The sequence below is a fragment of the Scyliorhinus canicula genome, chromosome 8 (genome assembly GCF_902713615.1).
Source record: "Scyliorhinus canicula chromosome 8, sScyCan1.1, whole genome shotgun sequence".
In the NCBI taxonomy this organism is placed as follows: domain Eukaryota; kingdom Metazoa; phylum Chordata; class Chondrichthyes; order Carcharhiniformes; family Scyliorhinidae; genus Scyliorhinus; species Scyliorhinus canicula.
The window spans coordinates 20,227,004-20,371,182 of NC_052153.1; positions in this window are offsets into that span (position 1 = coordinate 20,227,004).

Here is a 144,179-nt window from a genome sequence, read left to right on the forward strand (position 1 = left end):
ACAGGGATTTATTGTCAATGTGACATTCAATGGGTATATTTCCCAAATCCCCTAATCCCAACATTTCTGTCAAAATCTGAGATATATAAAAAGCCATATCCACCTCCTCTACAAGGCTTAATGTCTCAGCAACTAAAGTGCTTTTGACCACGCTCCTTATTGTCTTTGTTTCCCACATAAGAGGGCAACATTTACAATTGTTCCCCAAAAGGAAATTATAAAACCTCCTGCGCTTGAAACCCCATCACATAAATTTGCATATGACACATCACTACAAACTATGAGTTTTGAGTGCCTAAGGTCACCGGGGAACCTCAAAACACACTCCTGAATTTTTAGTTTGACCAATGCTTTATTTGCTCTTATTATGTCTTCCACTTTGGGATCATTCATTTTTGTACTCAACTCCAAGACATCAAAACTAACATCCAATCAAGTCTGTCTACCTAACCAATTCAGTTGCCCAATTAAACTTTGCAGTTGCTCTTTTTCCATCTTTGAAACCATTGTGTCTTTTTTGTGAAACCCGGCCACGACTAATTGCTATTGGGCTGATGCTTTCCAAATAAGATTGCTGGCATAAAGTTGCCCCTAACTTAGTCTGTCCGATTTCTAGTCCAATATATTTAAATGCACCGGAAGCCTGACTTCCAACCCTGAATTCTTTCCTCAAACCAGAGATTACAATAGCTTCAAAATCACTAGTTCCACCCCACAAAGAATCATCGACATGCATCATAAAGATGCCAGAAAGATTTCCTTTATAGTGCAAGTAAAACATTGCCGGATCTGCTGTCAACTGGCAACAGCCTAACTTTAACAAAACTGACCTTACCGAAAAGTACCAGACACTAGGTGCATCATTCAATCCATATACACATTTGTTCAACTTCCAGAGTACCCCTTCTGTGTTAGCTGCCTCTTTCGGAGGATGGAGAAAAATGCCTCTTTGGAGCTGATGCTCCTGCAAAAAGGCAGCTTTTATATCTATAGATTTGCCTTTGTGGCTAATAGAGCCAGGAAGATCTTTAAAATAACTTTTCCTGCCATAGGTGAATCTACCCTTAAATCCTGATCTTCTAAGTTTTCTTCAAATCCCCTTGCCACAAGCCTGGCCTTTGCCTTATAAGTTACATCCGGAAGAACCTTTTCCCATGCAAATCCATCTGTGGGATAGAGCTCTTTGTCCCCTATCCGGTACTCCCGTGTATACCCCAAATTCACTCCAACTATGCACTTTTTGCTGATTGTTTTCTTTGATAACTTTTTCATCTAATTTATTGGAAGCCACCAAAATCTCACGTGCATGTGGGCTTCTACTCCTATTAGTATTCGTAATCTTCCTCATGTTCCTAGATCTTGATAAACTACGTCCTCTCTCCCGCCTGGTATCTCGTTCTGTACTGCTACTGCTTGATCTTTCCTTTCTGCTGTAGGATGTCCTTTCAATAGTTCTCGACCTTTTCCTGCGGCCCTGTTCACTACCTGATGTACTATCAGAACTGGCACTGCGTTTCAGTGCCCTTCATTTTTGAACTTTGTTTTCCCAATCCAGTGTCTTGACTTCCTCCCCTGAATGCTATACATTCAACCAATGTTTATACTTTCCAATGGCCTTCCCTGCTCTACTAATAACAGTTGCATCCCTCCATTGACTAGACCCTTCAGGCAAATATGTCACTTTTGTACCAACCTTTGGTATTTGCCCTCTTGGATAAAATGGCCTTTTCTAAATCATCAGAAGTGTTGTGTTTCTCTACAGAAACCCTGTCTGTATCAGTTAACTGGTCCTCATAGTTCTGCAACACGTGCGTACCAGATGACTCTGGTTGCTCGTTATGTCTGTCTGCTCTGTCCAAATTTGAAAATTTGTAATCTGTACCCATTATCCTTGATGAATGTACCCTAACAGTTTGATTACCCTGTTGCAAAATAATTGTTTTGCCATCTATGCCTATGATCTTCCCATGGCCTTTCCATTCATTAGAATTGTCTCTTTTATAGTATACCATGTCTCCTTGCTGAAAAACAGCATCTGATGGCCGTACATTATGTTTTAAAGCTCTGTGAATTCTTCCAGAGAATTCTGCTTCCAGAAAGGCTTTTCTACTGCTATGTAATGCATTTAAATGCTCAGCAAAAGCAGAGCTAATTGTAGTTCCTTCCCAAGATGGAGGCTGGTCATCTAAGATGGACAGTATTTTAGGGTTTCTACCAAACACTAATTGATAAGGACTATAGCCCCCAACCATCTACAATGAATTCTTTGCATATACCGCCTATGCTAAAGCTGAATTTAACTTGCAGTTTGGTCTATCCGCCAAAATTTCACGGAGCGTGTCATCTATTACCGTGTGGTTTCTTTCACTCACACCATTACTAAATGGGCTTTCCGCAGCCGTATTCATAACTGTGATATTCACATTTTCACACATATCCCTAAACTCATCATTAGCAAATTCTCCCCCATTGTCCGTAAGGAATTTTGCCGGTGGGCCTATTCCTGTCCCTCTCCATTTTTCCACGATTTGATCCAGAATTACGCTCTTTTCTTTACTTCTTACAATCGTTCATTGACTAAATCTGGTTGCTAAATCTACAAAATGTATTGGCTTTATCCCAGATCTTAAGGTCCATGGCCACAATGTTGTTAAAATCCCTGGCCAAAGGTAAGGTTACTATCGGTCGTGCTGGTGTCCTTCTGTACTTCCTACAAACTTCACAGCAATCACTAACCTGTTCTATCAGTTTAGTATAGTCTTCATCCCTGACCCCTGCATCCTTTAATAAATTTTTCAGCCTCCGAGGAGACGGATGCGCAAATTGCCTATGCAGTTTTATTATAACAAGCTTTTTATCAGCTAAAGTCCCATTTTAAACTACCATTAACACATCCTTAACAGCTGTACTTGAAATATTATCTGTCAATAATGGAATGTCCCGACTGTGTAAATTGTAAGTCCACCATCTTTCCAAAAACTGTTGCCTTATCCTGTTCCATATCCAGTTTCATGTGTGCTTTCTTCATCGACGGTCTGCTCAGAAGCAAAGGTATCTCACTTGATACAATATCCGTGCTAATCAAATGATTCACTCCGGCAATATTGCAAGGGATCACCACTCTTTTCAGCGACTTCAGAGTATTATCATCCCCAAACCTGAAACTTGTGGAACTTTCAAATTCCTTAACCTTGTTACAATTTTCAGCATTCAAAGCGTCCAGGTAACATTTTAACCAGTCAATTCCACGCACAGATGTGCAGCCACTGTCCAATACAGCACAATTGAACGATTCTGCAACCAACACCCTCATTACCGGTGTAAAACTGCTTGTTCATAGGAAAATGCCTTCTTTCTGATCACTATCTTTTTCCTCTTCTGACTCTTCCATGTCATGTGTTGCTTCAAACACTCTATTATAACGTGTTGGACAGTTTAAAGCATAATGGTATTGAGAGTCACATCGAAAACATTGATTTATCATACCCCGGGTATTTCTGAGGTTAATCTTCCTATTGTAGGTTCTAACTGGGTTTATCTTCATATTTTCCGGGTCCCGAACCCCCTGTATAGTCTTGGAGCCTGTTTGTAGCCGTACAATTTTGCCATCCTGTTAATAGTATGTCTTCTATATTCTGCTTTATTGCAGACTGACCAATGCGGGTCATCAGAGCCATCGGAATTGAATGTTTCCCCAGAAACTTTTTTAAAGCTTCTGTCATCTGATCGAATAAGGTATGCTCATCCGCAATCTGAAGTCCTGTCAAAACCAGGAGCCTATCCATGTTGCACACTCTCGCAGAGTCAAGTAATTTAAAGGCCAACACAGACTGTGGAAATTCCAGGTTGTGTTTCTGCAGCCTTTTATATAGTCTGCCAAATTCCACTATATAGTCTTCCATGGAGAATTCCTCTATTTTCCAGAACCTATCAAAATCCGACCATGCTTCATACGCACTTAACAAGTCATCCTTTTTATAAATCTTTTCCATGTAACATAATAGAGACTCCAGACCTTCTTCTGAGTCTAACTCTTCCAATTCCAGCTCAGAAAACACTTTGCTTCAGATTTTACTGTCATAAGGTAAAGAAAGGGGCAGCACGGTGGCATGGTGGTTAGCATAAATGCTTCACAACTCCAGGGTCCCAGGTTCGATTCCCGGCTGGGTCACTGTCTGTGCGGAGTCTGCACGTCCTCCCCGTGTGTGCGTGGGTTTCCTCCGGGTGCTCCGGTTTCCTCCCACAGTCCAAAGATGTGCGGGTTAGGTGGATTGGCCATGCTAAATTGCCCATAGTGTCCTAAAAAAGTAAGGTTGAGTTACGGGTATAGGGTGGATACGTGGGTTTGAGTAGGGTGATCATTGCTCGGCACAACATCGAGGGCCGAAGGGCCTGTTCTGTGCTGTACTGTTCTATGTTCTAAAGAGACAATGCCATACCTTGTTTTCTCTTTCCCAAGGCTGTTACCTTAGTCCACATAACTACTGCACTTCTCCATTGATCGTACGATCCCCTTTCAGAAAATAAGGGGGGGTAGTCATATCCAGCCATCTTTATCCTCGGTTCAGCCATATATCTGTTTGTTTGTTTTTGTTTCTCACTCATTCCTTGGTTTAGTCTGGAAAAGTTGTATCTTTCAACCCTTCACACTTGCACAGCAACTGTCCTCTGCTACCATTTGTTAGACGTTTAGCTGCTGTAGTATAAAGAGTCAATGGTTCTGCTGCTTTTCCACAAAACACTTTTAATTTCCTTCAACAGACTTTGCACAAAACTCTAACGTCACATCACCTGAAGCCCCTTTACATGCCAGTGTCAATTATTGGATGCTTAACATAAATGAGCCAACTAATTGGAATGTCTCTTAACTCATTACTTAACATGCTTTGCTGTATCACTGCGTCGCTGCTCATAGTTTCTGATACCTTACATCGGTGTTGACTGGTGTTTGGTACATTGGCATTGGGTTGGGTTTATTCAAGGGAATGGGGGTCTTACTGAATTACGTGCCACTCGGGCATTTACCAGGCCACTGGTGGGTCTTCATCTGGAAGCAGGGACCCCATAGGTGCATGTCACAACTGTTGAGAGGTGCTGGCCAATCAGAGGCTGGCAACTCTTCCATAATCAGCAGCGTTACTAGGGAGAGGGAGGCAATGGCCGCGGCAGGTACTGCACCCACCTGTAGCCTCAGATTGAGAACGAGGCCAGCAGGCACAGGTGAGTGATGGGGTTGCAGAATGGGGATTGTGGGGGATAAGGGGCAGGGAGTTAGCAGCAGGAACAATGTGTGGCTCTCAGTGCCCCTCTCCCCACAAATGCACCCAGCCACGTCCCAATGCTAAGTTCCTCAAGTGGGCACAGAGTACCAAGAATTGAGCTGATAATTAGTGCTGTATCTTCAGACATAGATCTCCGTGAAAGATCTCGCGGTACCACTCAAAAAGGTGAGGGGCTCTCTCAGGAACCTGACATACATTTATCCCTTGACCAACATCGATAAAGTAATTCCTGGCCATTTATCACATTACTCTTTTAGCTTCTATGTTCGTCTAGACAACAACAGGTGACTGCACCTCAAAAGTAGTTTGTTGGTTATGAAGCACCTTGTGATCTCTGGAGAACAATCTGCTTCAGGGCTCTGTTGAACGGGGATGTTTTCACAGGACTGACCAATGGAATATCCATTGCAGGTCAGTTAATCTATGTTTTAAGCTTTAAATAAAGGAAGAAACTATCACATCTGGATGAAACGTAAATGAAATGAAAAAATGAAATGAAAATCGCTTATTGTCACAAGTCGGCTTCAAATGAAGTTACTGTGAAAAGCCCCTAGTTGCCACATTCCGGCGCCTGTACGGGAATTGAACCGTGCTGCTGGCCTGCATTGGTCTGCTTTAAAATCCAGCTCTTTAGCCCTGTGCTAAACCAGCCTCGACTTCATCTGTATGCCATTTAAGTGACAGCCACCTTCAGGGACTCCGGCTGGAATATGCCTGCCAATAAACAAGACTCAAGGACTGAATTGAGTGAGTCAAATGTCTGTGGGGAGTGATACAGCTGCTTGTAGTTGTGTAAGTTGTATATTTCTTGTGCCAACTAGTTAAAGTGAAATTTATCATTTTATTTGAAGTACAATTTTCTGTTATTATATGTTTAATTTGTGTTAGTTCTGATTCGTGTTAACACGAATGGGACAAAATGTGAAATTTTGCTTGTAGTTTCTTAATTTGGAGGCTAAATTGGTAAATTTGCACGGCGGGATTCTCTGGCTGACGCCAAAATCGCAAAACGTGATTGGGCGGAGAATAGATTCCAACGGCAAATCGAGGCAGAGGCCAATTTGATGCCAAATCGCAATTCTCCGTCACCTCGACAGCGGTATCAATGCGTACCGGAGCGCACGTAGAGTAAACAGCATTTGCATATCATTAGCAGCCCCGATCCAGTATTCACCAGAGCCTCCACTTCTGATGGCTGAGTTCCCGGCAGCATGGTTTACTCATGCTTTTAAAAATCATGAAACTGGCATCATGGCTGATGAGGGAGAGAGAGAGGAGGCAGGTCATAGAGAGACATGACTATGAGATGCCAAGCCGGACACTGGTTGGGGTGGGGGGTGGGGCCCTGCCAGGGCCGGGGGTGGGAGGGGGGGAAGGGGGGGATCGATGGGGGAACATTGCTCTTTGATTTTGTTGAGAGCATACAAGTGATCAGGATCCTTGACTTGTATTGCAGGTAACGTTGTTCTGATGTCTCTATTCAAAAGCATCTGAGCTGGGGATAGTCCTGAGCTTACTGGAGTTTCTCGGTACGATAACAATGCCAAATGAATGTCGGATTGTGAATCATTCGCCTTGCTGATGAGTTGCTTGATGATGTGAGCACCTTTCTCAACTTTCCCATCAGATTGTGGGTAGTGTGGACTAGATGTCACATGACGAAACTTGTAGTTATTTGAAAACTCTGTACATTTCCAACTCGCGAAACAAGGACCATAATCGGACATTTCCGTGTGTGGAATCCCATGTCGCGAAAATGTTTCCTTACAAGCCTTTATGACAGATGAAGATGTAAGATCAGGGAGTTTCATAACCTCAGGAAAATTTGAGTAATAGTCCATGATGAGAACATAGTCACAACCCACAGCATGAAACAGATCGATGCCTACTTTTGTCCATGGTGACATTGTTAACTCATGTTGCTGAAGTGGCTCTTTACACTGTGTTTGTTGATGCTTCTGACAGGTGTTACATGTCATGACTATGTCAGTTATTTCTTTGTTGATGCCAGGCCAGTAAACTGCCTGTCATGCTTTCCTCTTACATTTCTTGACTCCGAGATGTCCCTCATGAATCTTGTGTCGCATCTCAGAGAGTAGACTCAGTGGAATTACAATTTGGTCAATGCGTAGCAATAGCCCATTAACTACCGTTAACTCGGTCTGAATGTTTTGACATTGTGGACATTGTCCCTTTGGCCAACCATGCTGGAGATGGTGCATCACTCTTCGCAAAGTTGCATCTTTCTTCGTTTCTTGACGAATCAGTTGTAGCTTCACATCAGATGCCGGAAGATTTTCCGTGCACAACTACGTTTGAGCTTTGATGTCTCTAATAAATTCTGGTGGTGAACTTTCTGTGTTAATTGATCTGGATAACGTATCAGCAATGACGAGATCTTTTCTCGGAGTGTATACCAGGGTGAAGTCATACCTCCTTAACTTCACCATAATAGTCATCAAAGGGGCTGGTTTAGCACAGTGGGCTAAGACAGCTGGCTTGCAATGCAGAACAAGACCAGCAGCGCGGGTTCAATTCCTGTTCCAGCCTCCCCGAACAGGTGCCGGAATGTGGCAACTAGGGGCATTTCGCAGTAATTTCATTGAAGCCTACTTGTGACAATAAGTGATTATTATTATTAATACATTGTAGGCACGGAGTAATGTCAATCAAATTCTTATCTATTATGTGAACTTAAGGACTGTGATCCGTTTCCACGATAAATGTAGGAAACCCGTACACATAGTCGTGGAATTTAAGTATTCCCGTGAGTAGACCGAGACATTCCTTTTCTATCTGTGCATATCTGCACTCTGTTGCAGTCATAGCCCTGGAAGCATATTCAACTGGAACCCAATCAGATTGTTCATTCTGTTGCAGAAGAACTGCGCCAATCCCGTCCTGTGGAGATCTTGGTAGTCCTAGTTGGGTCAAAAAAGATAAGATTGGGTACTGTTATCAGTTAATGCTTGAGATCCACCCATTCATTTTAGTGACGTTGTGTCCATTCAAAATCAGTGGTCTTCCTTATCAAATTGCGTAAAGGTGATGTCCTCGTGGATACGTTTGAGATAAACTTGCCCCAGAAGTATACAAAGCCCAGAAATCTAACACAACCTTTTTAATCCTGTGGCGTTTTCATATTCTGGATCGCAGAAATTTTCGCATCATCTGGTCCAACACCTTGAGATGATATTGTATCTCCCAAGAAGTTTGAAGATGTTTGTGCAAACGTGCACTTTGAATGGTTTAGTTTCAATCAATACTGATGGATTCTTGAAACACCTTCTTCAAATGACAAATCTTCTGTTGTGGACCATATAATTGCATTGTTGGCATACACTCTTACACCATCGATACCCTCATTCATCTGCTCCATTATCCGATGGAAGTTATGAAGCGGAGATTATCCCAAAAGGCTTGCGGTTAAAGCAGAATCATCCAAATGGAGTATTGATGGTGCACAGCAATCTGCTCGAGTCATCAAGCTGCATCTGCCAGATTCCCTGCAAAGCGCGAGTTCAGTGAAGATGCAAGCATTCGCCATCTCGCATGTGATCTCTTCACGCTTGAGGATAGGGTAATGTTCCCTACAAATATTTTTGCTCAGATCCTTTAGATCTATGCAGATTCAAAGATCTCCAGATGGTTTCTTAATACAAACTAGAGAACTGACCCAGTCAGCTGGCTGTGTGACTCGAGAGATGATTCCTTGTGACTGTAGCCTTTCAAGTTCTAATTCCAACTCTCTCGCAAAAGAGCTGGAACCCTCCTATGCGGATAAATTACAGGTTTTGCATCTTTTTTTCAGTAAAATCTTGTATGGTAAGGTTTTTTTCAGTAAAATCTTGCATGGTAAGGTAAAGTGCCATGACATTTAAATGCGTCAGCGTATTCTTGAAGTATCTGCTGGATTTCATCTTCCATGCGTGACGTATGCTGAGTATTCATAAAAATTCTTTGAACAAGCTGCAAGCCTTTGCAAGCCTGAGCGCCTAACAGTGATGATTTCTGGTTGTCCACAGTCTCCAATCATTGTGTCTTCTTGACTTTCTTATTCATGAGCTTTAGATGACGCAATCCTCTTGAAGCGATCTGGTTGCCATTGTCGTCTTTCAGCAACATGCAGCAGATGTCATCTCGTGTTCCCCTGGAATCGAGTTGAGTTGTTTGCTTGTCAGGAGATTGGCTTAAGCCACAGTGTCAAACTTGAACAATACTGGAAAATTGTTAACTTGCACTCTTGAGGTCCATTCACTGTTGGAGTTGATCACGTTGATCTGTTGAGGAGCATTAGTTATTGCTTGTGGTTCCTCAGTCTTTTCAATTATTCCTACGAAAATTCCTGGAGTGTGCGCGCGCAAGATAGCTGCCATCTGCAACGTGCTTCTTTACTGCCTGAGACACCATTTTAACACTCTCGACCCTCGTGGTAGACTTTCACGCCCTTTTCACAGTGATAAAATTCTAGATATTGATTTTTACTTGGCTCGTGAGATAAACACTTTTCAATTGTGATTTTTTTGCGCTAAATCTTATTGACTTCACAATGCTTCCCTTAGACTCTCATCACATAGTCCGTACACAATCTGATCCCGGATCAGTGAATCATGCAAATCTGTGTAGTTACATATCTGTGCTAGCAATTTTAAGTCGGTGACGAAGCTGGTGAATGACTCGCCATGTTTCAGCAACCTTTTGTTAAACCCAAATCTTTCAAAGATTTCATTTGGCTGCGTTTTGCAGTGGTCGTCAAATTTGGTGATTATCAAATTAAATTTGCTTTTGTCCTCCCCTTCAGAGTAAACAAAAGAGTTGTATATGTCAATAGCCTGCTGTCCTGCCATGGATAAAAGCAGTGCTGGTTTTCTAGCTTCAGAAACAGTGATCAAATCATGTGCTTCGAGATTAATTTGGAATTACTGTTTGAAAAGTTTCCAATTTGAGTTAAGATTACCGATTAGTTTTTAGCGGACGTGGAGCTTGAAAATGCTTCATCGAGTCGATTGTTCTTCGAGAGATCCAAATGCTGCAAAGCCTTCCAAAGTCGAATAGTCGTTATGAATTTTTCTTTTTTTTTGCTAATCCTCATCCAATCTATCTAGCAAGCTTTATTGAAGTCAGTAACCTGGTACCATGTTATATTACTTTATGTAATATATGTTACTCATTTGCTTCTTTAACTCGATGTTGATTAACATTCCTAGTTTTCCAATTAAAGCAAATAATTTATTGAGTAACGTCAACAAATAAACTTTGTTCTCTTTCCAATATTTATATTGGATATTAAATAACAAGATTGGATAAAAATTAACTATGATTAACAACACCTACACTCTGAGCTATCTCTCTCTACCTCTGGTCACTCGTGACTACACACACGAAGGGGTGGGAACTCGGCTTGAGCTTGTCTCTTATACCCATCTCTGGTGCTGCCATCTAGTGATTACTTAACTGTTATATCCATACATTAACCCCTTGTATACATAGAGATACGCAGATCACCACATAACCCAAGGCATTTTTTTTCAATTTGTGCACTCCTGCGCTCCATCTCTGACGCTGCGTATGGCTGCATATGCCACAGGCAGCTGATATTGTCATCATCCTGCTGCAGCAACACCGCTCCCAGGCTATCCATAGGTGCATCGGTTGAAGTTTTGGTCTTTTTTGCAGGATCAAAAATGCTGGAACTGGCGCAGTAGTCAACAGAATGGTTGGTATTTTCACTTGACTAGTAATCCAGAGACCCAGGGTAAATCTCCAGGGACATGGGTTCGAATCCCACCACGGAAGATAGTGGAATTGAATTGAATAGAAATCTGGAATTAAAAGTCTAAAGCTGACTATGAAACCATAGTCGATTGTTGTAAAAACACATCTGGTTCACTAATGTATTTTAGGAAAGGAAATCTGCCATCCTTACCTGGTCTGGCCTCCATGTGGCTCCAGATCCACAGCAATGTGGTTGACTCTGAAATACCATCAGGGATGGGCAATAAATGCTGGCCCAGCCAGCGACGCCCACTCCCATGAACAAATAAAATAAAATTAGAGGGTAGCGAACATAACCCCACAAAAGAGGGTAGAGAGAAAACAGGGCATCAGCAGTGGAGATGGTGTGTTGTGATGGCTATAAAGCTGGTTGGCAGACAGGAAACAAAGAGTAGGAATTATGAATCTTTTTCCAAATGTCAGGCAGTGACTAGTGGAGTACCAAAGGAAGAGTACAGGGACCCCAGCTGTTCACAATATGTATTAACGATTTGGATGAAGGAATGAAATGTAATATCTCCAAATTTACAGATGGCAAAAAGTTGGATGGGAGGATGAGCTGTGTGGAGGATGCAGAGATGCTTCAGTGTGATTTGGACAAGTTGAGAGTGAGTGGACAAATGAATAGCAGATGCAGTATAATTTGGATAAACCACTTTGTTGGCAAAAATGTGAATGCAGACTGTTATCTGAATGGCCATAAATTAGGAGAGGGGAATATGCAACAAGACCTGGGTGTCCTCGTACACCAGTCACTGAAGGTAAGCATGCAGGTGCAGCAGGTGGTAAAGAAGGCTAATTATATGTTGGCCTTCATTGCGAGAGGATTCGAGTACAGGAGCAGTGATGTTTTGCTGCAATTGTACAGGGCCTTGATGAGGCCACACACTTGGAACATTGTTTGCACTTTTGGTCTTCTCATCTGAGGAAGGATGTTCTTGCTCCAGAAGAAGTGCAGCAAAGGTTGACCAAGCTGATTCCCGACGGCAGGACAGACATATGAGGAGAGATTTAATCGGTTAGGATTGTATTTTCTGGATTTCAGAAGAATGAAAGGGGATCTCATAGAAGCCTACAAAAGTCTAACAGGACTAGACAAGGTAGATCGAAGGAGAATGTTCCCAATGGTGGGGCTGTCCGGTACCAGGTGTCACAGACTGATGATACAGGGTAGACCATTTAGGACCGAGATGAGGAGGATTTTCTTCATCCAGAGAGTGGTCGGCCTGCGGAATTCATTACCACGGAAAGTAATTGAGGCTAAAACATTGTATGTCTTCAAGAAGGAGTTAATTCGTTACCACGGAAAGTAATTGAGGCCAAATCATTGTATGTCTTAAAGAAGGAGTTAGATCTCACCCTTGGGACGATGGGGATCAAAGGGTACGGGGAGGAAGGCAGGATAAGGCGACTGAGTTGGATGATCAGCCATGATCATAAGGAATGGCGGAGCAGGCTTGAAAGGCTGAATGGCCTCCTCCTGTTCCTATTTTCTATGTTTGTATTCGCCAATCACTGCTGACATCCACCGGCCAATCACCAGCAATCTCTCGTCATTCCTAAACCTGTGCAGATTGTTGTCGTTCACCCTCCTGATAAGGTCACACCCCTTCCCCTGACAATGCCCCCCACCCCCCCAACCCCACCATCCGCCGCATATTTTCCATTGACATGAGGGCTGCTGTGACACGTAAAACTCACTGGTCTTCACTTGTGGCAATCCTGTGAGCTTCCTGTTGACCATGGCAGCTCACCAGCTAAATATGGTTCAGGCTCAGTGTCGGGTGGGGGTATCACAGGCCTTGCTAATCAGGTGCAGGGCTCGCTCCGTGCATCTGCACAACTCCAAAAAGGGCTAAGGTGTTGGGGTTAAATATTCCACTGAATGACATCCATGAGACCAGAAGAAATAGGAACAGGAAAAGGCCGTTCGGCCCCTCAAGCCTGCTCCGCCATTCTACAGGATCATGACTGATCCGACATTCCTCATGAACACTTTCCTACCCTCTCCCCGTAATCCTTGATTCCCTTACTGATCACAAATCTATCTATCTCAGCCTTGAATGTACACAAGGACTCTTCCCACAGCTCTCTGTGGCAAGGGGTTCCAAAGGCTCACGATCCTCAATTCGGTGCCATTCAATTCCTCGTGTGAGCTACGCTTACTTATTTCACAGAATAAGATGAAAATGTGAACAACTGATCCAATCCTACATGATTAAAGTAGCAAAACCTAGCTAACATGTGCAATGTTGCCTGAACCTGTTGCCTGATCATGGCTGATCATCCAATTCAGTAGCCTGAACCCGGCTTTCCCCCATATCCTTCGATCCCCTTCGCCCAAAGTGTGATATCTAACTGCTTCTTGAAGACGGACAATGTTTTGGCCTCAACTACTTTGTGTGCTAATGAAATCCACAGACTCACCACTCTGTGGGTGAAGAAGTTTCTTCTCATCTCTGGGCTGGATTCTCCCAAAATGGGACTTTGTCCCCACGCCGGCTTAAAAATGCTGGAATTTTACTCCAGAGTTTCTTGTAAAAAAGATGGACTAATTCAATGTCCTGCAGGGGACCAGCAGGGACCCGGATAAATCTCGCAGCTTTAGTTGCAGATACGGGCCTCCGCACTTCCGGTTTGGAGTCCGTGCATGTGCACGGTGGAGGCCTCAAGCGGCCACGGCAATCTCCGTGGTGGACATGGTGGAGCCAGATGCAAAAATTAGACCCCCCCCCCCCCCCCCCCCCCCCCAATTGGCCACGCGCCCGAGCATCTAACTGCGCAGATCTAACCCCCGGCTGCCTATAAGCCCCCCCCCCCCCCCCCGATGTCCAATTCCCCCCACCCCCACCTGGGTGTCCGCGGACTGAGCATCCCGACCGGCAATAGGTGGTTCGTTCCACACGGTTGGGAACTCGGTTGGTCAGGAGCGGAGGTTTGCTGGACGGACCTCTGTCAAGGGCCTCCAGCCGCACTCCGCGATCACACTGATTTTCGACATGAAAGTCGATTCCCCCCCCATGCCCCCCCCCCTGCGCTGGCCACGATTCTGGCACGGGGCTGCGGAGAATCCAGCCCATGTTTTTGTTTCTAAAAGCAAGGAACAACCTGACTGAATTCCAACATTAAAACATAGAAGACTACAGGCCCTTCGGTCCACAATGTTGTGCCGACCATTTATCCTGATCTAAGATCAACCTAACTTACACCCCTTCAATTTACCGCCGTCCATGTGCCTGTCCAAGAGTTGCTTAAATGTCCCTAGTGACTCTGACACCACCACCCCCATTGGCAGTGCAAACTAATGATAATAATCTTAATTGCTACAAGTAGGCTTGCATTAACACTGCAATGAAGTTACTGTAAAAACCGCAAGTCGCCACAATCCGGCTCCTGTTCAGTTACACAGAGAGAGAATTCAAAATGTCCAAATTACCTAATAGCACATCTTTCAGGACTTGTGGGAGGAACCCACACAGACACAGGGAGAACGTGTAGACTCTGCCCAGACAGTGACCCAAGCTGGGAAATTGAACCTGGGACCTGACGCTGTGAAGCAACAGTGTGATCCACCCACTGTGCTACCGTGCTGACTGTCATGTTTCGAGTGTTTTTGAAATGTTTATGTAAAGTAACTACTGTACCAGCTACAAGCCAGCAACATATCACAAACCCCCCGACGAGCCCACCGCTGCAAAATGGAGTGCAACAGCAGTTCATCTGCTATTGGTCTACATAAGGGCTGTTAGGTATCTATAATGGACAACTTAGTTAGGTTAAACATTAATCAAAAAAAGTGTTGCAGTTATGCCCCATTTGGAATCATGGCTCTGAGATATTGGAAAACTTTCAAAAGACATTAGAAAAGGAGCAAAGTTAATAGAAAACAGATGAGTCACAGTAAGTGAGCAAAACTGTTATAAAACAGAGAAGGGAAAAGGTGAATGTGAAGGAGAATTTCACTTGTGAACTTAGGACAGACTCTTGTGGAGGCTACAGGGCCCTTGGCTGGAGAGCGGGCAAGAGTACCACATTGCCCTGTTTCGGGAAGGCCCGCTCAATCATGTGCCAAGCAGGCACTTGCCAGGTTGGTGACATACAATCCCTCGAGGATCAAGGAGCCCCAGGGACGGATGTCTTATCCGCCGAGAGCCGCCAGCCAATCAGAGGCCGGAAGCTCTTTTATACTCAGCAGCACCACTGGGGTGGCGGTGGTCACTGCTGGTATGACATCCACCCAAGGCCGAGGATTGTCACTACATTCCAAGCCAGAGGTGAGTGATGCCAAGAGTGAGGTTGCGTAGTGGAGGCTGCAAGGGAGCGGGCAGTGGGGTGCCAGCAACTAGGGTAGGGGAGTGACCTTCAGAGGGCCACCCCTTCCCGATACCAGGTCCCTCAATCAGCCACTGATTGACTTTGAATGAGTGACCGCCCACCCCATCCCCCACCACCACTGGAAGTCCACACACACACACCAGGGTTTGTTTGTCATTTTCTCCATGTGATGAGCCGACCCACTCTCCCCACTACAGCACAGTAAGAAGTCTTACAACACCAGGTTAAAGTCCAACAGGTTTGTTTCAAATCACTAGCTTTGCATTGCTTCCTCAGGTGAATGAAGAGGTACATTCCAGAAACATAGCTAAAGGCAAAGTCAAAGATGCAAGACAATTCTTTGAATGCGAGCATTTGCAGGTAATTAAGTCTTTCCAGATCCAGAGAGAGGGGAAATCCCAGGTTAAAGAGGTGTGAATTGTCTCAAACCAGGACAGTTGATAGAATTTCACAAGCCCAGGCCAGATGGTGGGGGGTGAATGTAATGCGACACGAATCCAAGGTTGAGGGCGTACGCATGTGTGCGGAACTTGGGTACAAGTTACTGCTCGGCGATTTTGCGCTGTCGCGCGACCTGAAGGCCGCCTTGGAGAACGCTTACCCGGAGATCAGAGGCTGAATGCCCTTGACTGCTGAAGTGTTCCCTGACTGGAAGGGAAAATTCCTGCCTGGCGATTGTCACGCGATGTCCATTCATCTGTTGTCGCAGCTATCAATGATGATTTGTGAGTCAGCAGAAGGAATCACTGATGGCAATCTAGGTCAATACACTATTGGTAATGAGTTCGGGAGAAAAATCATCGACTTCCAAGATGAAATCATTCTTGTGGCAAATAAAAATAATTCTCGCGTAATTATTTGGACACCGTACAGTGTGTAACGGGGCGTCAGCTCATCATCCGCTCGATCGTGACAGCTGCTAATGCAAGTTAAAGGTTTTTTTTTAAAAAGCTAGTGGACAACTGCGAATTACTGGGGGCTGATTTCAAATGGAGGATCAAAGTTTTCAGTAACTTACCGTTGTCGTGGGTAGAGCTGCAGAGCCACTGAAACATGCCACGAGAACATTGGCCTACAGGGCTGCCGACCCTGCAACCTCCAGCCCATGCATTGATAGCGAGGCACAGAAACAGCTAGTCTGCCTGTGTGCCGTGAGTTTGTTTGCTTTAAACAGAGAGAAAATAAAAGGCAGGGAAGTCAGGCGGAAGGCTGAGTAGCACAGATCAGGGAGCTGCAACCAAAAATTAGGGGGGGCAGAAAAGGGACGTGTTTGGCGAGGAGGAGGAGACACGGAACTCTTATGAGGAAAGGTTCTGGTCATTCCTTGAAGCGAATCAGACACCAACAAGCCTGCAAACTGTGACCTTTCTCAGCTCAGTTGGGAGGAAAAAAATTAATGTTGCTACAAAAGGAGTTAATGACTGTCTTGCAAGAACATTTCTCTCCCCTTCCACTGTCAACAGCTGAAAGATTCCATTTTCAATGTCGTGCACAGGGGGAAGAGGTAAAACATTTGCAAGTTGTGACAACACTGCGAAAGCTGGCAAAGTACTGCGACTTTGGCCAGACATTGGATGATGTACATCACGACCGATTCGTTTGTGGCCTGAGGAATGAAGCCATTCACAGGAAATTGTTGACAATTCAATGAGTTCGGGAGAAAAATCATCGACTTCCAAGATGAAATCATTCTTGTGGCAAATAAAATTAATTCTCGCGTAATTATTTGGACACGAGAATTCTTTGTCAAAACAAAGAACAAAGAACAATACAGCACAGGAACAGGCCCTTCGGCCCTCCGAACCTGTACCATTCATGATACCAGCCTTGGCCAAAACCCTCAGCACTTTGCAGTGTCGTATCCCTCTATACCCATCCTATCCAATTATTTGCCGAGATGCCTTTTGAACGCTGTTAATGTATCTGTTTCCACAACCTCCCCTGGCAACACATTCCAGGTACTCACCACCCTCTGTATAAAAAAACCTGCCTCGCACATCTCCTCTATACTTTACCCCACGGACATTAAACCCATGCCCCCTAGTGACTGACCCCTCCACCCTGGGAAAGAGTGCCTGCCCATCCACTCTATCCATGCCCCTCATAATCTTGCAGACCTCTATCAGGCCACCACTCAACCTCCGTCTTTCTAATGAAAACAGTCTGAGTCTATTCAGCCCCTCCACATAGCTAACACCCTCCATACCAGGCAACATCCGGGTAAACCTCTGCACCCTCTCCAAAGCCTCCACATCCTTCTGGTAATGTGGCGACCAGAATTGCACGCAATATTCCAAGTCAGCCTTTCCGAGGTTCGTTACAACTGTAGCATCACTTGCCAGCTTTTATACTCGATGCCCCATCCAATGAAGGCAAGCATTCCGTATGCTTTCTTGACTACCTTGTCCACTTGTGTTGCCAGTTTCCAAGAAGTGTGGACCTGCACACCCAGATCTCTCTGACTTTCTATGGGCGGAATTCTCCCCTACCCTCGGGGCGGGGGGTCCCGGTGTAGCGGAGTGGCCCCAACCACTCCGGCGTCGGGCCTCCCCAAAGGTGCAGAATTCTCTGCACCTTTAGGGGCTAGGCCCGCACTGGAGTGGCTCCCGCTCCGCCGACTGGCGCCCATGGCCTTTGGCGCCATGCCGCCCGGCGTCGGAGCTGGCCGAAAGGCCTTCGCTATTTGGCGTGAGTCCGCACATGCGCTGGAGCATCAGCGGCCACTGACGTCACCACCGGCGCATGCGCGGTAGGGGTGGTCTCTTCCGCCTCCGCCATTGTGGAGGCCGTGGCGGCGGCGGAAGAAAAAGAGTGCCCCCACAGCACAGGCCCGTTCGGTGGGCCCCGATTGCGGGCCAGGCCACCGTGGGGGTACCCCTCCGGGGTCCGATCGGCCCGCGCCCCCCACCCCAGAACCCCGGGGCCCGCTCGCGCCGCCTGCTCCCGCTAGCACAGAGGTGGTTTAAACCACGTCGGCAGGAGAGGCCTGACAGCAGCGGGACTTTGGCCCATCGCGGCCTGGCGAATCGCCGCGGGGGCCCACCGATCGGCGGGGCGCGATTCCCGCCCCCACCGATTCCCGGGTGGCAGAGAATTTCGGGCACGGCGGAGGCGGGATTTACGCCGGCCCCGGGCGATTCCCCGACCCTGCGGGGGTCGGAGAATTCCGCCCTCTGTTCCTCAGAGTTTTGCCATTTACAGTATATTTCCCCTCTATGTTAGACCCTAAAATCTGCTGTAGAAATCTTAACGTCTGCAGTCTGACGATAACCGAATTTGGTGTTGGCACGCTGGCCAATTATTGTCTGCACGTAGTGTGAGTACAGAACCTGCACCAGATATTTTCACCAAAAAGAATATGGATATAGCTGCGAACCTGGGACTGCAGCAGATGGTGAAGGAACCATCAAGAGGGTAAAACATACTTGACGTCATCCTCACCAACCTGCCTGCTGCAGATGCATCGGTCCCTGACAGTATCAGTAGAAGTGACCGCCACACTTCTTGTGAAGACAAAGGGCGATGCTGTGTGGCCTATCTGGATAATTCCTTTTTTTAGACTTTTTAGCAGTAGATTCAACCGAATGACTTGCTGGACCATTTCCGAGGGCATTTAAGAGTCAACAACATTGCTGTGGGTCAGCAATCACATGTAGGCCAGACCAGGTAAGGACAGCAGATTTCCTTCCCGAAAGGACATATGTGGACCAGATTAGCTTTTGCAGCAATGGTTTTATATTATTCATTATCACTCATGAATATTCTGCACATATACACTGCCAGTTTTCCCAAAGAAAAATCAGCAAGAGTCCAAAGAATGTAAAAGTTTGAGACATTTAAAAACAATGGGAATTTAAACTTCCTGATGTCAAAACTTAAGATTGAATCACTACAAACTAGATGATTCCAGGTTCAATCTTCAGTCAGTGATGAGTTAACTGTACTCAACTGGTTGGTGAGAGATAATTGGCTGCAACAACCTTGGAAAAGGGAGGGAAATAAATCCAGTGGTTCCTGTTGAAAGTGAGTTTGTGCATGTCTCACATGAGGGGTGCAGTCTCAATGGGCTGAATGGGCTCCTTCTGTACTGCAGGGATTCTGTGGATGTGACTGAATTTACTTTGCATCCACCCGGGTTAGTCTCACTTCTTGTGGCTGTCATGTGACAACGCTGAGGTCAAGTGAGTTTCACCTGACACTAAAGGAGACAGTGAGAGCAGAACATGAACCCTTTGTGCTGTGACGCTCAGCGATGGTGGTGAATTTCTTCTGAGCTGCTCTCACTGCAGTTCCATACCTTTCTTGGAAATGCAGTGGAAACCATTGTGAGGTTTTTCACTGGGTCGACAGATATGGAACAGGAACAGTTCTGAGCAACCAGCCCGCCAGGTTTCTCAATGTCAAATATTGACTACACATTGACTCTGCCAAATAGAGATCTGTGTAATGACTGCTTAAATAAGGTGAATGATGGATGGAATTGCATACTTGTTCACATATTTTTGAGATTCATAATTCAAGCGATCACGTCTAATTATTTTCAATCTGTCACTGAGATTGGTTATTCTAATCTAGAGGGACCCAGAGGTTCCCCCATCAGGGTAAAGTTTAATCTTGGAAGGGAGCACACCAATTAGATCAGCAATTCTCAACCAAAGAACAATATAGCACAGGAACAGGCCCTTCAGCCCTCCAAGCCTGTACTGGTCATGATACCACCCTTGGCCAAAACCCTCTATGTTAGACCTACCAAAATGCGTTACTTCACATTTGTCTGGATTAAACTCCATTTTCCCTTTCTCTGCCCAAGTCTCCAAACTACCTATGTTTTGCTGTATTCTCTGACAATCCTCAACACTATCTGCCACTCCACCAACCTTGGTGTCATCTGCAAACTTACGAATTAGACCAGCTACATTTTCCTCCAAATCGTTTATTTGTGCGACAAACAACAGAGGCCCAAGCACAGATCCCTGTAGAACACCACTAGTCACAACCTTCCATTCAGAAAAACACCTTTCTACTACTACTCTTTGCCTTCTGTGACTGAGCCAGTTCTGTATCCATCTGACCACCTCTCCTCTGATCCCATGTGACTTACCCTTTTGTACCAGTCTGCCATTGAAATAGGTTCAAATTTCAGATCCAGGTATGTTTGACAATCCTTAGCTTATATTGGACCAAGGTACAAGTCAAAAATCATGCCTGGGATGTTCTCAGGTCATCCTGATGATGTGGTCTCATTATGTTCTGTTCCTGCTGCCTAATACCCAACTATATGATATGCTGGAGTTTCCTGATGCATTCATCTTGTTAGTCTAATGGGACTCCACCAGCAAGCGCAAAGCTCTGGAGCCTAGATTGACAATGGAGATTCCTGTGGTCTTGTTTCAGAAATCTGCCTCCACACACTTCCAAAGAAAGCCTTTGATGCGGAAGAACCTGCCCAGGGTTCTGAACTCTTTAACTATGGGCGGTTTGGTGGCACATTTGTTAGCACTGCTGCCTCACAGCACCAGGGACCCGGGTTTGATGACGACCTCGTGTGACTGTGTGGAGTTTGGACATTCTCCCCGTGTCTGCGTGGGTTTCTTCCCACAGTCAAAAGATGTGCAGGTTAGGTGGATTGGCCATGCTAAATTGTCCTTGAGTGTCCAAAAAGAAAGATGTGTCGGTCAGGGGTTATTGGAATAGGGCGGGACACTGAGCTTGGGGGGGGGGGGGGGGGGTTGTTTTCAGCGGGTCGGTGCAGACTTGATGGGCCGAATGGCCTCCTTCTGCACTGTAGGGATTCTGTGATTCAATGAACCTGAGTGTTTCTATTCCTTGGCCCGCACTGGAGTGCACTGAGAGATTGGAGGACTGATTTTGAAATTGAAAGGAGCCAGCTGATGAATAGGGTGAGGATGTTGGGGGTAGGGGTGACATTGTAGCAGGTGTGGGGGAGGGATAATGTTTTTTGAGAGGAGGGAAGTAATCAGCTTTAATTATGCATGAAGTGGTTTGAAAGCAGAAACAGTTGTCCTCCAGCAGCAGATCGTTCTCCAGTGATAAATAGGGGACTGACCAACACAAAATTGGCAAGTTCTAATTGAATACATTTTTAGGAAAATCTAAAATTGTTTTGAGGCACTAGCTGGTCGTCAAAGCAGAAGCATGAATTGGTAAATCAGCTGGATAGTGTTGTAGCTCTGTCTCTACCTGATAGTCCCTCTCAATTGACGCATCCATCTTGGGTCACAGTAACATTCATACCACATAAGTGCCAGGCAATGACCATCTCCAACAGGGGAGAATCCAACCATCATCCCAGCGATATTAAGGCCTTGATATTGAATGGCTGTATCATTGCTGGATCTCCTGCTGTCAAAATTCTGGGGGGGGGGGGGGGACAGAGAACTCCACCCCTTTGGGAGATTACCCACTCTGCAACCCCCAAGCCAGGTGACCCTTATTTTGCTGTGCTGTCCTTAACGGAACTATCACCACAATTCAGCGATGGAATACTCTCCACTTGGGTTGGGTAAATGCAGCACCAACACTCAAGTTCAACACCATCCAACTCATTTGATCAGCACCCTGTCCACCACTTTAAACATTCACTCTCTCCGCCACTGATACACAGTAGCAGCAGTGTGTACCATCCATAAGATGCACTGCAGCAACTTACCAAGGCGCCTTTGACAGAACTTTCCAAACCCTCTGTCTCTGCCATCTGGGGGGGCAAGAGCAGCAGATTCATGGGAGCACCACCAACTTCAAGTTCTCCAAGTCAGTCACTATCCCTGCATGTAAATATACCGGCCGTTCCTTCATTATCACTGGGTCAAAATCCTGGAACTCCCTCCCTAACAGCACTGTGGGTGTACCTGCACCACATGGACTGCAGCGGTTCAAGAAAACAGCTCACCACCAGCTTTTCAAGGGAAATCAGGAATGAGCAACAAATCCTGAGCTTCCCAAAGGCACCCAAGCCCCTGATGTGTTGGGTAAGCTGGGTCTGCGAGGACTGCGTTTACTGCAACAGTGAGAGAGACAGGCTTCCAACACTTGAAGAAATGTAACTCGATTTTATTGAACTCTTAACTATCATACATACTTTAACTGTGGGTGGACACTATGCTGAGTTGACTGGAGACCTGAGGCTAACCTGACCAGACTATCTTACTACCACATGGTGTATGTTCTAGTTGTTGCTCACGAGCTCTGACTGTCTCAGAGGCTGGATCCCAAGAGAGCGGGAAAACTAGTGCCCTCTGGCTATATAGTGGTCATATCCTGTATGGTGATTGGCTGCTGTGTTCTGTGTGTTCATTGGTCATCCTGTGTGTCAATCACTGCCTGTCTGTGCACCATCATATACTTGTGTGTATATTATGACATCTCCCGATACAGCTGGAACTTTTGCTTGAAAATCTTCCAGTTTGCACCGAGGTTGCCGGCGATGCGGAGCGGCGGGGGAGGACGGATGAGGCTGATCGCTGGTCAAAGGCAGACTATCTCAAGGTAGGCCCGTCAAACACAAACATGACTCACTGGTACCATGATGTGTTGGGTAAGCTGGGTCTGCGAGGACTGCGTTTACTGTAGCAGTGAGAGAGACAGGCTTCCAACATTTGAAGAAATGCAACTCGATTTTATTGAACTCTTAACTATCATACATACTTCAACTGTGGGTTGACACTGTGCTGAGTTGACTGGAGACCTGAGGCTAACCTGACCAGACTATCTTACTACCACATGGTGTTTGTTCTGGTTGTTGCTCACGAGCTCTGACTGTCTCAGAGGCTGGATCCCAAGAGAGCGGGAAACTAGTGCCCTCTGGCTTTATAGTGGTCATGTCCTGTCTGGTGATTGGCTGCTGTGTTCTGTGTGTTCATTGGTCATCCTGTGTGTCAATCACTGCCTGTCGTGCACTATCATATACTTGTGTGTATATTATGACAGCCCCATCAAGGAATATTTTTTAAAAACGTAGAACTTATCCTGTAGAGAAACAGAAACACAGTAAGATTATTGTAAAATCATTAGGTTGACAGGCAAATCTGACTGGAAATGTTCATTTCCAGCAGATGTAAAAATAGGTAAATTTTCTCTGATATGCTCTATCCCCGATTTGTGACAAGAATTTAAAATGCTGTTTCATTGAGCATTATGCTAACGTTACGATTTACCGTTTCCGCGATTGGTTTCCATTTTAAGTTCAATGTCTCAATGTTTTTATTTGGTAAGATCAAGTAATTTGTACAGTTGTCAACCATAAGTGGCCCTTTCTCAGTAAAATGATGCACATGGAATGTTGTATGCGAGTAGTCACGGATACAATGACGGGACAAGCTCCTTCCTACTTTCTGGACAGAGAGCAGCAGTGTGCACACGTAAAGGCCCAATGTGAAAAAACAGCTCAGATCAGTATTCTCATCTCCCCATGTTAGCTGGGTTTTTTTTACCTTCTGGGCCAAGTCAATCTCCAGAATCCTTGAGTGTTATACATCTCTTCAGGATCATTTCCAGCCCTGATCATCATAATGACAACTCCAGTGTGGCGAAGATGAAGAAGGTTCAGAGGTATCTGAGGATGAGGAACTCAGAGATTTACGGACAAAAACTGGGAATACATTGCTGCCTCACGGCGCCGAGGTCTCAGGTTCGATCCCAGCTCTGGGTCACTGTCCGTGTGGTGTTTGTACATTCTCCCCATGTCTGCGTGAGTTATAACCGCATAGATGCGTAAAGGCAAAGATGTGCAGGTTAGGTGGATTGGCCACGCTAAATTGCCCCCTTAATTGGACAAAATGAATTGGGTACTCTAAATTTATTTTTTAAAAAGTGGGAATAAACATGGCTGATCTTTCAAAGAGACGGAATGATGGAAAAATGGCCTCCAACTGTGTTGTAAATCTCGAAGGGCAGAATTTTATGCTCTCCCCCCAAGGCAGGTTCTGAGTGGTGGGTGGGGATGGGGAGGGAGAATGAAATTGAATGGATGGGGTTACCCCCGAGAACCTGCCACGGCAACCCAGACACAATTTCACGCTTGAGTGGGCAGAGCCTTGGGCGGGAATCTTGCCCTTTCACCTATTAAGGCCCTGAAGTGATCACTTAACAGGCACTGGAGGACCCTTTCCTGCCCAGACTCGATTTTTAGGCCATTGAGAGCGGGCGCGAGTAGGGTTGGAAACTGACTAAAAAAATTGTATCTGATCTTGGGTGGGAAATAGGGAGGAAGTGCCTCAATCTGAAGGTCCCATCAGTGTTTGGGCACCCTTCCCTCTAGAACTTCCACTACGACCCTGGGCCTACCCCGTGATGCTGCAATAACGCCACTTCCAACCCCCTCAGGGAATCCTCTGCCCTCCTGCCTCTGGGTCATTTCCAACAGTCCCGGGACTTATTTCCAGGCGCAGCACTACAGTACCTCTTATGACCAGTGCACCGCTGTGCCTGATCGTGTTGGAGAACTGTCGGCCAATCTCTCACAAGCAGGACTTTTTTCCGAGGGCGGAGGGAAACCTGGCCCACTGCCAATCGATGTGAAAGTGAGTGTTAAGTAACGCACCAACTCTCAGGATGGCGATGCCAATCACTTGCCATCATTAAAACCCTACCCTATGATTCTATGAAACAGTGTTGGCCAAATGGATTTTCCTTTGTAAAAGATGAATTGAATCAGCTTCCTCTTGGAGTTGCCACATCACCTTAAATCTCCAGGAGGCAAAATGCTCACTCCATGACCAGTGATTGAAATGTAATTTGTTGGCCTGATTTTGTACTCCGTTTTCGAAGAAAGATATCTCTTGAGTCCGGTTACATGCCTTAGTGAAACTCTAAAGTGTTAGAAACTAACAATGCACTGATTTTTCAGGAGCTCCCAATGATGAAATGAAATGAAATGAAAATCGCTTATTGTCACGAGTAGGCTTCAATGAAGTTACTGTGAAAAGCCCCTAGTCGCCACATTCCGGCGCCTATCCAGGGAGGCTGGTACGGGAATGATGCAGAATGACAGTACGTTCAACCAGGACTGGTCTACATCGGAGCTGTTCGATGCCAATTGTAACACCAACTGGTTAAACTAAATACTAATCAAAGAAAGATGTGTGATGATATGTGATCAGAACATTATGGGCTTGAAGTGTTGGACACATTTCAAAAGAGATTAGGATAAAGGACAAAAGTTAATGAAAAACAGGAGTCATAGTAAGGGAGCAAAACAGTTATAAACAAAGGAACCTATTAACATAAAAGTCAGGGGCAGAGAGGAAATAACAAAATACATAGAATCAATAAAGAAATCCAGTCAAGTAAGAGTTTGAGACAAGAAAAGAAGGTGAGATCAGTTGATAAAGGCAGGTCCAATTTGCACAGTGGAAGCATTGAGAGGAGCAGTACACACTCGGTTGCTGTATCGTGACAGAGTGACGGAAGCTGATCACTTGCGAGCTGAAATGAAGTGTTTGGTGTTCATCCTGGCAATTGGGCTGATGCTGTCTTCCTTACCGGGTTCTGAAGAGGCTAAAGGGGTAAATAGTAATGAGAGATTCACGCACCTATGCGGCAATAATTACGTGAAAAAAATTTATGAGATCTGCGGAGGTTGGCCATGGAAAGCCCTCCTTCCTCATCGATTTGGTGAGTATTGACATCACTTTTTAATTCATTTACGGGATGTGGACATCACTGGTTAGGCCAGCATTTATTGCCCATATCTAGTTGCCCTTCAGAAGGTGGTGGTGAGCTGCCTTCTTGAACCGCTTCAGTCCCTGAAGTGTAGGGACACCCACCGTGCTGTTAGAGAGGGAGTGCAGGGATTTTGCCCCAATGTCAGTGAAGGAACGGCGATATATTTCCAAGTCAGGGTGGTGAGTGACTTGGAGGGGAACGTCCAGGTGGTGGGGTTTCTAGGTATTTGCTGCTCTTGTTCTTCGGGATGGTGGTGGTCGTGGGTTTGGAAGGTGCTGTCAAAGGAACCTCGATGAGTTATTGCACTGCATCTTGTAGATGGTACACATGGCTGCCACTGTTCATTGGTGGTGGAGGGTTTGACTGTTTCTGGAAGGAGGAGCAATCAAGTGGGCTGCTTTGTCTTGGATGGTGTCGAGCTTCTTGAGTATTGTTGGAGCCGCACTTATCCAGGCAAGTGGAGAGTATTCCATTATACTCCTGACTTGTGCCTTGTAGATAGTTTACAAGCCTTGGGGGGTCAGGTGGTGAGTTAGCCGCCATAGGATTCCTAGCCTTTGACCTGCCTTAGTAGCCACAGTATTAATATGGCTAGTCCAGTTCAGTTTCTGATCAATGGTAACCACCAGGATGTTGATTGTGGGTGATTCAACTATGGTAATGCCATTAAATGTCAAGGAGTGATGATAAGATCCTCTCTTGTGCAAGGTGGTGTTTGCCTGGCACGTGTGTGGTGCAAATGTAACTTACCACCTGTCACCCAAACTTGGATGTTGTCCTGCATTTGGACACGGATTGCTTCATTATCTGAGGAGTCACAAATGGAACTGAACATTGTTCAGTCATCTGTACACATCTCTCTCATGACCTCATGATGGAAGGGAGGTCATTGATGAAGCAGCTGAAGATACCTGCAGTGATGTCTTGGAGCTGAAATGATTGACCTTCAACCACCACAACCATCTTCCTTTGTGACAAGCATGTCTCCAACCAGCAGAGAGTTTTCCCTCTGATTCCCATTGACTCCAGTTTAGCTGGGGCTCCTTGATGCCATACTCGGTCAAATGTTGCCTTGATGTCGAGGGCTGTCACTCTCACTTCAGCTCTTTTGTCCATGTTCGAACCAACGAAGCAATGAGGAGCTGAGTGACCTGTAGAAACCCAAACTGAGCGTCCGTGAGCAGGTTATTGCTGAGTAAGTGCCGCTTGATAGCACTGTTGATGACTCCTGTCACTTTGCTGATGATGGAGAGTTGAATGATAGGGCGGCAATTTGGGTTGCATTTGTCCTATTTCTTGTGTACAGGACACACCTGGGCAATTTTCCACATTGCCGGGTAGTTGCCAATATTGTAGCTGTACTGGAACAGCTTGGCTTAGGGTGCAGCAAGTTTTGAAGCACAAGTACTATTGCCGGGATATTGTCAGGGCCCTTGGCCTTTGCAGTATCCCGTGTCTTCAGCCGTTGCTTCGTATCATGAGAAGTGAATTGTATTGACTAAAGACTGACATCTGTGATGTTGGGACCTCCGGAGGAGACCGAGATGGATCATCCACTTGGCACTTCTGGCTGAAGATTGTTGCAAAATGCCTCAGTCTTGTCTTTTGCACATATGTGCTGGGCTCCTCCATCATTGAGGATGGGGATATTTGTGGAGCCTCCTCCTCCAGTGAGCTGTTTAATAGTCCACGACCAAGCGGCACGGTGGCACAGTGGTTAGCATTGTTGGTTCACAGCTCCAGGGTCCTGGGTTCAATTCCCGGCTTGGGTGACTGCATGGAGTTTGCATGTTCTCCCCGTCTCTGCGTGGATTTCCTCTGGGTGCTCCGGTTTCCTCCCACAGTCTAAAGATGTGTAGGTTAGGTGGATTGGCAATGATAAATTGCCTTTGTGTCCAAAAAGGTTAGGTGTGGTTACTGGGCTACTGGGATAAGGTGGAGGTGTGGGCTTAAGTAGGGTGCTCTTTCCAAGGGTCGGTGCAGACTCGATGGGCCGAATAGCCTCCTCTGCACTGTTGATTCTATGATTCACGGCTGGATGTGCCAGGACTGCAGAGCTCAGATCTTGATATGTTGGTTGTGGAATCACTTAGCTCTGACTATTAATTGCTGTTTATGCTGTTTGGCACACAAGTAATCCTGTGTTGAAGTTTCACTACGTTGACACCTCATTTTTCGGTATTCCTGATGTTGCTCCCGGCATGCTCTCCTGCACTCTTCATTGAACCAGGGTTGATCTCCTGGCTTGGTGGTCATGGCAGAGTGGGGAATATGCAGGGTCTTGAGGTTGCAGACTGTGGTTGAATACAATTCTGCTGCTGCTGATGGCCCACAGCATCTCATGGATGCCCAGTCTTGAATTGCTAGATCTGTTCAAAGTCTATCCCATGTTGGTAGTGCCACACAGCACGATGGAGGGTATCCTCAATGTGAAGACGGGACTTTGTCTCCACAAGGACTGAACGGTGGTCACTTCTACCAACACCGTCATGGACAGAAGCATCTGGAGCAGGCAGATAGATGAGGACGAGGTCAAGTATTTTTTTCCCTCTTGTTGGTTCACTCGCCACCTGCTGGAGTTCCAGTCTAACAGCTATGTCCTTTAGGGCCCAGCTGCTAGGTCTGTGATGGTACTACCAAACCACTCTCATTGAAGTCCCCCAGTCAGAGCATATTCTGTCCCCTTGCCCCACTCAGTGCTTCCTCCAAGTTTTGTTCAACGTGGAAGAATACTGATTCATCAGCTGATGGTGGACACTACGTCGTAATCTGCAGGAGGTTTCCTTCTCCTTGTTTAACCTGGGGTCCAGAGTCGACGTTGAGTACTCCCAGGGCAACTCCCTCCCGACTGTATATTACTGCACCACTGTCTCTGCTGGGTCTGTCCTTCCAGTGAGACAGGACATACCCAGGAATGGTGATAGCGGTATCTAGGACATTGTCTGAAAGGTACGATTCTGTGAGCGTGACTATGTCAGGCTGTTGCTTGGCTAGTCTATGAGACAGCTCTCCCAACTTTGGCACAAGTTCCCAGATGTTGGTAAGGAAGACTTTGCAGGGTCGACAGGGCTGGGCTTGCCGCTGTCGTTTCCGGTCCCTGGGTCAATGTCAGGTGGTCATTCCTTCTTTGTGTTTTTGTGGCAGTTGAATACAACTGAGTGGCTTGCTGGGCCATCTCAGAGGGCATTTAAGTGTCAACCGCATTTCTGTGGGTCTGGAGTCACATGTAGGCCAGACCAGGTAAGGATGGCAGATTTCCTTCCTATTAGCGAACCAGATGGGTTTTTATAACAATCGACAATGGTTTCATTCGACTTTTAATTCCAGATATTTTATTGAGTTTAAATTCCAGCACGTGCCATGGTGGAATTTGAATCTGGTCCCCAGATCATTATACTAGGTCTCCGGATTACTAGTCCAGCGACAATACCACTAAGCCATCACCTCCCCAGTGACTAGTATTGATGGGAAGTAACTAAAGGAATGTGCCAGCGCCTAGGAAACATGGCTATTCCGGGAAGGCGGAGATCCTGCTCAATTCAATGCCTGGACATTATTTGAAATCTTCCTCCCTTTCCCGCCAGGAGGTTGACCAGAGTCAGCATGGCTTGGATATGGCCAGATCCAATGCCTTCATTGGAGGCAGTTTAGAGGAGGATAATGCGGATAATTCCACATTCAATTATCGGAATTCCCGAGACATGGAAAACCTGTCCGCTTAGTGTTAAGATTCAAATGGATGTTGAAGTAGCAAAATGCGACCTGATTTAAATATGAAAATCACCGACCCACTTTTCCAGGGCAAGTAACACAGACAGGCCCGGGTTGGGTTTACCCTTCACATTTTTTAAAATTTAACCCCGACCCTGTCCTGCCCATCGTGGGAAAGGGTTAGGGAAAGTGTGTGCGGGGAGGGGGGGGATTATAATTTGCTTCACAATCATTGGTCTCCAACACGTTGATACCTTTTGATGTCATTGTGATGTAGTTCAATTGAGCCTGGCACACATTGACCGTATTAGCTCCATTACCTCTCATGAATATTCTGCACTTCTGCATGCAGTGACTGATCCAAACAAATTGGAGTCCAAAGAATATAATGGGTTAGATTGTAAAAGTAATGGAATGTGAAACTCCCTGACATCAAAGGAGGTAAATGTAGGATTGAATCACGTAGACTGGAAGATTTCTGGGTCATTCAGTTTGTGCTGAGTTGGTCTAACCCAGCTAGTTACTGGCTGGCAGGTAAATGGGGAGAGGCTTCGGGGTGCTCCGTTGCAGAGGGATCTGGGGGTCCTTGTTCATGAGTCACAGAAAACTAGAATGGAGATCCAGCAGATAATTAAAAAAGCAAATGGAATGTTGGCATTTATAGCTAAAGGAATAGAGTATACAGGTAAGGAAATGTTGTTACAGCTATGCAAGGCACTGGTCATACCACGCCTGGTGTATTGCGCACAGTTTTGGTTCCCCTATTTGAAGAAAGATGTTGTTTCATTGGAGGCAGTTTAGAGGAGGTTCACTAGATTGATTCCACAGATGAGGGGTTTGTTGCATGAAGAGAGATTGAACAGTTTAAGCCTATACTCTTCGATGAGTAGCACTGTTGCTTCAGGGTCCCGTGTTTGATTCCCGGCTTGGGTCACTGTCTGTGTGGAGTCTGCACATTCTCCCCGTGTCTGTGTGGGTTTCCTCCGGGTGCTCCGGTTTCCTCCCACAAGCCCCGAAAGGCGTGCTGTCAGATAATTTGGCCATTCTGTATTCTCCCTCTGTGTACCCAAACAGGCGCTGGAGTGTGGCGACAACTTCGTGGCAGTGTTAATGTAAGCCTACTTGTGACAATAAAGATTATTATTATTAGAGTTTAGAAGAATGAGCGAAGATCAAATTGGGGTATATAAGATGATAAACGGTGGATAAAGTCGACGTGGAGTGGCTGCTTCCTCTGGTGGGGCATTCTAGAACGAGAGGTCATAGTTTTGGGATAAAAGGTAGCAAATTTAAAATGGAGCTAAGGAGAAAATACTTCTCCTAAAGGGTTGTGAATCTGTGGAATGTGGTGGATGCTGGGACAGTGAGTAAATTTAAGGAGGGGTTAGACAGATTTTTAATTGGTAATGGGTTGAAGGGTGTGGTGATATGATTTGCATAGCTGTCTGCCATTGGGGCAGAACACCGGCTTACCATTGGCCCTGGTCGGTCATGTGCCTCTCGACCAGTTGGTTGAGACCAGTCAGGTGAAAGCTCTCCGATTGGTCGAGAGGCTGAGTTAACCACGCCTCCTTGCCGAGGTAAAAATAGTCGAAACGCTCTGCGGTCGTCCATTTTATTGTAGACAACCGCAGGGCTAAGTTCTAGTTTATTAAAGCCTAACCTTTGTAAAGCAACTCGTCTCTCGTGCAATTGATGGCTCATCAAAGGGTTATGGGGAATGGGCAGGGCGGGGGAGTTGAGGCAAGGATGAGATCAGCCATGATCAAATGGCAGAGCAGATTCGATGGCTGAATGGCATAATACTGCTCCTATATCTTATGAGCTTAGAAAATACAGCAGTAAGATCCTCTCCCTGCTATAGTTGCTGATGCATTGGACAGAATCCTGTTGAGTTATTGGGGGAGTTACCTGCCAGCTGGAAGGCCAGACAGAGAGGCCCACACTGTCTCTTTGCTGATGGCCCACTGAACCACTGAACTACAAGTCAATCGGGCAATGTGGAGACCAGTAGTGGGTATTCACCTGAAATCAAGACTCGGGAGAGTGGAAGTGGCACCTACAGAGTGTTGTCGGCTAATCAGAGCCTCAGCAGCGCCACTGGCTTGGCTGTGACTGCTGGCAGAAGGACAGGCACTGAACTTCCAGGATCATGGAACAACCCAGGCCATAGGTTAGTAATGTGGGAGGTGGGGAGGGTGGAGTTCACAAGGTGGGGGGTCACAGGGAGAGGGTTGAAAGCAGGTTGGCAAAAAAGGACAGAGATTGGCATTCGATGGCACCCCCCCATCCTTCCCATTATCCAGTCTCAATCAGGCTGAGTACCTTTGATGGAGGAGGCCGCTGCTGCCCCCCCTCAAAAGAAAAAACACCCAAGGCCAGAAGCAGCCCACACAATTTTATCTGTTGTGCACTTCACATGACAACAGGCCCACCTGCAGCTGGGTCAATACCAGAGGCAATGGAATGAGTCTATTAAGTGGTCATTAATTAGCACTTGAGCATCTCCATTGGCGGCAGAGTTGAACATGGACCAACATGTTAAAATAGAACACCAGTAAAAACTGTGAAACAACAGGCAGCACTGCTGCCTCACGGCGCTGAGGTCCCAGGTTCGATCCCGGCTGTGGGTCACTGTCCGTGTGGAGTTTGCACATTCTCCCCGTGTTTGCTTGGGTTTCACCCCCACAACCCAAAAGATGTGCAGGCTAGGTGGATTGACCACGCTAAATTGCCCCTTAATTGGGAAAAGATGAATTGGGAACTCTCAATTAAAACGAAAACTGGGAAACAAGAATATTGGTCTGAAGTGTTTTTTCCGTCTGGCTGCCTTTCCAAACCAAGGCAATAGACAGGATCACGCTGATCCAGCGAACAGCATCCACTTTGTAGGGGGTGGCTTGTATCAGCTGATTTGAATATTAAACCATAGGAAACACAAATGTAAGTGGTTTTAGACGCATCTCGCGTATAATTCCTCGATCTTCTGCCCTGACTCAGCCGATACCAACCTGATGGAGCTGATGGTGTTCGTTGAAGCTCGACACCTTCATGTCTGTGCCTTCTGATACTCTCCTGGAAAATGGGCATTCGCAGATCATCGGAACACTCGGGATGCCGTAAAGATTTTCCCATGTATTTCCAACCCGACAATCTAGTTTTAAACACTAAATAGCCGCAAAATTTAAAAACATTGACACAAATTGCAGCGTGAAACTTTGGCTGTTACCAAGTTGGCGTCACCAGCTGAGGTCCGAATGACGATGTGTGAACAATCGATCCTGCTTAGCACCTGACACATTGAAAAATGCTCAGAATTCAGCTGTATTTCTAGTTGTTCCTCATGCAAACCCTTTGGAAAGCTGTCTCCCTGTGCAGGTGTCTTGCATTTGAGCGCCCTCAGGAACAGATTGAGGCACAATGCTGAAACAAACTCACAAAGGTACTGCAAAATAACACCTGCGCATACGCAGACTGTGAAGAAATGGAACCTCTGGGGAAAGGGAGAATATTGTCCAGTTCAGAATTGTCCTTGATAAGTGACCTCTGTTACACTGGCCTGGATTGTTGGGCTCCTGATTTAAGTCTGTTGGGACTTCACATTGGACAACACACTGCGGAGACACAACATTGGAAGTCGGGAGTGTCTATTCGGTTGGGCGGGGTTGCCGGGTCAGGTTGTGGGGGTTTGGATTGGGGTTGAGGGGGGTTTGGTTATCGGGAACGCATCACACCAGGTCGACGGGTTGGGCTCAGTCAGGTTGGGGGGGGGGGGGATTGAGTCCAGTCAGGTCAGGGGGGTTCAGCCGGGTCAGGTTGGGCGGGTTGAGTCCAGTCAGGTCAGGAGGGTTGGCATGAGGGGGGTTGGGTTAGGTAGGGGAAGTTGGGTTGGTTCAAGGGGGGTCCATTCAGGTCGGGTCGGGTTGATGGGGGATCGGTTCGGGTTGAGGGGGGGTCGGGTCGAGGTGGGGTCCAGGGAGTTCAGTTTGGATGAGATGGAGTCGGGCATCAGTGGTGGAGTTGATTGGGTCGTGGGGCAGGGGAAACCTATGGAGAGTGCCGGGGAGGGGAATTTAGCGCTTCTGGACAATTGTCGGGTAAAGCCTTACCCAGGTAAATTCCAAGAGGGATTTCCCTGCATATCTTTGGGGTATCCCCGTCCCCCACAAATCCAATACTGAGGAACCAGGAAGTTACATGCCATGGTATTCTTAATAGATAATAACAAATAGTCACAACAGAAGCATGAGTTTGTGGATCTGCTTCACAATTTTGTAATGTATTCTGTAACCATGGACCGATCAAGTGAAGTTCCCTTGGAGACAAGGGCTGGGGGCGGGGCATCTTGGCGTGTTGGAGTGGCGTGAATCGCCACACCTTTCGGGGCCAAGCCCTCACATTGAGGGGCTAGGCCCGCGCCGGAGTGGTTCCCACTCTGCTGGCTGGCGTGAACGGCCTTTGGCGCCTCACCAGCCGGGGCCGAAAGGACTTCACCGGCCGGCGTAAGTCCGCGCATGCGCCGGAGCGCCAGCGGCTGCTGACGTCAGACCGGCGCATGCACAGGGGAGGGGGTCTCTTCCGCCTACGCCATGGTGAAGGCTGAAGAAAAAGAGTGCCCCCATGGCACAGGTCCGCCCGCCGATCGGTGGGCCCCGATCGCGGGCCAGGCCACCATGGGGGCACCCCCCGGGGTCAGATTGCCCCCACGCCCCCACCAGGACCCCAGCGCCCGCCCGCGCCGCCTGCTCCTGCTGGTAAGGTAGGTGATTTAATCCACGCCGGCGGGAGAGGCCTGTCAGCGGCGGGACTTCGGCCCATCGCGGGTCGGAGAATCGCCGCAGGGGGCCCGCCAACCGGCGCGGCTTGATTCCCGCCCCTGCCGAATCTCGGGTGGTGGGGAATTCGGGACACGGCGGGGGCGGGATTGATGCCGGCCCCGAGCGATTCTCCGACCCGGCGGGGGATCGGAGAATCCCACCCAAGATCTCAGAATTCGTCCTCTGAGGTAGAAAAACAGAAATACTGAGATTATTTTTAATTGTTTGGTCAATATACAAATCCTGATAAAAACATTCACTTCATCAATCACAAGAATGGACGAATACTGACAGATGTGTATGCTCACTTTATGAGATGTAACAAAGGCAGAAAAATAAAATGGATGGCCTTCTCAACACCTACCCGCCCATACTGTGTCAATCGTACTGTGGTGGGCGGAGAAGGTGCAGGTGCTCTCGTTCCTTGGGCCTATTTGAGCACTTTACGTGGCTAAACATCTATTTAATGACTTCATGTTGCTTCCGTCACTATTTAATGTGTGGCAGAAGAAGGCAAAGGCAAGGTGGACAACCCAACACCTTTCACTGCAGAGAATACTGTCGAGCACCAAAGGGGGAGAACGTCATTCGGAAGGGTCCCTTGAACCCATTGAAGGCACTCCACCCCCAAGATTATACCCCATTTAACTCTTCCATCTAAATGCCAGCCTCCCCAGCCATCCCCCCCACCCCCAAACACACACGCACACACACGCATATGCTAGGCAGGCCTATCCAAAATCCCAGACTTCCAAGAGAGAAGAGAACAACAGAGTGCAGGTGACTAGAGGTGGCCTTCTGGCCATCCCCATGCTGACTGCCATAGAGGTGAAGTTACTGGAGTTAAGCTGAGTCGAGGCCTACCTGAACATTGGAGACGGAGAGATGGGATCCCCTCTGCTACCTGTGACAGAACGAAATATCACACAATGACATGGTATACAAAATTGACTCACATTGACTGATGTCGATGGATACAAATGTATGAAGACACAGATGTTAATGATTTTAGCACCTTCTTGACATGATAGTTCCAGTGTATGCCTTGTCAAATGTGTTACTGAAATCCAGGTGGACAATATCCACTGCATTACCCTTATCAATCATCCTTGTTACTGCCTCAAAAAATTATATTGAGGTAGTAACTCACGATCTTCTCCTAAGAGAAACACACTGACTATTCCTGAGGGAGGAGATTGCAGGGGCCTTGATCCAAATCGTAAAATCTTCTCCAGCCAGAAAACTGGAGAACCGTAAATGTGGTCCCACTATTTATGAAAGGCTGTTGGGTGAAGCCAGGGAACCACAGGCCAGTGAGTCTCATGACAGTGGTGGGGAAACTAAGGGAGGAAATTATTTGGAGAGACAAGGGGCGGGATTCTCCTAAAATGGGGCTAAGTCTTGACATCGGAGCGTTTTACGATTGCCCCCAGGAGCAGCGATCCTGCACTGCACAGGGGGCAGTCTCTTGGTGAGACTTGCAGTGTCGCGGTTTGATCAGGAATAATCAGCATAGCTTTGTCAAGAGGGATGTCATGCCGAACATATTTGATTGAAGCTTTTGAGCACGTGACTAAAACATGTAGATGAGGGTCATGCAGTTTATGTAGTTTCCATGGATTTCAGCAAAGCATTCGACAAGGTCCTACATGGGAGACTTATAAGAAGGCAAATGCACGTGGGATACAGGGGAATTTGATAAAGTGGATTCAGAGCTGGCTGAGCTGTAGGAAACAGAGGGTGATGACAGGAGGCTGCTTTAGTGACTGGAACCCAGTGCCCTGTGGCGTACCACAGGGATCTGTGCTGGGTCCCCTATTATTCGTTATTTACATGAATGACTATGTGGGGTTAGGATCAGTAAGTTTGTGGATAGCACAAAGATCGGCTGGGTGGTTAACAGTGAGGCTGAGAGTCTTGGGTTACAGGTAGATATAGACGGGATGGTCAAATGGGCTGAAAAGTGGCAGATGGAATTTAACCCTGAAAAGTGTGAGATGCTGCACTCTGAAAGGAGCAATTTGACAAGGAAACTTCAATGAATGGCACCACACTGGAATATCCTGAGGCACAAAGAGACCTTGGCATGTTTGTAAATAGATCTCTGACAGCAGAAGGGCAGGTTAATAGGGTGGTGAAAAAGGCAAATGGTACACTTACCTTTATTTATTGTGGCATAGATTACAAAAGCAAGGACGTCATGACGGAATCGGGTAGAACATTGGTGAGACCACAACTGGAGTACTTTGTGCAATTCTGGTCATCACATTATAGGAAGGATGTGATTGCACTGGAGAGGGTGCAGAGGAGATTCACCAGGATGTTGCCTGGGAGGGAACATTTTAGTTATGAAGAGAGGATGGATAGGCTTGGGTTGTTTTCGCTGGAGCCGAGAAGACTGAGGGACGACCTGATCGAGGTGTACAAGATTATGAGGGGCATGGACAGGTGGGCAGGGAACAGCTGTTCCCCTTCGTTGAAGGGTCGTTTACGAGGGAGACACAAGTTCAAGTTGAGGGGCAAAAGGTTTAGGGGGATTTGAGGAAAACCTTTTTACTCAGAGAGTGGTGATAGTCTGGAACGCACTGCCTGGGAGGACGGGCGAGGCGGTTTGCCTCACATCCTTCAAAAAGGACCTGGATGAGCACTTGCCATGTCTTGGCATTCGAGCAATGAGCCAAGTGCTGGCAAATTGGATTAGGATTGGCAGATTGATGGAACCATCAATTCTACGGACACGTGCTTGTAGGATTAGAATAGCGGTTTTAATATACTGACAACAGAGCCAGCCTGTTAGCCGTTGAACTTTCGGTGAACTGGCTGGCTGACTCTGTGGCACGGATCTTTATATAGCAGCTCCAGGGGGAGGATTTCTGGGCGGAGCCAAGGGGGGAGCCCAGTACAAACTCTCGAGTACTCCCAGAGCTACTCCCCCTGGTGGTCAGGTAGTGCAACTGCACTTACAATATTGATACATATACATACTTGGAACAGAGTGACATTGGTAAATTATAATACCGTGTGAATCTCATTCACCACACAGATCAGGTGCCTTTCATGCGGCAGTGCAAAGTCGATTGGCCGAAGGGCCTTTTCTACACTGTATTTTTTTATGATTCTGTGGATCTATGCCTTTTTAGTGACAGTTCATCCTGTTTCTCAGAATTTTTGCAATAATTAGCCGCCAACACCTTCAAGGATGCCACTCCCTCCTCACTCATTCTGCTTATTGTATCTAACATTTCACACTCGTCCTCTAGATCTAGAATATCAAAATCATCCCTTTCCTTAGTGAAGACATCGATAAAGTATTCATTGGGAATCCTGCCCACATCTTCTGAGCCAACCCACAAGTTACCAAATTATTCTCCTGCTCTGAATATATTGATAAAACATCTTAGGATTTTCTTTGATTTTACCTGCCAACATTTTTTTGTATCCTTGCTTTGCTTCCTTAATTTCTATTTTTACCTCATCCCTGTCCTTTCTGTAATCTCTCGGCTTTCTACAGTATTAAGTCTTTTGTGACTGTCATAAGCTTTGTTTTTCTGCTTTATCTTGCCCTTTATGCTTCTGGATAACCAAGGGGCCTCTAGATTTGGCAGTACCAGCCTTTTTTTTGTTTGAACATGTCCACATCACTCCCATAGAATTGCACATTTAAATGTCTCCCCCTGCATCAAAACTGTTTTTCCTTCTAATTCCTGTATCCAGTCCACTCTCGCCAGCTCATCTCCCAGCTTGGAACCTTTGCTCCTATTCTATCTTCGTCCCTTTTCCATCATGGCGCTAAATCTAACCATATTATGATCACGATTTCCAAAATGGTTCCCAGCTTCTTCATCATTCTTCATCCACTTGCCTCATTTCCTGAGGTTCGGATTTTCCAGATCCCTCCAAACCAATCACGGAGGGTTTTTCAGCAGCAGGGGCTGCTTGCCGTTGACTGCTGGCGGGATCTACTTGGTCCGCTGAAGGCAATGGCCATTTGTGTTGCTCGTCGACCACGCTGTCGGTGAGTCTGGAAGATCTTGCTTATTATGTGCTGGCTAAAGTACTCTAGAATGCAGTTTAAGAACTTTGCTCCCTCTGTACCCTTCATACTGTTTGCATCTGGGTAGTTGAAGTCCACATTGATCACTGCCCTACTGTTTTTTTCACTCAGAAATCTGTCCAAATATTTGCTCTTCTAACTCCCTTCCACTATTTGTGGGTCTATAGAACAGCCTACGCAATGTGGCTGTCCCTATATTATTTCTGCTCTCAACCCATACGGCCTAATTTGATGCTTCATTCAGTATATCGTCCCTCCTCACAGCTGTAAGTGATTCCTTGGCCAATAATGCTGCACCCCCAGCCATTTCTATCCTTCTCCCTATCCTGCCTAAAAGCTCGATATCCAGGGATCTTGCCGGGATCTGCATCGAATGTAATGTCACAAGACTACAGACCAGGCGCTGGAAAGTTGGGTTAAAATGAATGACTAGTTTATTTTTTCTCTTTTCTGGCCAGTGGGGAAATGAAGGACTGAATGGACTCTTTACTGCACCGTAACCTTTTAATGGTTCAATGCTATTACCCGTCATCCTGTCGCTCATCGGAGGCCAAAGATAAATTTCCACAGGTGGCGCCCATACTGAGCTGAACGTTGAGAGCTGGGAAGTGTCGATTTAAAAGAAACCCACCAAACTCCAAAGGAGGGGAAATTATTTCAAAAGCGGTGAAATTAAACAATCAGAACAAATCCTGTGAGAAAAACTCACAGGATGCCGGTTGCTCTCAGCACTTAAGTGAATCCTTGCCTGTCATTCGTTAAGCTTCTGCAAATCCCACTGTCCTCGTTCACTCATGCCAAGAGTTGTGTATGTTATATGTTTGAGTGTCCCCTGAACAGTGCAGAGATGACATTAGTTTTGAAGTGTGCTGGGACTTTATTCATACAGTTTTACGCAAAGGTTTAAAATGTCTGCATTGAGCTTCTAGTCACTTTCAATTCTTCCAATGCTATCCGCTTCCGTATCTCTGAGGCCACACCCAGGCTTAAACAACCAAGCACAGTGAGCATCAATAGTAAACAGACACACATACTCAAACAAAGAATAATGGACTACTACACTGAGGTTAAAGGTGGGAATCAGCAAGTCGGTGCCAGCTCCATGATGTACCAGCCCCTTTCATCACTTTTATCCTGTTTGTTTACCCGTTCAATTTTCCAAGTTAAAATTCCACCACCACCACCCCTCTACAGGTTGTGGTTGAGCTGCAAAGTGTCCCCAGCATTTTCTGTTTCCATGTCAAGTTCAAAGTAGTGTGTCTAAACAGTCACGGAAAGGACCGGGACATCAGCCTTACTGAGGTAGAGAGCAGCAGTGGGACAATGGTAAAGAGCATAAAATCAATCTCAGTAATCCTTTGCTGTTGACCAGTGGAGCTTTCTCTCTCTTCCAGATCCTTTCCAGGCCTCGGGCGATAGTGACATCCCCAAGGAGACGAACAAAAAGAAGGTTAAGACGATTAATGCGAATAGACGGCAGCAACGCGCAGTGGCACACCAGAAGCAACGGAGAGAGTACGATGATGCCAACCCCTATGGGCCGATGCCAGATTATTTTCCTGAGTATGTCGCCGAGGTTAAGGGAGACAGCAAGATGGTGACTACTGTCCCAAAAATTGACGTCCGAACGAAATTAATCGAAGGCCCACTTTCAAAGAAATGCTGCAAAACGGGCTGTACTACAAACGCTATGCGCCAACTGTGCTGAACATGGACTGAGCTTGAGTGCATCTCTGTGCTTAGAAACGATTCTATACCCACTCAGTCAGAATCAGTCAGACGTTAATATATAAGGGTATGTACTAGGAATTCCTGAACACTCCTTCATCGTTTTGGAAATCAGGACACAGATGTCAGCAGATCCGACAGGATTTTCTATCCGGAATGGTTGGAAAATCCTGCAGTTTGATGATTTCTGCCTCCCCAAATTCCTGCAATGGGCAGTGGCGGGGAACGCTCTGTGCTGGGGGTGCATATTCGTCAAATGTACTCGATAGTAATGATCTCTGTCAAGGACTTGTCTTGTAGTTGTAAAATTACTGGATAAATTGCAACACAAGTTGTTTTAGTATCTTTTCATTTTCTTATCAAAAGTGAAATTACTTCATGTAGCCTGTTTTCTTGAGAATGTCTGGAAAACCCACAATGTCTAACATCACCTGTAAAGACTCAAGGATTAAAAGTTGAGATACATACAATAAATCTCAATTTGCAGTGCGCTTAAAGTGGGGGGAGGGGGAATCACAATATGTTTTACAGGGAAGTGCGTTTTGAGCCAAAGATTAACTGTTGATGAGGGATGATTAAAAACCCAGCCAAAAAGTATGCTTTAAGTTGGTTCCGAAAGGAGGAGAGTAAACTGGTGGCAGAAGACTTTGGGAAAGAATTCCTGAGTGTGTGGTTTTGGCAGCTGCAATCACAGCCTTTAAGAGGAGACAGGGTCCAAGAGGTTTCCGAGACAGGGATTTGCATACACAATTCTGACCAGATAACATTGACGTACCTGGGTATTTACAGGTTCAGTCAGGAGAGAAAACATAACTGGGCATGGAATAGAATATAAACAACGGAGAATTGCCTGAGTTTATGCTCATGGACGATCGAAGATGGGAGGCCACGACACAGTATTAGATCAGGAGTCACATCAAGCTTAAGTAGATAAGCAGATGTGCTAAAGTGAATGGCAGTGCAGCTGGATGAAGGTAGAGTTTGTGCTGAATAGGATATGGGGTTGGCTGCTCAGCTCAGAGCTGAATGCGGCATGAAGGCTAGTCTGACTCAGTCTGAGACAGCGAATAAGATGTGGTTCAGTAGACAGCAAAGGTACAGAGCCTACGCTGGCGGCTGAAGAAGATCTGATCAATGTTTGGCTGGAGAAATGTTTGGCTCATTCTAAAGAGGGTGCTAGGTCAGGACACTGTGAGACGGTGGACGAGTCGAGAGAGGTGGTGAAGAGGCAAGCCAAGGGTCATTAGAAAACCTGTCAAGTCTGATCCCATATCTGCTGATGATATTGCAAGAGGACAACCAAGCAGTAAATAAGGATTTCTGCACAAAATCTAGAAGTGGTATCAGTGTTTATATTGAACCACCGTCTGATGCGTCGAGAGCCCGGGTTCGATCCCGGTACTGGGTCACTGTCCATGTGGAGGTTGCACATTCTCCTTGCGTGCGCCTGTGTGGGTCTCACTCCCACAACCCAAAGATGTGCAGGGCTACATTAAATTGCCCCTTTATTGGAAAAACTAAGAAAAAAGAAATGCAAAGCTTGTCTGAATCCTATAATCATCAGGATGCGGCTCACAGTGTCTGATGGAAGATATCATACGTGGTCCAATGCACCTTCTATAGAGGGCCGTTGTACAATTCAATCAGATCTCAGGCTAAGCAGGGATCAGAGTAGTCTAATTTGAAGAATGTTAAGTGGACCTCAAAATGGACGTGTACGGAGTGAAATCAACAATATGGCGTCAGGCAACATTTTTGCAGCATAATTAAAATAGGCCAGGATTTTTCAGCCCCCCCCCCCACCCCCCACCCATCTGGCGTGATGTTACATTCCTTCGAACTGAATGGAGATTTAAATGGTTTGCCACATCATTCGGGGTGGAGGTGGTATCATGGCCCCAGACCAGACCCCAACAGTTGCTAGGATACTGGACACAAAGCCCAATATTTTATTTAATTGTTAAGACTGAGGAAAGGACACTTTGCTCCCGGAGTGATTCTGCACATAAATAGGGATATGGGGCTGGATTCTCCCAAAATGGGACTACGTCCCAATGCCGGCGCATAAAAGCTGGAGCTTTATGCTGGAGAGTCCTGCAAAAAAAGTTTAGATAATTCAATGCCCTGCAGGGTGCTAACAGGGAACCGGAGTAATTCACGCAGCTTTAGCTGCAGTTACCAGCACCAGCACTTGCGGTTTTGAACCCGTGCACGCGCACGGCGGCGGCCTCCAGCGGCCACGTCGAGCGCCATGACGGAATTGGACTGCGGAGGCAGTCAGAAAAGTTCGTCCCCCGATCGGCCGTGGTCCAAAGCATCTAACCGCGCAGATCAAACCCCCAGCCACCTATAAGGCCCCCCTCCCGGTGTCCGATCCCCACGTCCCCCCGGGACTGCCGCGGACTGCGTCCGCAGCTGCCACGCCAGCATCCCGACCAGCAATACCAGGTTAGTTCCACGCCGTTGGGAACTCAGCTGGTTGGGAGCGGAGGATTGCTGGGCTGGCCTCTGTCAATGGGCCCCCAGACGCGCGGCGTACTCCGCGATCACGCCAATTCTCGGGTCCCAGAGAATCGCCGGACCGGCACCGGCCCCAATTTCAGTTTGAAATTGGATTCTCTGCCCCGCGTCAAACGCTATTTTTTTTTTTGTTTTTTTAAAATAAATTTAGAGTACCCAATTCATTTTTTCAAATTAAGGGGCAATTTAGCGTGGCCAATCCACCTACCCTGCACATTTTTGGATTGTGGGGGTGAAACCCACGCACATACCGGGAGAATGTGCAAACTCCACATGGACAGTGACCTATAGCCGTGATTGAACCTGGGACCTCGGCTCCGTGAGGCAGCAGGGCTAACCCACTGCGCTCCCGTGCTGCTCTGCCAAACCTAATTTTAGTGCGGGGCTGCGGAGAATCCAGTCCAGCTATATTAAAATAAACTTTATTACTAACACAGGATTAAACTCACTTCAACATCACATAAGGAATAGTTTTCAATCACCAGTTAAACGCTGCTGAACAACAAACTGAAGTACTTCAACTCCAAACTGCTATCTTTTAGTTTCCAATCAAGCAAAACCCACCTTAGGTCAAAACCCACTTTTACCCAGAGGTCTCAAACACACGATTACTTGCCAAACATTGGCAAGACCTGTTGAGACTGCTTGAAGAGAGAGAGCTGACACCCTGTCAGAATAATGCAGGATCTCTGGCTGTATTCTTCAGAAACTGCTGTTCAGCTCGCCTTCCAGCCAACCAGTAAAACTGCAAACTCCACACTTGGTTCCTCCAATTACCTACATCATCTCTATCCCACTAACTTGGTTGTGACCAACTTACTAAGACTAAGCACAATGTCTCTAATTAACTACTCCCCGGGGAACCTGCGTTCTACAAACAAAATTGGGCAGCACGGTAGCACAAGTGATTAGCACTGTGGCTTCACAGCGCCAGTGTCCCAGGTTCGATTCCCTGCTGGGTCACTATCTGTACGGAGTCTGCACGTTCTCCCTGTGTCTGCGTGGGTTTCCTCCGGGTGCTCCAGTTTCCTCCCACAGCCTAAAGACATGCAGGTTAGGTAGATTGGCCATGATAAATTGCCCTTAGTGACCAAAAAAGGTTAGATGGGGTTATTGGGTTATGCAGATAGGGTGGAAGTGAGGGCTTAAGTGGGTCGGTGCAGACTCGATGGGTCGAATGGTCTTCTGCACTGTATGTTCTATCTATGTTCTATGTATCTATTTTAAATTCCATTAGCCCCCTTTTAGTGAGCAATATTCATGGCTGGAATGAATGTTGTTCTTACTTTTATGATGCTTTAATTATCCCTTCTGTAACCATAGTGCTTACCTATCTTTTAAACCCAGTTTGAAAAGAAAATTACTGCAGCAATCACATACACACACAAATCCAGGATTCAAATCACTCCTGCACCAGATACGTATAATACAATATATAACTGAAATTCCTACATTCAGCACAGGTGAGGGACACAGCTGCAGCAAGGCCGCGAAATCCTGGCCATAAATTGTGGAAGTCCTTAAGCCTCAAAATATCTAATCACCTGCAAAAGGAGTCTGTTGCCTCCTTCGCTCCGACTCTCTTAGACATTGGCACTGGGTTCTGGCAGGCGCTGCGTTGCTTGGATCTCACCTGGCCTGAGTGGCAAGGTTGGGCAGGCCAGCTATGGAAGAAATTTGGCGCAGGGTAGTGGGCACGGAGTGGCGATTCAATGCTGATTGCCACTCCGAAGAAGGTACGGCCAACTCTGTCTTATAGGGGAGGCCTGTAGATCTGGACTCACCTACAAGAGTAAATATCCTTTCCACGTGCACCTTGTCAAGACCATTCGGGATCCTGGATGCTTCAATCAAGTCGCCCCTCTTCGAAATTCCAATGGAAAGAAAAATGAGCAAAAATGTAAAAATAAACTCAAGCAATGTACCCCACCTGACGTGGTGTGTCCCAGAACAGGACACAACATTTAGGAAGCAATATAACCAGAGACTTACATAACTGCGGCATAACTAATCATAAAAAGCAATACACAACAGATGCGGCCTGAATGTCCTGTCGCTTACCTGAATTTGTTTCTCGGTCTGTGTCGCCCAACCTTCTAACTCAGGTTGGTTGAGGTCCAAGCAATGCAGCACATTCCTGGGTTGTCAAAGTGAAGGAAACAACGCCCCCTTTTTTGAATTTAATTTTTATGCAAAAGTCCTCGAGTGGGAATTGAAGCCACAACCCTCTGATTCGGAGGGAAGAGTGCTACCCACTGAGCCATGCATGATCAATGACCCCCCCACTTTTTTCACAGCACCAGCTGAATAAACCAGGTAAGCTTAAAGGTTCAAATGTCTGACCAGGGAGCACGAAGGTGGATAGGAATTGGTGGGGTGACGTTGGGGTTTGGGGGGATGGGGGAATGATGTTGGGGTGGGTTTGGGGGGGGTTGGGGTTTGATGATGGGGTGGGTTTGATGGATTGGGTGAGAAGAGGTTAGGGAGTGGTCGGGGGGTATCTGGGGGTAGGGGGAGCCGGGTCAGTATTAGGGTTTGGAGATTGGCTCAGGAATGGAAGGTGGGAGATCTGGGGAGAAATTCTCCGACCCCCAGCAGGGTCGGAGAATCGCCCAGGGCCGCCGGATATCCTGCCCCCGCCGTGGCAGAGATTCTCCGCCACCCGGGAAATGACGGTGGTGGGAATCTCGCCACTCCGATCAGAGAGGCCCCTGCGGTGATTCTCCGGCCCGGATGAGCCGAAGTCCCGCCGCTGGGAGGCCTCTCCCGCCGCCGAGATTTTAACCACCTCTGGAACGGCGGGATCAGCGGCGCAAGCGGGCACCGGGGTCCTGGGGGGGGAGGGCGGGGGGCGATCGAACCCCGGGGGGTGCCTCCACGGTGGCCTAGCCCGCGATCGGGGCCCCCCCGCTCAGACTCCGGGCCAATGCCCTGGCTGCACTATTTTCCTCCGCGGCCACCATGGCCTCCGCCATTGCGGAAGCGGAAGAGAACCCCACATCGCGCATGCGCCGGCAGTGATGTCAGCGGCCAGCTGCCGCTGACGTCACTGCCGGTGCATGCGCCGACCGGCGAAAGCCTTTCGGCCAGCCCCGCTGCCGGGGGCGCCGGTTTTTTGCGCCAGTCTTCTGGTGCAAACCGCTCCGGCGCGGGGCTGGCCCCCAAAGGTGGGGAGAATTCCCCACCTTTGGGGAGGCCTGACCCCTGAGTGGTTGGCGCTACTCCCCTACGCCGGCACCCTCCGTCACGCCGGGTAGGGGAGAATGCCGCCCCCGGTCAGGGAAGGACGGTAGGCCATGCCAGAGGGTCAGCTGGAGGTGGCAGTCTTGGCAAGGCCGAGGCTGGATCAATGGGGTGTGGAGGTGGGTCGCGGCCATGTCGGAGGTCTTGGGATGGTGTGTGGGTCGGGCTGGCAGGATTAGGGGTGGGGGTGGGGAGGTGGAAGATTTGGGGGTGGGGTGGGTGGTGGTGAGAGATGGGCCCAATTGGTGTGTGGGGGAATTGCATTGGGTGGTGGTAGGGGAAGAGGGGGGAGTCCCCTCGGGCATCGGGATGTTTGGGTGAGTTCTATGGGTGATAGGGGGAGGTCGATTTGGGATTGTACAATAGTTACCAGAAGTTAGAAGTGGTTTAAATTCTTCTAACATTTCCTGGGTAACTATTGGTGTAACCCAGTCAGAACAATCCAATGTAATGTTTCCTACTTCTGCTCCATTGTCTTTTGGTCTTATCAAGGGAATCAAGGGTTATGAGATAAGGCAGGGAAGTGGTGATGAAGATTATTATATCAGATCAGTCATTAATATATTGAATGGCGGAACAGACTGGATGGACAGAGTGGCATACTTCTGTTCCTCTGTCTTGTGGCTTATGGTCTAAGTTTGCGACTTCAACTGGATTTTCGGATGGTTCCTAGTACAGGACATTTGCCCACGGGAAGTTTGTACTTCTGGGCAATTGCTATACAAATCCTTACCTGTGATGTTCTAAAAGGGATTCCCCAGTACATCTTTGGGATATCCCCCACCGATATAACGTTGGGGAGCTTGGAAATTACTGCCCAATGTCAAAGAGGAATACCAAGATGCACTGAATACGGATAGATATAGATATCACTGGAGTAAGGAATAGTGAGCTATTAGGTGGGGTCAGATTAAGGGAGAAATTGCTGAAATCTAAATCGGGGCAAGACTGCATCTGGAGTATTCCTGGATCCAAGTTATTCAGGACAGATAGGAAAGGAAGGAAGGGAAAACGGAAGGCAGAATTGATGAGGAAGAACATTGCAGAGGGGGTCAAGGACAGAATCGGTTTGACTGGAGCGAAGGAACAAAATGGTACAAACACATTGCTCAGTGTAGTTTACAGACCATTAATCAGTGGGAAGGGTACAGAGGAACATCTTTGCAAGGAAATTAAACAGAGGTGCAAGAATTATAGAGTAGTTATAGCGGAGAACTTAAATTATCCGCATTTGGACCAGGGCAATAATAGTGCAAAGGGCAGAGACGTTCCCAAAGAGTATTCAGGAAAAATTCCAACAGCAGTATGTATCCATTCCAACAAGAAACAGAATATTGCCGGACCTGGTTTCTGGGAGTGGGGTGGGGCAAGGGGACAAAATGCCCTCAAGAGAACAATTAGGGTACAGTGATCATTATCTCATAAGGTTTAGGCTGACTGTGGAAAAGGACAAGGGACGATCCAGAGTTTGATTAATTAACTGGAGGACAGCCAACTTCACCAACGACGCTGGGCTGAATGCATTGGAGTCAACGGCAGACAGGGAAACACTTGCGGAAAATGGGTTACCTTCAAAGAAGAGGTAGTTCATGCACCGGCGAGGTATGTTCCCTCCAAAGAGAAAGGTAGGGCAAAGAAATCCAGAGTTCCCTGGATGATGGAAATTAAGCTAAAGAAGAAAAATGTACTCATGAGAAGTGTCAAGTACAAAATACAAATGAGACTCAAGCTGATATAAAAGGTTCATAAGGCAGGGGAAGGAAGAAAATAAGAGAAGCAAAGGGTGTGGATAGAAAGAGATTGATATCTAACTGAAAAGGGAGTCTTAAGGTCTTCTATAGGCATTTAAACAATATATGGGTATCAAAATAAGTAAGGTAACGAGGGACTAAAATGAGGATTTACATATGGAGGCAGAGGGCGTAGCTGAGGAAGGAATTGAATACTTTGCATGTATTTACCTCGGAAGAATATGCTGTGCAAGTCATGGTGAATGAAGAGGTAAATGAGACAGTGGAAGGATTAAAATTTGTTAACTAGGAGATATTAGATAGGCTGTACAGGGCCCAACATCACCCTTTCTTAGAGTATCTACCTGGGGGTCACAAGTGAGCACTATCTGGCACTATCTGAGTGTCAATCCCAAACCCGGCAAATCTTGGAGTATCTGTGCGGATTCACCACAAAGGTGGCTAAATCAGACATGGAGGGCCGGATTCTCCGATCACGATCTGGCAGGCTGGTGCTCGCACGGCGTGATCGCTGCAGGTCACCGCCGTGCGCATGCGTGGCCATGGACCCAGCAATCCTCCGTCCATATCTGCAGGCATAGCCGGGGGTTTGTGTGGCCTGGCTGCTGGCCCCCCACAGGGCAGAGCATCGGTGAAGGGGACTTTTGGTCATAAGACTCGACACATGCTCCGGTCATCGTCTCAAAATCGGAGAATCCGGCCCTACATGTCTGATTCAGCCACCGTTGTGGTGAATCTGCACAGATACTCCGAGATTTGCCGGGTTCGGGATTGACACTCAGGAAGCAGACAAGCTGCAGCCGCATATACACTTCACTCCCCACACACACCATCTCAGCCAATAAGATGGCAGCAAGGAGAGGGGCATCCCTTTTCACTGTCGCTGAACTGGAGATGCTGCTGGATGCTGTGGAGGAGAGGTGGGTGATCCTGTACCCGGGCCTGGGAAGGAGGCTGCTAGCCACTGCCGTTCGCCGTGCCTGCACGCAGATGGTAGAGGTCATGAGCGCCATGGGCAACACCGGCCTGCAGTACCGAAAAAGAACTGCACAACCTCATCAGAGCAGTCAGGGTGAGTAGACAGCACTGTGTCCTGGCACCAACCCCCCCCCCCCCCCCCTCCCACACATCTGTAACCCACCCCCACCCGACCAGAATGTGGTCAAACTCTGCACTGCACCACATGCCAGCACCCATACCAGCCGCCAAGGCCAGGTGCCCTAGCCACTGAAGCCACACCAGCTATCCACCCCCTGAGCTACATGCGTTGGACTCTCAAACACTGTGCGTTTTCTGTTTCCACTCGCTCCATCAGGAGAAGGCCACTCAGAATCGCTGTGAAAGGGAGAAGACTGGTGGGGTACCATCAGACCTGCGGCCTGCACCTCAGCAGAACAGAGGGTCCTGGATGCGGACGGTGGGTCTGAAGAAAGGGCAGTCGCCAAGGCGAGCAGTATCGGGCGAGGAAGTGAGGCTCAGTTACGTTGGGGTTTCCCGTGGCATGTGCGTCACCACCCCACCCCCACACCCACCACCAACCCCATCCCCTCCCCTACAACCCGCTACAGGACCACTACCCCCACACCCCCTTTCATCACAGCTGTCACCAACACTCCACCATCCCAGAGACACTCACCTCGATTGGGTTCTTTACTGAAGAGGCTCCTGGGGCACTGCACTATCTGGTGGGCACCACACATGTGTTGCAGTACAACAGGTGGAGGTAAGAATCCCTGAGGCGTCAGATAATCAGAGGGCAGGGATTAGGGCAGCACGGTAGCATGGTGGTTAGCACAATTGTTTCACAGCTCCAATGTCCCAGGTTCAATTCCCGGCTTGGGTCACTGACTGTGCGGAGTTTGCACGTTCCCCCCGTGTGTGCGTGGGTTTCCTCCGGGTGCTCCGGTTTCCTCCCACAGTCCAAAGATGTGCAGGTTAAGTGGATTGGCCATGATAAATTGCCCTTAGTGTCCAAAATTGCCCTTAGTGTTGGGTGGGGTTACTGAGTTATGGGGATAGGGTGGGAGTGTGGGCCTGGGTAGGGTGCTCTTTCCAAAACCCGGTGCAGACACGATGGGCCGAATGCCCTCCTTCTGCACTGTAAATTCTATTTTTCAATTAGCTGCTGTCCAGCTGGGTTTTGGGCTTCTGGAGACAGTGGGCAAAATTCTCCGCAACGGCCGACGCCGGAGTGAAACCTGGAGTGCTTCACTCCGTCATCGGAAGTTGCTCCTTGCCTCCTATCTCTCTCCCCCCACCCACCCAACCCGGGGGGGGGGGGGGGGGGGGGGGGGGGGGGGGGGGGGAGGGCTTGGAGCGGCATTGTGGGAAAATCGGCCGCCGGGCCTTGACGCTTGCGTCAAAGCGGCACGCTGAGAATGACATGGCCGGCGGCGCCTAAGGGATGTCAGTCGCGCATGCGCAGATTGCCCGGCTCCAATCCGCGCATCCACGGTTGCCGTCTTCCCCTCCGCTGCCCCGCAAGACGTGGCAGCTTGATCTTGTGGGGCGGCGGATGGTAAAGAGTGCCTCGTTTACAGACACCGGCCCGGTGATCGCGGGCCAGTCCCCTCCTGAGCACGCCGGTGGTGCTCAATCCCCTCTCCACCCCCCACAGGCCCCACACTTACCTGTCGTGCGCTGTTCACGCCGGCAGCGACCAGGTGTGGTTGCCGCCGGCATGAACCCATCGGGGTCGTCAGGCCGCTCGGTCCATCTGGGCCGGAGAATCGCTGGTCGCCGGGGGGGGGTGCGAGAATCGCGGGGGGTGCCAGAGCGGCCCTCCCGCGATTCTCCCACCCGGCGTGGGGAGCGGAGAATCGCGCCCAGTGTTTCATTTGTTATCAAAATGCTTTGAGTCTCACAAGTAAAAGTAATGAGGACGTGGGTTAATTCATTGTTATATGCCGTTGGTAGCATTGTAGACGACTTGCCACCCAGGCAAGGAGGTGAACGAGGAAGCAGCCTCCTATGAGAATGTGATTAGAGCCTTTGACTGATGACTTAGCCTTCACTAACACATCATCCTAGAAAGGGCAAAATTCAACAGTTGAAATCAATGATCAGATGAAGTAATTGATTCATTCATAAATTATCTCTATTTTCTGGTTGACAATTGTGTGCACGAAACATTAAAAGGGGATTTAATAAGGGGCAGAATTGTTGGTCTTTTGGATGAAACCCAATGTAGAGAAAATCTGACATTGAGCAAAGCTGTGAAAGCAAATCTGAGCGTTTGCAAGGGGTGAGCGAGAAACCCTGTGGGAAAAATCATTTGAAGCCATCCGGAATATCGGGTGGAAAACTGAAAGAACATGGCGGCAGAAACCAGGGAATCAGACTGAAAGAGTGTAAACCGCCATTTTACAGTGTCCTCACTCTTAAAATCTTTTCATGCAATCTCAATAGAAAAAGCACAGGGCACAGATAGCCTGAAAATCACTTTTCTTGTCGAAATCAAATTGAACAAAAGCCTATTCTAGAGTGCTGACAATGACGTCAATAGACATTAAACAAAATTAAGCACAGGACTGCTGTCTGAAGCAGTTGAGCGACTGCGAGAACTTACTCTGCAAACTTCAACAATCCAGGAGGAATGAAACTGAAAGTAAAAGATCAGCTGAATGCAATATTACAACAAAAAAACAGAGAAATCTCTGAGACACTATATGCCATTCACAACCAAGAATCTTTCCAGCTGCTTGTTAAACAGGAAAACCGGTTTTGGTCTGACGCTTATCCTCAAAGTTGATGCCAAGAATGATCAAGAACAAGAAGATAATTATTTTGTCAAGGAAGTTCAGGCCTTCAAGACATTAACCATTCAATTGTTAGTAGCCAACAACTTGAGGGTCAAATGAACAGGAATCTCCTGTTCCTGGAGATATCAAGATGATGGGGCAGCAAGTTAATACCATAAGACCATAAGCCACAGGAGCAGAATTAGGCCACACGGCCCATCGAGTCTGCTCCGCCATTCAATCATGGCTGATATTTTGCTCATCCCCATTCTCCTGCCTTCTCCCCATAACCCCTGATCCCCTTATTAATCAAGAACCTATCCATCTCTGTCTTTAAGACACTCCGTGATTTGGCCTCCACAGTCTTTTGCGGCAAAGTGTTCCACAGATTCGTCACCCTCTGGCTGAAGAAATTGCTCCTCATTTCTGTTTTAAAGGATCGTCCCTTTAGTCGTAGGGCAGCACGGTAGCATTGTGGATAGCACAATCGCTTCACAGCTCCAGGGTCCCAGGTTCGATTCCGGCTTGGGTCACTGTGCAGAATCTGCACATCCTCCCCGTGTGTGCGTGGGTTTCCTCCGGGTGCTCCGGTTTCCTCCCACAGTCACAAAGATGTGCAGGTTAGGTGGATTGGCCATGATAAATTGCCCTTAGTGTCCAAAATTGTCCTTAGTGTTGGGTGGGGTTACTGGGTTATGGGGATAGGGTGGAGGTGTTGACCTTGTGTAGGGTGCTCGTTACAAGAGCCGGTGCAGACTCGATGGGCCGAATGGCCTCCTTCTGCACTGTAAATTCTATGATTCTAGTCTGAGATGGTGTCCTCTGGTTCTATTTTTTCTGACAAGTGAAAACATCCTCTCTACGTCCACTCTATCCAGGCCTCGCAGTATCCTGTAAGTTTCAACACGATCCCCCCCTCATCCTTCTAAACTCCAACGAGTACAGACCCAGAGTCTTCAAATGTTCCTCATATGACAAGTTGTTCATTCCAGGGATCATTCTTGTGAACCTCCTCTGGACCCTATCCAAGGCCAGCAAATCTTTCCTTAGATAGGGGGCACAAAACTGCTCACAAAACTCCAAATGGAGTCTGACCAAAGCCTTATCAAGCCTCAGAAGTATATTGCTGGTCTTGTATTCTCGCCCTCTTGACATGAATGCAAACATTGCATATGCCTTCCTACCTTCCGACTGAACCTGCACATTAACCTTAAGAGAATCGTGAACAAGGAATCTCAAGTCCCTTTGTGCTTCTGATTTCCTAAGCATTTGCCCATTTAGAAAAGAGTCTATGCCTAACTTCCTCCTTCCAAAGTGCATAACCTCACACTTTTCCACATTGTATTTCATTTGCCACTTCTTTGCCCACTCTCCTAGCTTGTCCAAATCCTTCTGCAGCCCCCTTGCTTCCTCAATACTATCTGTGCTCGTTCAGATCTTTGTATCATCTGCAAACTTAGCAACAGTGCCTTCAGTTCCTTCTTCCAGATCATTAATGTATATTGTGAAAAGTTGTGGTCCCAGCACATACACCTGATGCACACCACTAGTCACCGGCTGCCATCCTGAAAAATACCCCTTTACCCCCACTCTCTGCCTTCTGCCAGTCAGCCAATCCTCTATCCATGCCAGGATCTTACCCTTAACACCATGGGCTTTTACTTATTTAACAGTCTCCTATACGGCACCTTGTCAAAGGCCTTCTGGAAATAAATCATGCCCAACGTCCTTGTTACCTCCTCAAAGAACTCTAACAGATTTGTCAGACACGACCTCCCTTTGACAAAGCCGTGCTGACTCAGTCCTATTTTACCATGCACTTCCAAGTTCTTTGCAATCTCATCTTTTTTTTTTTTTAAATTTAGAGTACCCAATTATTTTTTCCAATTAAGGGGCAATTTAGCGTGGCCAATCCACCTACCCTGCACATCTTTGGGTTGTGGGGGTGAAACCCACGCAGACACGGGGAGAATGTGCAAACTCCACACGGACAGTGACCCAGAGCCGGGATCGAACCCGGGACCTCGGCGCCGTGAGGCAGCAGTGCTAACCACTGCTCCACCCTGCTGCCCGTACAATCTCATCTTTAATAACAGACTCTAAAATCATACCAATGACTGAACTTAGGCTAACCGGCCTATATTTCCCATCTTCTGCCTCCCTCTCTTCTTAAACAGTGGTGTTACATTAGCCACTTTCCAGTCCTCTGGGATGCATCCTGCCTCCAATGATTCCTGAAAGATTATCACCAATGCCTCCACAATGTTCACAGCTGTCTCTTTTAGAACCCTGGGGTGTAGTCCATCTAGTCCAGGTGACTTATCCACCTTCAGACCTTTCATTTTCCCATGAACCTTCTCCTTAGTAATGGTCACTGCACTCACCTCTGCCCCCTGGTTCTCCTGGAGCTCTAGCATCCCACTCATGTCTTCCAAAGTTACGACTGATGCACAGTAACTATTCAGTTTGTCTGCCATTTCTTTGTTTCCTATTATGACTTCTCCAGCCACATTTTCCAGTGGTCCAATGTCTATTTTTGCCTCTCTCTTACCTTTTATATATTGGAAAAAATTCTTCCTATCTTCCTTTATATTACCAGCACTCATACTTCATCTTCTCCCCCTATTGTTTTTTTTAGTTGCCCTCTACTCACTTTTAAAGGCTTCCCAATCCTCTGGCTTCTCACCAATCCTCGTCACTTTGTATGCTTTTTCTTTCGTCTTTATGCTGTCCTTGACATCCCTTGTCAGCCTTGTCTTGCCTTGTCTTCCCCTTAGCATGTTTCCTCCTCCTTGTGTTAAGGGCCAGGGTTTAGAGAACTCCAACGTATATCATGGAGATCACCTGACCCACGACTTTTACTAGATTCTTGTATGGGGAGCGCACGGCCCACTGTACAGGTGTGGTGCAGCAGAAATCTAAAAGTATTTTTTAAAGCAAAATAATGTTTATTCTATGAACTCAGTTAACTTTTTAAAAACATATAGGGAACATCTAAGCAACCATCAATTCAAATACAACCCTCAAAGAATACAGCACTCTAAGTAATCCTTAAACTTTCCTTTTAACATCCATCAGACAACAAACCTTTTTACAGAAGCACATCAGGTTTAAATTCTCCACTGAGAGCAGTTATCACTCTGAATTCACCAAATGATCTAAAGATAGTCTTTAGATGGCAGAGAGATCAAAATTACACCTTGTTTGGCTGGCTGCAGCTCCAACACTAAAACAAAACTAAAAAACACAAACACACCCAAGCTTTTCCTCAAAGCGAAACTAAAAAGCACAGCCAGAGCTCAGCTTCACCCATACTCTGACATCATTGCAGCCACTTGAGCAGACAAACATTTCTTAAAGTGACATTCCCATGACACTTGGAATGGATTTCTGCTGTGCCTCCCTAATAACCCCCAAAAACTCCTGCCATTGCTGTTCCACTGTCTTCTCTGCTAGGCTCCTTCTCCAATTAACTCTGGCCAGCTCCTACCTTATATCTTTGTAGTTACCCTTATTTAATTGTAATACCGTTCCATCTGATTCCATCTTCTCCCTCTCAAACTGCTGGGTAAATTCTATCATATTGTGGTCACTGTTCCCTAGGGGTTCCTTCACCCTATGTTCCCTAATCAAGTCTGCCTCATTACACATCGCCAAATCCAGAATTGCCTGTTCCGGTCACAAGCTGCTCCAAAAAAACCCATCTCTTAGACATTCCACAATATCCTTTTTTTGGGATCCACCACCAACCTGATTTTCCCAGTCCACCTGCATATTGAAGTCCTCCATGATTATTGTAATATTGCCTTTTTTACATGCCTTTTCTATCTCTTGATTTATTTTCTGCCCTACCTACTGAGTACTACTCGGGGGCCTGTACATAGCTCCCATCAGGGTCTTTTTACCTTTGCGATTCCTCAGCTCTACCAAAAGAGATTCTATGCCTTCTGATCCTATATTGCTCCTTGCTGTCGATTTCACTTAATTCCTAACTAACAATGCCCTTTACCCATCTGCCTGTCCTTTCGATAGGACATATATCCTTGGATATTTAGATCCCACCCCTGCTCCCCTTGCAGCCACGTCTCTGTGATGCCCACAACATCGTACCGGCCAAATTCAATGTGAGCAACAAGCTCATTTGCCATGCTCCGTATACTGCGCACATTTAGGTACAACGCCCTCGATCCTGCATTGACCACCTCCCTTTTCACACTCTCCTCAGTCACTGTACCCTGAACTGTGGCCCTTTTTGATTTTTGACTATTCTCTCTAATTAGTTGTTCGGGTTGGCCAAACTGTGCAAATGCTTTGGCCAGATGTTCAATTCTCTTTTCCACAGTCATTGTGGTATTGTCATAAATGTAAGAACAAGTATATAAGGCACTGATGCTAAGCCTTGTGGGGAGAGTAGTGCAGGAGTCCGCTAGAGGCAGACTGAAGTAAAGATAGTGTGAGTATGAGTAGATAATAGTTAATAACACTACAGAGATTAGTTGTCGATGAATGTAGTTTATATGTTAATAGCAACTCAGTATTATTTAGGAATATGTGTCAAATCCAAATTAGTAGTGTTAATAAATTTATAACTTTGTTCAAGGTCAAGCTATTTTGTGGTCTTTGTGAACACTACACCAACCATCCTGAATTTAGCAACATAAAGAACACCACATGGTACCAGGTCTTTATTTCTACAAGTAATCAGCAGTTAGATTAGAAAAGATTAGCATACAAGATTGAAGAAAACAATCAACAAAACTCAGAAAATCTACATCGAAGATACATTGTAAGATGGAGAGTGTCAAGAAGTCTGACCACTTCAGGACACATGGTAAACTATGTCAAAACTGGACCTTCTTTAAACAGCAGTTTGAAGTTTGCCTATCTTCCCCCGCACTAGAAAATGCTTCCAATCAAAGAAAAATAGCACTCCTATTAAATTTGGCTGGAACGCAAGCATTAGAACTTCATAATTCTCTTGAATTTGCTGCTGATGAGGATAAAATTAAATATGACATAGTTCTGCAGAAGTTCGATACACTGTAAGAAGCAGATGAATGAGACCTCTGAGCCCTGCATGCTCAGAAAAAGGCTGCAGTTAAGTGGGGAGTTGGTAGATTCTTTCATGACAGCTTTAAAGTTAAGAGTGCAGTCCTATAACTTTTCCTCAGCTTCCGATTCAATGCTGCGCGATCAAGTTGTTTTGGAGATAAATGTAGAACGTTTGCGTGAAAAAATGCACGACGGCCGATTTTACCGCTAGAAGATGCGATTAATATGTGCAAAGCCAGTGAACAAGCATCCTCTGAATATGGGGAGTTTATGGCAAATGAAAAGATGGCAAAATCGGGAAACGTGGCTGACGCCATTAGTGCCGTGTCGCAACAAAGAAACCGGCTGCAGCCACGCCCACGATAAAACAAATTGTCCGGCAAAAGGCAAACAATGTTCCAATTGTTGCAAGTTCAATCACTTAGCAGCACAGTGTCGTTTCTCAACAGCTTCTCCAGTGACCAAATTTGAAAAGTCTGACAATGACTACAGATGGATCCAAAGTGTTCAGAGTGAAGATAAAAAATCTAACATCTTCACTGACAGAGAGGATTTCTCACCGTACATGCCAAAGGATACTTTCATGATTGAAGCGGTCACGAGGATTAATGTGCTGGATCGCAGTGACAGACAAGTACGCATGAATGCGGACTCAACCGGGATCTGGGATTCATGTCGCATTACATTCGGCCCCCACCAACAAGCCTGGACTTGCAGAGGCCTACCGACTGAACTGCAGACACCTACAGATGCTGAAAGATGCCCTCGTACGAACGGGATATGGCGCTCGACTCATTGATCGACAGTTCCACCGCGCCACAGCAAAAAACCGCACCGACCTCCTCAGAAGACAAACACGGGACACCACTGACAGAGTACCCTTCGTCGTCCAGTACTTTCCTGGGGCGGAGAAACTACGACATCTTCTTCGCAGCCTCCAACACATCATCAGCGAGGATGGACATCTTGCCAAGGTCATCCCCACACCCCCACTACTGGCCTTCAAACAACCGCGCAACCTCAAACAAACCATTGTTTGCAGCAAATTACCCAGCCTTCAGAACAGCAACCACAACACCACAAAACCCTGCCAGGGTAATCTCTGCAAGACATGCCAGATCATCGACATGGACACCACCATTACACGTGGAAACACCACCCACCAGGTACGCGGCGCATACTCGTGCGACTCGACCAATGTAGTCTACCTCATACGCTGCAGGAAAGGATGTCCCGAAGCGTGGTACATTGGCGAGACCATGCAGACACTGCGACAACGAATAAACGGGCATCTTGCGACTATCAACAGGCAGGACTGTTCCCTTCCAGTTGGGGAACACTTCAGCAGTCAAGGCCATTCAGCCTCTGATCTCCGGGTCAGCATTCTACAAGGAGGCCTTCAGGAGACGCGACAACGCAAAATTGCTGAGCAAAAACTTATAGCTAAGTTCCGCACGCATGAATGCGGACTCAACCGGGATCTGGGATTCATGTCGCATTACATTCGGCCCCCACCAACAAGCCTGGACTTGCAGAGGCCTACCGACTGAACTGGCTTGGGACAATTCACACCTCTTTAACCTGGAGTTACCTCTCTCTCTGCATCTTTGATGATTTGATTGCCTGCAGGTGCTCGCATTCCGGGGCATCTCTGACTGTGTCTATATAAACATTTCTGGAACAAGCCTTTCCATTCACCTGAAGAAGGAGCCGTGCTCCGAAAGCTCGTGTTTGAAACAAACCTGTTGGACTTTAACCTGGTGTTGTAAGACTTCTTACTGTACAGACAAGTACAACAGCTCTCACAGATAATTAAAGAGTGGACTGTCTTGTTAGAAATTAATGGCACAGATATACCATTTAAAATTGATATAGAGCACACGCAAATATTATCATAGGAAAAAATTTAAGACAAGCTTATAGGACACCGCTAATAAATAAATCTACTTGTCGGCTGACCAATTACAATGGAAACACCATAGTCACAAGAGGATCCTGCCATCTCGTTGTTCAAAATGGCGACATCGAAATGGCATTCAACTTTGAGATCGTGGAAGACGATAAGTCATCGCTAATTGGGATGGGTGCTTGCGAACATTTTAGCCTAGTTGAAAGCGTTCACTCAACCGAGACGTTGACTGACCAACAGGAAGAGCCAAGGGAAGACGTAGGTGTGGCGGATACCTTATCCAGAGCTACCACTGATGCTGACACATCAGATAAAGAGATAGTCCAAATAGTGGAATCTCAAGCCTCTTCCTTGACAGAGGTATTTCCTGTGTCTGACTGAAAGCTACGAATTATCAAAGCCGAAACAGAAAAGGATTTGCCACTCCAGAAGGTGATGAAATACCTCAAAGAAAGATGGTGCAACAGATGTAGATCTGCCTTTTGAAGTATAAAAGATGATCTTACTGTAATAGATAGTTTCTTACTCAAGGGAGTTAGGATTGTGATTCCTCCAAGTCTTCGTCAAGGAATCCCGCAACAGATTCACAAGGGTCATCAGGGCATAGAAAAGTGTCATAGAAGGGCTAGACAATCTGTATATTGGCCAAGAATCAACAGAGATGTTGTTAAATATGTATACGAATGCATAATCTGCCAGATGCATCAGCCTTTTCAGTGTCAAGAAAGTATGGAAGAAACTGAACTCATCATCAATCCATGGATCAAAATGGGTATGGATTTGTTTCACTTTAATAATAATGATCTTCATTGTCACAAGTAGGCTTACATTAACTCTGCAATGACGTTACTGCGAAAAGCCCCTAGTCATCACATTCTGATCCCTTTTCGGAAACACAGAGGGAAAATTCAGAATGTCCAAGTTACCTAACAGCACGTCTTTTGAGACTTACAGGAGGAAACCCGAGGAAACCCATGCAGACAGGGGGTGAACGTGCAGATTCCGCACAGATAGTGACCCAAGCCGGGAATCGAACCTGGGGCACTGGTGCTGTGAAGCAACAGTGCTAACCACTCTGCTACCGTGCCGCCCATAACTGGATTTCAAACCATTGAGACCAGGACAGCCTGACAGAATATGATGTGATCCCAGTGAATTAAAGGAATAGATTCAGATCCCAGTGAACTAAAGAAATGGATACAGATCCCAATGAATTAAATGAATGGGATTAAATTCTATTTTTAAAAATGTACTTGTTCATTCACAGAATGTGAATGTTACTGGCACAGTCGACACTTGTTGTCCATTCCTAGTTTCCCTTTAAAGGGTGGTTTCAGAAAGGCAATTCTAGGTTTTTGGATGAGTGCTAATGAAGACACAGAGATATAGTTCCAAGTCAGGATGATGTGTAGCTTTGATGGAGAACCTGGAAAATCTGGTGTTCTTTCACCTGCTGCCCTTGTCCGCAAAGCCTTCCAAGATGCCAAGAGAGAATATCAGACCAAGCTAGACTCACAGACTAGGGTTACAGACTCTCAGCGGTTGTGGAAAGGCCTAAACAACATAATGGGCTACAAAGCAAAGCCGAGCAATATCTCCAGCAGTAGTGCACCCCTCCCCGATGAATACAATGCGTTCTATGCTCGATTCGAGCAGGAAACCAACAACCTGCTATCGAGTGCCCCAGCAGCCAATAACACACCCATACCCATCGTCACAGCTCCCAAAGTCAGATCGGCCTTCCTGAAAGTAAACTCTCGGAAAGCAACAGGTCAAGACGGGATCCCTGGTCGTGCACTCAGAGCCTGCGCAGACCAGCTGATAGATGTGTTCCCGGACATCTTTAACCCATACCTACTCCGCTCCAAGGTTCCCACCTGCTTCAAGAAGACCACCATTATACCGTTGCCAAAGGAGAACCAGGCATGTTAACATTTATGTTAGGAATGCTAGGTTTTTGTTATCTTCATAACATCTTATCTTTACTTTTGGTGTATTCTTAGGTTTAATCTCTCTGGCCGTTCCTGCTAGGTCTTCTGCCTTGAATCTATTCCTTAATTTGTCACATCTACCCACTCCCCCCACCACCAACCCCTCTCACGTCCCCTGTTTAATTTAAAGCCATCTGCCTCAATGACTACCATCCGGTGGCCCTGAATTCAGTCGTAATGAAGTGCTTTGAGAGGTTGGTCATGAAGTGCATCACCTCCATACTCCCAGAACGCCTTGATCCACTGCAATTTGCATACCGCCACAACCAGTCCACAACAGACACCATCCCCCTGGCCCTTCACTCACCCCTGGAGCATCTAGACAACAAGGACTCCTACATCAGACTTTTATTTATTGACTACAGCTCCGCCTTCAACACCATAATCCCAGCCAAGCTCATATCAAAGCTCCAAAAACCTAGGACTTGGCTCCTCACTCTGCAACTGGATCCTCGACTTTCTGACCCACAGGCCACAATCAGTAAGAATGAACAACAACACCTCCTCCATAATAGTCCTCAGTACCGGAGCCCGCAAGGCTGCGTACTTAGCCTCCTACTAAACTCCCTGTACACACACGACTGCGTGGGAAAATTTGGTTCCAACTCCATCGACAGGTTTGCTGACGTTACGACAATAGTGGGCTGGATTTCGAATAATGATGAGTCAGAATACAAGAGGGAGATAGAGAACCTAGTGGAGTGATGCAGACACAACAATCTATCCCTCAATGCCAACAAAACTAAAGAACTGTTCATTGACTTCAGGAAGCAAAGTACTGTACACACCTCTGTCAGCATCAGCGGTGGTGGAGATGGTTAGCAGTTTCAAATTCCCATGGGTACACATCTCCAAAAATCTGTCCTGGTCCACCCACGTCAACGCTACCACCAAGAAAGCACAACAGTGCCTATACTTCCTCAGGAAACTAAGGAAATTCGGCATGTCCACATTAACTCTTACCACCTTTTACAGATGCACCATAGAAAGTAACCTATCTGGCTGCATTACAGCCTAGTATGGCAACTGCTCGGCCCAAGACCGCAAGAAACTTCAGAGAGTCGTGAGCACAGCTCAGTCCATCACTTGAACCTGCCTCTCATCCATTAACTCCATCTACACCTCCCGCTGCCTGGGGAAAGTGTGCAGCACAATCAAAGACCACTCCCACCCGGCTTACTTACTCTTCCAACTTCTTCCATCGGGCAGAAGATACAAAAGTCCGAGAACACGCATGAACAGACTCAAAAACAGCTTCTTCCCCGCTGTTACCAGACTCCTAAATGAACATCTTATGGACTGATCTGATTAACAGTACACCCAGTTTGCTAAACCTGATGCCGGTGTTTATGTAGTTACATTGTCTACCTTGTGTTGCCCTATTATGTACTTATTTTATTTTATTTTCATGTACTTAATGATCTGTTGTGGTGGAGTTTGAAGTTTTGGATGTTATTGTCAAAGAAATGCTGCACTGCCATCTTCTGTTGGATGGCATATAATGCAGGAATGCTGCACCAGTGAGGATTGGCATGAATGTTTAAAATGGTGATCACGATGCCAATGGCTGGTTTGTACTGGATGGTATTGAGTTTCTTGAGCCTTGTGGGAATTGCACTCATCCAGGGGAGTGGAATGTATATTCTCTCACACGTCCTTGGAGGTAGCAGACAGGCAATGGGGAGACAGGAAGAGGACCCGTTCATTACAGAATATCCAACCTCAGATCTGCTGGATAACCAGAGTATTGTTGTGTTTGTCCAGTTTAGTCTCTGGTCAACAAAGCCCCCATGTTGGTGATGGGTTTGGGGGAGTTGGGGGGGGGGGGGGGGATTCAGTGAATTCAGGTGTCTATCAGGAGCTGGATTCTCTGATTTGAACACTAAGTGCTGAACCCCATGCGCAAAACCTCCACTGATCCTTCGTCTGGTGGGGGCTCGCAGGCAGGCACGCAGCATAGAGCCCCTGGCTCCAGCTGCGGATACAGTCAGAGAATTCCCTACAGCTAGGCCATGCAACATGGCACCAGCTGCGCATGCTCCTGACCTGCCGAATAGTGTCCCCCGTTGGCCAGGCTCGCCACCCCCTGACCACCCCCCACTAGTGCCCCCAGCCCCCGCCCAAGCCCCCCCTGCCCACGGATTGTTTCCCCCCCCCCTCGACTATGGCGCCGCTGGACTCATTCTGCAGCCGCCAGGCCGGGTTATCGAAAATAAATAGCACACGCGCCCACTCTTTCGGGAACTCGGCCCATCGGGGGCGGAGCATCGGGGTCGGGCCTCAGGTAACGCTTTATTACGCAAATTTAGTTAACATTTTTAGAGACACACACAGTAAGCCTTTATATCAACTACAAACACAAATACCCTACACAGCTACAGTAATCTATCACTCTTAATAGATTCCCCCTTTAACTGTTCCAATTTCGTAACAAGATCCCATAAACACCTTTTCAAAGGTGTAGCCCAACAAGAGGGCCGACGGGCCTGTTCTGCACTGTAATGTTCTAACACAGGGCACTCCTAATATCTTTAAGACTTTGTATGGATACACCTGGTTTCCTTTCCAATACAGCAGGATTGAATTCCTTCCAGAAAACAGTTATCACTTTTAAGTTGTAGAACATAGAACAGTACAGCACAGAACAGGCCCTTTGGCCCTCAATGTTGTGCCGAGCCATGATCACCCTACTCAAACCCACGTATCCACCCTATACCCGTAACCCAACAACCTCCGCCTTAACCTTACTTTTATTAGGACACTACGGGCAATTTAGCATGGCCAATCCACCTAACCCGCACATCTTTGGACTGTGGGAGGAAACCGGAGCACCCGGAGGAAACCCACGCACACAGGGGGAGGACGTGCAGACTCCGCACAGACAGTGACCCAGCCGGGAATCGAACCTGGGACCCTGGAGCTGTGAAGCATTTATGCTAACCACCATGCTACCCTGCTGCCTAGTCTAGTCTGGAAACAGCTTTTAAACTGAAGATAGAGAGAAACATCTTTCCAACCTGTGGAATACAAAACTCAAAGCAAATGTAAAACTCAGAGCCACAGCCCAGCTCCACCCACACAATGACATCACTGACACCATGTGATAAGACAAAAACATTTCCTAAAGGGTCACTCCCAATCCAAGCACATACAGGGTTCTGGGCTTCTGGAAAGGACTCCTCGATTGAGGAGATGCAGTCCCAGAGCCAGGGACTACATGAGAGGTTGCCGGCGAGCATCCTGCACCTGCCAGTACAGTCGGAAGAACTCAACCACGGCAACGAACAGGAGATAGTGCCACCCAGGAAAACACCGCATGGATGGCGTCCGCAGTGGGGGTGCTGGGGGCAATGGGATTTAGCTATAGGTGAGCATGTCCAAGGCCTGGAGCATTCTGTGCAGGCACTGGCGAAGCCCAAGACAGGGTTTCAGCCTCACAGGCCTGGCCGTGAACATGCAGACCCTTGTCGAGGCCAAAGCGGGCCTCCAGGTCTGGCAATGCCAGGTGGCTAAGAAGCCTGAGGGGATAGCTCCGCTCGCATTCCCGTCCCATGGAGTAACCCTGGGTCCACCGGGCACCCTGAGGGAAGAGGAGGTGATTGGGCCCATGCCGGTGACTCCCGCAGGGGAGGTGTTAGAACATCACAGCACCTCAGACTCCCCCCCCCCCCCTCCTGTTCCTGGCACATATGGTGGGTCACGGACAGAGTAAGGTGGCACCATGCCATCTGGGACACCTGAGCAGCAGCCGAACCCATCCAGGAAATGGCCTGAAATGGCCAGCTCGCATGTAGGGATCACCCAGGTGGACGGTGCTACTGTGGACAAGAGTCAGACATTGTCAAATGTTGAAGAGCACCAGAGCTCATCGCAGAGTGGGATGTCATCATCCTCCATCCTGTGAACAAGACCCGCTATTACTGCCAACCCAGGGCTCCCACCCCGTGGTTCGACAGGTATATATCACGGAAGGGGTTGCAGTCAGGGGGGTGGCCAGGCAGGAGGGGAGAGGGGGTAGAGTTGGGGAAGTGGGATGCGCTGTCCGTGCCCCTGGCCACAGTAATCATCGAGTGTGCCAGGTTGAGGGCATTGTGCACACTGCCCGGGTATCAGAACGGATGTGTATGATGCGCAGCTGATAGTCACATATCAGCTGCACGTTCATCGAGTGGAACCCATTTAGATTTGAGTGGTGTGGCCTGTTATCTGCAGAAGCTGGTAGGGGGACATGCATCCCATCGATCACCCCCTGGACATGTCATCGATGGCAGCGAACCCCGCTGCTCAGGCATCGTGGTGGACTCGTTCTCCATTGAATTCAATGGATTAAGCTGCCTGGGCATTCAGGGCCTCTGTGAAATCCCAGACAGGTCCCCACTTGGCGCCGGTAAGGACCCCATGGCATAAACGTTCAGGGTGACTGCCACCATGACAGCCACTGGGAGCGGGTGGCCTCCCACATTCCTCCGCAGTGCCATGTGTACCATGATCTGGCAGAGATGTTGCACAGTCTCCCTGCTCAGCTGGAATCTTCGACGGCATGCCCGGACCTGCAGGTCCTTGAATAACAGAACACACCTGTCATGCAGCGCCACCTTGGCACCACCTCCTCTTAGGCCTGTTGGACAGTTCACTCTCCATCCTGGGCGGCTGAAAAGAAAAAAATGAAAATCGCTTATTTCCACGAGTAGGCTTCAATGAAGTTGCTGTGAAAAGCCCCTAGTCGCCTGTTCAGGGAGGCTGGTACGGGAATTGAACCATGCTGCTGGCCTGCCATGGTCTGTTTTAAAAGCCAGTGATTTAGCCCAGTGTGCTAAACCAGCCTCTGAGGCACACTCCGCTGCTGCAGTTTCCTCCTCCTTCTCGAGCAGTTCCAGCTCAGATAGCCGCAGATTATCCCCTCGGGCTGTGGCAACTAGCAGGAAGTTTATTTCCAATATCCGTTGTCTGCAGAGGGTGAAAGGCCGACATGTTAGCATGGTGCACACCCCCATGCCCAACCAGTTACAACGGGGTACATGGTGGCTGTGGTTGGCACTGTGGGCCATGCCCCTGTACATTCCCCTGCCCCCCCCCCCCCCAATCCAGCACCCGTGGCCCTGTCTATGCCTGGCAGTGTGGGGGCCTCGGGCCCTGGCGCCTGTCCCTTTCCAGCGGTACAATACGTGGCTCCCCCCTGCAGGGGCTACATTGGGCATTGCCCTGGGTAGGCCACCTTGCCCCACCGGCAAGTGGAGGCTGGGTGGAGGGGTGTATGGCAGAGGGTGGGGTGCAGCGTGGTGGGGGGGGGGGGGCCGGGGTGCACCCAAAAGTAGTGTCACTCTGTAGAACCAGGGGCCAAGGTGGGTGGTCAGTAGGGTGCACAACAAGCTGGCTCCTTTGGCGGTAATGGCGTCCATGCCTGGGCACTGTCCCAGTTCCATGGGGGGATCACTCCGGGCACTCGGCCCATTCCCCCTTCACTTCCCCTCCCCCACCTGGCCCTGGCAGGGTCCCCCACCCAATCCCAGATAGCTCTGCCAGTATATGGCCTGGCAGCCCACAGTCGCGCCTCTCTGTGCCCGATCTTCTCTCTCTCTCCTCGTCAGCCATGACACCGGTTTCATTATTTTTAAAAGCACAAGTGAACCGTGCCGTTGGGAACTCGGCCCATCGAAGGTGGAAAATCCCGGAGGCCTTGGAGAATACCGGGTCAGAGCCCACTAATGATATACAAATGTTGTCTACTGTACTTTTGTTCCGGAACACATTGACGCCGCTGTCAAGGCGACAGAAAATTGTAATTTGGCGTCAAATTGGCACCCGCCGTGATTTTGCCAATTCTCCGCCCAATCGCGTTTCCCAATTTTGGTGTCAAGCAGCGGAGAATCCCGCCAATGCTCTCTGATGTCTTGTGCGTCTGCACGACGATTCTGCACGGGGAAAGAAAAGTGTGAATAAACAAGCGTAAAAGCTTTCCAGCGGTACAATACGTAGCTCCCCCCTGCAGGGGCTACATTGGGCATTGCCCTGGGTGGGCCACCGTGCGCCACCGGCAAGTGGAGGCTGGGTGGAGGGGTGTATGGCAGAGGGTGGGGTGCAGCGTGGGGGGGCAACAATGGGGGCAACATTCGGGCAAGCAGGCAAAGTTAGCGCAGTGCTTCCACAAAAATACTTTTTAAGAAAGGGTCGGGAGTTTAAAAATGGGCTGCTTTCAGCGTATGTCAGTGCTTCGGCAGATCCGCATTGTCCCAAACGCGAACGGTCAATGTACAATCGCCATACGGCAAAAGATTGTAAGGAAGTTATGGGCCAATATGTTCTCGTGCTTTATTCCAGTATCTTAAGGATGAGAAATTTAACATCTCAAAATAAATATGGAAGGAAAATGAACAAACTTTGTGTTGTCTGGCTTATGTACTGATCATGTCGGCAACACAGAGAGGATTGTAGTCTGGTAATTGTCACTGGACTCAGCTACCAATTGGGTGGATTCTCTGAGTCCAGATACAGTGCACAGCCTGCACATAGAAATATACAAAAAGATGGGAAAGTAAAGACTTTCAGGGCCACCGAGCTTGTCCTATTCAAGAGACAGTATTGATGCAAACATCTGTAGAGGGGCAGGTAGTTTTGCAGAAGCAAGGTCGCTGCAGAAGGATGTGGACAGGATAGGAGAGTGGGCAAAGAAGTGGCAGATAGAATATAAGTAGAAAAATGTAGAGTTATGCATTTTGTAAGGACGAATGATGGCATGGACTATTTTCTAAATGGGGAAATGCTTCAGAAATCAGAAGCACAAAGGGACTTGGGAGTCCTTGTTCACAATTCCCTTCCAGTTAATGTGCAGTTCAGTCGGCAGTTCAGAAGGCAAATGCAATATTAGCATTCATGTCGAGAGGGCTAGAATACAAGACCAGGGATGTTTTTCTGAGGCTGTTTAAGGCTCTAGTCAGGACGCATTTGGAATATTGTGAGTAATTTTGGGCCCCCTATCTAAGGAATGATGCGCTGCCCGTGGAAAGTGTCCAGAGGAGGTTCACAAGAATGATCCCTGGAGTGAAGAACTTGTATGGGGAGCGGTTGAGGACTCTGGGTCTGTACTCGCTGGAGTTTAGAAAGGTGAGGGGGGATCTTATTGAAACTTCCAGGATACTGCAAGGCCTGGATAGAGTGCACATGGAGAGGATGTTTCCACTTGTGGGAAAACTAAAACCAGAGGACACCATCTCAGACTAAAGGAACGATCCTTTAAAACAGGGATGAGGAGCAATTTCTTCAGCCAGAGGGTGACGAATCTGTGGAACCCTTTGGCGCTGAAGGCTGTGGAGGCCAAATCACGGAGTGTCTTAAAGACAGAGATGGATAGGTTCTTGATTAATAAGGGAATTTGTTTGCTACTTTTGATACAATGGTAGGGATTCTACGTCCCGCCTAACCCTGTTGGCGGCCAGGTTCTCCGTCCCAGCAACTGAGCAATGGGGGTTGCCATTGTGGGCACCCCCGCTCCGTCAGGAAATCAGCAGGCATGAGTGCGCTGCCGGCAATGCGGGACCCCACCGATGGAGAACCACGCCCAACAAGTAAAAACTGCTCCTTACCACCCCTTCCACAAATGGATTGGCGGAGAGGTTGATACTGTCACTGAAGAATTTATTTTTTATTCGTTCATGGGATGTGGGCATCATGGGGACCAGCATTTATTGCCCATCACTGAGGGCATTTAAGATTCAACCACATTGCTGTGGGTCTGGCGCCACATGGAGGCCAGACCGGGTAAGGACGACAGATTTTTTTCCCCTTAAGTACGTTAGTGAAACAGATAGGAGTTTACGACTACTGACAATAGTTTCATGGTCAGACTTTTACTTCTATATTTTTATTGAAATCAAGTATCACCATCTGCCATGGCAGGATTCGAAACCGGGTCCCCAGGGCCTGACTGTGGGTCTCTCGATTAGTCGTCCATTGATAATACCTCTACACCATTGCCTCAAAGTGTCAAAGAACAAAGGAGCATTAGCTAAGAGAGTAAATAGGGCAGCACGGTGGCGCAGTGGGTTAGCCTTGCTGCCTCATGGCGCCGAGGTCCCAGGTTCGAATCCCGGCTCTGGGTAACTGTCCATGTGATGTTTGCACATTCTCCCTGTGTCTGTGTGGGTTTCACCCCCACAACCCAAAGATATGTCGGCTAGTTGGATTAGCCACGCTAAATTGTCCCTTGATTGAATTGGATGCGCTAAATTTATGAAAAAGAAGCCAAGAGAGTAAACAGGTTTCTCATTTCATGTAGAAACACGGCCCATGTGACAAAACAAATTCTGCCGGCAATATTGTTTATAAAACCAAAGTTGAGAACCAAGTTTGATTGGCTCTGACTGCCTTACACTTCTTTTTTATTAAATTTAGAGGAGCCAATTATTTTTTTCCAATTAAGGGGCAATTTCGCGTGGCCAATGGCAGGTGGCATGGGTGATGGCATGTGGGGCTGGGTGGGGGTTCGGTCGTCCCCTGGGGGGAGGGGCCGGTTCATGGCTGTGTGGGGGTGCAGGGTTAGTGCCAGGGGCACAGAGCAAGCAACTCACCTGGCCGCCCTGAGAAGGTCGTGGAGTTTCTTCCGGCACTACATGCCAGTCCGGGCAACATTGCCCACGGTGCTGACCGCCTCTGCCACATGCGCCCAGGCACAGCAAATGGCGGTGCCTGCCGGCCTTCCTCCCAGGCCGGCGTACAGGGTCATCCTTCTCCCCTGCACGGCGCCCAGGAGGGTTTCCAGCTCAGCGTTCTTGAACCGTGGCACGGCTCTCCTTCCAGCCATCTTGTTGACTGGGACGGTGTGTGGGGGGTGAAGGACCGTTCCAATGCGGCTACAGCGAGTGAGCCTCATGAGTGCCAATCACGGACCCGACGAATCCGGCACAATTTTTCCTGGAATTGATTGTGTTCCACGTGACGCCGGTGCTGGCCCATTAAAAGTTGCCAGATAGGTTCAGGTGTTACGCTGATTTATTTGTTGTAAAACTCCGCACATCCTCTGCTGGCGTCAACACTTAGTCTCAGAAACGGAGAATCCCACCCGGGGTCTATTTCCTATATAGTGCAAACTGATAACGAGAGAGTCTGGAGGAGACACACCAATCAAATCTTCACTTTAAAAAGAGAACTTGCAGAGTCGGTATCTGAAAGGTCAATTACCTGACACTCAAGGTTTGGAAATCCCTAAACCTATGATTACAACTGGGTCACAAATCAGATTGGACAACAGTTGAACCAACAGCATCAGGAGAAGCAGAAGAAAAAACAACTTCCTCAGATGGTGTGCCTGAGCCGCATGTGGAACAGACCATCGAGGGTGTGAAAACAAAGACTTCTGAATGATGGATTCTGCCTAAAGCAGAACTGACGTCCACCTCATATTGATATGTGTGTGTATGCTTATATATACATATGTGTAAATAGTCACTGTTCACCATGAATAAAAATTTAAGTTAATATGGTTGCACTACAGGTGGAAAGGGGAATGTTATGTATTGCAACCAATGCCCTTCTGTATAATGTGTCACATGATCACGTGGTGCCATCATCCGAGGCACTTGGGAGATTTTCTCCTTCTATCACCTCAGACTGTGAGCAAACAACACTTCTGTAATAAAGTCTGACAACTGGTTAAGTAACCTACAGAGTGGCAACCTGGTTATCCTTTATCTCTGCTGTGAAGTAAAAGGAAAAACCCCTCAAACATAACAGAAAAGGAAGAACAAATATTGTACTGGACTGTATAATTTTTCAAGGGTATGTATGGGATAGGATAATAACTAATGCTATGTGTAACTGTAAATTATATGAAGCAACAGTGATTAAGAGTGAAGGGCAATTTCACAATAACAAATTGGGATAATAATGGGTATGTTCTGGCTTCTATAAGAGTGTTAGTTAAAGCCGGGAAAGTGTTGATTAAATTAGTCATTCCATGGGTTTCCCTTGGTTACATTTGTGTCTTTCTCTGAGAATTTATGAGACACAGGAATTTGATGGCGGAAGGTGAGCAATGAATCTGCTCTCAAGACCTCCAAATACATACATACACCTGTGTACACACTGGTCTTTCGATAAGATCACATGATGCTGTTCTGGGAGCGGTGTTTTCAGAACCCCAAAATGTGTCATGGAGTTCAACCAACCTCTCCCTTTAATGTATTGTTGCTTTTGAAGCACACAGCTTGGTCTCCAGGTGTGGTATTACAATTATGGACACGTGAGTTTTTAAACACAAAACAATGTTTATTCCATGAATTCAACTTAACCTTTTTAAATAAACATTCGATCCCTTACCACCCCTTACTTCAAAGATAACCCCAAAAATAATACAACACTAAATAATCCCTCTAAATGTTCCTTCAAACCTCCAAAAGACTTAACACCTTTAAAAAGAAATATATCAGGTTAAAGACATTACTATTATGAGTTTAAATCACCCAAATGATTTAGAGATAGTCTTTCCTGGCAGAGATCACAGCAGATCCAGCTCACAGCAAACACAGACACACCCAAGCTCTTTTTCTTCATGGAGCTCTCAGCAAACCAGCCAGGCACTTTTCAGCTCCTCTCTCAAACTGAAACTAAAAGCAGAAGTGAGCTCAACTCAGCTACCCCCACCCTCTGACATCACTTCAGTAATATGAGCTGCTCCATTTCTTAAAGGTACATTGCTTAAACATCCATTTCTTAAAGGTACTGTCACAAGACAATGTCCATATGATGCTGTTGGGATAGCAATACGAGTGTGCATTTGTGGTTGGATAAGTATCTTCCACAACCGCTTGGAATGACTAATGTGACAAAGCACGGTGAAATGCACTGAAGAATGGGTCTCAAACTCATTCAAACTCAAACTATTAACTCCCGGACTACAGCTTAATATGATTATGGTGGCTACAATAGTGACATGAATTCTTTAGATTATGAAGGCATTGACACATACATTCTAGAGGAACTGACTTAACAATGATTGCTAAATGGGAGAAAAATTAAATTTTTAAAAATTGTCTCAGTTGATTGGAGGATTGGGTATACAATTTTGTCGGGTAATGTTAACTGCAATGTTTTTTGCCAAATCTAACAGTCTGCTTTTCATCTCTGTCCGTAAGGTACTGCGTGTGACAAGTAGCAAGAGAATATAAGGGTATTATTTTTTTAACAGATTAGAGACAGAATGTGAAGAATTAAAATAGGAATATTATTGTTAAAGGCAAAGACCGTATACCCAGGATTTCATAACTGATTAATTTGGTGTACAAACTGAGACTAGATTCCACAACTAAAGTCTTGGGTAATCTGACTGAGTTATACAAAGGTTTTGTACTATCGTGAGTCTGATTTGAAGGACAACCTGATGTTTCAGTTTTCATGTAAAAGAGGGAATATTCCGAGGTAAACTTTCCATTTTGACTGGATATGGTTGGATTAAATGTAGGTTAGGCAAATGTAGGTTGTCCCCATACTTCTTCAAGATGGCGACTGTAAGCTTCAGATTCTATTCCTTGTTAGAATCTGTAACATCTGTGGACTTTATTCTGTAACCACAGTTTAAAATTAAGTGGTTCGGTTTTGACATTTTGTTGGACAATTAACAGTCAAGGAAACAAGAAAAACATTTGTTTGTGAACAAACAAAATTGTTTTATTGTTTTTATGACGGATCTTATTTGAGTCCTGAGCTGACGCTGCCTTAATGGCCAAAATAAAATTAGGTGTTAGTTTTTTAAATCAGTTTGACGGAACGGTGAAAATCATTTTGAATTTAGGATGAGTGTCTAAACAAGCCATACGTTGCTTTAATTGATCTGTACAAGAGAGGAGACCTTTATTGTTCGGCATTATAATAATAAGCAGTCTCAAATGTTAATTTTCATAGCTTTAATGTGGGACTTGGTTAAGGTATATTGACAAGAGAATGTGGCTTTATTTATGGATTCCCTGCAGCTGGAAGGAAATGTGCATTTCCTTGTGATGGAATGTAAACTTCTGGAGTTTAATAAAGATAATGATATCTTTATTATTCTCACGAGTAAGCTTACATTAACACTGCAATGGGGTTACTGTGAAAAGCCCCCAAAAAGCAGGGATTGTTGAAAAGGTGGGGTGATACAAGATGAACTGTATCCTACGACCATTTGGAATTTGTACCATCTCCAAAAAGGAAGGAGGAATGGGAGACTGGTGCATAAAAGTTGATAAACCCTCATCTGTGATTTAATGTCCCAGTTAGCAGCAGGCACAAATCTCGCAATGGCTGCTAAATCTGAAGTGGGAACAAACAGGATTTTTACCGGCAAAATCATGGCCACCCCCACTGCTTGTGACATGACCAGAAAGGGCGTGAACCTGATTTCAATATATTATCATATATTAACATATTATTAAATGGCTTAATGACGTAGCTTCTGACCATGGTGGTATGATGTCATGCCGGTGTAAATCGCTTCTGGATTTCAAAAGCGAAAGCCAGTCATGCTGACCATGCCACAGGCCCGGTGGGTTGAGGAACAAGGCTGGGCATTTCCCACTGACGGGGTCCACTGGCAGTGCTCCTCGGCACTGGGAAAGAGGCACTGCAAGGGGGCACTGCCCAGGGGTAATAGGAGGGGTGGGTTTCCCAGCATTGGGTGGGACACAGGCAGGGCCTCTAGCAGGGTGGGGGGGGGGTATTCAGCTCCTCCATTGGGAGAGTACATGCAGGCCAGGAGGAGGAGGCACTCCACCATTGGATGGGGGTTCCACTGCTCCATTGGATGAGGAGACCCCCCTGCCAGAGGCCCCTGCATGTTCCTCCCACCTACCATTGTGGGGCGATGTTCCTCTTGTTCGCCGGGGGGGGGGGGGGGTCCCAATCGCTGTACGGTAGGCAAAGGCACCGATCTTTGAGATCGGTGCACCCTTTCCGATCTCAGAATCCTGCCTTTCCCAGTGTGATTAGGCCCCGCCCCTCCAGCTGGCTGCTCGGCAGCATGTTGAAATTACACAGAGTGCTGTTAACTCAGGTGCAAAAAGGCATCTGTTAATCGATCACAGAATAACAGAAAATACAGTGCAGAAAAGGCCCTTCTGCCCATTGAGTCTGCATCAACATGTGAATAACATCTGACTTACTTACCTAATCCCATTTGCCACCACTTGGCCTATGGCCTTGAATGCTGTGACATGCCGTGTTCTCATCCAAGTACTTTAAAAAAAATAAATTTTAGAGTACCTAATTCATTTTTTCCAATTCCTGCACATCTTTGGGTTGTGGGGGTGAAACCCACACAGACATGGAGAATGTGCAAACTCCACACGGACAGTGACCCTGAGCCGGAATCGAACCTGGGACCTCGGCGCCGTGAGGTGGCAATGTTAGTCAATGTGCCACCGTGCTGCCCCATCCAGGTACTTTTTGAAGGATGTGAGGCAAACCGCCTCTACCACACTCCCAGGCATTCCAGACCATCTGGGTAAAAAGGTCTTTCCTCAAATCCCCCCTAAACGTCCTTCCCCTCACCTTGAACTTGTGTCCACTTGTAACTCATCCTTCAACTAAGGGGAACAGTTGCTCCCTATCCACCTTATCCATGCCCCTCATAATCTTGCACACCTCGATCAGGTCGCCTCTCAGTCTTCTCTGCTCCAACAAAAATAACTGAAGCCTATCCAATCTCTCTTCGTAACTTAAATGTTTCATCCCAGGCAACATCCTGGTGAATCACCTCCATACCCTCTCCAGTGCAATCACATCCTTCCTATCATGTGGTGACCAGAATTGCACAAAGTACTCCAGCTGTGGCCTCACCAAAGTTCTATACAACTCCAACATGAACTCTCTGCTTTTGTAAGCTATGCTCCGATTGATACACGTGAGTGTCCTATATGTCTCCTAAAACTAAGCCAGTTTTGAATCCACCTTACCAAATTATCCTGTATTCCATGTGCATTTTCTTTCTTTATAAGTCTCCCATGTGGGACCTTCTTTTGCTAAAATTCACATAAACTACATCAACTGCACTACCTTCATCTACACACCTGGCACCTCCTCAAAATATTCAATTACATTTGTCAGCCATGACCTCCCTTTGACTAAGCTGTGCTGACTATCCCTGATCAAACCTTGCCTTTCCAAGTGGAGATAGATTCTCTCCTTCAGAATTTTCTCCAATAGTTTGCCTATCGCACTGATCTGTAGCTCCTTGGCTTATCACTACTACATTTCTTAAATAGTGGGATCACATTAGCTGTGCTCCAGTCCTCTGGCTCCTCCCCCTCGGCCAGAGAGGAATCAAAAATTTGGGTCAGTGTCCCTGCAATCTCCTCCTTCACCTTCCACAACAGCCTGGGACACAATTCATCCGCACCTGGAGATTTGTCAACTTTTAAGCCTGCCAACATCTCCAATACTTTGTCACTCCCTATGTCAATTTGCTCAAGAACCTTGCAGTCTCTCTTCTTGCCTTCCATGCCTACATCCTCATTCTCTTGGCTGATGACTGACAGATGTTAAGGTTGAACGGGCAGCCCACCCGAACCCCAGCAGCCCACATCCATATTACAGGGACAACCTTTATTGTTTCAGAGGGAAACTTCAACCCCGATCTGGGAGGAGGACCCACCCTTGAGAGCTCCTAGCCGATCTGATCTTCCGCTTGTTCTGTCGTCCCAGGATCGAGAGGTTACCAGGACTGGGAATACAGGAAGTCCCCAAGGAAGAGGAATCATGGAGCCTAGAATTAAAGGAAAGTTTTGGACTTTGAGGGGGCCTGGTTGGCAGAGCATATTGAGGGTGAGAAGGATATGAGGCGGAGCGAGGAGTGGGGGGCCTCCCTGTCCAATAGGAACTCATGTAGTGAAAGCTGCCTTGCAGCTGCCTTTCCATGTCCACATAAAAGAGCGGCAGAGCCAGATTGAGACCCAGATGCCCAGTACAGCCGCTGGGACCATAACTTTTTACAACAGTGACGGCCTCCCCAGGTCGATTCACCGTGACCGCGTTCGCCAGCCGCCTGCCAACAAGGTAGAGCAGCACTTACACCGCTCCTGAATAGCCAACCCCAATCAGCTCTCAGCCATGCTGCCAAGGCGACCGGTGCCACGGTTTGTAACCATTGTCTGTATTATACTCCGTTAGTTATCTTGCCACGTGTTTGTTAATAAACCATATTTCTAGTCAAAGAACTCGATGTTCTGTGTACACCATTACCACGGTCATAATGCAGATTACAACACATGGGAGACTGTTAAATAGGGAGTAACTCCTAATTTTTGTTGGGAGATTGGGCTTAAGTGGTGATTATTGGTTTCTCGTTACGCTACGGCGGGATCCTGATTTCGCCAACGGGGGCGGCCCGGTTAGATCGCCAGCTGATCAGTGCTCGGTGCAGTTCTTGTTTCTGTCCTCTCCTGCGCTTAACAGTCTCCTCGCGCTCACTTTTAAGTGCAACGCGGCCCTCAAATCGCGCCCTATGATTCTATGACCAGCAGCAGAAGAATACGTGTTCTCAGCGGACACCACTTTTGAGGTAAATTTGGCACATGGAGTGCCAGAAAATGCCAAGACATCAGAATACGGGGCAAATGTCTCCTGAGGTGCTGCGGCAAATAGTGAAGCTGCAAGAAGATTGGTCGTGTTCCCTCTGAATAAAGTGGGTTGTTCACAGAAATCATTCCAAGGAAACTTAAACAAGTCAGAACAAGGAAGCTTTTAATATTTTTAGTGTTTGAGTGTGGCTACAAGATTTCCCAACAAGAATCAGGTGAGAATTGTTTTCCCATCGATATTAGTCTAGGTTATACGAATTTGCACTCGCAGAACCAGAGCTTTCCTGCCAACAACCATCGTGGAGGGTTTCAGGCAAATTTCCTCACACTGGCAAGAGTTTCCAAGCATTGGTTAGAATATCCTCCAGGATCCACTGACCTCACAGCACAGTAGCACAGTGGTTAGCACTGTTACATCACAGTTCCAAGGTTCCAGGTTGGATTCACGGCTTGGGTCACTGTCTGTGCCGGAGTCTACATGTTCTCCCTGCATCTGTGTGGATTTCCTCCGGGTGCTCCGGTTTCCTCCCACAAGTCCCGAAAGACATGCTATTAGGTGATTTGGACATTCTGAATTCTCCCTCCGTGTACCCGGACAGGCGCCAGAATGTGGCGACTGGGGGATTTTCACAGTAACGTCACTGCAGTGTTAATGTAAGCCGACCTGTGACACTAAGATTATTATAAAAGGTCCTTCTTCGGAATGCAAGTCAGTAAAATCGACCGATCTTGAAATTTGAATGATTCAGAATCATCTGGAATGAATATTCTATAAGCATAGGTAACTGGTCGACATTAATGTACAGGTGCAGTTTGTTTTGCGCAGGCACTGCAAGTACCAGAAGCTTTATATCTCTCACCGATATGTTTTTACCAGAGATGGTGATTCTCTTAACCTCTGAGGCATGGAGCTAGATTCTCCGTTTTTGGGACAATATCCCCATGCCATCGTGAAAACTGTGGTCTTTTACAGAAGGAGAAACTGGCAACAAAAGGCCACAAATTTGCCGCCTTGCAGTGGGCTAGCAGGCAGCTGTCCTGGAGCTCGCAGTTCCAGCTGCCGATATGGCCTCCCGCACTTCCGGGTCAGAGGCCACGCATGCGCACAGCGGCTGCGCCGTCCTCCATAACGGACTCAGCCCGTGGACCTGCACCACCAAATAATGTCCTTGATCAGCCGCTCACCCACCTCGGACTGCCCGCACACAAAGCCCCTGGTCCCGAATGAGGCCCTCCCTGCCCTCCGATCGGCCCGACCCTGACTGTGGCGGCCGTGGACTAACTCCATAGCCGCCTAGCAAATTTCCCGAATGGCAGGGCCACATATGAAACATACCGTCGGAAATTCGGCCGGTCGGGGATGGAGAATAGCGGGGCGGGCCTCAGGAAATGGCCTGAGGTGGTGGATACTTGGTGTTAGAGGTGAAAATATTCACACAATGGCCTGAGGATGAGTAAAGAAGCAGTTTATTATCTCAGAATTCTGGGGGAAAGGCCTGAGGCTCCGCAGCCTTCTGGACAGCACTCTTTCTCACTTGAGCTAAGGCTCACACAGGTTAATATACGGATTGAAGGGGCGGAATTAGTTGTATTCTCATTTACATACAATCAATCAACTATATTCGCGTCACAATTTATTACATGCAGTCAATCAATTTTCTTAGCATCCCAGTTATCACATATATGGTAACAGTGGGTATGGTCTTACACGCCCCTAACTTCATAGAGAAATTATTCAAAACTAACACAAGGATCTGTCCTGTCTACAGCTGGAGACCTTGGTCTATTATGGATACATTGCATTCCTTGTTCTATGAAGATGTTATCAGCAGCTGTTGAGATACTCCCTCGAAGTACCCATGCTTGGTTCTCATGAAGTAGTTTACACAGTTTGCAACTTATTGTTCAGGAAAGTGGCTCATTCAGCCATTTTGTGTCTTTGACAGCTTTGCTTTGATAGTTAACAGCCATTTTGTGTCCTTTCTGATATTAACAAGCATTGTCCTATCTATTTTGACAAATTGCCTCTTCTAAACAGGCATCTGAGCCAATGAGTGCCTTCTGTCTCATCAGAACTATTCAAAAGTAATATAGGAGCACAAATGTAGTTACAGAGCCGCCTATAATTTATATCATAGTCCAGTATAAGAAAATGTCCCCCAACACTCGGTGTGATGTACTCCCTGAGTGTGCTCCTCTGCTGTTTGTGATTTTCATTAACGACTTGGATGAGGGAGTTGAAGGGTGGGTCAGTAAATTTGCAGATGATACGAAGATTGGTGGAGTTGTGGATAGTGAGGAGGGCTGTTGTCGGCTTCAAAGAGACATAGATAGAATGCAGAGCTGGGCTGAGAAGTGGCAGATGGAGTTTAACCCTGACAAGTGTGAGGTTGTCCATTTTGGAAGGACAAATCTGAATGCGGAATACAGGGTTAATGGTAGGGTTCTTGGCAATGTGGAGGAGCAGAGAGATCTTGGGGTCTATGTTCATTGTTCTTTGAAAGTTGCCACTCAAGTGGATAGAGCTGTGAAGAAGGCCTATGGTGTGCTAGCGTTCATTAGCAGAGGGATTGAATTTAAGAGCCGTGAGGTGATGATGCAGCTGTACAAAACCTTGGTCAGGCCACATTTGGAGTACTGTGTGCAGTTCTGGTCACCTCATTTTAGGAAGGATGTGGAAGCTTTGGAAAAGGTGCAAAGGAGATTTACCAGGATGTTGCCTGGAATGGAGAGTAGGTCATACGAGGAAAGATTGAGGGTGCTAGGCCTTTTCTCATTAGAACGGAGAAGGATGAGGGGCGACTTGATAGAGGTTTATAAGATGATCAGGGGAATAGATAGAGTAGACAGTCAGAGACTTTTTCCCCGGGTGGAACACACCATTACAAGGGGACATAAATTTAAGATAAATGGTGGAAGATATAGAGGGGATGTCAGAGGTAGGTTCTTTACCCAGAGAGTAGTGGGGGCATGGAATGCACTGCCTGTGGTAGTAGTTGAGTCGGAAAATTTATGGACCTTCAAGCGGCTATTGGATAGGTACTTGGATTAGGGTAGAATAAGGGAGTGTAGGTTAACTTCTTAAGGGCAGCACGGTAGCATTGTGGATAGCACAATTGCTTCACAGCTCCAGGGTCCCAAGTTCGATTTCGACTTGGGTCACTGTCTGTGTGGAGTCTGCACATCCTCCCCGTGACTGCGTGGGTTTCCTCCGGGTACTCCGGTTTCCTCCCACAGTCCAAAGATGTGCAGGTTGGGTGGATTGGCCATGACAAATTGTCCAAAATTCTATGATTAACCTAGGACAAAAGTTCGGCGCAACATCGTGGGCCGAAGGGCCTGTTCTGTGCTGTATTTCTCTATCTCTACCCCGCTTTTCGGGAGGGCGGAGAATCGCGGAATCGGTGCCGGCCCCAATTACGTGCGGGAAAACGGATTCTCCGCCCGTCACCAAACGCAATTTCAGTGTCGGGGTGTGGAGAATCCAGCCTTTGATCATTAAAGCCATACACCGACATCTGCTCATCTATGTTCGAGCCAATGTCAAGCCATTGCTCTTCATTGTCTGACTCTAAGCTTCTGAATCCTGTTACTGTCCTGCATCATCCAACCCTACTTCATGTCCATCTCTGTGAAGGAGCCCTTACCATCGGAGGCCAGGGAGGCATCCAGAACTGAGACAAAATTCTATCTGTGAACTCCAGAGGGATTATTGAGATTGATTGTGTATTATTTTTCCGTCTGTCACTGCTACACACGACTGCTGCCTGTATCAGAAAATTGGAAGTTCCGACGCCTTCACAACACTTGTGGTAGTTCAGAAACAATGAGCGGGAATCTCCATTCCTGAGACTTAGGGCGGGATTCTCTGTTGCTCGACGCCGATATCGTATGCGGCGAATGGGCGGAGAATCCCTGTTTGAGTCCAAATTGGGTGCAATGCCGTTTTTACGATGCTCCGCCCCAAAATCGACATCATCTAGGAGCGCGGCGCAGCAGCGTGCTGCTGCCCGGGTTGGGGGGGGGGGAGGTTCGGAGAGCTGGAGGGACTAGTTGGGGGTGGTCTGGGTGTGGCAAGGGGGTCCATGGGGATACTATTTGGCCAGCTTTCGTTATAAAATTAAAGGGGCTAGCACCGGTGCCACAACCTATTCAATGAGAAACAGTGCCAGATTCTCCAGTTCGTGATTGACATTCAGAGGACTGACACACTGCAGCCGTATATACACACACTTCACTCTCCACATACACCATCCCAGCCAACAAGATGGCAGTAAGGAGAGCGACACCCCGTTTCACAAACGCTGAACTGGAGACCCTGCTAGGCGCTGTGGAGGAGAGTTTGACAACCCTGTACCCGGGAAGGATGGTGCCAGCCACCGCCGTTCATCAGGCCTGGACGCAGGTGGAAGTGGTCGTGAGCGTCGTGGGCAACACTGTCCAGCCCAGCCAGCAGTGCGGTAAAATACTGCACAATCTCCTCTGGGCAGCCAGGGTGAGTAAGCAGCATTCTGCCCCTGGCATCAACTCCTGTCCCATACACCCATAACCTACAGCCCCCAACATCAAGAGGGCGGCCGAACCCCCACACTGCACTGTTACATTACCCTTGGTGGTGATATGTTTTTCTTCCAGAGTGGTCCGCAGTGATGATGACAAAGAATCCACCAATCATTAGATTGAAACCAAACTGATTTCCTGTGTAACTATTAATTAAATGAAGTGTGCACACTCTACTGAGCTATAGTTAATAATAAAGTATTATTGAATCTGTCTAGCAGTAATCAATGATCTAAATAGTCACTAATTATACTATGATCTAACCTCGAGTTAACTCTATCTAATCTAATCTTCTCTTAGTGTTGATGTCATGCTTTCTTACTCACTAACTACCCAGCACTCTCTGAGGTCTGATTTACATACAGAGAGGTGGTGGTGCCCTCTAATGTTTGAATTACACAGAGGTGTAATAATTAATCCTTCACTAGCCTGACTATATGCACGTCATTACATCTCCTTTTTTAACATTTCTTTTCTATTTACAAAGGAAAAAAATGTATAATATTAAAACAACACATAATTATGTATATGACTTTAATGTAGTGAAAAATCAATAACGTTAAAGTTCAACAGATACGATTCACAGATTGAGTCTCTCTGGCATCCTTCTTTTCCTGGTTGACCTTCTCAAACCACGAGGAGGAGACTCAGAAGTTTCTAATGTCCTCTGTGAATCTTCACAAACTTTGGAAGTTGGCATCGCATCGTTGAAAATACTTTCATGGAGTTGCAGATATGGACAGAGGTTATTGTGTTGTTTGAGTTTCAATGGTGCTCGTCGATTACGTCGAACAATTGATCCTTCATCTGATTGAATAACATAGGAGCATGGTGCAGCTTGTCGAATAACTTTTGCAGCAGCAAACCAACCTCCCTCAGGTCATTTAATGCTGACTGTGTCACCTGGAAGCAGTGTGTCCAGTGTATTTGCATGTTCATCATAATACAATTGTTTATCTCATTGATGTTGCATCTTTTGTATTATGGGTAGATGATTTGGATCAGGTAGTGTAATGGATGGTAGAGTAGTCCTTAACTCCCTGTTCATCAACAATTGCATGGTGATAGACCCCTGGCAAGTGGAGTTTCTCTATAGTTGATTAACGCAAGATTCATGTCTACATGAGAATCAAAAGCTTTGTAAAGAAGTTGCTTCATGATGTGAACTTCTTTCTCAACTTTCCCATTTGATTGAGGAGAATGCAGACCTGAAGTGATGTGAGCAAAGTTGAATTCTCGCGAGACTTCCGCCCATTCATGACGATCAAAGCACGGCCCATTGACAGACATGACAGTGTTTGGAATACCATGTCTGGCAAAAGTTTCCTTAGTCGCTTTTATAACAGATCTGGATGTGAGATCTGACAACTTGATGACTTCTGGATAATTCGAAAAGTAGTCTATGATTAACACATAATCATGACCATTACAATGAAACAAATCAATTCCTACTTTCAACCAAGGAGATTTCTCCAATGCATGCTGTTGAAGTTTTTCCTTACATTAAGAGGGGCTGGTTTAGCACACTGGGCTAAATCACTGGCTTGTAAAGCAGACCAAGGCAGCAGCATGGTTCAATTCCCGCACCAGCCTCCCCGGAATGTGACGACTAGGGGCTTTTCACAGTAACTTCATTGAAGCCTACTCGTGACAATAAGCGATTTTCATTTCATTTCATTTTCATTGTGCAGGTTGAAATTTCTGGCATGTTTCGCATCCAAGTATCAAATCAGCGATGTCTCGGTTGATACCTGGCTAATACACAGCTTGTCTTGCTCTTCTCTTGCACTATTCAATGCCAAAGTGACCTTCATGTATCTGGTTAAGAATCATGTGTCGGAGAGACAAAGGTATTGCTATCCAATCAAGTCGAAGTAACAATCCATCCACAACTGTTAAATCTGCTTGTATGTTCCTGAACTTGGAACAATGCCCTTTTGGCCAACCATTGTTGAGATGGTCTTTGACTCTTTGAAGCATTGAATCCCTCTTGGTTTCTTCACAGGTGAGTTTCAGTTTCACATCTGAAACAGGAAGAGTTTCAGCTCGAAGCTGCACTTGAGCTTCTATGTGCTGTATAAATTCATGAGGTTCTCCTTCTGAATTAATTGAACGTGATAAAGCGTCAGGAATTATCAAGTCCTTGCCTGGAGTATATATAAGCCTGAAGTCGTATCTACGAAGCTTCACCAAGATCCGCTGTATCTTAGTGCCATACCATTTAGATCCTTTTGTATGATATGAACAAGTGATCTGTGGTCAGTTTCAACTGAAAAGATGGGAAGACCATAAACATAATCATGAAGCTTTAGAACACCTGTCAGCAAATCCAATTTGTGCATAGCGGTGTTCAATAGGCGTCATTGCTCTGGAAGCATAGGCAACTGGTAACCGTAACGAATCGTCATCTTTCTGCAACAGAACTGCTCCTATCCCACTCTGAGTTGCACCAGGTGAGATTTCTGTTTCTCTGTTGGGGTGAAAGAATGAAAGAAGAGGTGCAGTCGTCAGTTGAGTCTTTAAAACAAGCCATTCCTTTTGATGATTGACAGTCCATTCAAACGTGGTAGACGCCTTGATGAGATTTCTGAGAGCGGTAGTTCTGGACGAGACGTTGGGAATTACCTTTCCCAGAAAATTCACATCACCTAAAAATCTTAAAACGGCCCTTTTGTCCTCTGGGACTTTCATTTGTTGGATGGCGGCAATCTTGTTGTTGTCAGGTCGCACAACATGTTCTGAAATCTGGTCTCCAAGGAACTTCAGAGTCAAAATACCATAGCTACATTTGGCTCTATTCAGTTTCAAACCAAATTTATGTACTCTTTGAAAAACTGGTAATAATCTTGAATTGCGTTCTTTTCTTGTAGATGAACATCCACATCAATACGTACACCTTGAATACCTTCAGTCATCTGTTCCATCACGCAATGAAAAATCACTGATGCTGAGGTAATTCCAAATGGCATCCAGTTAAAACAGTACTTACCAAAAGGCGTATTGAAAGCACACACCTTTCTACTGGATTCATCTAGCTGCATTTGCCAAAATCCTCTGGAGGCACCCAGTTTGGAAAATAAAAATTGCATTAGTCATTTCACTCGTGATTCCTTCTCTCTTGGATATAGGATAGTGCTCTCTCTTAATATTCTTATTGAGATCTTTGGGGTCGATGCATAACTTCAAATCACCAGACGGTTTCTTTATACAAACTATGGAACTGACCCAGTCAGTCAGTTCTGTAATTCTAGATATAATGCTTTGATTGTGTAATCTGGCAAGTTAAAGCTTCAATCTCTCTCACAGTGGTGCAGGAACACTTCTCGGCGGGTGGACCACAGGTTTGGCATCCGGTTGTAACTGAATTTTACATTGGTGGGGAAGAGTACCCATGCCTTCGAAGACGTTCGGAAAACGATCCAGCATGCCTTGAATGTCGTCTTGAATAGGTGGTTGAGATGAACTCGCATCATAAATCCTCTGAATTAGGTGTGGATCATTGCAGGCTTGTGCACTTAAGAGTGAAGATTTGTCTGAACCAGCAATCTCAAATCTTAGCGATATCGCTGTGTCGTGATTGGTGACTGATTGATAACTAACAAATAGCAAGATGCCATTGAGGTGACGGCATTGTCACTGTAGTCATGTAATTAACAAGTCGATTTATTGATCTTCGGAGTTTGCTTCAGCTTTGAGAAGCCAAGCCTATTGCTCAAATTTACAGAAGTGCCAGTATCAAGTTTGAAATTGATTGGACCGCGCATGCCCATTGGCACTGGCGGCAATGCGCACATGCACAGTGGCACCGGTGCCAACGTGCACATGCGCAGTGGCTCCCTTCTCTGCGCCGGCCCTGACGCAACATGGCGCAGGGCTACAGGGCTGGCACGGAAGAAAGGAGGCCCCCAGCCAGGCCACAATGAGGCCCCCTCCATGGGTCGATTCCCCCCTTCTTCCCCCATCCCCCACCCTACAGGCTGCCCCGGCCCTTCCACGCCGAGGTGCCGCCAGATTAGAACGGTGGCGGCTGGACCCGGGTGTTTTGCTGCGGCCGCTCAGTACCTTCCCGGGCCAAGAATCGGCGAGGGGGGGGACTGTGTAGAAAGGCCCCTGACCAGCGTCGAGCCAACCACGCCGGTGCCAAAGGTGCCAATTCTCCGCTCTGCAGAGAAACGCATCCCGACGTCGGGGGCGGCGTGGTGCGATTCTCGCCGGTCACAGGGATTCTCCGGCCCGGCCCCGGGTTGAGAGAATCCCGCCCTACATGTTTGAACTAATAGTTTGAAATCAGTCATGAAGCAATCAATTGATTCACCTTTATTTTGCATTCTTCTGTTGAAAATAAAATGCTGAAAAGTTTCATTTGTCTGAATTTGGCAATGAAGATCCAACTTTTCTATAACTACTTCAAATTTGGTCTTACCTTGATCCACAGCAAATTGTAATGAGTTACACAGTTCTATGACCAGTCAATGTTAGAAACATTGCTAATTTATGATTGTTACTGACAATATTTAAATCTGAAGCAGCCAGGTACAATTGAAACTGCTGCTTGAACACTTTCCAGTTCACATCAAGTTTACCGGTGATCCGGAGTTGTCGTGGAGCGTGAGCTTTCTCCATCAGTCCTGGATTCTTCAAGGTCCCGCAGTAACAGGTCTGTGCTTCGAAATTTGAGTTGCGTAATATTTTTTTCTGACTAAATCTTACTAAACTGTCTAACTAGCTTCAGCAGTCACCCCACTGCTGGTACCATGTTATATTGCCGTTGGTATGAATGTGTTGTGTTCTTTGTCTTCTCTTCCAGAATGGTCCGTTACGTTGATGACAAAGAATCCACCAATCATTAGATTGAAATAAAACTGATTTATTGTATAACTATTAATTAAATTAAGTTTGCATACTCTACTAAGCTATATTAATAATAAAGTAACATCAAATCTGACGAACAGTACTCATTAATCTAAATGGTCACTAATTGTACTATGATCTAACCTCGTATTAACTCTATCTAATCTAATCTTCTCCTCGTGCTGTTCTTATGCTTTCGCCTTCACTAACTACCCAGCATTCCCTGAAGTCTGATTTATATACAGAGACGTGGTGGTGCCCTCTAGTGTTTGAATTACAGAGATGTAATAATTAACCCTTCACTAACCTGACTATATACACATCATTACATGGACCACATGCCGGCACCCACTCCGGCTGTCATTGCCGGGAACACTGGCCACTGAAATCACCAACTACCCACACCCTGTGCTGTATGCTCCAGACTGTCTAAACCTGTGTATTTTCTGTTCTACTTGCCCCAGGAGAAGATCGCCGACTGCAGAGGAACAGAGGGCACTGGACGTGTTCGGTGGGCCCGGATAGAGCTCAATTGCCGGGGTGGAGGTTGGTTTCGATTGAGGAAGTGAGACCCCGCTGTGTTGGAGTTCCTCATGGCACATGTGTCACCCCCTCCTCGACCACCGCCACACCTCACCCCACACGCCCTCTCCGCCACCACCAATACCCCACCCTATCCCCACGCACAGCCCCTCCGCCCCAGACCACCAGCACTCCCACTCCCCGTGGGCTACGATAATCATACGTCCTGTATTTTGCCTTGCAGGAGTTCCAGAGCCATCTGGACATTGCAGCAGCACTTCAGAGCCTGGCCCAGTCACAGCGGGCCATGTCTGAGAGCGTTGGCGGTACTGCCTGGGCGCTGGCCAGCGTGACACAGAGGCAGAAGGAGGTAGCTCAGTCCCAGAGGGAGATGGCACAGTCATTGGCTGATGCGGCATTATGATGCAGGTGATGTTCCGCAGTCCCTGCGCTCCATGGCTGTGACTTTGAAGACCCAATTTGAGGCGAGAGTGGGCCTCAAGGACTGGAAGTGCCAGGTGAAGGGGGAGCGTTAGGGCCCAGCTCCGCTCGCACTCCCATCCTATGGAGTAGCCCAGGCACCCCGAGGGAGGAAGAGATGATGGAGCCCATGCCGGTGACTCCCACAGGGGAGGTGCTGGAACACCGCAGAGCCTCACGCCCCCCCCCCCCCCCTCCTGTCCCTGGCATATCACATGGGAAGCGGACAGAACAGGGAAGCACCACGCCACCTGGGACACCCGAGCACAGTGGCCGGGCCCATCCAGGCCCTGTCGCCCCAGAGGACGGCTGCTCAAGCGGACCCAAATCATAGGACAGGATTCGCAGCAGGCCGCATCCAGTCCTGATGTACCGTCTGGGATCCACCAAGACGTAGCATTCGGGCCCATAAGGCCAGAAAGGTAAACATCAGCGATTTTGGCCGGTGTGCAGCACATAAATTAGCGATAAGGGTAAGTGCACAAACCTATATATATTTCCCTCCCAATCCCAACCTCACCTGCCCCACCACATTCTTCGGTGGAATCATGTCATGGAGTGGCCAGTTCGCATGCAGGGATCACCCAGGTGGACGGTGGTAAGTGCTAATTTGAACGGGGGTTCAGACGTTGTTAAACGGTGTGGAGCACCAGAGTCCATCGCAGAGCGGGTCGTCATCACCCTCCACCCCACGGACCGGTTCTGCCGTTACTGCCAACCCAGGGCCCGTACCCTGTAGTGAGGGAGGTAGCAATAACGGAGGGAGTTGCAACGGTGAGAGGGGCAAGCGGGGTGTTCATGGGAGGGAGTGGTTGGTTGGGGTGGGATGTCCGTGCTGCTGGCCAGCCACCCTAGTCGGTGAACCTGGAGGCGATTGGAGCGCCCCGTGCCCAGCTGCCCAGGAGCTCTCATTGTTCGGCCTCCCGTGTCGCCCGCGAGCCAAACATCCCCTCGTCCCGCAGAGGGTGCACCTCGAAGAGGCCAGGAACCGTCGAGTGTGCCAAGATGAATGTGGCATGCACATTGCCCAGGTATTGGGCGCAGATGCGCATGATGTACATCTCATAGTCACATGCTAGCTGCACGTTCATCGAGTGGAATTCCTTCCGGTTTGTGTAGAGCAGCTAGTCACCTGCAGGTGCTCGTCGGGCTCGTCACTTATCTCCTGGGGCATCTCGGCAAAGGCAGCGAACCCCGCTGCCCGGGTATCCTGGTGGGCTCGGTCCACATTGAAATGGATGCATTGTGCCGACCGGGCATATAGGGCCTCCATGATGGCACGGGTGCACCTGTGCACCGAGCTCTGTGAGATCCCGGACAGGTCCCCACTCTACACCTGTGAGGATCGCTTGACTTTAAGCTTCCGGGCGACTGTCACCTTGATGGCCACCAGGAGCGGGCGTCCTCCCCAACATGTTGACATGTCGCACTGTCTCACTGCTCAGTCAGATCTTTAACGGCATGCCCGGTCCGGCAAGTCATCAAATGACAGGCGCTGCCAGTCCACACGAGGCCTCATGCGAGCCTCCTTCTAACTCCTCCTCAGCCTGTTGCGCTGCCAGCTCTCCATTCTCACTCGCTGCCTTCTGTTCCTCTAGAGAAGGCTGCCTTCTGTTCCTCTAGGGAAGGCTGCCTTCTGTTCCTCTAGGGAAGGCTGCCTTCTGTTCCTCTAGGGAAGGCTGTTGTAGGGTACTTCTCCTCGAGCAGCTCAGATCATACAGCCTCAGTGCGTCCCCCAGTGCTGTGGCTACTAGGGGGTGTGGTGATATGCCTATGGGCTATACAATAGATCGATGGTGTGTGACCTCCAACCAGCAGATGGCGGTACAGACACACCATGTGGCCTCTTGACTAAGGTCATGTGACCTGTAACGCCGCTATAAGGGGAGACACATCTGACCATCTTCAGAAGAAAATTGAAGGTAATAAGACATACATGTGAATGGTCAGTGCTAGGTGCTAATTCCAGAGGAGTAGTTAGCAGACACCATGATAACGTGCTCTGTATCAGATTACTATCTGACCACACCAGACTCAATAAAAGATTCTGGTTTGGACAAGTCTAAGTGTTTGATGAATTCCTTTGTAAAGTACAAAGAGCCAAACACAACAGGAGGAAGGCCACCATTGTTGGTTGAATTCCAATCCATTGTCTGCTTTGGGTAAAAGGCTAACATGTTAGCACGGAATGTACACCCGTGCTCAACAAGGTCCAACGGGCTACATGATGGCCCCAGTTTGCACTACGGACCCCCACTCCACATCTCCCCACCCCTGGCCCCATCGGTTTCCTGCACATGAGCGCCGATGGCCCTTGCTTCGAGTGGTGCTGTGACTGTTACATCTGTGCTGCAGTCCCTGGAGTATGTGCAGATGTATGTACAGATATACAGATCACTACAGACAAAACATTAATCAAAGAAAAATTTGCAGTTCTCTTTGGTTCAGACAGTGGTTGAGAAAAAGGGAGAAAAGTTAAGGAAAGACAAGGTTGAGTCAGTGTGAGAGAGCAAAACTGCGATAAAAGTGAGAAGAGGTGAGGACACAAGATAGAGACAGAGGAACATTAGGAAGATACTCTGAGACCAAACAAATGACAGTTCAGTGAAAGTTTGAGAAAAGAAAATAAATTTAAATCAGTTGATAACGGCAGGTTGAATTAGCACAGCTGAATCATTGGGGAGTGAGTGCAAGATTTTGCATTTGGTCCTTTACAGAGTCAGAGTAGTTGAAGCTGATCACATGGGAGCTGAAATGAAGTGTCTGGTGTCCATCCTGGCAATCGGGCTGCTGCTGCCCTCGGTAATGTCACAGGAATTCAAACTTAGTCACAGGTTCAACAAGCTCTGCAATCACAAAATTATAACAACATTTTTTGAAGACTGCTAGCCTGGCGGTCTTTGGACTCGAAGTATCTCCAGTGAGTATTGAAAATTCTTCTGTTGACTGCTGTTGAGCAATAATTATTGATCTTTAACAAGATATAAAATTATGAGGGGCATAGGGAGGAGGATAGGAAGGAATGTTTCCTCTGAACGGAGGGGTCAATAACTTTGGGCATAGATTTAAGGAGAGGGGCAGGAGGTTTAGAGGGGATTTGAGGGAAAACCTTTTCAACCAGAGGGTGGTGGGAATCTGGAACTCACTGCCTGAAAGGGTGATCGAGGCAGGAACCCTCACAACATTTAAGAAGTATTTCGATGAGCACGTGAGATGCCATAACATACAATGCCACAAGCTAAATGCTGGAAACTAGTTTAGAGTGTCTCGGTGCTTGATGGCCGGCATGACATGATGGGCCAAAGGGCCTCTTCCCGTGCTGTAAAACTCTATGACCCTTGATGATTCTAATGTGTTCAGATGCCTTCTTTCGGTGACAGTAAAATGATTTTAGCAGGATCCATGTCAAGGATTTGCAGTCTTGTAGTCACGCAGCAATGCTAAAAATAATTAATCAAAAATTATAAACGTCTTGAGTGGAGTTGCAGTCCCGGCAGAGAAGCGACCCCATTGCCTCTTGATCATGTGAAACGGAGCATTGAGCCCAGGACCCTGAGGATTCATGGATTCATCCTGTTCCTTGCCTTTTTATTACTTCATCAGAGTTACAAAGCCAGAACTCAGAGTTTGGACAGCGGCAAACCCCTATTCCAGCTCCTTGCCGGCTCAAAAAAACAATTTAAATTGAATCCAATTCATGGTCCCCACACGAGGGACATGCCAGATCCAAGCATTACACCTGACATAGAACATAGAACATTAGAGCACAGTAGGGGCCCTTCGGCCCTCGATGTTGCGCCGACCCGTGAAACCATCTGAAGCCTATCTGACCTACACTATTCCATTTTAAGCCATATGTCTATCCAGTGACCACTTAAATGCCCTTAAATTTGGTGAGTCTACTACTGTTGCAGGCAGGGCATTCCACACCCCTACTACTCTCTGAGTAAAGAAACTGCCTCTGACATCTATCCTATATCTACCACCCCTCAATTTAAAGCTATGTCCCCTCGTGTTGGTCATCACCATCCGAGGAAAAAGACTCTCACTGTCCACCCTATCTAACCCTCTGACTATTAATAGAGGTGTTTCTATTAAGTCACCTCTCAGCCTTTTCCTCTGTAATGAAAACAACCTCAAGTCCCTGAGCCTTTCCTCGTAAGACCTTCCCTCCATACCAGGCAACATCCTAGTAAATCTCCTCTGAACCTTTCCAAAGCTTCCACATCCTTCCTAAAATGTGGTGACCAGAACTGCACGCAGTACTCCAGGTGCGGCCGCACCAGAGTTTTGTACAGCTACAGCATGACCTCGTGGTTCCAAAACTCAATCCCCCTACTGATAAAGGCTAGCACACCATATGCCTTCTTAACAGCCCTATTAACCTGGGTGGCAACTTTCAGGGATTTATGTACCTGGATGCCGAGATCTCTCTGTTCATCTACACTACCAAGAATCTTGCCAGTAGCCCAGTACTCTGCATTCCTGTTACTCCTTCCAAAGTGAACCACCTCACACTCCATCTGCCACCTCTCAGCCCAGCTCTGCAGCTTATCTATGTCCCTCTGTATCCTATAACATCCTTCAGCACTATCCACAACTCCACCGACCTTCGTGTCATCTGCAAATTTACTAACCCATCCTTCTACACCCTCTTCCAGGTCATTTATAAAAATAACAAACAGCAGTGGCCCCAAAACAGATCCTTGCGGTACACCACTAGTAACTGAACTCCAGGATGAACATTTGCCATCAACCACCACCCTCTGTCTTCTTTCAGCTAGCCAATTATTGATCCAAACCGCTAAATCACCTTCAATCCCATACTTCCGTATTTTCTGCAATAGCCTACCATGGGGAACCTTATCAAACGCCTTACTGAAATCCATATACACCACATCAACCACTTTACCCTCATCCACCTGTTTGGTCACCTTCTCAAAAAACTCAATAAGGTTTGTGAGCCATGACCTACCCTTCACAAAACCGTGTTGAGTATTGCTAATCAACCTGTTCTTTTCAAGATGATTATAAACCCTATCTCTTATAACCTTTTCCAACATTTTAACCACAACCGAAGTAAGGCTCACATGTCTATAATTACCAGGGTTGTCTCTACTCCCTTCTTGAACAAGGGGGCAACATTTGCAATCCTCCAGTCTTCCGGCACCATTCCTGTTGACAACGACGACATAAAGATCAAGGACAAAGGCTCTGCAATCTCCTCCCTGGCTTCCCAGAGAATCCTCGGATAAATCCCATCTGGCCCAGGGGACTTATCTATTTTTACACTTTCCAAAATTGCTAACACCTCCTGCTTGTGAACTTCAATACCATCTAGCCTGGTCGACTGTACCTGAGTATTCTCCTCGACAACATTGTCTTTCTCCAGTGTAAACACTGACGAAAAATATCCATTTAATGCGTCCCCTATCTCCTCTGGTTCCACACACAACTTTCCACTACTATCCTTGATTGGCCCTAATCTTACTCTAGTCATTCTTTTGTTCCTGATATACCTGTAGAAAGCCTTAGGGTTTTCCTTGATCCTATCCGCCAACGACTTTTCGTGTCCTCTCCTCGCTCTTCTTAACTCTCCCTTTAGGTCCTTCCTGGCTAACTTGTAACTCTCAAGTGCCCTAACTGAGCCTTCATGTCTCATCCTAACATAAGCCTTCTTCTTCCTCTTGACAAGTGCTTCAACTTCCTTAGTAAACCACGGTTCCCTTGCTCGACAACTTCCTCCCTGCCTGACAGGTACATACTTATCAAGGACGCGCAGTAGCTGTTCCTTGAAAAAGCTCCACATTTCGATTGTACCCATCCCCTGCAGTTTCCTTCCCCATCCTATACATCCTAAATCTTGCCGAATAGCATCATAATTGCCTTTCCCCCAGCTATAATTCTTGCCTTGCGGTATATACCTATCCCTGCCCATTGCTAAAGTAAACATAACAGAGTTGTGATCACTATCACCAAAGTGCTCACCTACATCTAAATCTAACATCTGGCCGGGTTCATTACCCAGTACCAAATCCAATGTGGCCTCGCCCCTTGTTGGCCTGTCTACATACTGTGTCAGGAAACCCTCCTGCACACACTGCACAAAAACTGACCCATCTATAGTACTCGAACCATAGTATTTCCAGTCAATATTTGGAAAGTTAAAGTCCCCCATAACAACTACCCTGTTACTCTCGCTCCTGTCGAGAATGATCTATGCTATCCTTTCCTCTACATCTCTGGAACTATTCGGAGGTCTATAGACAACGCCCAACAGGGTGACCTCTCCTCTCCTGTTCCTAACCTCGGCCCATACTACCTCAGTAGACGAGTCCTCAAACGTCCTTTCTGCTGCCGTAATACTTTCCTTGATTAACAATGCCACACCCCCCCCCCTCTTTTACCATCTTCTCTGTTCTTACAGAAACATCTAAATCCTGGAACCTGCAAAAACCATTCCTGTCCCTGCTCTATCCATGTCTCCGAAATCGCCACAACATCGAGATCCCAGGTACCAACCCATGCTGCAAGCTCACCCACCTTATTCCTGATGCTCCTGGCGTTGAAGTAGACACACATCAAACCAGCATCTTGCTTGCCGGTGCCCTCTTTCGAACTTTTAACCCTATCCCTGACCTCACTACTCTCAACATCCTGTACACTGGGACTACAATTTAGGCTCCCATCCCCCTGCTGAATTAGTTTAAACCCCCCCGAAGAGCACTAGCAAATCTCCCCCCCAGGATATTGGTACCCCTCTGGTTCAGGTGAAGACCATCCTGTTTGTAGAGGTCCCACCTACCCCAGAATGAGCCCCAATTATCCAGGAAACAAAAGCCCTCCCTCCTGCACCATCCCTGTAGCCACGTGTTCAACTCCTCTCTCTCCTTATTTCTCACTTCGCTAGCACATGGCACAGGTAAAAACCCAGAGATAACAACTCTGTTTGTTCTAGCTCTCAGCTTCCACCCTAGCTCCCTGAATTTCTGTCTCAAATCCCCATCTCTCTTCCTACCTATGTCGCTGGTACCTATGTGGACCACGACTTGGGGCTGCTCCCCCTACCCCTTAAGGATCCCAAAAACACGATCAGAGACATCACGAACGCTGGCACCTGGGAGGCAACACACCAACCGAGAGGCTCTTTCATTCCCACAGAACCTCCTGTCTGTTCCTCTAACTATGGAGTCCCCAATGACAAGTGCTCTGTTCCTCTTCTCCCTTTCCTTCTGAGCAACAGGGACAGACTCTGTTTCAGAGACCTGTGCCCCATTGCTTACCCCTGGTAAGTCCCCCCCTCCCCCCAACAGTATCCAAAACATTATACTTGTTATTGAGGGGAATGACCACAGGGTATCCCTGCACTGCCTGCCGGTTCCCTCTCGTTCCCCTGACGGTAACCCATCTACCTCTTCTTTTACCTGAGGTGTGACTACCTCCCTATAACTCCTCTCAATAACCCCCTCCGCATCCCGAATGATCCAAAGATCATCCAGCTCCAGGCCCTAACGCAGTTCTCGAGGAGCTGGAGTTGGGTGCACTTCCCGCAAATGTAGTCAGCAGGGACACTCGAGGTGCCCCTTTCCTCCCACATTCTGCAGGAGAAACATTCAACTGCCCGAACCTCCATTCCCACTGAACGAACTTCCCAGCTACTGAAAACGAAAAAAAACTGAAAAAAAAACTTGTTAGCTTAGCAATCCGACAGACAGAACTTTTTTTTGGTTAGAGGAGGAGAATGGGTGGGAGATACTATGTAAGTAGTGTTTCGGGTGAAGCTATCACTCGAGAACAGCCCCTTCACAAACCACCTTCAACATACACTGACCATACTGCATGTATGCAAATCTCACCAGAACCACCAATCAGAAGCTCTGCTGCCCTCTGCTGGATGCTTTCCTTCACTCGAACTCCTCATGTCACTTGCGCAGGTACACGGTCAACTTACGCTAACCGCACTTCACGTATCTATATCTTCCCGGAACAGCCAATCAGAAGTTCTGCTCTGCTGCCCTCTGCTGGATGCTTGCCTTCACTCAAACTCCTCGGGTCACTTGCACAGGTACACCTTCAACTTACGCTGACTGCACTGCACATATGCAAATCTCCCCGGAACAGCCAATCAGAAGCTCTGCTGCCCTCTGCTGGATGCTTGCCTTCACTCGAACTCCTCGGGTCACTTGCGCAGGTACACGGTCAACTTACGCTGACCGCACTTCATGCATGTATATCTCCCCGGAACAGACAATCAGAAATTCTGCTCTGCTGCCCTCTGCTGTATGCTTGCCTTCACTCGAACTCCTCGGGTCACTTGCACAGGTACACCTTCAACTTACGCTGACCACACTGCACATATGCAAATCTCCCCGGAACAGCCAATCAGAAGCTCTGCTGTCCTCTGCTAAATGCTTGCATTCACTTGAACTCCACGGGTCACTTGCGTAGGTACACCTTCACTTTTTGCTGACCGCACTTCACGTATGCAAATCTCCCCGGAACAGCCAATCAGAAGCTCTGCTCTGCTGCCCTCTGCTGGATGCTTGCCTTCACTCGAACTCCTCGGGTCACTTGCGCAGGTACACCTTCAACTTACGCTGGCCCCACTGCACGTATGCAAATTTCCCCGGAACAGCCAATCAGATGCTCTGCTCTGCTACCCTCTGCTGGATGCTTGCCTACATTCGAACTCCTCGGGTCACTTGCGCAGGTACACCATCACCTTATGCTGACTGCACTGCACGTATGCAAATCTCCCTGGAACAGCCAATCAGAAGCGCTGCTCTGCTGCCCTTTGTTGGATGCTTGCCTTCGCTCGAACTCTTCGGGTCACTTGCGCAGGTACATCTTCAAATTACGCTGACCGCACTGCACGTATGCAAATCTCCCCAGAACAGCCATCGGAAGCTCTGCTCTTCTGCCCTCTGCTGGATGCCACCTTCACTTAATCTCCTCAGGTGTATTGCACAGATACACCTTCAGCTTACGCTGACCGCACTGCACGTATGCAAATCTCCCCGGAACAGCCAAACAGAAGCTCTGCTGCCCTCTGCTGGATGCTTGCCTTCAATCTAACTGATCGGGTCACTTGCACAGGCACACCTTCAGCTTACTTTAACAGCACCACGAATGCAAATCTCCCTGGAACAGCCAATCAGAAGCTCTACTCTACTGCCCTCTGCTGGATGTATGCCTTCCCTCAAACTGCTCAGGTCACTTGCGCAGGTACACCTTCAACGTACGCTGACCGCACTACACGTATGCAAATCACCCTAGAACAGCCAATCAGAAGCTCTGCTGCCCTCGGCTGGATGCTTGCCTTCACTCGAACTCCTTGGGTCACTTGCACAGGTACACCTTCAACTTACGCTGACCGCAGTTCACGCATGCAAATGTCCCCGGAACAGCCAATCAGAAGCTCTACTCTGCTGCCCTCTGCTAGATTCTTGCCATCACTCGAACTGCTCGGGTCACTTGCGCAGGTACACCTTCAACTTACGCTGACCGCACTGCACATATGCAAATCTCCCCGGAACACCCAATCAGAAGCTCTGCTCTGCTGCCCTCTGCTGGATGCTTGCCTTCACTCGAACTCCTCGGGTCACTTGCGCAGATACACCTTCAGCATACGCTGACCGCACTGCACATATGCAAATCTCCCCGAAACAGCCAATCAGAAGCTCTGCTGCCCTCTGCTGAATGCTTGCTTTCACTCAAACTCTTTGGGTCACTTGCGCAGGCACACCTTCAGCTTACGCTGACCGCACTTCACGTTCGCACACCTCTCCGGAACACCCAATCAGAAGCTCTGCTCTGCTGGATGCTTGCCTTCACTCAAACTCCTCGGGTCACTTGCACAGGTACACCTTCAACTTACGCTGACCGCACTTTACGTATGCAAATCTCCCCGGAACAGCCAATCAGAAGCTCTGCTGCCCTCTGCTGGATGCTTGCCTTCACTTGAACTGACCGGGTCACTTGCGCAGGCACACCTTCAGCTTACATTAACCGCACTTCAAGTATGCTAATCTCCCCAGATCAGCCAATAAGATGCTCTGCTCTGCTGCCCTCTGCTGGATGTTTGCCTTCCCTCGAACTGCTCATGTCACTTGCGCAGGTACACCTTCAACATGCGCTGACCGCACTGCATGTATGCAGATCACCCTAGAACAGCCAATCAGAAGCTCTGCTTCTTTCTGCTGGATGCTTGCCTTCACTCGAACTCCTCAGGTCACTTGCGCAGGTACACCTTCAACTTACGCTGACCGCACTGCACGTATGCAAATCTCTCCGGAACAGCCAACCAGGAGCTCTGCTCTGCTGCCCTCTGCTGGATGCTTGCCTTCACTCAAACTTCAGGGGTCACTTGCACAGGTACACCTTCAACTTACGCTGACCGGACTGCACATATGCTAATCTCCCCTTAACCTTCTTTTTCAAAAAATATACTTTATTCATAAAATTTATCATAAACATTTCAAATTGTCTTGACTGTACATTTCCGTCTGAGTTACATTCATTTGTCTTCAATTCAATTGGGATAACGTTACACACGTATCCTACTTTAATTTACAGTTCTTTCTTAAATATTTACATTGTTTTGCTTCTTTCATACATTGTGGTATTGAAGACCCGGACCGAGGGGCTTTACACTGTTACCAACCCCTCGGTGTACATTTGCTGGGAAGACCTTACACAGTGGTCTTTCCCCATTGCACCTTGGCGGCAGCTGCCCCAAGCTTGAGTGCGTCCCTCAGCACATAGTCCTGACCTTGGAATGTGCCAGTCTGCAACACTCGGTCGAGGACAGTTCTTTGCATTGGAAGATCAGCAAGTTTCGGGCAGACCAAAGAGCGTCTTTCACCGAGTTGGTGACCTTCCAGCAGCAGTTGATATTTGTTTCGGTGTGTGTCCCTGGAAACAGTCCGTAGAGCACAGAGTCCTGTGTTACAGAGCTGCTCGGGATGAACCTTGACAGATACCACTGCATCTTTCTCCAGACCTTCTTTGCAAAGGCACATTCCACAAGGAGGTGTGTGACTGTCTCAGTTCCCCCACATCCATTCCAAGGGCAGCGTGCATTGATGCTGAACCTTCGGGTATACATGAAGAATCTGACAGGGAGGGCCCTTCTCACCACTAGCCAAGCTAGGTCTTGGTGCTGGTTTGAAAGTTCTGGTGATGATGCATTCTGCCAGATGGCGCTGACAGTCTGCTCTTAACAGCCAACCAAATGCTCTGCTCTGCTGCCCTCTGCTGGATGTTTGCCTTCCCTTGAACTGCTCGGGTCACTTGCGCAGGTACACCTTCAACTTACGCTGACCGCACTACACACATGCAAATCACCCTTGAACAGCCAATCAGAAGCTCTGCTCTGCTGCCCTCTGCTGGATGCTTGCCTTCACTCGAACTTCGGGGGCCACTTGCGCAGGTACACCTTCAACTTACGCTGACCGCACTGCATGTATGCAAATCTCCCCTTAACTTTTTTTTTTCAAAAAATATACTTTATTCTTAAAATGTATAATAATTTTTACAGAACATTTCAAATTGTCTTGACTGTACATTTCCATCTGAGTTACATTCATTTGTCTTTCTTCAATTCAATTGGGATAACATTACACACGTATCCTACTTTAAGTTACAGTTGTTTCTTAAATATTTACGTTGCTTTGTTTCTTTCATACATTGTGGTATTGAAGACCCGGACCGAGGGGCTTTACATTGTTACCAACCCCTCGGTGTACATTTGCTGGTAAGACCTTACACAGTGGTCTTTCCCCATTGCGCCTTGGCAGCAGCTGCCCCAAGCTTGAGTGCGTCCCTCAGCGCGTAGTCCTGGACCTTGGAATGTGCCAGTCTGCAACACTCTGTCGAGGACCATTCTTTACACTGGAAGATCAGCAAGTTTCGGGCAGACCAAAAAGCGTCTTTCACCGAGTTGGTGACCTTCCAGCAGCAGTTGATGTTTGTCTTGGTGTGTGTCCCTGGAAACAGTCCGTAGAGCACAGAGTCCTGTTTCAAAGAGCTGCTCGGGATGAACCTTGACAGATACCACTGCATCTCTCTCCAGACCTTCTTTGCAAAGGCACATTCCACAAGGAGGTGTGTGACTGTCTCATTTCCCTCAAAGCCACTCCGAGGGCAGCGTGCAACGGTGCTGAGCCTTCGGGTGTACATGAAGAATCTGACTGGGAGGGCCATTCTCACCACCAGCCAAGCTAGGTCTTTGTGCTTGTTTGAAAGTTCTGGTGATGAGGCATTCTGCCAGATGACTCTGACAGTCTGCTCAGGGAAGCATCCAACGTCCTCCAGAGTCTCCTTTTCCCTGAGGGCCTCGAGGACACTGCTTCATTGCTTTGTGGTCAAAGGTGTTTTGCTTCAAAAAAAATTTCCACGAGGGACAGGTGGTTCGGCACGGTCCAACTACTTGGAGCGTTCCGCGGCAATGAGGCCAGGCCCATCCTTCGTAACACCGGGGACAGGTAGAACCTCAGTATGTAGTGACACTTGGTGTTTGCATACCCGGGGTCTACGCACAGCTTGATGCAGCTGCACACAAAGGTGGCCATCAGGATGAGGGCGGCGTTGGGTACGTTCCTCCCTCCTTTTTCTAGAGGCTTGTACATTATGTCTCTTCGGACCCGGTCCATCTTGGATCTCCAAATGAATTTGAAGATGGCCCGGGTGACTGCTGCAGCGTAGGTCCGAGTGATGGGCCAGACCTGCGCCACGTACAGTAACACCGAGAGTACCTCACACCTGATGACCAGTGTTTTGCCCGCAATGGAGAGGGAGCGTTGCTCCCATCAGCCCAGGTTCTGTTTAACTTTGGCAATGAGCTCCTCCCAGTTTTTGGTGCACGCCCCAGCCGTTCCAAACCATATCCCCAGCACTTTCAGGTAATCTGACCTGACCGTGAAGGGGACAAAGGACCGGTCGGCCCAGTTCCCAAAGAACATGGCCTCGCTCTTGCTGCGGTTTACCTTGGCTCCTGAGGCCAGTTCAAACTGGTCGCAGGTGTCCAAGAGCCTGCGCACAGACGCCTTCACTCGAACTCCTCGGGTCACTTGCGCAGGTACACCTTCAGCTTACGCTGACCGCACTTCACACATGCAAATCTCCCCGGAACAACCAATCAGAAGCTCTGCTCTGCTGCCCTCTGCTGGATGCTTGCCTTCACTCAAACTCCTCAGGTCACTTGCGCAGGTACACCTTCAACTTACGCTGACCGCACTACTGCACGTATGCAAATCTCCCCAGAACAGCAAAACAGAAGCCCTGCTCTGCTGGATGCTTGCCTTCGCCCGAACTGCTCGGGTCACTTGCGCAGGTACACCTTCAACTTACGCTGACCGCACTACTGCATGTATGCAAATCTCCCTGGAATAGCCAATCAGAAGCTCTGCTCTGCTGCTCTCTGCTGGATGCTTGCCTTCACTCAAACTCCTCGGGTCACTTGCGCAGGTACACCTTCAACTTACGCTGACCGCACTTCATGTATGCAAATCTCCCTGAAACAGCCAATCAGAAGCTCTGCTCTGCTGCCCTCTAACTATGAAGCGAATGCCCAAGAAGCGAATGAGGAGCTGACAATGTTAAGGGTTAACACTTGATGGCCAATTAGTGTCATGTGCATGAGTCTCAGGAATGTTCCAGGGAATGGCTCCCTGCTGCTTAAGGGAGAGACAGAGCTAATTCTCACCCTTCTCACTCAGGCTGCACAATTCAGATCTCATTTCTGTCATGCCTCAACACGTACGCCTCCTGGGCAGCCAGAGGTTGAGAACCTCAACTCAGGGAGGGCACGGTGTTGCTTTGTCTTTTGGGGTTTCATCCACCTAGCACATTGGGCCCAGCACCTTGTCTTTCATCGCACTGCACCCTCACCTCCACCCCATGTGTCCCGCAGCAATCCCGCCCTCACTACATCCCATACTCCCTTGCCACAGGCAGCAGACATACACAGCACAAAAAGCTCTTTTAAAACAACAGACAGCAGACTCCATTATCGACACCAACCACGACCCCAACCCTGCCCCACAAATGCAGCCCTATGGCCCGACAGCTGCCCTTCTCTTTCTGTCACTCCCCCTGAACATCCCCGAGCCCCTCACACATTCCCGGCACGTTGCCCGCCCCCTCAAAGGAGTGCTCAACGGTGTAGCCATCTAAGATGGCCACTAACGAACACAAAATGGAAGACTGCAAAGAGTGCAGGGAAAACGGACATGTTAAAGAGCAAACAGCTTGCAGAGCCATTAAGCATTGAGACAATTGCAGAAACCGGTTTCCTGACAGCTGCAGAGATCAGGCAGCGCTGTAAATGGGAAAGCCGTTAACATAGTAATGAGGTGATACCGGGCAGTCCCAGGTACAATGGATACAATTAAGTATCAAGCGATACTTTTAATAGCAGTCCAGACACAATGGAGCCAGAGAAGCCAGGGCAATAAGTCCTAAGAACCGCCCCAGCGATCAAGGAACGGCCCTAGGATTGGGGGGTTCAAAACATATCGATTGGGAAGAGGCCCAATCGATCCCCAGCAGGTGAGGGAGCCCGCCCCAAGGGGCGCGGACCCCCTGGGACCTATAAAAGAGAGGTCCCGCTCATGGTTCAGTTTCCTGTCTCCGGCCTCCGACTCCAGCCTCCAGACCTCTGTCTTCTACATCAGCCGTCGAGCAGCAGCCACCAATCCGTAAGTGCCTAAAACAACGACCGCTACCTGAAACCGGCATTGCTGACACCCTTGCCGACTGATAGAGATCCGAAGCCTGCAGACCAGACCAGAACAAAGGCCTTGTTCCCTGACCTCGCAGTTCCTTCTTAGCTAAGTATTAGTTGTCTAGTGGTAGAAGTAAGTTTAATCTTTAGCGTGTGCATGAGTGTTATTATAATTGTGTTATAATAAACTCTAATTGTTTTGGACTTACTAATTGGTGTACAGCTTTATTGCTTTGAACTTGACCTTGATACTTGTGACGGTGTCTTTACGGCACCTGGCGACTCCAGAGCTTAGAACGTGAAACAGAGCCAAGTGAGTGTTAAGCACACTCACTCAAAACGAGCAACAACGGCTCACTAAATTGCCCCCGTTGTGTTGTTGACACCATCTTGAGTGTTCAGTTAGTTTTGTCCATATGTTTGCAGATGTTTTCTGTCCACTAACAACTTCACTAAAATGTCAGCCGACGTTGAATTGTGTGCGTGCGTCACAGGTGCCACAGAGGAGAACATAAAATAATATCAAGACGTCTAGAGTTTTTTATTAATTATTTTTAGTATTGCTGTGTAACTATAAGACTGCAAGTCCTTGACATGGATGCAGCTAAAATCATTTTAGTGTCAGCTGCAGAAAGTATTTAATGAATTTTCGCTCCCTCTGCCAGCGCCTGTTGTGGGCGGCCAGGGATCATCAAACTGTTCAGGATATTCCACGTTCAAACAGGTTGGGTCTTTACTCCCTGGTGTTCAGAAGAATGAGATGTAATAGGAATTAGACATTTAGATTCTTAGGGCGTTGAACAGGGTAAATATTGGGAGGATGTTTCCACTTGTGGAAAGTGTAGGACCAGAGGGCATAGTCGCAGAATAAGGTCGTGCTCATTTAATGTGGATTTGAGGAAAAATGGAATCTCTCAAAGAGAATATTTGGAATTATTCACCCAAGGAAACTGTTGAGGACGAATCCTGGAACATTTTCAGGGTTGAGATTGATAGGGTGTCAGTCAGTCGGGGAATTAAGGGTCACAGAGATAAGACAGGAAAGTGGAAAATGTTGGAAATGCCATGATCTTACTAAATGGCAGAGCAGGTTTGAAGGGCTGAATGGCCTACACCTGTTTCTGTTTCCTATGGACCTATGACCTCATAAAATCCTTCATGAACTGCTACCCTCAGTGCCTCGATTCCCCAAATGAGCTGTTGGCAGATTAGGTTCCTTGTCAGGACCTGGAATTCATCCAATTCAATTGTTTGCCTGAACCACTGATTGGTTCTGTATCCATGTGGACAGAATATTCTACAAACACAGCGATATACTCAACATCAATTCACAAACGGCATACATCGACCATGTCAGCTACGGTACAGCTTTTTTTACAGCAGTTAGCAGCAAGTTTATCCTGCCTCATATGTTTGGATCTCTTCAGACGATCATCGAGGATCACGTTGTCTCTCTGAGTCTCAGAGACAAACCCACTGAGACCACCTGGCATCTGTCCAATCGGATTGTTGTCATTGTTAAACACTTCCTGTCCATTATCCAATGCAAACTGCTCAGTCCCAGCGTTGTTCAACATCCTCTGAACCTTCACCTTGTCCATATCCATGATGCCGGCATTTTCATCAAAGGTCAGGTAGGGGTCTGGAACTGAGGGAAAATACCATCTGTGAACACTGAGAGACTATTGAGATTGATTGTGTGTTTTTACCATTCATCACAGCTACACTCTGCTGCTTCCTACATCAGGGAATGACTCCTTCACAGCACCTGTGACTACCAGACACAGCGGGTGAAATCTGACCAGAATTTGACAAAGTGTCAGATTCAGACATAAAACTGGTGTGGAACTCTCCGGTTGCACTGACCAGTCTTCTCACAGAATCGTGAGGCTTTTTGCCAAAAGGAAATGTGTGTGTGTGTGTGTGTGGTTTACACCATCACCATGGTGGGACGGGACCTCATAGAGCCGGGAACTGCTCCAAAGAGATCGGGCACCATTGATAAAGGAAATTTGATCATTGCTGCAGCACCAGCACACATCATAGAGGTATCGAGGGATCTCCCCAGCTCTGCGCGCCCGCCACCCACCCCCCCACGACAATCTTCGCCAGCATGCTGCCCCCACCCCAACTTTCATTGCCGACATCCCCCCAAAGAAATTTCGGCTGGCATTGCAACTCTGCACTGACAATGCAGAAGTATAGCCAGCATTGACCCCACTCACTGTCCGCTATCCTCCCCGACCTCCACACATCAACGTATTCCCCCTCACTGCTGGGGTATTTGGCAAGACAGACATGTCTAATAATTCACTTGAACCTCCTCCCACTCCTTTTTATCCAACTTAAACAGCATCATCTATAGCGGGCCCCCAGTAAGAGGACACTGGGAAATCTATCTTGGCCACAGAATGCTGGGTGTGTCACAGCGGGACTGACGCTACAGCACGAATGGAGGTGGCAGAGACTGACACCTTCAAAGGAAGTTGAGTGAGAGTCACATTGGAGGGTGAGGGGGTCAGTACAAGCCACATCTCTCCATTGTGGACCTTAGTGGTGTTTCATCACAGAGTCTGGAGGTCACATTGAACAGGAGTCGCAGGAGTTACTGCACGATGGTCAAGGACAGGAACTTTCTGATTTATTTCCCTCCCTTTTATAAAGTTGCTGAGGCTAATTGTGTCTCACGAACTAGCTGAGTTCAACAAATTCAAAACTGACTGGAGATTGGCCCTTGATCTTCATGTCAGCATGATTTAATCCCAGATATCCCCCACTTTGCCTGTTGGAAGTTATTAATCAATTTTTAAGTCTAACATTTTACATTCTTTCAACACCAGATGATGTTCTTTGAGCCAGACTCTACCTGGAAAATAACAAAATATTCATTAGTAATTTGGAAACAAAATGAATCACTGTATCCTGGACCACAGATTAATAAAAATTCGGCATATTCAGGTAAATGGCAGATAAAGACCTTAGAATCATTGAGGGTCATAGAGTTTTTCAGCACGGGAAGAGGCCCTTTGGCCCATCATGTCATGCCGGCCATCAAGCACCGAGACACTCTGAACACATTTCCAGAAGTTGGGGCGGAATTCTCCGCTCCCGCGATAAATCGGGAAGGCCGTCGTGAACTCGGCCTCGGTCTCACCTTATTTAACCCCACCCGGGGGGCTAGGAGCGGCGCTCCGTAACTCAAGCGTCAAGGCGGCGTGCCGAGAATGGCGCGATGGCGGCGCCTAAGTGACGTCAGCTGCGCATAGACAGGTTGGCCGGCTCCAACCCGCGCATGCGTGGCTGACGTCACGACGGCTGACGGCTCAAACCCATGCATGCGCGGTTGCCGTCTTCCCCTCCGCTGCCCCGCAAGACGTGGCGGCTTGATCTTGCGGGTCGGCGGAAGGGAAAGAGTACATCGCTTTCAGACGCTGGCCCGACGATCGATGGGCACCGATCACGGGCCAGTTCCCCCCCCCCCCCCGAACACCCGCCGTGGTGCTTACTCCCCTCTCCGCCCCCCACAAGCTTCAAACGAACATTTGGTGCCCATGTTCACGACGGCAGTGACCAGGTGCGGTTGCTGCCGTCGTGAAGCAGCCACAAACGGCAGGCCGCTCGGCCCATCCGGGCTGTATAAACGCCGGTCACCGTGAAAAACAGCGAGCGGCGATTCTTCCGAGCGGGGGGTGGGAGAATCGCAGGGGGCACCAGGAGGGCATGTCGTGAGTCGCCCGGCTCTCCCGCGATTCTCCCATCCGGCGTGGGGAGTGGAGAATCGCACCCTTGGTCTGTTGCCTTGTATGTAATGGCAACTCAAGTGCTCATCAAAATATTTCTTAAATGTTGTGAGGGTTCCTGCCTCTATCACCCTTTCAGGCAGTGAGTTCCAGATTCCCACCAACCTCTGGTTGAAAAGGTTTTCCCTCAAATCCCCTCTAAACCTCCTGCCCCTCTCCTTAAATCTATGCCCAATGTTAGATAGAATGATAGATAGAACAGTACAGCACAGAACAGGCCCTTCGGCCCTCGATGTTGTGCCGAGCAATTATCACCCTACTCAAACCCACCTATCCACCCTATACCAGTAACCCAACAACCCCCCCCCGGAGGAAACCGGAGCACCCGGAGGAAACCCACGCACACACGGGGAGGACGTGCAGATTCCGCACAGACAGTGACCCAGCCGGGAATCGAACCTGGGACCCTGGAGCTGTGAAGCATTTATGCTAACCACCATGCTACCGTGCTGCCCTTGTTCTTGACACCTCCGCTGAGAGGAAAACTTCCTTCCAATCCACCCTATCAATGTCCCTCGTAATTTTATACCCTGTTAAAGATCAATAATTATTGCTCAACCTCAGTCAACGGAAGCGTTTTCAATACTCACTGGAGATTCTTCGACCCCCAACATCTGCCAATCAAGCATACATCAAGAAATGCTTTTATAAATTCGTGGCCACAGAGGCGGGAAAACCTGTGGCCAGCTTTGTATCTTTGTGACATTACTGAGGGCAGCAGCAGCCCGATCGCCAGACACTTCATTTCAGCTCCCATGTGATCAGCTTCAGCTACTCTGACTCTGTAAAGGACCAAATGCAAAATCCTGCACTCACTCCCCAATGATTCAGCTGTGCTAATTCAACCTGCGGTTATCAACTGATCTAAATTTATTTTCCTGTCTCAAACTTTCACTGAACTGTTTTTCTGCTTTGTCTCAGAGTATCTTCCTAACGTTCCTCTGCCTCTGTCTATGTCCTCACCTCTTCTCACTTTTATAGCAGTTGGTGTCTCTTACACTGACTCATCCTTGCCTTTCATTAACTTTTCTCCCTTTTTTAAATTACTTTTGAAACTTTTCCCACACTTCAGTTCTGTAATGTCTGAACCAAAGACTACTTCAAATCTTTCTTTGATTAGTCTGGCTGGGGCTACCTCCCACAGGTCTTGGGTGGTGTCCAGCCACGGGCTGCCATTGCCACGACCAGCATAGCAGCTGTGGTGATCACAAGTTAACCAGATGCAACACAACTGAGCGACCACTAGAGGGAGCACGGGAGAGCCATATAAATACATCAGGACAGGAAGTGAGGACACTCTTCACAGCAGGCGGGCTGGTAAGCACACACAGCAAGCATAGCTGGTAGTTAGCACTGGAAGGTAGTTCTAGGTCGAGCTCTGGAAACTGAACGAACCCACAATAAAGCATCTTCTCCACACTTGAGACTGCGAGCTTTATTAAGACACGAGGAACAACACATGGTACCTAGGAGTGATTTCAGACGCTTACGACAGGACAACTCAGCTGCAGATACAGAAAGCACAAAATGGCATGGAAATCTCCTACTGGACATTTGACTGGGGAAGACATCGCTAATTCGAGGATGTGGCATGGATACCCACTTCAGCTGGACACGACTGGTAATGTAATAAATGTCTGGAAAAGGTTCAAACAAATGTTCGATTTTTATCTCATAGCTAATGATGTAGCAGACTCCTCAGACAAAATTAAAATAGCAATTCTCATCGAAGGGCCTGTCAGTAAGAAAGTGTATAATGGATTTAAACACTCAAAAGGTGAAGACAGGAACAGCTTACAAACGTTACTAAACAAATTTGAAGAGTACTGTGAGAAATTTGAACAGCAAGGCATGCTCACAGTCCAACCTGCACAGAGACTGAGTGATGCAAGACTTAAAAAATCACAAAAAGATCAGGAAATCGCGAATGCACAGTACAGATCAAAAAGAAGAAATAACATGAATTTTTCACAAAGCCAAAACGCTGAAATCCAGTCCAGCTCGGAAAGAAAAGGTAACTTACAACTTTTAGAAAGAAAAAACGCTGAAATCCGCGATAAAATGGCGTCGGAGCACATTTTGCAGTCTCTGGTAAGCAAAGAACTACAAATCGCGTCTGCGCATGCGCCGGAACCGGAAGTTGCGCATGCGCCGGAACCGGAAGTCGCGCGTGCGCCGGAACCGGAAGTCGCGCATGCGCAGTTTACAAAAGATCGCGGCGCCGATCGTTATGCGCATGCGCAAGCCGCGCATGCGCAGTCAAAAAAAGTCTTCGTCGCGGACCGTCATGCGCATGCGCAAGCCGCGCATGCGCAATGGACACCGAACCGCACAAGGAAAGAAAGCCGATTTGCGCATGTGCAAGTCGTTCCTACGCATGACGTCTGAGAATCCTGACCACGCCCACTTAAAAGGGAAATGCCCGAAAATTGAAAACAAGACACTTAAAGTGGTAAAACCAAATTTTCTTGCCTCAGAACACAGAAAAACGCCTGAACTTAAACCAACAGTGAAAAACAACTTGCACAAAACCTTGGAAAAAGCTGCCTTCACCACACACAGTGAAGCGAACAAAAAGAATTCCGAAACAACAAAAGATGATCTGTTTTTCGACGATTACCTCTCAGACCTGACTGGGTCAGTCGGATATGCTTATCACAGCATCAGCGACACGGTCGCAAAGCACAACACGAACCAACTCGTGGTAGATGAATCCAACCAAGATGATTTGGTTTTCAAAGAATACTACTCAGACATGGCTGAGTCAGTCGGATATGCTTATCACAGCATCAGCGACACGGTCGCAAAGTTCAACACGAATCAACTCGTGGTAGAAGAATCCAACCAGGATGATTTGGTTTTCGGAGAATACTACTCAGACACAGCTGAGTCAGTCGGATATGCTTATCACAGCATCAGCGACACGGTCGCAAAGTTCAACACGAATCAACTCGTGGTAGAAGAAGCCAACGAAGATGAAATGGGTTTCAAAGAATACTACTCAGACATGGAGGAGTTATTTGGACATGCTGATCACAGCATCAGCGACACCGTTGCAAAGCTCAACACGACTCTACTCATGGTGGATGAATCCAACACCATGGTGCCATGGCAGCTCGTCGATACATTGGATGACAGCAATACCCAAGACGAAGACGACGCCACACAGAGAGCACAGGAAGACTCCACGGAGCGAGCGATGACAGGCTCCACAGTGCGAGTGATGAAAGACGCCAACAGGGATGCAAGCAAACACTCCCGGGCGGACACCAAGCATGAACAAGACCATGAAGGTAAACCCGCTGTACCTGAGCAACCGCAAGCAGACTATGAAAGTCTACCAAGCTCACAGGAACAAGAAGAAAGAGCGGACTATGAAAGTCCAACACGCTCACAGGAACAAGAAGAAAAAGCAGACTATGAAAGTCCAACACGCTCACAGGAACAAGAAGCAAGAGCAGACTATGAAAGTCCAACACGCTCACAGGAACAAGAAGAAAGAGCGGACTATGAAAGTCCAACACGCTCACAGGAACAAGAAGAAGACAATGCACCTCTGCCCACTGCATGCGAAGACAGTGACAAGGTGATCACACTCAACGTACAGGATCACAGTGAGACTGACAGTTCTCAGCTTGTCTGTACCGAAGCACAGAGCGAAAACAGTGACAAGGTGCTCGCACTCGACGTACAGGATCACAGGGAGACTGACAGTTCTCAGCTTGTCTGTACAGAAGCACAGAGTCGGGCCACCCAACAGTCCAGAGAGACGATGCCGACAGAAAACATGCAGATTTTGACTCCAGAAGAGGAGCACCTGGAGCCCAGAGAGACAACGCCAAAAGAAAACATGCAGATTTTGACTCCAGAAGAGGAGCACCTGGAGTCCACAGAGACAATGCCGAAAGAAACCATGCAGATTCTGACTCCAGAAGAGGAGCACCTGGAGTCCAGAGACATCAAACAAAAAGACACCATGCCGATTTTGACTCCAGAAGAGGAGCACCTGGAGTCCAGTGAGATAACATCAACAGAAATCATGAAGATTTTAACTCCAGAAGCGGAGCACCAAGAGTCTAGAGAAACCACGTCAGCTGAAATCATGCAGATTTGGACTCCAGAAGAGGAGCGCCGAGAGTCCACAGACACCGCGTCAAATGTAATCAAGAAGACTTTGACTCCGGAAGACGAGCACCAAGAAAGCAAAGATGCGGAATCCAATTCTCCACAACTGATTGATGTCACCTGCACCGATGCAACATCAGATCATTCGCACCACTCGCGAGAAGACGAGCACCAAGAAAGTAAAGATGCGGAATCCAATTCTCCACAACTGATTGATGTCACCTGCACCGATGCAACATCAGATCATTCGCACCACTCGCGAGACGGAATGCTCAATGACTCAAATTATCCACTCGGGACACTCATAGAGTATAACAAGAAAAACAAAAGTCAAAAGAAACACAGCAAGAACAAAAACAACATGAAGCGCGACAAGACCAACAACAATAGCAAGAAGCACAGCAGAAACGCGAACGACAACAGCAAGAAGAAAAGCAACATGAAGCGCGACACGACAAACAACAATAGCAAGAAGCACAGCAGAAACGAGAACGACAACAGCAAGAATAAAAGCAACATGACGCGCAACAAGACAAACAACAACGTCAGGCACAAAGATAGCGACAACGACAGAGGCAGAAACAACAAGAATGGCAACAAACACAACAAAGTCAGGAGCAAAGATAGCGACAACAACAAAGACGGAAACGACAAAAACAGCGACAAGTACGGCAACGGAAACAACAAAAACAGGATGTGGTGATAGTAGATTGACCAGATACAAAAACAACAGAGCAAACACGAGCGGGAGAGCTATAAATACACTGGGACAGGATATACAATTTTCTTTAACGATGTTCAGAAAATATGTTAAGAGAAAAAGGGGGATGTGGTGATCACAAGTTAACCAGATGCAACACAACTGAGCGACCACTAGAGGGAGCACGGGAGAGCCATATAAATACATCAGGACAGGAAGTGAGGACACTCTTCACAGCAGGCGGGCTGGTAAGCACACACAGCAAGCATAGCTGGTAGTTAGCACTGGAAGGTAGTTCTAGGTCGAGCTCTGGAAACTGAACGAACCCACAATAAAGCATCTTCTCCACACTTGAGACTGCGAGCTTAATTAAGACACGAGGAACAACACAGCAGCCACCTTGCACCTGCAGCTGTCAGGCCGGTCTTCAGAAACTAAAACTCGACGAACGTGCAGCTGGTGTGTGATCATCAGATGCGCATCACGCATGTCTGTGCCCGATACACGGGCACTGCCATGAGGCCTTAATCCTGGCGCAGTGGACTATTTCTGGCTCTTCGTGGTGCACCCCCGGCTGGGTGATGGCTCCCCGGTTGACAGGATTTGTCCGCTGCAGTCGTGCCTGATGACGCCTCTCCGGAGGCCACCGACCGGAACAGAGGCTCGCTACAATGACACACAAGCAGAGACCAGGGGTTCCTCATAGTCAACGATTTGGGTCTTGAAATCCCAGATGGATTGGCAACATTTTCAGGACGACAAAAACAATGCTTGGCATCATGGGTTATTGAGAGACTCTGAAGGAAGGGATGTTCTTGACTGTCTGACAGTCCACTGAAAGGCGAGCTGAACTCTGCCTCACATCCTTCATGAGAGTTACGGAGGACTGAATTCTGAGGATGACTGTAAGGCTGAGTATGATGAAGAGGCACTTGCCTGGCACGAGTGATTGGCTGTGCGGAAAAAAAAGCATTGCGGATTGCGAATCGACCTCACGCACGAAGGTGATATCCACTCATTGAAGATTGTCCTCCTAGAATGGGTGGGCAACGCCAGCCCCCCCCCCCCCCCCCCCCCCATCCCTGCCCCGTTCCAGGAACACTCTTCTCACCCTTGGAGTCCCATGCGCCCACACAAATCCCGCAATACTCCTGCTGACCCTCCTAAAAAAGGCCTTCGGGATAAGGATGGGGAGGCACTGGAACAGGAACAAAATCCTCGGGAGCACCGTCATCTTAACGGACTGCACCCTCCCTGCCAGTGACAGCGATAACATATCCCACCTTTTGAACTCCTCCTCCATCTGCTCTACCAACCTTGTGAGGTTGAGCTTGTGCAGGGCCCCCCAGCTCCCAGCCACCTGGACTCCTAGGTACCTGAAGCTCTTCCCTGCCTGCTTCAGTGGGAGCCTACCAATCCCCTCCTCCTGATCCCCCGGGTGCAGCACGAACAATTCGCTCTTGCCCAGGTTCAGCTTATACCCAGAGAAACCTCCAAATTCACTAAGCATCCTCATCACCTCCGGCTTCCCCCCCACAGGGTCCGCCACATACAGCAACAGGTCGTCCGCATAAAGCGACACTCGATGCTCCTCCCTACCCCGCACCAGACCCCTCCAGTTCCCTGACTCCCTCAACGCCATGGCCAGGGGCTCAATTGCCAATGCAAAGAGCAAGGGGGACAGGGGACACCCCTGTCTCGTCCCCCGGTACAGCCGAAAGTAATCCGACCTCCTCCTATTCATGGCTACACTCGCCATCGGGGCCTCATAGAGCAACCTCACCCAATGGATAAACACCTCCCAAACCCACACCTCTCCAACACCTCCCACAGATACTCCCACTCAACCCTATCCAGGGCCTTCTCCGCATCTAATGCCACCACTATCTCCACCTCCCCTTCCACAGCCGGCATCATAATAACGTTGAGGAGCCTTCGTACATTTGTATTCAACTGCCTTCCCTTCACAAACCCCATCTGGTCCTCATGAATGACCCCCGGCACACAATCCTCTATTATTGTGGCTAGGATCTTTGCCAGCAGCTTGACGTCTACATTTAGCAGCGAGATCGGCCTATATGACCCACACTGCAGAGGGTACTTGTCCCGCTTCATGATCAAGGAAATCAGCACCCGTGACATAGTTGGGGGCAAAGCCCCCCCCCCCCTCCCTTGCCTCATTAAATGTATGGATCAACAGGGGGCCCAACAGGTCCAAATACCTTTTATAAAATTCCGCCGGAAACCGATCCGGCCCCGGCGCCTTCCCCGACTGCATGCTCCCTATCAATTTAACCAACTCCTCCAGCTCGATCGGCACCCCCAGTCCTTCCACCTGCCCCTCCTCCACCCTCGGAAATCGCAGCTTGTCCAAGAAGCGCCCCATTCCACCCCCCTCCACCGGGGGTTCAGACTGGTACAGTTCCACATAGAAGTCCCTGAAGACCCCATTAACATCTACCCCCCTCCGCACCACCTTCCCAGCTCTATCCGTCACTGCCCCAATCTCCCTGACCGCGTCCCGCTTTCGGAGCTTGTGTGCCAGCATCCTGCTCGCAATCTCCCCATATTCATACACTGCCTCCTGTGCTTTCCTCCACTGAGCTTCCGCCTTTCTGGTAGTCAATAGGTCGAACCTGGCCTGAAGGCTACGTCTCTCCCCCAGAAATCCCTCCTCCGAAGCCTCTGCATACCTCCTATCCACCCTCACCATCTCCCCTATCAGTCTCTCCCTCTCCCTCTGCTCCCCCCTCTCCCTATGGGTTCGGATGTGTTGTATCTTTGAATTTGTGAAGTTTTTTCAATTTACGGTTGCTGGTTGTTGTTGAGACATTGTTGAAACTCAGTAGAAATTCAAGTTAAAAACTTGTCAGGTGCAAATAAAAATTGTTTTCTTTGAAGTTCATTGGTTACAACTTGAAAATGATTTAAAAGGTAGTTTGTAGACAATTTGATTTTCTGCAAAGAATCACAGGAATTATCTTCTGAGACAATAGCCTGAACACAACTTTAAAAGTCAAAGGCTGAAGTCAAAGTATGAAAATGAAATAGGAATACAGAACTCTTTTCTAATTCTCTTCCTTTACTTTCTCTCTCTCTTTCTGTCTTGTTCTCTTTGTCTCTTTCCTGTCTCTTTCTTTCTGTCTCTTTCTGTCTTTCTGTCTTTCTGATCACACCCCAATATAATCCTAATTGGTTTAAGCTATATTCAAAACACATTTGATTTGATAACAAGCCGTCCATCCTCACGATGCAACGCCACTTCCAATTGTTGCTTATCTGCAACAATTAAGACGTTATGTCATCTCATCATAAACTGTTTTTTGACACAGTCTAAAATGTTTCGGCTTGCATACGTTATGGAATGTGGTTCCGGCTGTTATCACAAGTGGCCTGAAATCAGAACAATGGAGCCTTTAATGATTCCACCTTACAGCCCATGGGATTCAGCCCGTGCCCTTGAAAGAATGTGATGTTTTTATCAGTGGTTCTGTTTTTCCCAAACTCATGTCTGAGTTTGGAAGTTGTATGTTTCTTTCATTTTAAAACTGGGATTTAATATTTATGCTTTAAACAGCCTTCTTACCTATATTAAGTGTATTTAAAATACCTGACTTCAACAGTCGCCCCTTTGATAAATCGAAAGATCAAGTGAGATATATCAGAATAAGATAAAAGATATCATTAAAGCGATAGGATAGGTAAAAACGCAAAGAATAATTCATTCATATTGTCATTGCAGATTTAAACAACAGAATGGAACCTTAGCATTGCAACAAGTATTTCAACAATAATCATTAAAATTCTTAAAGAATCATTATTACAAAATAACAATTAATGAATTAGTCAAATTTGATGCTACAGATTCAGTATTAATAGATTATACAAATAATTGATTGATAATATTACGGTTAACATTTCAACAAAAGTATTTCACCTCAAATTCATCAATTGGGGGTGCAGTAGGGTTAGTGTGAATCATTCTGACAGTTGGTCCCCTGCGCTTAGCGAATAGTTCTTTGATGCACGTAGCACATTGGTATGTCATATAAATGATGAATCCAGCTGCACAGGAGAATAGGATTATTCTCATTATGGACATTCCTGTGTGTCCAAACCACCCGCAAATTCTATCCCAGAGAGACAGAACTTGGGATGGATCAAGTTTTTTGATTTCTTTTTGGATATGTAATACCAAATCTTTAACTTCTTCAGAGTTATCAGGAATGAAAGTGCAACATTCTGCACCAATCAGGGCGCACGTGCCACCGTTTTCGGCTAGCACATAGTCAAGTGCCATTCGATTTTGCAATACCACGGTTCGAATTGTTCGCATTTCGTCAGAGATTTTATCTAGGGCCGTGGCAGTATATTCTGCCACATCTTGTATGATGGTTGTTATTTTATTTAACTCATTCTCCATCCTTACTTCCCAATAGAAAGGAATGATTCTAGCAAAAATTGCATCTCTAAAGGTGATAGAACGTTTTTTTCTTTGAACAGTCATTTCTGAAATATGCAATAGATTAGTCACATGACGAATGGCAGGTACCATGTATCCTAAATAGCAAGATCCTGACCAGGATCTTGGGAGCCAGGGATATGCTTTATCATCACAAATAAAATAAGTTCCATTATAAGCAGAATATGAGTAAATATATTCTAAGAGCCATTGGTCTTCGAATGTTTTATTATTTCTGAGGTTAGGTATGCCTGTTATCCTTGAGGACCGCATAACTCTTTCTAAGCGGTTGTTAGTACATTTAAAAGCTGTGTTAACATCTACATAGTTAGTACAATTACTATTACCCATTGGTATCCCTTTAGGGTCCTTACTGATGAGGCAAATTGAACCTTTTTGTTTAATATTAGTTGGGAGGTTAAGATGTTGAGGTTTTTTGTCAGGGTTAAATTGAAGTTGGTGCCATCCTGAAAAGGTGTTTAGTGGATAGCCTGCAGATTTCCATAAGTTAATAGATTTTTGGATGTCAACCTGGTACCTCCCATTTTCACATGTATATGCTCCAGAACGGGTCACCACAGAGCGAGGGACACTTTGATAGATGTACCATTCTGCTGTTTCTTTTTTTTTTATAAATTTAGAGTCCCCAATTCATTTTTCCAATTAAGGGGCAATTTAACGTGGGCAATCCACCTAACCAGCACATCTTTGGGTTGTGGGGGTGAAACCCACACAGACACGGGGAGATCATTCTGCTGTTTCTGAAGCATTAAAGGGAATAGTTAGAAAGGGAATACCCTCCCCTGAGTTATTAGGGGTTGCAATGCATACCCAACAATTAGAAATGTTAAAGTTTTCAGCATATATCTTAGCTGTGTAAAGGAATGTGTTCTTATTCATTTCTGATACAACATTCACAAAGTCAATCAAATAACTGAAAATTAAAATTGCGGCAAACATTTTACTTGTACGCGCGCTTCACGTGCGATGCGTGAATCCAACTTTTCTTTCCTTTTAACTTAACAGCGGATTGGGTGGTGAGAAGGATTACGAAAGGACCTTCCCACTTTGATCCCAAAGGTTCCTTTTGCAGCTTTTTGACGTACACTTCTTCACCGGGCACCAGGTCGTGTCCACCCTCCGGAGGATCACCCCACGCAGCTAACACCTGTTGAGAAGCAGAGCTAACAGCATTTGTTAGATTTTGACAGTAAGACAGCAAAGCATCACTCATTAAATGACAGTCTGCTTTCCTCAAGTCAATAGTTCCTGGCAGAGACATTGGTCTGCCTGTGATGATTTCAAAAGGGCTCAGGCCTGTTGTTCTATTTGGTGTTGCTCTAATGCTGCATAATACTATTGGCAAAGCTTGGACCCAATTCATGCCTTCCTGGCTGTATTTAGACAGTCTTTCTTTCAAAGTTTGATTCATACGTTCCACTTGTCCTGATGATTGTGGATGATAAGGACAGTGTAAATTTCAGTTAATGTTTAGTAGTTTACAGACTTCCCTACAAACAGCTCCTGTAAAGTGGGTTCCATTGTCTGAGTCAATGCTAGCTGGTACTCCCCATCTGGGAATAAAGTCTTTGCATAGCACTTTGGCTGTATGGGAAGCTGTCCCTCTTCTAGCTGGAGCAGCTTCCACCCATCTGGAGAATTTATCCACTATTACAAGGACGTCATTGTACTGTTGACATTTAGGAAGAGTGATGTAATCTACTTGTAAGTCCTGGAATGGACCTGCAGGAGCAGGAGCTCTTAATTGAGGCATTGATGTTATAGGACCCAAGTTATTCTTTTGACAGGTTACACATCGGTTTGCTACCCATTGTGCATGTTTTTTGAATCCTTTACCACACCAACTTCTATGGAATCGATCCATCATTTGTTGAGGTGATATGTGTCCCCATGAATGAATTTGTTGAGCTAAGAAGGGCATTAGTGATTGCGGTGCGACTGGTTTACAAGTTTGAACTTCTCTCCAAATTTCATCATCATACGGTTGAATACCTGATTCTAACCATTTCCATTTTTCTTCCTTTGTACAATCATTCTGCATTTCACGTAAATCATGTAATAAGGTGGTTACTCCCAATTTGTAAATGTGACTGGATTCCTGATGCCAATGAGAGGCACAAAGGGAGGCAGCTTCCCTTGCTGCTTGGTCCGCAAGAGCATTTCCTCTTGCTTCCATAGTGTCCTCATGAGTATGGGCTTTACATTTTAGAACTGATACTTCTTTGGGCAAGGTCATAGCTTCTAGAAGATCTCGTACTTCCTTTCCATTTCGGATAGGTGTACCTGCTGTTGTGAGAAATCCTCTTTTTCTCCACAGTTGGCCAAAATCATTTTTTTTTTTTTAAATTTTTTTTTTTAAATTTTAGAGTACCCAATTATTTTTTCCAATTAAGGGGCAATTTAGTGTGGCCAATCCACCTACTCTGCACATCTTTGGGTTGTGGGGGTGAAACCCACGCAGACACGGGGAGAATGTGCAAACTCCACACGGACAGTGACCCAGGGCCGGGATTCGAACCCGGGTCCTCAGCGCCGTAGGCAGCAATGCTAACCACTGTGCCACCGTGCTGCCCAGTTTGCCAAAATCATGTGCTACTCCAAAACCATATCTGGAGTCAGTATAGATGTTAGCAGTTTTATCTCTTGCCACATGACATGCTTCTGTAAGTGCCTTTAATTCGGCCTGCTGAGCTGATGTAGCTGGGGGCAAACTTCCTTCAGCTAAGACTTTGTATGGGCTTGTGACTGCCCACCCAGCTTTCCTGATACCCTTGTCAATAAAAGAGGAACCATCTGTGAATAGGATTAAATCTGGGTTCTGTAGTGGCTCTTCTTCTACTAAGCGTACTTCTTCCATTTCCTCTATTATTTTCACACAGTCATGCACTTCTCTCTCTCCCTTCCCTTGTTCCTCGGGAAGCGGGAGCAAGGACGATGGGTTTACAGGACTGGCTTTGTGAAAATATAGGTTGGGAGCTTCCAAAACTGCTGTCCATCTAGTCCATCTAGCTGATGTAACTTGTGACACTCTGTTCATGGATAGTAGAGAATGGACTGAATGTGGACATTTAATGATTAACTTTTGGTCTAGAACAAGTCCAGATGTAATCATTACAGCTCGACATGTAGCTTCCATGGCTCGTAAGCAACTGCCAAATGCTAGTGCCACATTGTCAATTTTAAGGGAATAGTACCCAACTGGTCTTAACTGATCACCATGTTCTTGAGCTAGTACTGCAGTCATGTAACCATCTCTTTCATGAACAAACATGGTAAAAGGTTTTCCGTTGTTTGGAATACCTAAGGCTGGCGCTGAACACAGGACCTTTTTCAAATTCAGAAATGATTGTTTTTGTTCAGAATTGAGTTTAACTCGATCTTTTGATTTTCTGTTTCCTTTTAGAAGATCATTCAATGGCTGGCATAACTGAGTATAAGAATCAATCCAATTTCTGTTAAAATTACAGAGTCCCAAGAAAGATCTGACTTCCTGTACAGTTGAGGGTTCTTTAGCTGCTTTGATGGCAGCTGTTCTGTTCTGAGTAAGTTCCCTTTTGCCTTTGGAAATTTTCTGTCCCAAGTAAACAACTTCTTCCTGGGTAAGTTGTGCTTTTGCAAAGCTAGCTTTGTGACCATTTGCACTGAGGTGCTTCAAGACCACCCGTAAGTCCTTTTCATGGTCACCTTTATTGATGGAGGCTAACAGAACATCATCTACATACTGAATAATGGTTGAAGGCAGATCAGGCAGTTCCCTGATGTGATTCTGCAGAGCCATGTGGTAAACAGTTGGGCTATTGTGAAAACCTTGTGGTAGTCTAGTCCATGTGTACTGTTGTTGATTGACTGTAAAAGCACACCATGGTTGTACTTGTTTAGCTAATGGTACTGACCAGAAGCCATTTGCCATATCAATGACTGAAAACGACTGAAGGTCAGGAGTTAAAGAGTTAAAAATTGTAGACGGATCTGCCACTAAAGGAGCTTTTCTGACAATGAATTGATTTGCCTTTCTGTAGTCAATAGTAAGGCGCCATGTACCATTAGCCTTTTTCACAGACCATACAGAGCTGTTTGATGAACTGTGAATACGCACTAAAATATCCCTTTCTTCAAGTTGTTTTATTATAGGTAGAATACCTTGATTGACGTTTTGCTAATGGGGTATTGTTTGGTACAAGGTGGAGCTGATCCCATGAAAGTAACTGGGTCCATTTTCAAAAGACCACAATCATTTTTGTCAATTGCCCAAATTGGATGATGTTGTATGTCATCTTTTTTTATGTGTCTAATGGACCAGGTAATTTTCCCATTATTGAAATTGAGTGAAGAATTTAGTTGTGATAAGATGTCCATACCTAGAAGTGCTTGTGTTACCGGACCTACCCATATTGACGCTATCAGTTGATGTGGTCCAAATTCTAAGAGCAGTGGTGTAGTCTTCCGAAGAGGGACAGAGTCTCCTCCTGCAGCCAAAGCTTCAATTTTCTCTGAAGTCAGGGGAAAGAAAGCAGCATTCTGTTCAGTAACACAGGTAAGTTCAGCTCCAGTATCAAATAGAAAATCGATATCAATACCTTCCACTCTTAATGAAATATATAATCCATCATTTTTCTGCTGCAAAAGGTCCAGAGAGGGCAGCAGAGCAGAGCTACTGATCAGCTGTTCTGGGGAAATTTGCATACGTGCAGTGCGGTCAGCCTAAGTTGAAGGTGAATCTGCGAAGGAGACCCGAGGAGTTTGAGTGAAGGCAATCATCCAGCAGAGGGCAGCAGAGCAGAGCTACTGATCAGCTGTTCTGGGGAAATTTGCATACGTGCAGTGCGGTCAGCCTAAGTTGAAGGTGAATCTGCGAAGGAGACCCGAGGAGTTTGAGTGAAGGCAATCATCCAGCAGAGGGCAGCAGAGCAGAGCTACTGATCAGCTGTTCTGGGGAAATTTGCATACGTGCAGTGCGGTCAGCCTAAGTTGAAGGTGAATCTGCGAAGGAGACCCGAGGAGTTTGAGTGAAGGCAATCATCCAGCAGAGGGCAGCAGAGCAGAGCTACTGATCAGCTGTTCTGGGGAAATTTGCATACGTGCAGTGCGGTCAGCCTAAGTTGAAGGTGGTTTGTGGAGAGGCTGTTGGCAAGCGACAGTTAAACCCAAAACACTTCGTGAGTGTTTCCCACCCTACCTCCTCCTCTAACCAACCCTCCCACCCCACGGTGGTTGGGAAGCGGGAGCAGGGGCCTGTCGTGAAGGTGAGTGAGTGCCTTTAAATTTGCTTACCTTTCAGCGGGAGCAGGCTTTGAGGTAATATCAGGTAAGCTCTTCCTTTCTTTTTCTTTTTCTTGTTTTTTTTTTAATCTAGAGGTGATGTCAGGGAAGGCAGTACAATTCTCCTCCTGCAGAATGTTTGAGGTGAGGGACGCCGTCAGTGTCCCTGCTGATTTCATCTGTGGGAAGTGCACCCAACTCCAGCTCCTCAAAAACCGTGTTAGGGACCTGGAGCTTGAGCTGGATGAACTTCGGATCATTCGGGAGGCAGAGAGGGTCATAGATAGGAGCTTCAGGGAAGTAGTTACACCAAAGACTGGAGATAGATGGGTAACTGTAAGAGGGACTGGGAAGAAGCAGTCAGTGCAGGGACCCCCTGCGGTCGTTCCCCTGAGTAACAAGTATACCGTTTTGGATACCTGTGGGGGGGACGTCTTACCAGGGGTAAGCCATGGGGTACGGGCCTCTGGCACGGAGTCTGTCCCTGTTGCTCAGAAGGGAAGGGGGGAAAGGAGTAGAACATTAGTAATTGGGGACTCAATAGTCAGGGGCACAGATAGGAGATTTTGTGGGAGCGAGAGAGACTCGCGTTTGATATGTTGCCTCCCAGGTGCAAGGGTACGTGATGTCTCGGATCGTGTTTTCCGGGTGCTTAAGGGGGAGGGGGAGCAGCCCCAAGTCGTAGTACACATTGGCACTGACGACATAGGTAGGAAAGGGGACAAGGATGTCAGGCAGGCCTTTAGGGAGCTAGGATGGAAGCTCAGAGCGAGAACAAACAGAGTTGTTATCTCTGGGTTGTTGCCCGTGCCACGTGATAGTGAGATGAGGAATAGGGAGAGAGAGCAATTAAACACGTGGCTGCAGGGATGGTGCAGGCGGGAGGGATTCAGATTTCTGGATAACTGGGGCTCTTTCTGGGGAAGATGGGACCTCTATAGACAGGATGGTCTACATCTGAACCTGAGGGGCACCAATATCCTGGGGGGGAGATTTGTTAGTGCTCTTTGGGGGGGTTTAAACTAATTCAGCAGGGGCATGGGAACCTGGATTGTAGTTTTGGGGTACGGGAGATTGAGAGTATAGAGGTCAGGAGCACAGATTTGACTTCGCAGGAGGGTGCCAGTGTTCAGGTAGGTGGTTTGAAGTGTGTCTACTTCCATGCCAGGAGTATACGAAATAAGGTAGGGGAACTGGCAGCATGGGTTGGTACCTGGGACTTCGATGTTGTGGCCATTTCAGAGACATGGATAGAGCAGGGACAGGAATGGTTGTTGCAGGTTCCGGGGTTTAGGTGTTTTAGTAAGCTCAGAGAAGGGGGCAAAAGAGGGGGAGGTGTGGCGCTGCTAGTCAAGGACAGTATTACGGTGGCGGAAAGGATGCTAGATGGGGACTCTTCTTCTGAGGTAGTATGGGCTGAGGTTAGAAACAGGAAAGGAGAGGTCACCCTAGAGGAGTAGGCCACCTAATAGTTCTAGGGATGTAGAGGAAAGGATGGCGAAGATGATTCTGGAAAAGAGCGTAAGTGACAGAGTAGTTGTTATGGGAGACTTTAACTTTCCAAATATTGACTGGAAAATATATAATTCGAGTACATTAGATGGGTCATTCTTTGTACAATGTGTGCAGGAGGGTTTCCTGACACAATATGTTGACAGGCCAACAAGAGGCGAGGCCACATTGGATTTGGTTTTGGGTAATGAACCAGGCCAGGTGTTACATCTGGAGGTAGGTGAGCACTTTGGAAACAGTGACCACAATTCGGTGACCTTTACGTTAGTGATGGAAAGGGATAAGTATACCCTGCAGGGTAAGAGTTATAGCTGGGGGAAGGGCAATTATGATGCCATTAGACATGACTTAGGATGTCTTGGTTGGAGAAGTAGGCTGCAAGGGTTGGGCACACTGGATATGTGGAGCTTGTTCAAGGAACAGCTATTGCATGTTCTTGATAAGTACGTACCAGTCAGGCAGGGAGGAAGGGGTCGAGCGAGGGAACCGTGGTTTACCAAAGAAGTGGAATCTCTTGTTAAGAGGAAGAAGGAGGCATATGTGAAGATGAGGCGTGAAGTTTCAGTTGGGGCACTTGATAGTTACAAGGAAGCGAGGAAGGATCTAAAGAGAGAGCTGAGATGAGCAAGGAGGGGACATGAGAAGTCTTTGGCAGGTAGGATCAAGGAAAACCCAAATGCTTTCTATAGGTATGTCAGGAATAAAAGAATGACTAGGGTAAGAGTAGGGCCAGTCAAGGACAGTGGTGGGAAGTTGTGTGTGAAGGCTGAGGAGATAAGCGAGATACTAAATGAATACTTTTCGTCAGTATTCACTCAAGAAAAAGATAATATTGTGGAGGAGAATGCTGAGACCCAGGCTATTAGAATAGATGGCATTGAGGTGCGTAGGGAAGAAGTGTTGGCAATTCTGGACAAGGTGAAAATAGATAAGTCCCTGGGGCCGGATGGGATTTATCCTAGGATTCTCTGGGAAGCCAGGGAAGAGATTGCTGAGCCTTTGGCTTTGATTTTTAGGTCATCATTGGCTACAGGAATAGTGCCAGAGGACTGGAGGATAGCAAATATGGTCCCTTTGTTCAAGAAGGGGAGTAAAGATAACCCGGTAACTATAGGCCGGTGAGCCTAACGTCTGTGGTGGGTAAAGTCTTGGAGAGGATTATAAAAGATACGATTTATAATCATCTAGATAGGAATAATATGATTAGGGACAGTCAGCATGGTTTTGTGAAGGGTAGGTCATGCCTCACAAACCTTATCGAGTTCTTTGAGAAGGTGACTGAACAGGTAGACGAGGGTAGAGCAGTTGATGTGGTGGATATGGATTTCAGTAAAGCGTTTGATAAGGTTCCCCACGGTCGGCTATTGCAGAAAATACGGAGGCTGGGGATTGAGGGTGATTTAGAGATGTGGATCAGAAATTGGCTAGTTGAAAGAAGACAGAGAGTGGTAGTTGATGGGAAATGTTCAGAATGGAGTTCAGTTACGAGTGGCGTACCACAAGGATCTGTTCTGGGGCCGTTGCTGTTTGTCATTTTTATAAATGACCTAGAGGAGGGCGCAGAAGGATGGGTGAGTAAATTTGCAGACGACACTAAAGTCGGTGGAGTTGTAGACAGTGCGGAAGGATGTTGCAGGTTACAGAGGGACATAGATAAGCTGCAGAGCTGGGCTGAGAGGTGGCAAATGGAGTTTAATGTGGAGAAGTGTGAGGTGATTCACTTTGGAAAGAATAACAGAAATGCGGAATATTTGGCTAATGGTAAAATTCTTGGTAGTGTGGATGAGCAGAGGGATCTCGGTGTCCATGTACATAGATCCCTGAAAGTTGCCATCCAGGTTGATAGGGTTGTGAAGAAGGCCTATGGTGTGTTGGCCTTTATTGGTAGAGGGATTGAGTTCCGGAGCCATGAGGTCATGTTGCAGTTGTACAAAACTCTAGTACGGCCGCATTTGGAGTATTGTGTACAGTTCTGGTCGCTTCATTATAGGAAGGACGTGGAAGCTTTGGAACGGGTGCAGAGGAGATTTACCAGGATGTTGCCTGGTATGGAGGGAAAATCTTATGAGGAAAGGCTGATGGACTTGAGGTTGTTTTCGTTAGAGAGAAGAAGGTTAAGAGGTGACTTAATAGAGGCATACAAAATGATCAGAGGGTTAGATAGGGTGGACAGCGAGAGCCTTCTCCCGCGGATGGAGGTGGCTAGCACGAGGGGACTTAAATTGCAACTTAAATTGAGGGGTAATAGATATAGGACAGAGGTCAGAGGTGGGTTTTTTACGCAAAGAGTGGTGAGGCCGTGGAATGCCCTACCTGCAACAGTAGTGAACACGCCAACATTGAGGGCATTTAAAAATTTATTGGATAAGCATATGGATGATAAGGGCATAGTGTAGGTTAGATGGCCTTTAGATTTTTTCCATGTCGGTGCAACATCGAGGGCCGAAGGGCCTGTACTGCGCTGTATCGTTCTATGTTCTAAAAGTGCATGTAGAGAGAAAGGGAGAGAATCATCAAGAGTGGGGTCTAGTAGATTTTTGAATTATCACACTGAGGACGTCTTTGAGCTGGCGGACAGCTGTTTAACATTTCATTCATAGCATTGTTATCATCGTGTAGAATCCTACGTGGGTACGTTTCGTCCCCATGTGGGTAAGATTTCTCCCTACATGGGTAAGATTCCTCCCTACGTGGGTAAGGTTCCTCCCTACGTGGATAAGGTTCCTCCCCACATGGATAAGGTTGGGAGGTTTTAGAATCCCTGTACGTAAGTCTGGGTCTGTCTTGTTGGAACGTTACCCTAGGTGCATCTTGTTTGTGCGCATTACGTGGTTGACCACGAGGTGGAAATGTATTGTAGTGAAAATTGTCTACCTCATTATCATCTCTCGAATCCATCTGCGGTTTAAGATAGTATTTTGCCATCCAGTGTCCTACTTTACCGCAGTAAAGACATTGTGGTATATTTTCCTTACGTGATTTTAATGGAGCCAGGGTACATGTTTGCCCTGAATCTTGTGGTGGTGTTTTAGTCACTGCTGACGAGCTTGTCCGATTGCGTAAACCGCGATCTATCTGAATGCACCGGTCAACTATGTCTCGGTATGTGCCAGTTTTGGCCCAAGATGGTAAAACCAAATTCAAGGCATCAGAAACTTCAGGTTTAACACCGGCTACAAAAGCCGTTTTTAATGGATTTAAATTGCTTGCATCCCATGTGTCAGTTTCGTCTGTAAGTGTCATTCCCGAATATTCCATCCAAGTCTGTAAAAATCTGTCCTCAAAATCCTGAATATCTTCAATACTTTTTTGAATGCAAGATGTGATCTTAGACCAATCGGTCCTCGGGGGGCGATATGTTAATAACCAATCCCTGATTGCTAGCCAACCAGCATCTAAATTTTGCAAATCGTCTCCACGGGCAAATTCCACCTCAGTTCTAAGGGTTGAAATTACGCGAGTACCGAGCATGATAGTTAGAACTTGTATTCCATCAAATGGGTGGTGACTGTAAATGGATTTTAATCTGTTAATTCCATTCCATGTGGACATACCAGCCTTTTTAGGATGTGGGAGATTTTTGGACCATTCGTCAATTTGTGCAGGCTCTGCTGGTTCCTGAGTCCATTGATGATCAAATATGTTTCTAGAGATAGTTTCACCTTCTTCCTCTATTTTTTTGCTTCCAACTCTAACCCGTTTGCGTTTTAAAGGGGCTAGTTGAATTAATTTAGTATTACGCTTTGTAGGAACACTATCTTCGTCTGATTCATTTGGCAGAGGAATTAATTTATTCTTGACAATTGATCTCGGCTGTGCATTTGCCAATTGTGCCACTAGGTGGGCTGCTTGTTGAGTTTGTGTTACTTCAGCTGCTGTTTGAATCCAGTCTTTTAGGACCTTGCCGCTTTCAGTGGCAGTGTTTAAATCTTTTTTTAAAACATATCTTTCTTCGATTAACTTGCAATTATCATATTCAATTCACTCAGTTTTTGATTGCAACCTTTGGTATCTTGACTCTACTTCAAAAATTTGATCTTGTAATTCTGCTGTTTGAATAGATAACTTCTGGAGTTTAGAGGTTTTGTTTTGCAATTCTGTTCCAATTTCATCATAATGTTCAAGTTTTGCTTTTGTATCTTGCAATTCTTTTTCTAAAACACATTTTTCTTCAATTAACTTGGAATTTTCAAGTTCAGTTTGATCAGTTTTTGATTGCAACTGTTTGTATTTTGACTCTACTTCAAAAATTTGATCTTGGAACTCTATTTGAACAGATAACTGCTGGAGTTTAGAAGTTTTGTTTTGCAATTCTGTTCTAAGTTCATCGTCCTGTTCAAATTTGGATTTTACATCTCACAATTCTCTTTCTAAAACACAGTTTTCTTCAATTAACTTGTACTTTTCAAGATCAATTTGCTCAGTTTTTGCTTGCAGCTTTTGGTTTTTTGATTCCACTTCAAAAATTTGATTTTGTAATTCTGCTAATAGAACAGATAACTGTTGGAATTTGGCATCATCCTGTTCAAAACTGAATTCTGCATCTCGCAATTCTTTTTCTAAAACACATTTTTCTTCAATTAACTTGTACTTTTCAAGTTCAATTTGCTCAGTTTTTGATTGCAGCTGTTGGTTTTTTGATTCCACTTCAAAAATTTGATTTTGTACTTCTGCTATTTGAACAGGCAACTGCTGGAGTTCAGAGATTTTGTTTTCCAAATCAGTTCTAATTTCATCGTCAGATTCAAGTTTTGCTTTTGCATCTTGCAATTGTTCAACAACTGCAATTAGTTGGTCTTTAGTGGTCCTATACTCATGATCAGTTTTATTTTTAGTAATTATCTCTTGCTGTCTGCGTAATTGTCCCATAATTGCCAGGGACCATTTAACACGTTCTGCACCGTGCAATCGTGTGCTTTTTCCCCATGCTCTCTTGATATTATCAAAGGACCACTGTCCTCTGCGGATATTATACTTTGATTCAATTTTTCTTGAGGTTTCACATAGGTCAAATTGTTTACGAAAGAAAGACCCAAAATCCCCCAACATATCTTCAATGGAAACATCTGGTATCCCAGTTCCTCCTTTTACCGTCGTAGGGAGTAATTTTCTGCCTTCTAAAGGGTCTAAATCTATACTTTCATCTGGATCAGCCATAAATTCAATCTTTCACTTAACTTTTTGTGTGTAGGCTGCGTTAGTCTCAACAACCGGCAGCTGATTGATTTAATACAGTCTATAAAAATGTCCTTTTCAGGGGTCGAAGCACTGATTGATGCGGCTTTAAGACTTTTAATGGGTGAAAAAGATATTTCTTACCCAGTCTAGCCGTGGATTCCGACTGTCTTCCGATCTCTTCCGATTATTCCCGAAGCTTCCGTTGTCGCCTGGTCCTCCTCCGATTTCTCACGAAGCTTTCCGAACCTCTCCGAAGGTCGTATCAGAACTCCTCCCCCGCTGCCTGACTACGCCAAGTGTTGTATCTTTGAATTTGTGAAGTTTTTTCAATTTACCGTTGCCGGTTGTTGTTGAGACATTGTTGAAACTCAGTAGAAATTCAAGTTAAAAACTTGTCAGGTGCAAATAAGAATTGTTTTATTTGAAGTTCATTGGTTACAATTTGAAAATGATTTAAAAGGTAGTTTGTAGACAATTTGATTTTCTTCAAAGAATCACAGGAATTATCTTCTGAGACAAAAGCCTGAACACAACTTTAAAAGTCAAAGGCTGAAGTCAAAGTATGAAAATGAAATAGGAATACAGAACTCTTTTCTAATTCTCTTCCTCTACTTTCTCTCTCTCTCTCTCTTTCTGTCTTGTTCTCTTTGTCTCTTTCCTGTCTCTTTCTTTCTGTCTCTTTCTGTCTTTCTGTCTTTCTGTCTTTCTGATCACACCCCAATATAATCCTAATTGGTTTAAGCTATATTCAAAACACATTTGATTTATAACAAGCCGTCCATCCTCACGATGCAACGCCACTTCCAATTGTTGCTTATCTGCAACAATTAAGACGTTATGCCATCTCATCATAAACTGTTTTTTGACACAGTCTAAAATGTTTCGGCTTGCATACGTTATGGAATGTGGTTCAGGCTGTTATCACAAGTGGCCTGAAATCAGAACAATGGAGCCTTTAATGATTCCACCTTACAGCCCATGGGATTCAGCCCATGCCCTTGAAAGAATGTGATGTTTTTATCAGTGGTTCTGTTTTTCCCAAACTCATGTCTGAGTTTGGAAGTTGTATGTTTCTTTCATTTTAAAACTGGGATTTAATATTTATGCTTTAAACAGCCTTCTTACCTATATTAAGTGTATTTAAAATACCTGACTTCTACAGGATGGAAATCAACTCCCCTCTAGTCACCGCCTTCAATGCCTCCCAGACCATGCCCACCCGGACCTCCCCGTTGTAGTTGGCCTCAAGGTGCCTCTCAATACACCCCCGAACCCTCTCGGCCACCTCCTCATCTGCCAACAGCCCCACCTCCAAGCACCAGAGCGGACGTTGGCCCCCCAGCCCAAGGTCCACCCAGTGCGGGGCATGATCTGAAATGGCAAAGGCAGAGTATTCAACATCCTCCACCCTCGAACCAGCCCCCTGCTCAGGACAAAAAAAATCAATCCTCGAATAGGCCTTATGCACGTGGGAGAAAAACTCCAAAACTCCAGGGATCCACCCCCCCCCCCATCAGGTCCATAAATCCCCTCAACACCTTAGCCGCCGCCGGCCTCCTACCCGTCCAGGACTTGGATCGATCCAATGGGGGATCCAGTACCGTGTTGAAGTCCCCCTCCCCATGATCAGGCCCCCCACCTCCAGGTCTGGAATGCGGCCCAATATACGCCGCATAAACCCCGCATCGTCCCAATTTGGGACGTAAACATTCACCAACACCACCCGCTCCCCCTGCAGCTTACCACTCACCATCACATACCTCCCGCCACTGTCAGCCACCACATTTAACGGCTCAAACGTCACCTTCTTCCCCACCAGGATCGCCACCCCCCCCCCCCCCCGACTCTTCTCATCCAGCCCTGCGTGAAATACTTGGCCCACCCACCCCTTCCTCAGCCGAACCTGGTCCACCACTTTCAGGTGTGTCTCTTGGAGCATGGCCACATCCGCCTTCAGCCCCTTCAAGTGCGCAAACACCTGGGCCCGTTTGACCGGCCCATTGAGCCCCCTCACGTTCCAGGTTATCAGCCAGATCAGAGGGCTCCCTGCCCCCCTCCCCTGCCGATTAGCCATAACCCATCCCCCGCTCTGCCAGTTCCCCACGGCGGCAACACCCCCCCTCCAGCACCCCCTGCATCCTCCAGCTCCTCCCTGACCATATCAGCAGCAACCCGGTACCCCCCCCCCCACCCCCACCCCCCCCCAGGCTAGAACCCCTTCTAGCCGTGCCCCTCCCTCCATAGCACTCCCGTGAGCCAGCGAACTTCTGCTGACCCCGACGACTCCCGCCCGACCTCCGACTCCTCCCCATGTGGGACTACCCCTCCTCCTTCATGCCCATCAGCAGGTCCTCCTCCCTCTCCCCCCCCCCCCCGCTCTTGCGCGGGGAAAGAAAACAGCCAGCAACGGCCCCTGCTTCTCAGACCTGACTCCGCCCCCACCATCTCACAGTGCGGGAAACCCGAGCAAAGACCGTGCTTTCACCCTGCCCAGCCCCGCCTCCTCTAGGGCAACTCCCATTGCCAGTCACCCCCACCAGCTCCCCGAACTCCCCGTTTACCCCCCTGCCCGAACCCGTCCACCAGACCCATACAAAAAGACATAACGGCATCACCCCACCCACCCTAAGGCCAACCCACATCTTGCATTAAACAGAGAAAACACAAGTACATTATTATACAACATCCCCCATCTTAGACCCTCAGATTGAATCCAGTTTCTCGGCCTGCACAAAGGCCCACGCAACCTCCGGGGACTCAAAATAATGTTGCCGATCCTTATAGGTGACCCACAGATGCAAGGGCTGCAAAATGCCAAACTTCACGCTCCGTCTGTGGAGCACCGCCTTCGTCGGGTTGAACCCGGCCCTCCGCTTCGCCACCTCCGCACTCCAGTCCTGGAAGATCCGCACCTCCGTGTTCTCCCACTTGCTGCTCCGCTCCCTCTTGGCCCACCGGAGCACGCACTCACGATCCATGAACCGGTGAAACCGCACCAACCCCGCCCGCGGCGGCTCGTTCGGCTTGGGCCTCCTAACCAAAATTCTGTGGGCCCCTCTAACTCCAGGGGCCCCTGGAAGGACCCAGCCCCCATCAGCGAGTTCAACATAACGACCACATAGGCCGCCAGGTCCACCCCTCCAGCCCCTCCGTGAGGCCCAGAATCCGCAAATTCTTCCTCCTCGACCGGTTGTCCAGCTCCTCGAACCACTCCTGCCACCTTTTATGGAGCGCCTCGTGCATCTCCACCTTCCCTGCGACGGCCATGGCCTCATCCTCTCTTTCGGAGGCCTGCTTCTGCAGCTCCCGGATCGCGGCCCCCTGGGCTGTCTGAGCCTCCATCAGCTCTCTGGTGGTACCTTCAACGACTCCAGCAGCTCCACCTTAGCCTCCTGGAAGCAGCGCAGCAGAGTCTCCTTCTCCTCCTGCACCCACTGCCTCCACTCCTCCGGGCCTCCACCGGCCGCCATTTGGTTTTTCTTCCCCCGCTTTTCCAGGGGTGCTTCCACCGTTTTTCTTCTTACCCCACTCCTGGTCCGGACCATAGGACCATAGGTATTGACTCCAGTCCTCTTCCCACGTCGGGATTCGCCGACGAAGTTCCGTTGAGGGCACTGAAAAGAGGCCCAAAGTCCGTGATTCGCGGTAGCTGCCGAACGTGCAACCTAGCTCCGCATTGCCGTCACCGGAAGTCCTCACTGGGGAGTTGATGCCGCATGGAGAGGAGGTGCTTGGTGTAGATTTTGTTGGTCTTCTACGTGTTGTTCTCCTTCAGTAGCGCCATGGCCTCAGTGTATGTCAGCGCGTCCCAGATGAGGAGGAAGATGTCTGAGCTCAGCCGCGTGTAGACGATCTGGAGCTTCTGTGCCTCTTGAGGGTGGTTCAGTCGCAGATCCTCTGTATGCCACGAAGCAGACTAGCCAATGTGCGAAGGCCGACTTGGCGTTGTCTGCTTGAGGGTGAAGCTGCAGGCGATCAGCTTTGATGCGGAGATCCATCATTTTAAAATCTCTGCGTAATAAATTGATGCACTATCAATTACGATGAGACAAGAGTAGAGAGTAATTGAGGCTGTATTTCACAGAGATCTGGAGCCTCCTGTAGCTGCTGCCGAAATGGCTGCAGCTCACGCATTTATACTCTGCCTACTGGGCAGAGCCAGCAGGCAGGGATCTACCCCCCCGTACCTGTAGTACAGGGGCCTTACCCTAATACCCTCGTATGCAGTATACACAATACAACAGTGGTGGCTACCACAACAGCCCTGCCCTGTCACAAGCTATCGTTACGCCAGTGGGAAACTGACTTTTGGCCCTGGTGAAATATTCCTGTTCCTCCCGCCATGATGCCTGCCACTGTGGGGCTACAAAATCCCATTGCTAGCCCCCCACCCCCCCCCCAATAAAGTTGAAAGAACATGAACCAAGACTGGGCAGTCAGTGGAGACAAGTGGAAAAATTGAATATTAAGGCCAATGCATTAAGGACAGTGTTCCCATGCTCTAATTTCAATGTTGGGATTCTCTTCAGCTTGTCCAGACTTGAATCAGCAACCCTAAATTCTGTGTGGATGTTGATGACAAGAACTGCAGTGAAAGTGGATTCAAGAATATGTTCTGGTAACACTGAAGAACAGCAGAGTTGACTGAAGGATTCAGCTATGAACCGGTGCAAAATCTTACCTCTGAATGCGAAGGTTTGGGCTGAAGACAACTTTGGAGATTTAAACATGTAATGTTAGGCGGATAATTGAGTGCAATACACAGGGGATATCTGCAGCAGCAACAGCACAGAGGCATTTCAGAATTCCCCCCGTGAATGCAGCATTTCAGCCTCCATTGGTCTACAGGAGTGTTGCTTGATAACCATTACAAACACTAACTGGTTGGACTAAACATTAATCAAAGAAAAATGTGTAGCTCTCTTTGGTTCAGACATTATGGGATTTGAGGTGTGGGCAAACTTTCAAAAGTAATGAGAAAAAGGGAGAAAAGTTAATGAAAGACAAGGATGAGTCAGTGTTAGAGATACAAACTGCTATAAAAGTGAGAGGAGGTGAGGACAGAACAACAGTTCAGTGAGAGTTTGAGACAGGGAAAGAAATTTAGGTCAGTCAATAAAGGCAGGTACCATTTGCATCGTAGCACCATTCGGGGGTCAGTGGAGGAATCGGCACTCAGTTCCTTCACAGAGTAGCTGAAGTTGATCACATGGGAGCTGAAATGAAGAGTCTGGTGTTTATCCTGACATTCGGCCTGATGCTGACCTCAGGTGCTTCTGATTCCTACAATCCTGATGAAAGCTTCCACAGTATTTGTGACGATACTTTTATGAGGATAGTTGTCAAAATCTGCACTAGCCCTGCTGCACGTAACATCAGTGAGTATTGAAAACCCTTCGAGTGGCCAAGGTTGAGCAATAAATATTGATCTCGAACAAGGTGTATATATGTCATGTATATGAATGTGCAAAGCTTTTATTGATCAGTGGTCCAGGAATACAATGATCATATTTGTTTCTAATGTAAAAAGAAGATTTTAGATGAAAACATGGATTCATTAAATTTGGGGCATCAGATTCTGCAAATCTGGGATTAAATCATGCTGAAGTTAAGATTCCCCCTTTCAATCTCTCCCTCTCTCCCTACAGATGCTGCCAGACTTGCTGAGATTTTCCAGCATTTTCCCTTTCATTCCCTTTTCAATCTTCAGCCTGAAACACAATTGGCCTCAGCAACAATGGAAAAGGGAGGAAAATAAGTCAGTAAATTCCAGTCCAAGACCATTGTCATTGAGATAACAGAATGGTTAGCACTGCTGCCTCACAGTGCCCGGAATCGGAGTTCAATTCCAGCCTTGGGTGACTGTGGAAAGTTAGCACGTTCTCCCCGTGTCTTTGTGGGTTTCCTCCGAGTGCTCCAATTTCCTCCCACAGCCAAAGGGCGTAGAGGTTAGGTGGATTGGCCATTCCAAATTGCCTTAGTGTCGAAAGGTTAGATGGGTTGATGGGGATACAGCTGGAGGGTGGGACTAGGTGGGGTGCTCTTTCAGATGGCCAGTACAGACTCAATGGGCCAAATGTCCTCTTTATGAACTGTAGGGATTCTATGATACTATTTTCGGTCACTCATCTTCAAAGTGAGTCTGTGCATGTCCCAGATGAGGACATGTTTGCATTTTCTTTGCAGCATCGCCAGTTGCTGAGACTTCCAGTCTCCATCACGTAACTACATTGAGGTCCAACAGTGGAGGAGAAGAGGGCTTTGCACTGACATCCTCTCCCTCCAACCTGACTCCCTCTCACCTTCCTTTGAAGGAGCCAGTCTCTGCCACCTCCTCTTGGTGCTGTAGCATCAGTCCCACTGTGACACACCCAGCATTCTGTGGCCGTGATTTCCCAGTGTCCTCTTGCTGGGGGTCCATTGCAGATTATGCTCTTCGAGTTGGATGAAAAGAGGTGGGAGGAAGTTCAAGTGAAACGCAACCATTAACCTGGCCAGTTGTGTCAAATGGCCGTTTCTGTAATTCAATATAATTCTCTGCAGTCAGCAGAACTGAAACGTTGGCCACGATTTAACATCAAAATGGTGCACCCATCCATTGGCTGGAAAGTTGGGTTCAAATACGGCTCTACCTGGTTTGGAAGGTTGGTTTTCAATTTTCCTGCTCAGAAAAGGTTAACTCTCGCCTCTGGTGGAGGCAGGTCTTATATAGGGTAAGTGTGTGGGGAGGGGAGTGGAGTCTGTGACTCTGTTTGATATGGGACAGCATGAATCTATCATATAGTTGTTTCCTAGTGTGTGAGTTTAAGAAGAATAGTTTCAGATTGCTTAAGTTGAAGAACCATACACTTAATAATTAAAGGGATCAGGACTTCCCATTTACTAGTGGAGACACTAGTGGAGTGTAGCTGTTATGATTGGTAAAAACACAATTAATCTCAATAATGCCTCAGTGTTTACAGATGGAATTTTTTCTCAGTTCCAGATCCTGACCTGACCTTTGATCATAAAGGTGACTCCATGGAGAAGGACGTGAGGCTTGATCGGACGCAAATTGACAACGGGATTGAGCAGTTCGATGGGATGCCGGATGCACTGCACAAGGAGTTCATATTAAGAATAAAGAGGCAAAACGTTGAAGTCATGAGCAAGTGTTGCACTCAAAACTGCAAAGCATCAGAAATTCTGGCTCTATGCCAGAAGGACTGACTACTTCGCTAGAATAGTTCTAGAAACATGGACACCAGGCAATCAGAAGTTAAGTCAAGATTGCATTTTAGAAATTCAATCTCCTGACAAGCTTCGTCATCCGCCAGCAGCTCATGGGGAATGCGGGTACTGAGGTTGGCAGTTCGTGAAAGATTTTCTATCCACAATGGTTGGAAAATCCGGCACAGTTTGATGATCTCTACCCCAATCTCCCACAACAGGCACTGGCAGGGGGAGCTCCAAGCTGGCAGCGCAAAATCAGAAAATGCCTTCTGTAGGTGACTGTAAATAATTTGAGTCAAGTCCATGTCAAGGAATTGTATTCTTGTAGTCACAGCAATGCAAAAAATAATAAAAAATAATTCAACTTGATTGACATTGATTCATTTTCTTACTGAAATGTTTAGCAAACAATTGCTTCAGTAATGTTCTTTTTCAGTGTCAGTGCATCACCACTTATTATAACCGAGACGAGATTCCAGCCCAAATTCAGATATGCCACATTGTTCTTCAATATGTCATCTGTGGCTCATGAGGACAGTTCAAGTGCAGGATGCCATTTAGCTGAGGGAGTTAGTGTACAGGGAACATCCACCAAACATACATAAATCAGGCAGGTGTGGTGGTATGATTTGCATAGCTGCCTGCCATTGGTGCAGAACACCGGCTTACCATTGGCGCTGGTCGGTCATGTGCCTCTCGACCGATTGGTTGAGATCAGTCATGTGACGGCTCTCCGATTGGTCGAGAGGCTGAGTTAACCACGCCTCCAGATCGAGGTATAAATAACCGGAATGCCCGGCGGTCGTCCATTTACTGTAGTCGACCGCAGGGCTAACTTCTAGCTTATTAAAGCCTAACTTTTGTACAGCAACTCGTCTCGCATTCGATTGATGGTTCATCAGCAGGTAAGGACAGCAAGCTGGAGAAATGGAAATGTGTCCCTGGCGTTGCAATTTTGGAGATTAGCATTCTATCCAAAGTCTTCTCTTCATCTCATGCATCTGAAGATGTTCAGGACCATCCACCAGTGCTTTTTAAAGGGGATCATCAACAACTTTCAGCTTTATTGTTGAATGATATATACTGGCTCTTGCTCTGATCGAAACAGTTTTTGGTACTTTGCAGAGTTGCCGAATGTTACTAAAGTCCACAGGGAGTCTTGTGGTCGGTGCTGAAGGACCGTCTCCTCACTTCGGGGATTCTGCACAGGCCACTTGCTCTCAGACATGCAGGCTGTAGTTTTTATACCCCTTGGCCCAATCAGAATAAGCAGAGGTCACAGAGAGCAGGACAAGCTGTTGGAAGAGGGAAAAGGATGAGTGAGCGAAAGGATTCTCAACAGGAGGACATATCTGCCCAGAGATTTCAGGGAAGTTTCTTGGATTGGATTGGATTTGTTTATTGTCACGTGTACCGAGGTACAGTGAAAAGCAATTTTCTGCGAGCAGCTCAACAGATCATAAAGTACATGAAAAGAAAAGAAAATACATAATAGGGCAACACAAGGTACACAATGTAACTACATAAACACCGGAATTGGGTGAAGCAAACAGGGTGTAGTGTTAATCAGGTTAGTCTATAAGAGGCTTATCTAGGAGTCTGGGACAGCGGGTAAGAAGCTGTTTTTGAGTCTCTTTGTGTGTGTTCTCAGACTTTTGTATCTCCTGCCCGATGGAAGAAGTTGGAAGAGTGAGTAAGCCGGGTAGGAGGGTCTTCTCCTTTAACCTCAGGAAGGGACAGTATGTCCAATATCTCAGCTTGAAGAGATAGTTCATCAGTGAACTCTGTTACCTACTGCAGCACGAATGTTGTTTTGTGATTACCTCCATGATATCTGCCACTGTGCACACAAGGAGCAGTAAAGATATAGGGCGCGATTCTCCGGCCTCGTTGCACTCTCGCTTAAGTGAAACGAGACCGGTGAGTAACGGGAGAGGCCAAAAACGAGAACCACGCTAGGGGCCAAACAGTTTGTGATGAAACCGGCCCGCTCCTGTAGGCAAAATCGGGATCTCTCCTCAGCGTGGCGAGAAACCAATTATCACTATTTAAGCCCTATTTCCATACAATTAACAGGAGCCACCCAGTATCATAGAACATAGAACAGTACAGCACAGAACAGGCCCTTCGGCCCTCAATGTTGTGCCGAGCATTGTCCAAAACCAAAATCAAGCTATCCCGCTCCCTGTCATTCTGGTGTGCTCCATGTGCCCTATCCAATAACCACTTGAAAGTTCCTAAAGTGTTCCGACTCCACTATCACAGCAGGAATCCATTCTACACCCTAACCACTCTCTGAGTAAAGAACCTACCTCGGACATCCATCCTATATCTCCTACCCTGAATCTTATAGTTATGTCCCCTTGTAACAGCTACATCCACCTGAGGAAATAGTCTCTGAACATCCACTCTATCTATCCCCCTCATCATCTTATAAACCTCCATTAAGTCGCCTCTCATCCTCCTCCGCTCCAAAGAGAAAAGCCCGAGCTCCTCAACCTTTCCTCATAAGACCTATCCTGCAAACCAGGCGGCATCCTGTAATCTCCTTTGCACCCTTTCCAAAGCTTCCTCATCCTTCCTATAATGAGATGACCAGATCTGCACGCAATACTCCAAATGCGGTCTCACCAGGGTCATGTATAGTTGCAGCATTACCCCACGGCTCTTAAACTCAAGCCCCCTGTTAATAAACACTAACACACTATCAGCCTTCTTCAGGCTCTATCCACTTGAGTGGCAACATTCCGAGATCTGTGGACATGAACCCCAAGATCTCTTTGTTCCTCTACATTCCTCAGAACCCTGCCGTTGATCCTGTAATCCGCATTCAAATGTTTTCTACCAAAATCACCTTGCACTTATCAGGGTTAAACTCCATCTGTCATTTTTCGGCTCAGCTCTGCATCCTATCAATGTCTCTTTGCAGCCTACAACAGCCCTCCACCTCATCCACTACTCCACCAATCTTGGTGTCATCAGCAAATTTACTGACTCACCCTTCAGCCCCCTCCACCAAGTCATTGATAAAAATCACAAATAGCAGAGGACCTAGCACTGATCCCTGTGGTACACCACTGATAACTGGTCTCCAGTCTGAAAATTTTCCATCCACCACCAACCTCTGTCTTCTATGTGATTGCCAGTTACTTATCCAATTGGCCAAATTTCCCTCTATCCCACACCTCCTTACTTTCTTCATGAGCCAACCATGGGGAACCTTATCAAACGCCTTGTTAAAATCCATGCATACGACATCAACTGCTCTGTGGTGATTGTATATCTGTGTAGATGCAATACAACTGAGCAAGCACTAGAGGGAGCACGGGAGAGATATAAATACACACAAACAGGAAGTCAGGACACACTTCACAGGATGGAGAGCTGGTAGCAAGACACGGACTAGCAGCACAGATGTAACATTAAGTTAAGCACTGAAGAGAGAACAAACTCACAATAAAGCATCTACTTCAACTTTAAGGCTACAAGCTTCATTAAGACACAAGGAACAACACATGGTACCAGGGGACTTCAGAACGCTTACTAGATGATTACACAAGCTGCAGACATAGAAGACCAAAATGGCAATGAAATCTCCTACTGGACATTCGACGTGGGAAGACTGATTCACAATTCACAAGACACATGATTGGAAGTGAACAGTGGTTTTAATAGTCTTACAACTGAGCCTGCCTGCAACGTGATGAACTGGCAGCAGGCTCACAACTGCAGAGCCATGGGCAGAGCCAAGGATGGAGCCCAGTACAAGCTCCTCATCTCCTCCATGGGCAGAACCGCGCAACTGCACGTATACAGAGCTCACAAAGACACAATACATATAATACAACACAGTGTACAGAGCTCACAAGACACAATACATAAAATACAACACAGTGTGAATTACTTTAGAATTCACCACATTCGATGGATAGGCTCCTGGTTTTGACAGGAGTTCAGTTTACGGGTAACGATACCTTATTCGAACAGATGACAACAGCTTTAAAAAAAAAAAATTGGGGGAAACATTCGATTCCAATGGCTCTGATGACCCAAATAGGTCAGCCTGCAATAAGGCAGAATATGGAAGATAGACTACTAACAGGATGGCAAAATTGTATGGCTACGAACAGGCCTCACGACTATGAAAGGAGACCGAGACAAGGAAATTATGAAGACAGAAACCCAGTTAGAACCTACAATAGGAGGATGAACCCCATAAATGCACGGGGCATGATAAATCGATGTTTCCGATGTGACTCTCAATACCATTATGCTTTCAACTGTCCAACTCGTTATGATAGAGTATTTGAAGCGACACATGACACGGAAGAGTCAGAAGAGGAAAAAGATAGTGACCAGAAAGAAGGCATTGTCCTATTAACAAGCTGTTTTACGCCAGTAATGAGGGTGTTGGTTGCAGAATCCTTCAACTGTGCTGTATTGGACAGTGGCTGCACATCTACTGTGTGTGGGATTGACTGGTTAAAATGTTATCTGGACTCCTTAGATGCTGAAAATCGTAACAAGGTGAAGGAATTTAAAGTTCCACAAGTTTCAGGTTTGGGGATGATAATACTCTGAAGTCGCTGAAAAGTGTGGTGATCCCTTGCAATATTGCCGGAGTGAATCATTTGATTAGCACGGATGTTGTATCAAGTGAGATACATAGAACATAGAACAGTACAGCACAGAACAGGCCCTTCGGCCCTCAATGTTGTGCCGAGCCATGATCACCCTACCCAAACCCACGTATCCACCCTATACCCGTAACCCAACAACCCCCCCCTTAACCTTACTTTATTAGGACACTACGGGCAATTTTAGCATGGCCAATCCACCTAACCCGCACATCTTTGGACTGTGGGAGGAAACCGGAGCACCTGGAGGAAACCCACGCACACAGGGGGAGGACGTGCAGACTCCACACAGACAGTGACCCAGCCGGGAATCGAACCTGGGACCCTGGAGCTGTGAAGCATTTATGCTAACCACCATGCTACCCTGCTGCCCTTTGCTTCTGAGAAGATCGTCGATGAAGAAAGCACACATGAAGCTGGATATGGAACAGGATAAGGCAACAGTTTTTGGAAAGACGGTGGACTTACAATTTACACAGTTGGGACACTATTGTATTCCATTATTGACAAATGATATTTCAAGTAGAGTGGTTAAGGATGTGTTAATGGCAGTTGATAATGCGACTTTAGCTGATAAAAAGCTTGTTGTAGTAAAACTGCCAAAGGTTGTTACAAAAGTGATATACTTGCCTGAAGGGTCAAGTCAATGGAAGGATGTAACTGTTATTAGTAGAGCAGGGAAGGCCACTGGAAAGTATAAACATTGGTTGAATGTGCAGCATTCAGGGGAGGAAGTTCAGACAATGGATGGGAAAACGAAGTTCAAAAATGGAGGGCACAGAAACGCAAGTGCCAGTTCAGATAGTACATCAGATAGTGAACAGGTTCGCAGGAAAAGGTCGCAAACTATTGAAAGGACATCCCGCTACAGAAGAGAAAGATCAAGCAGTAGCAGTACAGAACGAGATACCAGGCAGGAGAGGGGACGTAGTTTATCAAGATCTCGGAACAGGAGTAAGAGTACGAATACTACTAGAAGTAGAAGGCCACAGGCACGTGAGATTTTGGTGGCTTCAAATAAATTAGATGAAAAAGTTATCACAGATGCTGCACAGCAAGATTTGCATAGTTGGGTGAATTTGGGGTATACACAGAGTACCGGATAGGGAACAAAAGCTCTATTCCACAGATGGATTTGTATAGAAAAGGTTCTTCCAGGTGGAACTTATAAGGCAAAGGCCAGGCTTCTGGCAAGGGGATTTGAAGAAAACTTAGAAGATCAGGACTTAAGGGTAGATTCACCTACAGTACGAAAGGTTATTTTAAAGATCTTCTTGGCTCTATTAGCCACAAAGGCATGGGAATGCAAATCTATAGATATAAAAGCTGCCTTTTTGCAGGGACATCAGCTCCAGGGAGACATTTTTCTCCATCCTCCTAAAGAAGCAGCTAACACAGAAGGGGTACTCTGGAAGTTGAACGAATGTGCATATGGATTAAATGATGCATCTAGAGTGTGGTACTTTTCAGTAAGGTCAGTCTTGTTAAAGTTAGGCTGTTGCCAGCTGACAGCAGATCCTTCAATGTTTTACTGGCACTATAAAGGAAATCTTGCTGGCATCTTTATGATGCATATCGATGATTTTTTGTGGGGTGGGACTAGTGATTTTGAAGCTATTGTAATCTCTGGTTTGAGAAAAGAATTCAGAGTTGGAAGTCAGGCTTCCGGAGCATTTAAATATATTGGACTGGAAATCGGACAGACTAAGTTAGGGGTAACTTTACGTCAGCATTCGTATTTGGAAAGCATCAGCCCAACAGCAATTAGTCGTGGCCGGGTTTCACAAAAAGACGCAATGGTTTTGAAGATAGAAAAAGAGCAACTGCGAAGTGTAATTGGGCAACTGAACTGGTTAGGAAGACAGACTAGACCAGACGTGAGTTTTGATGTCTTAGAGTTGAGAACAAAAATTAATGATCCCAAAGTGGAAGACATAATAAGAGCAAATAAAGTCTTGGCCAAACTAAAAATGCAGGAGTGTGTTTTGAAGTTCCCGGTTTTAAGTGATCTTAGGCATTTGAAACTCATAGTTTATAGTGATGCGTCCTATGTAAATTTATGTGATGGAGTTTCAAGTGCAGGCTGCTGAGACGTTAAGCTTAGTGGAAGCGGTGGATATGGCCTTTTATATAAGTCAAATATTGACAGAAACTTGGGGATTAGGGGATTGGGTAATATACCTATGACTGTCACATTGACAATAAATCCCTGTGGGAAAATGTGCACTCTACAAAAGTGTCAACGAAAAGAGGTTACGGATAGACATCGCAAGTTTGAAGCAGATGTTGGACAGAGGGGGAATAAAAAAAAATTAAATGGGTTGACAGTAGCTATCAACTATCAGACTGTTTTACGAAAAGAGGGGCTGGTTCACAGAAACTTTTGGATATTGTGAATGAAGGGCGCCTGTTTGTGTGAATGTTGTTTTTCTTCTACTCAAAAAAAAGAAGGGGGGAAATAACGTGTGTATTTTAGTTTCTTGAAATTTTGTTTTCACCTAATAGTTTTTTTTTTCTCCAAGGAAGGGGAGACTGTTAAGTAATGGGTTAAGAGACATTGCAATTAGTTGTCCCATTTATGTTAAGTGTTCAATGATTGTCTCATTTATGTTAAGTGTTCAATGATTGACGCTGATATGTAAAGGGGATTCAGCTGGCCTATGGATCTGGTGATGTGTAGAGTATTGTGCAGAGTCTGTTGGGAGAAATAATACCACAGCATGGAGTATGTTTAACAGATCGTTCTCACCATTCTCTAGACGAAATGTTCAATGTAACAGATACCACAAAGGACACTCGCACCAATGGCAATGACTCAAATTATCCACACGGGACACTCATTGAGCGCAACAAGAAAAACAAAAACCACAAGAAGCACAATAAGAACAACAAAAATCGCAAGAAGCACTACAGAAACGACAAAAACAACAAGAATGACAATGAAAACAACAAAGAGAGAAACGACAAAACAGCAACAAGAACAACAACGAAAACAACAAAGAGAGAAACGACAGAAACAACAATAATGAAACAACAACCTGTACAAAATGGTACAACTCTGCACCTGAAGGACAATGCCACAGCACACTGAAAAACAATGACAAGACTACAAACATGCCATGACATGACAACGAATCTCACAAATTCACATCTGCTCGAGAACAAGCAAGCACACCAGCTTTCAAGGCAGATGACATTCTAAATGGATACCACAAGCACAGAAAAAAGTCCAAGTCAGTCAACATCAGTGGTTCGACCATTCCAACACCTGGGGATGACTTATTGGTTACTTAAAAAACAAGAACACCGACAACATTCACAACGGAGTTGCAATATCAATATCACCTCGTCAACAATGAAAATGAAAAAACTCAACAAAAAAATTCATCAAGTTTGGCCTCATTAATGTTTTTATTGAGATTGGACTCATAAATATTAATTGGCTTTGTAAAACATGCAATATCATCATCACTTGCATAGAGACACATGTCATAATTAATCTAACTGTTTTGTACAATTGTCTTTAACAATGTACAGAAAATATGTGATGAAAACAGAGGGATGTGGTAATTGTATATCTGTGTTGATGCAATACAACTGAGCAAGCACTAGAGGGAGCACGGGAGAGATATAAATACACACGAACAGGAAGCCAGGACACACTTCACAGGAACAAGAGCTGGTAGCAAGACACAGACTAGCATCCTCAAAAACATGACCCCTCTCCTTGGTGAACACTGAAGAGAAGTATTCATTCAACACCTCCCCTATTTCTTCTAACTCCATGCACAATTTCCCACTACTGTCCTTGACCGGCCCTACCCTCACCCTGGTCATTCTTCTATTTCTCACATAAGAGTATCCCTGTACTGACTGCTTCTTCCCAGTCCCTCTCACTGTCACCCATCTATCTTGATTCTTCGGAGTAACTACATCTCTGAAGCTTCTACCTATGACCACCTCTGCCTCCTGAATGATCCGAAGTTCATTGAGCTCCAGCTCCAGAACGCGGTTTCTGAGGAGCTGGAGATTGGTGCACTTCCCACGGGTGAAATCAGCAGGGACACTGACGGCGTCCCTCACCTCAAACATTCTGCAGGAGGAACATTGCTCTGCCTTCCCCTCTGGATAAGAAAAGAAAAAGAAAGAAGAGCTTACCTGTTATTCACTCTACCCCTTAGGTTAAAGGAGGTGGAAGGATGGGGGACACTTCAAGTGTAGTGTCTAGGGTTCAGGAACTGCCCAACTTAAATACAGTTAAAAATAAAACACTTAACCAGCAACCACTGCACCCCACACAAGAATAGCAATCAGCTGTAATGGGCCTGCTCAAACAATTTAAATCTTTACTACTTACCCAGCAGTCACTCTGTCCTCACTCCGACTGGAATCAGCTGGAAACTCCCAACAGTAAGTTTTTTTTAAAAATTACTCCCCTTCTCAGCAAGCACTCACTCATCAACCACTGTGCCCCTCACGATAACACCTCAGGGGAAAATAAAAACTACATACCAGTCGCCAGCCAATCACTTACCTGCAGGCTGTGACGTAACGGTTCAACTTCTTTCTGCCCACGTGTCTCCCACTTTATCTTTACTCATGTGGGATCCTTACAGTGTTTTTTGTTTGCTTAGAGGAGGAGGTAGGGAGGGAAACACTGAAGGAGTGTTTGGGGTTTAACTGTCACTTGACAACCCCTCCTCCACAAACCACCTTCAAGATACGGTGACCACAATGCACTGATGCAAATTTTCTCTGCAACAGCCAATCAGCACTTCTGCTCTACTGCCCTCTGCTGGATGCTTGCCTCTACTTGAACACGGAGGGTGTCTTTCTCATGTACACATTATGGATGCAGTTACGGCAAGGCACTGACGCAAACATTCCCTGCAACAGCCAATCAGCAGCTCTGCTCTACTGCCCTCTGCTGGATGCTTGCCTCCACTTGAACACAGAAGGTGTCTTGCTCAGGTACACGTTATGGATGCAGTGACCGCAATGCACTTATGCAAATTTTCGCCGCAACTTTTTTTTCCCAAAAATATCCTTTATTCATAAAATCTATAATAAGCATTACAGCACATTTTGAATTGTCCAGACTGTACATTTCCATCAAAGTTACACATCCCCTTGAATTTCTTCCATTCAATTGGGATGACGTTACACACATATCCCTCTTTACGTTACAATTCTTTCTTAAATATTTATATAGTCATGTTTCTTTTATACATTGGGGAGGGGCTGGTTTAGCTCACTCGGCTAAATCGCTGGCTTTTAAAGCAGACCAAGCAGGCCAGCAGCACGGTTCGATTCCCGTACCAGCCTTCCCAAAAAGGCGCCGGAATGTGGCGGCTAGGGGCTTTTCATAGTAACTTCATTGAAGCCTACTCGTGACAATAAGCGATTTTCATTTCATTTCATTAATGACTCAGGCCAAGGGGTTTTCCACTGTTACCCACCACTTGGTGTACATTTGCTGGTAAGACCTTATACAGTGGTCTTTCCCCATTGCGCCTTGGTGGCAGCTGCTCCACGCTTGAGTGCGTCCCTCAGCACGTAGTCCTGGACCTTGGAATGTGCCAGTCTGCAACACTCGGTCGAGGACCATTCTTTACACTGGAAGATCAGCAAGTTTCGGGCAGACCAAAGAGCGTCTTTCACCGAGTTGGTGACCTTCCAGCAGCAGTTGATGTTTGTCTCGGTGTGTGTCCCTGGAAACGGTCCGTAGAGCACAGAGTCCTGTGTCAAAGAGCTGCTCAGGATAAACCTTGACAAATACCACTGCATCTCTCTCCAGACCTTCTTTGCAAAGGCACATTCCACATGGAGGTGGATGACTGTCTCATTTCCCTCAAAGCCACTCTGAGGGCAGCGTGCAACGGTGCTGAGCCTTCGGGTGTACATGAAGAATCTGACAGGGAGGACCCTTCTCACCACCAGCCAAGCTAGGTTTTGGTGCTTGTTTGTAAGTTCTGGTGATGAGGCGTTCTGCCAGATGACTC